This window comes from Phocoena sinus, chromosome 4 (assembly GCF_008692025.1).
Source record: "Phocoena sinus isolate mPhoSin1 chromosome 4, mPhoSin1.pri, whole genome shotgun sequence".
Taxonomy (NCBI): domain Eukaryota; kingdom Metazoa; phylum Chordata; class Mammalia; order Artiodactyla; family Phocoenidae; genus Phocoena; species Phocoena sinus.
This window is the reverse complement of record NC_045766.1, coordinates 69035132-69179310: the sequence shown is the minus strand read 5'-3', so window position 1 is coordinate 69179310 and position 144179 is coordinate 69035132. Positions and strand designations below refer to the sequence as shown.

Genomic DNA, 144179 nt, shown 5'->3' with positions numbered 1-144179 from the left:
TGGCTCTGAGATGGTGAAACTGGAGCCCTCCTTTTCATACCCTCAGCAAAACATTTCATACAAGTCAGTAGATAGGAATTATTTAACTGATCTTTCACCACATTGGTTTCAGATCTCCATACGGAGCCTTCACTACAGGCTCTGAACGGTCCCTTGGCCTGTTCAGTGCCTCCTGGTTGGTTCCACTTCTCCATCTGCCATAGTAACTGAGATGCCAAACATCTGCCAAACTCTTTCAAGGGAAATAGTCCTCAGTGGCTGGAGATCAGTTTGTCCAAGAATTTGACTTCTGACAGTCTCTGAAGAAGGCTTCCTGCACAGGTCTTCCTTCCTTCTTTTTATCCCAAGAATTGAGCTCCTTTTCCTGCCTTTGGTGGCTTCTCTCCACAGATGTCTAAGGGCAGAACTGGGCCCTTCTACTAAGCTACCCAGATGGCTACAGATTTCATTAAGAATTTGATGAGGATTCAAGATCCCGAGGTATTTTGCTGAAGAATAAATCTTGACTTGTTTGCAGGAATCCAAGGGTTTACAGCAGGCTTTTCACGAACTGAAACCACATTTTCTCAACAACCTTCCTCATTACCCTCTGGGAGACGGTGCCCTGCTCGGGTTGAAGTTTCACTTCTTTCCAACTTCCTATGACCATACAACTGTTAAACAGAACTCCTTTCCTCCAAACAACACACACACGCACATACACACACACACACACACACACACACACACACCATGATCTGTTCCAAAAACAGCTGCATCCCAGCCTGGCTCAAGTGATTTTGATACACATGTAAGTAAAGTGAAGAAGCCTGGCACGACAAGCATCTTTGGGTAGCCATGGGAAACATTTCTAACATTAACCTTCATAAAATTGAGTTCGTTTAATGCAACATTCTCAGAAAGAATCTCAGTGTTATTTAATTTGTAAAGAAAAAAGACAAATTACCAATTCACTTAAAAAAATTTTTTTTACCCTTCTCCTCCATGGTTTACTGACAGTAAAAAATGAAAATGACCCTTTCCGTTCACCTGGTATCATCAACCTTCTTTTGCTCATCAAATATTTGTTGACCCTCAATATGCAAAGCACAGGATACTATAGTGGTTCTTACCCATTGTTCTGAATAGCCAACTTAGAGATAAAACTAAAGAGGAGTTCATATTAATAATGGATGATAACTAAAGTTCAATGGAGAGGTGGTACCCTATCAGGAAAATTTAGAGAAACTCATGAGACCATCTATACCAGTGGTTTTTCTAAAATTTTCTTTAGCTTCAAAAACTCCTCACATAAAATTCTGTTTGGCAGTCTGCTACATCAAATAAAAGTCGTTTCCTAATTGAGACAGCTGATGTCCAGATAGGATTCAAGATTGGCCAGCACCTCCAAACCAGTTCATAGCGTTCCATTTGGTCTAGTCCTCTTATCTGTAGTCATGAAAGGTTGTGCTTTCCTGTTGAATTACAGGCTCCATTATTGCAATAAGCTGAGTCTTACAATGCTGTTAATAGACTCTGGAGACTTTAAACTCTGCATCCTGACTCCTGGATCTTGGCCTCAGTTACCAATAAAATATCTAATTAGGTTGAGCACTATTCTTCTCAGAACTTAGCAAATGTATCTATGGTTCAGGAAATCTTCTGGATTTAGTGGAAAGTATTTAGATCCTAAAGCATTTCAAGTGAGACTGGAGTGGAATGTAAGTGAAAGAACAGATTGCTTAGATGGCAGTAGGAAAACTGGAATAGTAGTATTATATGAAGAAATACAAAACTGTAGCCCTACTTTATACCATATTCAAACATGGGCTTCAGGTAGATTAAGGACCTAAATGCTAAAGATAAAACTATAAAGCTGTCAAAAGAATATGTAGGATATTTTTGTGAAAGATAAAGAAAGTCTTCCAAAGGGACATCCCAAAGTACATACCATAAAGCTAAAAGTTGATGAGTTTGACTCCATCAAAATTAAGAATTTCAGCTCAGTAAAAGACACAATAGACTGAGGACAGACTGGAAGAATGTATTTGCGACATCTGTAACAGTCAAGGGATGAATATCTAGACTATGTAAGGAACTCCTACAAGTCAACAAAAAAAGAAACAGAAAAACAGATAGAAAAGTAGTCAGAGGATATGAAACAGTAATTGGTAAAAAGGAAAGACCTTAAGTAGGTCATTTAAGAATGAAAGGAAAAGATGTTAATAATCAGAAGAATGCAAACTATAGCAATGCAATTCCACTTTACACCCACCAAAATGGCAAAGTAAGAAAGAAAGATACTACCAAATGTTGACAAGGATTTGAGGAGATGGGAAAAATCAGGAATTGCTGGTTTTAGTGTAAAACGTACGGCCTTGTGGAAAGGAATCTGGCAATGCTTAGTCAAATTAAGAATGATGTATCCTATGACCCTACAATCCCACTAATGGGTGTACCCAGAGGATTTCTCCCATGAGTTCACTAAGGGATACATAAGAGGATGTTAATTGTTGAGTTGCTTGCAGTATCAAAAATAGAAGTTACCTACAATCCACAGAGGAGAATAGATAAGTAAAATGTAGTTAATACTCTGGAATACTAGGCTATAGTTAGAGTTATTTAACCAAATAAATATATAGCCACATAGCCCAAAAGCATAATGTTGAATGAAGATTTATAGCTCAAAATAATTAAGTAAAATACATACATAATACAGTATTTGCATAGCTAAGAAAATATCAAATACAGTAGAATGAGCATCTAAGGGAGAAAAAGGACTAGAAATTACAGCTGTGAATGAAAGAGAAAACATAAAAAAACAAGAGAGAGTCTTTGCATGGACTAATGATGATAGATAGTATTCTATGAACCAGTGACTATAAATTAAGTAAATTCTGCAAAACTAGGGTTAAAGAATAGAAAGGAAAACAGGGAAGGCTCTTGTTGGAGAGGTGATGATAGAGCTCACTAGCCCATCCTGTGGGCAGGACACCTGGGTTCCCACCCTGACTCAGCCTGTCACTTGTAGGTCACACGTGCCTACGATGCTCTTCTCTAGAGTTCCGTTTTCCCCATGGATGGAATAAAGATACTAGGCTAGAATTTCTAAGATCTTTTCCAGCTTTGTGTTTCGAGTACTCTGTTCTTCCTTTCCCATCAGTAACCTCCATAATGTCATAAGCAACAATAAAACAATATCACCCACTTAGAACATTTTTATTAACATTGAAAAATAATCTAACATGAGAAATGTCTTTGGCTGAAGGTGTGTTTTTATACTCCTGGCTGACAGAGTGACATCATTTCTTTGTGCAGGAGTTATCTCCTTAAAGCAACAGTTTCCCTTTTCATGGATCAATGAACAAAGGAAGAAAGTTAAAAAAATAATAATAAGACAAATAATATTCAGGAAGATTGGAGGTGCTATAGAACCAAAGAGTGATTTTTTAATAACCTGAGCCTGGCGGGTGATGTTGATGATACGACAGTGTTGCCAACAGTAATAATGACTATGAGAGCAACCTAGAAAATTATCAGTCCAGAAGGGTTTCAGCTTGTCTCTGGACACCTAGCCCATAAAGGCCACTAGGCCCCTCTAGCTGACTCTAGGTTCCTTTGTATCCTACTTTACTTTGAGACACACCCATGAGATAAGAGTTGGAAAGTATTATAAAATGAAGGTCACTTTATAGAACTGTGTACTCCATTTGCAAAATAAAATAACAAAATGGAAGAATACAAACTATCAGAAAATCTATTCTGCATTGTGCTAGAAAAATCTTTTTGCCCTTTTAAGAGCTCATTAGAATGCAACAGTGTTCATTTCAACCAATTAATATTTTGGCTATGAATAGGAAAATATGTATGAATGGCCAGTCCAGTATAAACTAGAACATTTGCATAATGTCAGCTCTTTCTTTGGTTGCATAATTAATCATTGCAGATTATCCATTTGTAAGCATAATTTTTCACTGTCAGGGGACATTATGTTTTACTTATTGAAACACTCTAAATCATAATTACAGCTATCATTTATTGAGCACCAATTAAGTTCCAGGTATTCTACATATATTAATTGTTATGCTTACCACAATACTATAAAGTGAATATTATTATACTTGTTTTTAGGATTAGGAAGCTGAAGTTCAGAGAGGTTGATTAGCTCGTGCAAGCTGATAAGTACTTCAAAGCTAAGTCTTGACTGTCCACAAAGCTCATGTTCTTTTTACCATGCTGTGCAACCTCCTCTAAAGATTTTTTTTCTGAAAATTGGGACCCTATATTAACAGCTAATGTTTATTGTGTGCTCACTATAGGGCCACTGCACATACAACTTTGTATGCATTGCCTCATTCAGTTCACCAAACACCCCTATGAAACGTGGATACTCATATATGTGTTTGAGGTAATGAGAAAACTGGGGTTTAAAGAAAGTACCTGGTCCAATATAGCACACCCAGAAAGCAATGGAATCTGGATTCAAGGTCTCAGTATCAGTTCACATTTTTCTTAATTTAATTTTTTAACTAACATATAATGAAATTGACCTTCTTGGTGTACAGTTCCATGAATTCTAACACATGCATAGATTCATATAACCACTACCACAATTAGTATACAGAACAGTTCCATTGCCCTGAAAAATGCCCTCATGTTCGAAGCCACACCCTCCTCCCACGCTGACCTCTGCACTTAACTGATTTGGTCTCTGTCACTATAGGCTTGTGTGTTTTTTTTTTTAAGGGAATTCCTCTTATTTATTTATTTATTTATTTATTTATTTATTTATTTATTTATTTTTGGCTGTGTTGGGTCTTCATTTCTGTACGAGGGCTTTCTCTAGTTGCGGCAAGTGAGGGCCACTCTTCATCGCGGTGCGCAGGCCTCTCACTGTCGTGGCCTCTCTTGTTGCGGAGCACAGGCTCCAGACGCGCACGCTCAGTAGTTGTGGCTCGTGGGCCTAGTTGCTCCACGGCATGTGGGATCTTCCCAGACCAGGGCTCGAACCCATGTCCCCTGCATTGGCGGACAGATTCTCAACCACTGCGCCACCAAGGAAGCCCCAGGCTTATCTTTTTGAGAATGTGATATAAATGGAATCATACAGCCTAGAAACTTTCAAATGGGCATCTTTCACTCAGTATAATGCCTTTGAGCTTTATCCATGTTGTTGCTTCCCTGTCTGTTTCTTTTTACCGCTGAGTAATTTTCCATTGTATGGATATACTGCATTTGTTTATCCACTCTTCTGTTGCAAGAAATTTAGATTATTTTCAGTTTGAGGTGGTTATGAATAGAGTTGTTATAAACATTTATGTACAGGTTTTTGTGTGAACCTAAGTTTTCATCTCCTTAGGGTAAACACCTAGGAGTGGGGTTGTTGAGTTATATGGTAAGCTTAATCTTATAAGAAACTGCTAAACTATTGTCCAGAATGGCTGTATCATTTTTGCCTTCTCTCCAACAATGCAAGCGAGTTCCAGTTTTTCTACATCGTCATCAAGACTTGGTAGTGCTAGTTGCTTTTGTAAATTAAAAAAAAATTTTAGCCATTCTAATAGGTGTGCAATGGTAATCTCATGACGATTTCATTTTCCTATTGCATCCCTTTATATGCTTATTTGTCATCCATATTTCCTCTCTAGCAAAGTGTTTGTTCAAATTGTTCAAGTTGCCCATTTTTAAAATTAAATTGTTTGTTTTCTTACACTTGAGTTTTAAGCGTTCTTTCCTAGTCTACATAAAAGTATTTTGTCAGGGATAAGATTTACAAATATTTTCGTTCATTCACTTTTCTTTCATTATCTTAATAGTGTCTTTCACAAAGTATGAGTTTTTTATTTTGATGAAGTCCAATTTATTTATGTATCGATTTTTTTAATGGATCATGCGTTTGGTGTCATGTTGACAAATGAACTCTCTGACTGAAGGGGAAGGGGTAGAGAGAAAGAGAGAGAGAGATTGGAAGATGCTACAGTGCTGGCTTTGAGGATGGAGTAAGGGGGTTACAAGCCAAGGAATCTTTTAGAAGTTGGAAAAGGCATGGAAACAATTTCTTCCCTAGAGCTTCCAGAAGCACTGCAGCCCTGCTGACACCTTGATTTCAGCCCAGTGAAATCCAGATTTCGACCTCCAGAAATGTAAGATACATTTGTGTTATTTTTAACCACAATAAAAAGGACTGTACCTAACTCCAGGTCAAAAAAAATATCCTGACTTCTTCTAAAGGTTTTATAGTTACATGTTTTACATTTAGCTCTACAATTTGTTTTGAGTTTTCTTTTGTATAATGTATGAGGTTTAGGGCAAAGTTCATGTTTCTGCTTATGGATATCCCATTCTTCCATCATCGTTTGCGGAAAAGACCATTCTTTCTTCACTGAATTGCTTTTGGAACTTTGCCAAAATCAATTGGCCATATTTATATGGGTGTTTCTGGGTTCTCTGTTCTGTTCCATTGATCAATGTGCCTATCCTATCACCAGTCTAGGCCACACTGTCTTAATTTCCATAGCTTTATAGTAAGTCTTTTTCTAAATCTGGAGCTGTGTGTGATTCTTCAGCTAGTTCCTATTCTGAGCCAACAAACTGCAAGGCACAGGTGGATCAGCCTTGGTGCCCTCCTTTTCTTTGCCGCCTGGAAGGTGTTAATAACATATTTTTTGGTGTACAAAGGGGTAGAAAAGCAATGTACCTGGCCTACTTTCCAGCTCAAGAGAGAGAAGAAAGGCTGTCATTTGCAGCTTTTCCTCTGCCTGAACCACCTGGAAATTCCTGCCAAACACACTTACTATGTATTACACATTCATGTCATATATTTGTCAAGTGTGTTGTGTTGGGCACCACTATAGGCTCTGAGGAAGAACAGGAGAACAGGACACACATGGTTCTCCCTCCTGTGAGGTTTATGCCAAATGGTAAATGAATAACAACACGAGAACAACACTGGATGGCTATTCTCCAAAGAACTGCAATTGGGCCATGCCTAAAAGAGTGACTCAGGTATCTTAGACCACATGGCAGGGGAATGCTTCTCTTGAGAGATCTGAATGACAAGAAGAAATCGAATGGGTGAACATCGAGGGAAAGAGTATTCTGGGCTCTTAGTCTGAAGAGCCTTAGGTGAAGACAAGCTTGTTGCATTTAAGAAACAAAATAAATGACTGGTAGAGCTAGGAAGGGGTGAGCCGGGGAGAGGGGTGTAAAATAAGGACTGAGAGGTAACAGAAGCAGGTTGAGGAAGGGCTTTGTAACTGAGACAAGAAGTTGGGTTTAACTCTAAGTGCCTTGGGAAACCATTAGAGAGTTTAAACCAAGATGGGTCATGTGACCAAAGACAGACCTGGGCTCCCAGACAAACAAATGTGGAAAGGGAGTAGAATGAGTCTCCCCAATCCCCATCCCCACAGAAACATGTTCCCTGCTCACATTAACCTGTTCTCTGTACAAGGGTGATGTGCATGAGATTCTAAAGAAGCCAAGTTCAGGGCTTCAATCCTCATAATTTGCATATCACCATTTCCTAGCCTAGACTGCAAGGGGACTAAGAAGAGAGGGGAGAAGTCAGTCTCTCGCTGAACTGATGACTTGCTGAGGAACCCACTACCGAGGAGACTGGTCCCTGAGTCGGGGACAGGAGCCTGCTGTGTCACAGCCCTATGAAAAGTAGAAAGAGAGAACCCTGTTCGCGGGTAGTTGTTTCATCACAGCAACTGCCTCATGGTTTCCAATCTTCAGAAACAGTGAATTATAGGAAATTGGCTTAAAACTGCAGTATAATAAAGAGAAGACCTGCATGGAAGGGTTTTCCAACTATGAAGAGTTATAAGCACTGGATTGAATTTCTGATCAGAGGTGTGTGCAGAGTCTCCAAGAGACTGTGTCCATTCTGTTTATTTAAACTCCACTTTGGATAAATAACCACCTCTGGGGAAACATAAACACAGCACCTCTTCCCCATTATAGAGTCACAATTCCAACTCCATGTCATCCCTTCTACCATCAGGAGGTATATATAATTTTTATAGAGTTATAATCCATGTGATGCTTTCTTCCTAGTGCGGTTTTTTGCTTACCATTGTTTCACATACATTTTTCCATATAGCGGCACCATCTAAGTATGTGCCATTTTACAGAGCTACACAGTGATGCAGTAGATAAAATAGCTCATACTTACCAAGTAATTACTATAATGTCAGGCACGGTTCTAAGCACTTTACCTATTTTTACTCATTTAATGTTTCTTCCGTTTAACCCTCCAAGGTGGGTACCATCTATCTTAGCCTGGCTTCAAAAGAAAGTAGAGCCTGAAGCCAAGGGTTCCATAGACTACTTTATTCAGGGTGCAATCCCAAGGAAGCAGGGGCGAGGGAAAAGTGAAATGAGGTAAGGAAACAGGGAGAGTCCATTTGAAGGTGGGTTATCAAGCTGGTTACCATCGAGTGTGACCAATTGCTCCATCTAACAAGATGGTCTTCCCATGAGACCATCCTGCAAAAAGCTGCATAAATTGCATCTCAGACGGTCATTCAGGGGGAGGAAGGAGGAACTGTTTATCCACCAGTTCCCATCTGTCACATGAAACTTTTTATTGCCACACACTTTGGGGTTGGCACATGTCACACTTGAGTATCAGCAGGGAAGCCTCAGGGTAGGTGATAAGAGGCAGGCTTAACGCCTCTTGAGGCATTAAGGGCTTAAGGCTAGGTACTCTGTAGTTTGCCTGCACAAAGTCACGGAGTCAGTCAGAGCCTGCGTAAACCTGGTGGGGCAGCAATGGTGGAATATATAAGGGATTCTCTTACTGCACTGGTTTAGCTGATGGAACACAGAGATTAAGTACCTGCCCTAAGTCACTTAGCCAGTAACTGGTAGAGCCACGATTTGAACCCAGAAAGCCAGGTTCTTAACAATATGTTAAACTAGTTCTTTGATTTGGGGAGATCTGGGTTGTATTTAGCTTTTCACTGAAATGCCTCAGAGCATAGCAGAAAGATTCTTGGACAGAAATCTTAGATTCCAACCCTGGCTCAGAACCTTGGATAATCATTTCTCTGTGGGTCTCCATTTGCTCATATGTTTTTGAAAGAGCTCAGACAGCATGATCTTAGAGGTCTCGAATTCTGAATCACACTCTTCTAAAAATCTTTGAACAAATAATGTTAGTCTTTTAAAATTTACAAATCTTTAGGATGTAAGAATTAGACTACTGGGTCCCAGGTTAGGACCATTTTTATGACTCACGGTTTAAATTAGCAAATTGCCTTTGAAAAGAATCTTATCAGTTTAACACATTTACTATATCTTCAGTGGATGAATGTGCCTCTTTCTTTGCCTGATCATCAAGATAAAATATAATAATATATAAAATATTGAATTTTTGGTGACTCTATAGATGTGAAGTAGTGTCACTAGATTGCTTTGTTTTCTATTTCTTTAGTGACTAATTAAGCCAAACATGTCTCCAAGTGTTTTTCATGTCATTTCCTCTTGTGTTAATTTTACTTTTAGCAAGTCATTTCCTCTCTCTGGGGATCAGCTTTAACATCTCTCAAATGAGAAGGGCGACTGAGATCTCTAAGGTTGCTTTGAGAATTAAGTGAGACAATACCTACAAAAGTCCTACTTCAATTCTCCAAATACATAGGGGAAGGCTTTTCCATCTTTGTACAAGTGTAGAAACCGGTAGGGATTTCCCTTGACCAGACTCTAAGACATGTCTTGGTCAACCAGATCTCTTCTTTCTGGAATGGTTCCTATGTTAGTCCTTCCTAAAAGAAGGACAGATGAACTCAAATGACCAGCATGGTGGTTTTTTCCCCCGAATCTGAACAGTTTGTAATACTACTGTATGATGAGAACACATATCAAATGCCTTTCCCAAGGTAGTGGTTATCTCCATTGGCTAGGACTTCTAGATTTTCTCTAAGCCTAGAGCTTCTGAAACACTCGACACATTTGTTCTGAACTTGTGGTGACCTACTTATTCTAAGTTTCATTCTTTCAGCAGCTGAGATTAAAATGATCAAAGCAATGAAGTCATTGTTGTCATTCTTTGGAGATTTAAAAGAAATAGGACAAGACTCTCAGACACTAGGGGAGTTTGGGGTCTGGGGATTGGGAATCTGTGAGCAGATGACCATGTTTCCATTTTGGGACAGAATTAAAAGGAAAAAAAAAAAAAAACAGGGGCTGATTCTTGAAGAGCTCCAGCCTCCTTTTTCTAAGCCTTTTCCTCCACTCTGCCAAGCTCCTCCTCTTTGCTTTTCTCTCCTGTGAAAACCTGTCTTCAGAACTAAACTAGGAGGCAGGAGGGATGGGTTCAAGCTCACTACCACCACTTGATAGCACTGTGGATTTCAGTATATCCCTTCTCTCCACTGAGGGTCAGTTTCTTCATCTGTTCCCATGATTACAGTCCCTTTTTATTGATTATTCATGATCTCCCATCAATTAATATGTAAGATTCTTGAGTTAGATGCACTACCTTGTTTATCTCTGTGCTACCAACAAAGGCTCACTATGGAATTTGTCATAGAAAGGTGCTTTCTCCTTGTTAGTATATTGAGTATTTATAAATCTCTCCTTGACCCTGACAGTGATCACCATCATTCGCTCTAAGATTTACCAGGTGGATTAGTTTCCTAGAGCTGCTGTAACAAATTACCACACAGTTGATGGCTTAAAACAACAGAAATTTATTCTCTCATGGTTCTAGGGGCTAGAAGTCCAAACTCAAGGTGTCCACAGAGCTATGCTCTCTGAAAGCTCTAGGGAAGGATCATTCCTTGCCTCTTCCTAGCTATTGATGGTTGCCAATAATCCTTGGTGTTCCTTGGCATGAAATAACATCACTTTAATCTCTACCTCCATTGTTACGTGGCCTTCTTCCCTCTGTGTATCTGTCTTTTCATGTCTTCAAATCTCTCTTGTCCTTGTAAGGGCAACAGTCATTGGATTTAGGACCCCACCTAATCCAATATGACCTCATCTTAACTTAATTAGATCTGCAAAGACCTTATTCCAAATAAGGTCACAATCATGGGTGCCAGGTGGATGTGAATTTGGGAGGAACACTATTCAACCCAGCACCTCAGGACATCTCTGTATCCTTACTCCTCCCTTCCCATAGCTTTGGACCTTGTCTCCTGCCCTCATCATGAAGAATCCTTCCCCCAGAATGACCCCTCTTACTGGAGTCATGATGAGTGTATTCATTGTTCTCCTTGACAATCGGCTCTCCCTCCTTCGATCCATGTTCCACCAGAGCCTGCTGTCAGACTAACCTCATGAAAAGGACAGTTTTGTTGTCTTTGATTCCCAGCTCAAAAACTTTTTGATGGCCTCCATTACCTATAGCATAGAAGCTGCACTTCCTCAGAAAGACATTCACAGACTTTACCACCTGATGCCAACTCTCCTGTCCAGTCATAACATGACATCTCTCCCCCATGCACAATTCAGATTATCCTTTAGCTCTACCATCTGCCCTTTTCCTCCTCCGTCATCATGTCTTTCTCTCCATCTAAAAGCCATTCTCTTGATCACAGGATGTATTATTTCCTTCACTCTTGACAATCTACCTCTTTTCCAAAGTCTACCAAGATCCCCACCCCCCACACACAGGCAGAATAGCACTTCTGCTCCAGACCCCCATAATATTTTGTACGTCAATTGACACTTTTCATCCTTACATTATTTGTGATCATGCTATTTCTCTTTTGATTAAAACGTGAGCTCTTAAGAGCAGAATTCCTTTCTCATTCCCCAAGTTTCTGGTTCTTAGGAGAAGATTGTACATTTTGAAGAGAAGAAGGAAATATTCGAAAGTAATAATTTCAGAAGGTGCTTTAGGGGGTGTGCAAAAGTTTAGTATTTCATTAATAGTCACGCTGATAAAAAATTAAAATGCCATCTTTACTCCTAATTTCAAATTTTCATATTTATAAAAACAGCTCATTTCTTTATACTAAGCAAATGCTACATATTTGGATTTACCATATAAATATATGTTAACACAATGTGTTTCTATCTTATAAGTCAGTTCTGGATAAGATTATTTTTGCATTTAAAAAATTATGAAAACCACTGTAGCCTTGGGGTCCTGTATTGCCCTTGGAAATGAAGTATTTGCATTTCCTCTTAAATGCTCTTAATCCCCGGAGCTATAATGATGGTTGAGATTTTTTAATCCTACGTGTGAGACTAACGAATAAGGATGCTCTAAGGCCAGAGCAGAAACATAATGGACTTTGGAGTCACAAAGACTGTGAAAACTTTGCCATTTATTAACTGTGTGATTTGTGGGAAATTACTTAACATCCCCAAACCTGGTTTTTTCCTGTTCACATAGAAATGAGCTCTGACTCATAGGGTTGTTGAGAGGATTAAATAATATACCTAAAATGAATAACATATGAGACACTCAATAAATGACATCTACCTTAATTACAAAGATTAGTTCTGGCGAGAGTTGTCTTTTGTTTGCTTGTTTGTTTTTTTCTTCTTTGCCTGGTGAAATGCTGCCATAATTCTAACATCAGCTGAGAGTGGATGAGAAGGGCCTTAACCTCTAAATTGCCCTAAGGGAGAGTTAGCTAATGAAAAGCCACAGGAGTGAATTATCTGCTGACTACACCCTTTTGCTGAGGTAAAAAAATTACTTTTGTATAGATATCCAGTTTGCTAATTATCTTTTAAAAATCAAATGAGAGCTCTTTCTAAAGTCCTGGTAGTGACCAAGAAAATGTATTAAAGGAAAAGTATCGAATTTTACCCAAGAATCAAGAAGAACTCATTCTGAAATAAAATAAGGACTTGAATACTTAATGTTTGGACTGACTCTGGAATAGATAAAATATTTTCTTGATGTGGTCCCCTCCTTTAAGATTTGGGTGGAAAAATTTGACAGATGACTCTGGGAAACAGAGAAATCCACTTCCTGAATTAATTTGGATCTTTAAGAGGAAATCAGTGACTGATTTCTTCTCTTACTAGCTGGGTTTTCAGATCGTCTTTTCTCCTTCATGAGGCTGCCCTTCTCTATTCTTTTGTGGACATTGGTACCTGTGGATGTTGGAGCCAAGAGTCTGTGTAAGCATATGCTCTGCTCTGTCCTGTAAAGGTCTGACTTCTTAGTCCTAGGGCTCTTACCCACACAACCAGCAACATCCATGAGCCTGTGGATATATTTTCACTTTTATGACCAGAGCATCTGGAAGTATTCACACCCTTATAGGGTTTTTCAGGAACCCTCCCCCTGCTACATGTTTTTTTCTCACAGTAAGTCCTCAGACCCAGGATCTTTTTCATCTTCATTGCCTTAGACCTCAAAGAACTACTGTCTCTCCCTTTCTAAAGGTTCCCACCACTTCCCACTCTACCCCTTGGACAAGCCACCAGAGCTCTGATTTTAAATGTTTTACTACCAAAAAAGAATAAGGAACAGTTATTAGCTAAGAAAAATTATACAGGAAAGATGGAAAGTTTCTGGCATCTTGCAAAGTACATAGAGCTAGTGTCCAGAGTTAGTGTTGATTTCCAACCCTTTGCTTTCTATCCTTTGCTCTCATTATTCCAGTAAATCATGATCCAATTTCCACCCTCGGAAATTACCCAGCCACACTTACATTCACACACACACAGAAGCAATCAGACAAAATAGATGTTCCTGGCTGCTATGAGCATACCCTTTGTCTCTGAAAACTCCAGATGGGGCGTCTCTAAATTTTCCTAGGAATGGTTGACACAGGGCGCTCAGTGCTATGGAGGTGACAAGACTAAAATAACTAGGGGATCAGATTAGTTAGAGGGACTTTATTCTGCTCATTCTTATACCCAGATCTCTTACCATCCTGCAAACCCCGCCATCAAGTTCGATTTTGAATCAAGCCAGCCCCTCCCTGGTGGTTCTTAAGTTGCCTAGCTTGGTGTCTCTGAGAAGTCTGCTGCTTTTCTCCCACCTTCAAACTGCCAGAGGGTACTCAAATCACCAGCTGAACATGACATATCTTCCTGGTCCACACATTCTACTCAAAGATAAGGAGCTTAAAATTCTATCTTCAGATGAAAATAAACACATGTATGTTGTCAATAGAAACTAAAATTCTTATGTTGGACTTTATGCAATTGCCAATATTCAACCATTTTTGACCTATAAAAATGGCAACTGCATATGGTTTAACCTAACACATTTTAAAGGTAACAAATGTTTTCTTTGGGCTTTATCCTCAGGCCCAGGGATAAAACTTCTCTTTCCATTGACATTAGGGATATTTCAAATAAAAGTTTGAAAAGCAGCATTTTGCACAGCATAATTTATTCAATGATTTTTGGAATATTCAGGGATGGTTGGAATAATTCGCTCTAACTCAAAAATGGCTAACTGTCAAATTCACCAGCACTGGATTCTGAGAGCAAACGGGAAGTGATAGGTTTCACTTTTCGAATTCTCTGAGAAGCATCAGCTTCTTTCGAGTCCTTCCATCTCTCACCCCGCACCAACATTTTCCCCGTTTCTCTTTCACGGGTCTTGTTCGTATAGATCTGTTCAGCTTCTCCTATTTTTTCCCCATTACCCAGAGCCTAAGAACTGATGAAACATAGATAAGTCCACATCACATCCGATGTGTCTCCAGGTGAATCTCTCTCTACACTTTATCCTGGGAGTGAGGCAAACATAGTATTTTCTTAAAGGGCTGAGGGGAGAAGCTGTGTTGGAAAAAATAAAATGTCTTTATGAAATGTTGGCAGGGCAGACTGGAGGGTGTCCAGAAAACCTTCATCTATTATTCAAGTCTGCTTCTCATTTGCATTAAAGTTTTAGTCATGTGATAAGGAATCTCTTTCTCCCCTCTCAACCTCTCTCTTTTTTGTGTGTGTAGAATGTAAGTATTTAACTGAATGAGATAACCCTTCTAGGTTTGGCATTCCAAGACTCTGCAACCTAAGAGCATTCACCCTGTTAGTAAACTAAGAACAGTATAAAAATATATCAGGTGGGCTTACCATCAACAGAGGACATCAGTTGTTGTCTTTGGGGTGGGGTCGACACATTCTTTTTCATATTCTACTGCATATCTGCTTTATGTGCCTAGGTTTCAAGCTGTTTTGCAAAGATTACTAATCCATCATATCCACTAAATGCAAAGGCAAGGAAGGTATTGAAAGTGCTAATAAGAAGAGGCACGTGATAATTCTGTAAACGAGGTAGGGTATATTTAAAATTTTTAAGTGACATAATTCACAAGACTGCAGAACATTTTCTGAAGACAAAGAGCTATTCACAAAGCAGGTGCAAGGATCTGTGTCTACCTGGGCAATCAGCAAGAATCACTAAGAGCAATAGAAAGTGACTGATGAACAAAATATCACTTGAGGGTAGGACTCTTAGTTTTAGTGGCAATGTGTTTATTCAGAACAGAGAAGGCCATGAGTTCGTAAAAGAACTTAAAGGGGAAGCAGGGTAAACTTGCTGATGAGATCTGTTACAAGCTATGAATAGTGTGTGGATGAAGGATCTCAGTGAAGAGGGAGGGGAGTGTAGGCACCATAACTACTGAAGGATTCCCCATACTTAGAGGAATTATTAAGGAAGGAGGTGGCCTGACTCGACAGATTTCCTGCATATGAAATAAATTGGTTATTTTTGAAGCAATGCTGAAGGGAAAGGTATATCCTGTAAAAAGAAGTGAATACTTGGCTTTAAATTTTGAAGATCACACCCATGATTGTATCTGGTAGAAGTGAGGATGTGGACGATAAGTTTAAACCTCTTCTGTATTTGTTAAGGTAAGTGCTAATCCTGTTGGTTTAAACACCAATAAAGGTATATTCTCACTCATGTAAGAATTCAATGCGGGTGATGCTTGCGGGATGACATTTCAGGTGCAGAGAGCCAGAAGCTCTGTTTCTCATGACTAAGCTCTCCGTTAGATCCTAGAAGCCTCTCCATTCAGTTAACAGATAGAGACAGGGGCTCTGGAAAAGGCACGCCCACCTCTTAACCATCCCACCCAGAAGAGACACACATCACTTCCTCACGCTTCCCACTGGCAAGAACTAACCAGAGGCCTCCCACTCCAGACGCACAGGAGAAGGAGCAAGAAATATAATCCCAGGCTGGGCATCACTTCCTAGTGACAAACTTACACTATGAAGGTGTCTTTGGGGGCCAATTATCTAGCTTTGCTACACCTACTGATTCAGTTATGAACAAAAGTATTTACAACTAACTTTCAGAACCCAACCTATCTATGTATAGAGAAATAGGAAACTTCTGTGGTAGGTACTCAAAAATAGGAGCTATGGGGCTTCCCTGGTGGCGCAGTGGTTGAGTCTGCCTGCCGAGGCAGGGGACACGGGTTCATGCCCCGGTCCGGGAGGATCCCACATGCCGTGGAGTGGCTGGGCCCGTGAGCCATGGCCGCTGAGCCTGCGCATCCGGAGCCTGTGCTCCGCAACGGGAGAAGCCACAACAGTTAAAGGCCTGCGTATCACAAAAAAAAAAAAAAAGGAGCTATGTCTCACAGCATTGAATACCTATAAAATGAATGAATAAATGTAATTTTTAAAGGAACAAACTACAGTTTAAAGAAAAGAGAGGTGCTCTATTTTAGACTGTAAATGTCTTCAAGTCAAGCTTGGGTGATACACGTGTGTGTGGGGGGGGGGGGCGCACAGTATCTCTTCCTTTGAGAAACTACTCCACCCTCATTCTGTAAATATCTTACTCACTTCTTGCAGTTAAAGGAGGTGGGGGAAGGACTGACCAGAGCCACTTCCCTGCCTCAGGGCTTGCATGTGACCCAGTCCTGGCCAATCAAGCAGCTTCATCCCTCTGGTCACAGTGAGTTTTCGGAGATGAGCATGTGACCTAAGCTGGGCCAATCAGAGCTCACTTCGGTGCCTTTTCTGCAGAGGCTCTTTCTCTAGGGCCATAATCTCTAAAACCCATGTAAGCCTGGCAGACATTTTAATATTACATGGAGATAGGCTAAGGATGAAGCCAATCGGGAGAGCTGATGACATTATTTGAATGCCTGGACAACCAACACCGAAGTCCATTACTTGAACTTCCTGTTATATGAGCCAATAAATTTCTCTACTTATACTTTTTCTTACTTTGCTTAATTTGATTTATTTCTGATAGTAAAGCCTTCAAAATTAAAAATGTCCTAACTATGACACTTGATTTGGATTTTTCATATCTTTTCATCATATTACTATTCTAAACCTTTAATGGCCTCATTAATTGCCCACAAAGCCAAATTAAATCTCCTCTGCTTCATTTTCAGAACCTTCCACAAAAAGTGTTCACCTTCCTAATCCAAGAACATAAACCTTAGAATGCCCAAGCATGTCTTTCTCATATTGACATCTGGTTTTGGTCAGGTGTTTTAACCTGTCTCAACCTCTAAAATTCCACTTGTTAGCACAGCTCCTGTGGAAATTATTACTGCTCTGACGTCAGGGACCAGGTCTCACAGACAATGGTAGTCAACATCGCCATCTACACCCTTACCGCTTGTAACAGTTCAATTCTTAGTGTGGTACAGAACCCATAAAACACTCAGCAAATACTTGTTGAACTACTTTTCTGCAGTGATATTTATTTGGGATGCAGACATTAAAAGTTTGAACAGTCTACATTTTTTTTTCTTTCTGAGAGGGAAATGACTATCTAAGTAGACAATATGGGGAGTAAATTTACAGCTTGAAAAAGGTGCTGAATTGACTGAAACCTTCTTGGAGGTTAGCATTAGGGTGACCTTTTTCTTTATTTCATTTTGAACACAGTTATAGCTCAGATAGCAATTCAGAGAGGGTTTCCCAGTAACTTATCTAAGCAGTCTTTTAAACATGAAAAAAGAAATCAGGTTCTCCATTAGGTCGTCACATGTTTTGGGAGGCAACCAGGAAGGCAGCCCAGTGTGGTGGTCAAGACCATAGAGTTTTACTGAAGTAGATACAGGTGAAAGTCCAGGTGTGCTGCTTATACAATGTGGCCTTGGACGAGTTACATGATATTTCAAACCTCAGTTTTCTACCCTGAAAAATGGGAATAATCCAATAACCTTTTATGGAGATCGTGAGGTTTGAATGACATGCTGTCTGAGACTCAACAAGAGCTTGGAAATCACTAGCTATTAAGGACAAAGTTGTTGGGGAAATGAAGAGTCATGCAGGTACAGAGAGTGGGTACCACAAGTCTGAAAACTGGACTTCGATCTCCATTTGGATGAAATCAACTAGTTATCGTGTCTATTTGAGGCACTGTAAAGGACTGGACCGCTACTGTGAGAAATGCTCCCTCTCTGGAGGACATCAAGAAGAAGTTGCTGGCATTCACCCTCCCCCTTCCATGGCTTTATCACTGAAATATTATCCCTCGATGAATATGCAAGGGAACCCACCTGAACAAACTCAGAGTAAAGTCTCCCAAGGAGGGCAATGGCAGGATTAGAATCCCGGGGTGGAGGGGCTGGATCTCTGCTAACCCCATTGCCACTTGGAACTTCCTGTTCCCAAAGGAATTTCTTGGTAAAGCACTTGTTGCACTCTCCCCACGTGACAGCACTTCCTCCTTTAATGATCAGCTACGTGGGCAGTTTTCCCACCCAGCTTTGTGGTGTTCTCAAGTCCTGGAAGAAACAGATGCCTCCCCTGGCTGCCACACCCCTGCGCACCCCACAGATGGGAGCCTGACCCATCCGGAAGTGACTTTTGACTTTTCATACTCTTCTAGTTCCAATATCAAGCAGGTGAGGCTTCTTATTTTCTACCTACCTCAGCCCTGATTTTTGTACTTTTCTGAGGCCCTCTACCCTGATGATTGTCTTTGAGAATGTACACTCTTTTCAGGGGATACTCTTCTCTCTATCTGAAGGGATGTGACCTTATCCTGAGACCAGAGTGAAAAACAGTAAGCTAAACCTTGTTACAGTAGATTAAAACCCACTCTTGAAGGAGAAATTTTATTTTATTTAACGTTAAATTTTATTTTATTTAACGTTAAATTTTATTTTATTTAACGTTAAATTTTATTTAACGAAGACCGTCAGTTAGTTAGTGTGATTACCATTTATCTTCACCAAGACGCTCCATGTCTATCTCTCCACACCAGCCCTTCTGATATATACACAGGTACCTTCCTAGACACACAGCTAACCAGGTTATTCATGTGCTGAGGGTTGAACTCTGCCCTCCAAAATGTAATCCAATAGACTGTGAGGCTATGGTTTGCCTGTCCTACAGGATTGTTGTGGAGATTAGAAATAAGATGATATCGTACACAATACATCTAAAGCATTGTGTACATTTAAAGTAATGGGATTCTAAATCTTTAGACACTTTCTGATTCTCCCCACCCTTGGAAATAATAGGACATCGTCACAAGACTAATGTCCAGGCTATCCACTGAGGAAGTTGAACTTTGATCCCCCTTGAGCGGTCCACACATCTGTGAATATCCACTCCTTGGTGATGTCCATTTATCTAATACCTTTGATCAATAATCTCATTTCTCCCCAGCCTCCCTTTTACTAGCCTCTTTGATAGATTTAATTAAAGTAATGCACTTTATGGAGATATGAAACCAGACACTTGATGATGTCACTTCCTGGTTTGGGTCCTCAGCTTCCCTTTCATAAAGCGGAAAGTAGGAGGGGCAGAGGGGGAAGATAGGTCTACTTTGCTTCTGCTCAATTCACCGTGATATGAAACTGAGTAAAGACTTGCTTGGCAAATGTCTGGAATCCTCTAATTCCTATAATTCTCTTAATTTTTTAAAATGCAATACTAGTCTCAAAACCAGGCACATTGTTTTGAGTGCCATAAAACCATCAGTTTGGGGAACAAACCCACGGCTGGTGAGGCCATTGGTAGAAAACATGAATTCCTAGGTTAGCAAAAAGATGACTGACTTTAATGCAGGGATGGGGGAGGCTGGTAGTGTAGTAAGGCACGGGCAATATCTATTTCATAGTGACTTGCTAGACCAACAGCTATTCCTTGAAATAAGGGAGAGGCTTGGGGCATGGAAACGTGATGGCTGAAAGGAATTGTAACAAGTGGAATATAAAAAGCACACAACTGTGAAATAACAGGAGTCCTGGGTGAACTTGACTTTCTGGTGAACACAGTGGCTCCTATATGTACTTGCTTTCTGCATACCATTCCCCTGACCATGGCAATTTAATTACAGCACAAACCAAGGAATACCCTCGACTGAGTGCTAAAAGCAATAAGTTTTAATTTTATGATATATAAATCCCTGACCATCTTGTTCAGGGCATCGATCCCTATGAAAGCTAGGACCTAATAAATTTCTTCCACTTATTAAAGAATAACATGACTTTTTCAAAGGTAAGTAAATTGAAATAACAAAGATAAAGCATAGTCTCCTTTCTTAGGGATGGTAAAAATCATTTTTGAAGCGTCAGCTGTAGCTTCTGAAAGAAAATGGCACTGACTTGTATGTGAAAGTTTTCTGTGTGACTTTGGAGGAGACTCTTGATCTCTCTGTTTCATCTGCAAATGTTTTAATATCTTTGGAATAAGTACTCGAACAAGTACTGAGTAATCACTAGCTAAATAAAAGAGGTTTTGATGAATGCTTTTTATTTCCAGCCCAACTGAACCACTCCATGTTTCTATATACATCACACATTTTCCTGACTCTACACTTTTGCTTTTGCCATTTCTTCCACTAGGAAGTCAACCTCCTGTTTTCCTTGTTCTAATTTTACCTATTCTCTAAGGACAAGGTCAACTGTCTTTTGTGTTTTCAGCTTTTTCCAACTTCTCTACCTAAAAGTACTGTTTCTTTTTCCAGACCCTCAAAGTGAGCACTTGTTCTTTACCTCTCTTATAGATGTATAGAGCTTCATATTTTTATGTATTTATTGAAGTAAATGGTTTATGCCCTTCCTTCAGAGGGCAGGGACTGTGCATGATGTATCTCAGAACTTGGAATGTGATCAGCACTTAATAGATTTATAGGGTAGATGTGTGATGGTTAGTGTTATGTGTCAGGTTGGCTGGGCCATGGTACCGAATTCTTTTATCAAACACTAATCTAGCTGTTGCTGAGAAAGTATTTTGTAGAAGTGGTAAATATCTATAATCAGTTGACTTTAAGTAAAGGAGATTACCCTCAATAATGTGGATGGGCCTTATCGAATTAGTTGAAAGGTCTTAAGGACAAAAATGAAGTTTTCTAGAAGGAATTCTGCCTCAAGACTGCAAGGATCAACTTTTGCTTGAGTTTCCAGCCTGCCAGGCTGCCCTACAGATTTAGGACTTGTCTGCTGTACAGATTTTGAGTTTGTTAGTCCTCAGGATCACATAAGCCAATTCCTTGAAATAAATCTCTTTATGTACATATACACTATTAGCTCCATTTCTCTAGAGAGCCCTGACTGATATAGATAAAGAGGTTACTTGCAGCACAATATATCCAGTTTATCATTTAAATTAAGTGACTTACCAAAAAATCTCATCCATATCCGTATAGACCGTTATTCTCCAAGTAACATTTTCTACTCAACCTGGAAAAAAAATTTAAGTGACTTACATGAACTGTAAACTCCAAGGGGACACGAATTTTTGCTTTGTTCAATGCTGTATTCCCAGTGCCTAGAACAGTGCCTGACACATAATAGAAGTTCAAGAAATACTTGCTGAAAGAATGAAGGAATAAGAAAGACTGCTTTATTGAAAATACCACTTTTGGCTATGTAGTAGGTTTCAACTTGCCCTTACATACTTTGGCTCTTGTGCTGACATATATAGCAGAAAAGATCCCAGTCCTGCCATCCGGTGTGTTCCCATAGGCAGTCACGTGCATTCTTTGTATCAATGCATCATCTTTTTTATCTGAATGATTAGGATTTTGATCTGGTAGAATTCTGAACTCCCTCCTGCCCTTCTTTGATACCTGTGATTTGCATGCATGGTGCATGGCTATAATATTGTTAATTTTGCATCTATTTGTGTTATTATACACATTTGAATATTATTTATTATGTGTTGATTGCTATTTCTTTCATGGCTCATCATGGTATCATCAATTACTACCTGAAATTTAGAAATTTGCTCTTCTCCAAAGTACCTAAAGAAAACTTCAGCCTAGATTTCTGGGACCAGACTTCTTTTATATCTTGGTTGTAAAGAAATAAAAAGCCTCCTTAAGGCTTTTTGCCAAAACCACAATTCCTTGTCTTCAAGCGCTTTATAAACCGGCTATAAAGGCCCATGTACACATTCATCCTGCACCTGAGCTTCAGAACATCAAACCTTTGCTTCTAATTTTAGGGTCAGAAAATTATTTTGTAACTGTTCTGCAGCCTCTTGTAAATACTTCTTAGGGTACTTTCTTTGGGTACCTTTGTTTCCTCTCATCTTGAAGGGAAAATTTCCAGAGTCTGAACATACCTGCTGAGCCCTGGCTGGTCCCTCAGAGCCCAGAGGCCATCTATCTGTGCCTCAGGGCCAAGCTGCTGAGTGAGTTTCCACAGCAGGCTTTGCTCTATCCTGCCCCCCAACAGAGAATAAGAGGCTATTAGCCAAGACATGCCAAGGAGGGGTTCTCCATGCACTTACAGATTCTCCTCTCTTGATTTCAGGTTAATTCTTTTAAAGCTAGGAACCTCAACAAAATTCTTAGGACGTCCAACTATGGAGTGTCCAACTGTGCAGGGAATGACTGGGGAAACATAAACAAACAAAATGTGCTAGAAATTGTACTGAGCACAAGATTGCTTTGCTTGTCTTTTCCTGTCAGAGTCATAGTCTCAGAACATCACAGCTGGATGACACCTTATTCTATTCATTTACACTTGAGGAAACGGAGTTTCAGAGAAGAGGAGAGGATTTTCCTCTGATCATGGAACTAACTAACGGCAAAATCCAGATTCGCATCTGTCTCCTGACTTCTGGCCCTTTGCTTTTATATGAATGTATTTATCCATAATGTGTATCTATATGGCTCCACCACCCCCTGCAAAAATTCTGAGGCACAATAAGGTGCGCATAACTCACATTCGCAGGGTAGTTTAAATAGACATGATTCATCAGAAATTAAATAGAGAAAGGGGGCTGTGGGGTTTTTTCTGTTCTTTTTTATATTTCTTTCCTTTTTTGCCCGTTTTTTTTGTTTGTTTGTTTTTGCGGTACGCGGGCCTCTCACTGTTGTGGCCTCTCCCGTTGCGGAGCATAGGCTCTGGACGCGCAGGCCCAGCGGCCATGGCTCACGGGCCCATACGCTCCGCAGCACGTGGGATCTTCCCGGACCGGGGCACGAACCCGTGTCCCCTGCATCTGCAGGCAGACTCTCAACCACTGCGCCACCAGGGAAGCCCCCCTGTTTTCTTTTGTTTTTCCACTAGATGATGTAGAAGCACTGGATAATTATTTAAGAGGTTTGAGGGTTTTTTCTTTTTCTGCTTAGAAACTACAAACAGGGAAAGTAGAATGAGAAAACATGGTCCAGGAAGTATGTGTGTGATAATGTTGTCAGAGCTGAAGGAGTGTCAGCATTTTCCTTAAATGCCCTCTCTCCAGGTTTTGCAACTTGGAATTTAAAATGAGCTTTGGACCACAGCTAAACACGCTGGGTCTCGGACAAAGGGAGACAGCTCCTTCTGTTCTTGTACTGTGCTGGGCATAGTTGAAGGAAAAAAAAAGCCAAAGTTTTCAAATAAACATGTTACAGTGCAGGGCTTAGAGAATCATTTTTTGACAAGCTTTAGAAAACAAAACAGGCATCATTACCATTCCCTGCTCAATTTTACAGGTCCGCTCAGAGAGCCAGCTTCTGTCATTATACGATGTATGTAAATAAATGTGTTCAAGGAAATCCCTTTCTTTTCTTTGTACTGAGAGCTTCTCTGAATGTGAGTTTGGGTGTGGAGTTTGTGTTTGATGTGTGGGACAGGTGTCTATACCAACAGAATTTCTTTGTAGGTGGTGGAATGAAATTGCCTGCTAGATTGGACAGTAGGAAAGCCAGAAACAATGAAATCCATGGATATTTTAAGCCGAGAAAAAGAAAGACACAATCCTTTATCTTGGGAACTTATGTGAAAATGGATATAAAACACCTTGTGTTCAGGGTGCAGAATATAGTTCTGTTTTGAGGTGGATCCTTACAGGAAACTAGTTCTCAGTTATTACATTAATTGAAAAAGTATCACAGTCTTAGGTTCTCAGAGCTGAAAGGCACCTCAGGGGTCATAGCCTATGCTCCTTACCAACTCGGTGACTTCTTCTGGTGTAACCCTGACAGATGGGTACAGGGCTCTCTGAACACCACCCGTGATGGGGAGTTTACTAATTCAGAAGGCAGCATATTCTGTGCAGAGCGGCTCACGTGGATAGAAAATGCTTCTGTATCCTGAGCTGGAGCCTGCATTTCTGTAACTGCCACCCATCTCTCCTGGTTCCATCCTCTGTAGCCACCCAGAAATAATATAAATTAATTTCTCCTGTGACACACTTCATTTAATTGCTCACAGCAAACCAAACCGAACGTCTCCAGTCTTCACTGATAAGGTATTGTGCACCCTCCCCGCCCCCGCCGTCAGTACCTGACCCAGCACCCAAGGTACATATAAGACAGGATATGGATTGGTGTAGCGGACCCAGAGCCTGGCCTTTTGGCTAGTTCAAGGGCTAAATGGGGATGGTGCAGTGTCCAGGGATTGCTAAGAGGGGTCCCACAGTTTCCCCAGAACAGTGGATGAGGTTAAGTCATTTGTAAAGAAATAGGATTTCTAGGGCAATTATTCCATTTGCTTTTTCTTGCCTGATGTGTGGAGGTCAAGTAGACTTAAGTTTCCCCAAAAGAAGGACATATTGAATATTTAGACTTATTTTTTTGTAAGTTATTTTGTCATAAAATTTATTCAACAAAGGGCCTTCGCTCAGACTTTAAAAGACAGAGGTTTTGTTTGCCATGATGGAACTTGAGCTTTGGGAGCTGATTGTGTATGCGAAATGCTAGGTAAAGTGTAAAGCTTTCAAAAGTGAGGGAAGAGATATGGGAACATATGTATATGTATAACTGATTCACTTTGTTATAAAGCAGAAACTAGCACACCACTGTAAAGCAATTATTCTCCAATAAAGATGTAAAAAATAAAAGAGATTGTTGGTGTTTTTCTGGAGGTTCAGTGGTTGCTGATAACAGCGCCAGGGAGGTTTGATGGAAAGAACCTGGGTCGTAAATTAAAGACCTGAGTTTGGGGCCTGAGCCAGCCACATGGTTCATTCATTTACTTTCTCCTTTATCAAACTTGTATTGAACACTTACTGTGTGCCAGACGCGTTGGTGCTCAAGAGAGACATAGTCTCTGCCCACATAGAACGTACACTTTTGTGAGGGAGACAGACAAGTTATGAGGCAGCTACAACGAAGGGATAAAGTCAAAGGCAATGAGTCTATAAGGAGCCTCCAGGACCTACATGGGTGTGGGGAGGGGGCGTAAGATCAGGAAAAGCCCTTAGCAGGAGATGATGTCTAAATAGAGAGCTGACAGACAACAATTTAGTCAGATGATTTCACAAACATCACCATCTCTCTGAGCCTCAGTTTCTTATCTCTAAAATTGGAATAATAATCACAATCCGGACCAACCTGCTTTATTCAGTAGGAGGTTGTGAGGATAAACAGATTTATGTGATAAGTGCTTTGAACCGGAAAGTGTTCCATCATTGGAAGGAAGACAATTGTTAATAATTGTTATCAGATATTGTTATCTCCCATCCTAGAGTCCATTTTCTTCTTTCCACAGGTACAGATTTGGCTTCCTGGGGCACAGCAGGAGCAGAGAATAAAAGGACAGATTTGGGTGATTTATATGCAGTTTCTGCACAGCTAGACCACCTAGGTCCCCAGGGGCTATTAGGGCACAGGGTTCAAGGAGAGGGTGAAACAAGCCCCCATGAACCATGTGAGTGTCAGAGGGGTGGGGCTTCACTCTGGGGTCACCTTGTTAGAACTGAATAGACTAAGTCATGACTTATCTACCCTGCTCTGGGGACCTCACTAACAATTCACTGGCCTAATCTCACAAGAGGTAAAATTAGCAGCTTACCCCAGATGGGGTCATGTACACCTGAAGGACTTTGTGAGATACCCAGGAAATTCAGCTCTAGTCTGGATGACTACCTATTAGTGGCAAAAAGCTGTAGCTAAGTAATTCCAAATGTCAGCAATTCCTGATATATCGAAATTTAAACTTTCAAGATCAATGAGTCCATTTTGCCCAAGGACCACTCTCCTCTTGTTTTTATTACGATTCTGGTCCAATTTCCTAGCATTTTCCACAACCCCTCTGGTGGTCTGGAAACATAAGAAATACCTACTAAATTTGAATTTAGTATGAGAAATAGAACAGCATTGCCTCTACTATATAGGCAAGCCTCTCCTTTGCTGTGTCCAGTTCTCCTATCTCAAAGTGAAGGCGATGGATGGAATTTATCCCCCAAGTCCCTTCTGCTGTCAACATTCCACATGTCTGTGGTGTTTGCCTCTCTTTTTCCTGCCTACATTTTCAAATCATAAGAAGCTCGGGCTACCTCCCCTGGTTAGACTTTTATTGAAAATGGAACTGCCCAAGAAGGCCAGATCTTGTAGCCTGGGCTGCTCTCAGACCAGAGAATCTTTGTTTAAAATTATATTTTGTTAATCCATCATGTGGGTGTGGAGCTTACTATTTTTAATGCATGGGCTGCACAGCCCAGTTATTCATGGCTGAGAGTTTGCCACGGAACTTGAGAGCCATATTTAAAAACAACCAGCCTCAGAGAAGCAGGCAGAAGGCTTCTCTCACAAGCTCATACCATTTGGGTGTGGGAAAGTAAGGGGCCAAGTTCTGCCTCTAAGTGGGACAGCAGTTTGGAAAGGCAGTGAGTTTCTTTGGTCTGTTTGATGCCACACAAGCAAGTAAAGGAACGACCTACCTTAGTGCTTATTTAGATGGTACACTCCATTGACCTTTCCTGAGTCATCTGCCAAAACTCTAGAAACCTGCGCTTTTATTACAAGTCCGAGACACTCTTTAGTATCTTCTAATAACTTTCTCTTTCTCTTCACCTTCCTCTCCATTTCCCTTCCTTCTCTTAGGCCATATAACATACACAGGGAAAAATAAAAGGCACACAAATAGAAACATTTCATTAAACTTAAGCAGAAATACCTACATTTATAAGAACTCAAGTGATTGTTGGGAAACCATAGATAGCTTGCATTGAGATATTTAATTGTAGCAAAAATCAACTAAATGTTGACTTCCTGGACTTTAAGAGATGGTATTAATTTGTTCATTCATTCATTCATTCAAACACATTAATTAAGGTCATAAGATGAGCCAGGAAATGTATTAAATGTGGTGTTTACAAAGGTGAAGAGACAGCACTTCCCCTTGAGGAGTTCACAGTCTACTAGGTTAAAAAGTCTCCCAAAAGGGGACTCTCACTATGAGAACCGTCCTGTGACTGGTCGTTGGCCCTGTTACTACATTAATTTGGAAGGATGTTAGACAGAAGCTGGCCATGTAAAGTGGTCTGGACCTTCTGAGAGCTTTCATTCTGCTATACAGCCTAATGAAGGGAGGCTACCCACTCAGTGATGGGTTTTTCTTACAGCTTAAGTAATTCCAATTTGGTGGATGAACCAATCTTTGGCAAAAACAAGATACTTCAAAAGAGATCTTTTCTTTTGGTTCTGTGGATTGTGAAGAACATCCAAATCTTTTAAAACTAATTATTTTAAATTAGAAGAGTAATACAAGCACATGTAAAGAATTGTAGAAAGGGAGTAATACAAAATAACCAGTCACTCATAGGTAATCACTGTTGAAAGTTTCTCTCAACTCTTATCGTAGTTACCATTACAATTTCTGCCTATTGATTTATCAACTTTGGGTAACATCTATTGACTCCTCACTATGGGATATGAAGTATTAAGTACAATTGCAATATCATTCACATCCCATCTTCCACAACATTCTCAGTTTTTGTTAGTTATATTTAATTATTACAAAGAATATCTTTGTAATTTTAATGCCTCTACTTCTTGATTTATTGAAATTAGACTTCTATTTATTTCCTGCTATGTCTGGTTTTCCTGTTTTGTTTTATGATTATGATGTTTTTGGTATTTAGTTTGTAATTTGATTTAAAAAAAATTTAAAACCAAAAAAAAAAAAAAGGTCTCCCAAAAGACCAATTCAGGAAATTACAGTCTGATCCTCTTTCCCTATTTTGACAATTGGACAAGGGATATTTATATCATCTTATCAGGGTTGTATAAGAGCATATAAAAGGTATTTAGTTTACTATTCAGGACATTCTCCAAATATATAGGCTCACTGAAGGTCAGTGATTCATAGAATTCAGATCTGGCTGATGGAAAGTAAACAGAAAATGTAGAAGAACAGAGAGACCATTTGTTGACTCCCTCATTCAAAACATCCAAAACCCAGGGCTGAGGCACAATAAGGCACAATTCCTGCTAACTACTTGTTTTATCTGTATGAATACAAGTGTCACAAGGGAGGAGCATTGCCTCATTCACACTTTTGGAAATTAACAAAGAAAAAGTGTCTTGACTTTTTTGCCTGAATTCTTTCAAACTGTATTAAGTTGGAGGTTGTTGCTTGCATGGGTGAACTAGAATCATTCTGATCCATGAAATGACTGTGCCTCAGCCAGCTGTCTCACAGATGCCTACCATTGATCATGAGAGAAGCACTGACAGATGGGAGTGGATGGATTTGTGTTGGAGTTCCGACCGCTTGCATAGCTTATCCCACTGCCCAGTTAATGGTAATACCCTCTCAGATGAGAAGTCAGGGAAGCATAGCAGACCTGCAAAAGCCAGAGTTTTAAGTAGCTCCCTCATCAGTGCACCAGCGTTCATGTGGACATGTATCCTTCCTCTTTAATATTGAGTAGGTAAGAAAGCTTGTTTCAAAGAGAAGGAAACCAAAAGCAAAAGAAATAAACTGGTTATGCCAAAGTTCTTCACTCATCACTTGGTTCAATAAACATTGAGGACCTTCCTGCAGGGACAAATCTGAAGATGAGTAAGATGTAGTTCTTATCCTAGGGAAGCTCATAGTTTGAAACTTGCATTAACAATGATAAAGTAGGGTCAAAATTCATCAGAGGCATATGGAAGTTTCTGAAAGGGTGCAGTGGAGGTTCTAAGGAGGAAAATGTTGCCATCAGCTTGGGGGAAGGTCTTAGGGAAGGCTTTCGAAAAATGCATGTTATGGAATTGGCTTTGGTACAAAGTTGGGAAGGGAGTAAAGAGGAGAAAAATCCAGGAGGATGTCAATACCCAGATATGTGTTTTGTAAAAATCACCATGGCAACAATGTGGCTCGGTTGGAAAGAGTTAAGTTTACAACAACAATAGTAGCAGCTAACATTTAATTAAATGTTTATTATGTCAGGCATTGCACTTAGTGCTTGACCCACTTTATTTAATGTAATCCTTGAAACAACATATGAGACAGGAATTATCATCTCCATTTTATAGGGAAAGGCACGACAGAGCCTGGATGAACAAGAGTTTGTATTATTGGCCATGAGAACCCAGGTAAGAAAAAGCTTTTATCTTATATCAGGGACTGTGGGATAGAGATGAGTTGGATTTTGGAGAATTAGGGAGGAAGATAACCTTTTTTTCTATGAACAAATAGGTCTCCTTAGTGTCTGAGTCAAAAACCTCATAACCACTGAAAACACCTCTGAGATCCTATTCTGTCTAAAGGACCATGACTTAGTAAAATCTGCCTTGTCAAGTGAGTATGACTCCATCTCAGGAACCATGTCCTTTGCCTTATCCCTGTCCACTGAGATTCTGGCACTCCGCCTGGCAAATAGTGGACGCTCGAATTGTATTTGCTGTATGAGAGAATTTTCACCTGTCATTCAACATTCATTGGAACCTGGGGCAATTCATTGTTCTTCCCCCTCCCCCACACCTACCCTTGAGTTTTCCTATTTTTATTTTGGAAGGGGCTGAACCGCATTAAGTCATTGCATGTTAAGTTTAATAGGCTGTTATCCAGGAAAAATTAATTACCTCGAGCAAAGGTTGGGATACTTTAGTGGCTAATGGGCGTGTCTATACGGGACGGGGTGGGCACTGTCTCTCTTTTTTTTTGATACGCTTAATCATATCATATTTGTCAATCTGTGCAGAAATGGCAGAAGATTGGTTTATATTCCTTAAGGCAGGTTCCTTCACCACCTAAAGTCTTTGGAGTTCTAGAGATGGAAACGCTCCCATAGGGATGCCCTCGCCCAGGACACCGCCCTTAAAATCAGACAGAGGAAGGCTCCCTTCATGAACGCGCTTGGCAAGCCCTGCCCCCAAAAGGGGTGGAGGTAGAGAAAGAATAGGTCTACACCTCTCTCGTTTGCCCGAGTACAGATTGGCAAGTGGCATGGGCGCGCAGACCTCTGTCATTTATTTATTTTTCTTTCCACTGGGTGCGCTGTCCCTTTAAATGGGGGACGCTGGTGCTGGCTCCGTAACACGGGAGCCGGCAGCTTGTTGATTTCAGAGCTGGTGAATTTCACATTGTTTCCACTTCACTTTCCTCGCCCGGGGGAGGCTCGGGTTGGCTCTACAACCGCTACCGCAGTTGCCAGCTAGGTCCAGAGGGGAGGGCAGAGACCTGCAGCATCTGGGCGGGCGTGGGGCCGCCGGGAAGGGTGTCGGGGCCACACACGCACTCTCGCTGCAGTCCAGATCCTTCTGAAGCCCGGACGCTCGGAGCGCACCGAGCCGGAACCGCCCGCCTAGACGCCCGCCCGCCAGCCCGCCCACGGGCCGGGGTCACAGCCAGGGAGCCGGCGAGGGGAGGAGACCCAGGGGGGCTGGGTGGGGGGGGGGCGGGGGCGGGGGTGGGTGCTGCCGCCGCCGCCGCGGAGCTGCTACTCGGCGCGTTTTGTATGAAGATGGCGGCTCCCACCGCCAGCAAGGCAGCCTCCCTGGGCTGTAACAACAAGCCAGCGTTCCCGGAGCTGGATTTCAGGTCGGGAGCTCGGGTGGAGGAATTGAACAAACTCATCCAAGAATTCACGAAGCACGACCAGCGGGAATATGACGACCAGAGAGCACTGGAGATTCACACAGCCAAGGATTTCATCTTTTCCATGTTGGGTAAGGAGGAAAAAGAGGGAGGGATGTGTGTGTGTGTGTTTGTGAGTGTGTGAGATGGGAAGCGGGGTAAAGAACCCATTCCCCCTTCTCGCGCGCTCTTTCCTTCTTGATTTTCTTCCCGGAGCCGCCGGGTACCTGGGGTATAACCCATCTCTGTTCCGCCTCTTCCCTTCTTTCTCCGCGGCAACCTGAGCTGCCTTCCCTCCCCTCCCTACTATACTTTGTGCCGGGCCCCTTTTCCACCCCATTTCGCTGGCTCTTTTGTTAATTTCTCACCGACGGGGGCCTGGAAGGCAGGTGAAGTGTTCGTGGTGAAACGTCTCACTGTTTGGAGGAAGCCCCTGGAAGCCGCGCGGTCCAGGTGAGAACCGGCTGCGCCTTTCAATTAAGGGATTTGTCTCCAAAGACAAGGACCTGCTCCTTCCCATCGCCGAGTCTCGGGTCCTCTCCAGAGCTCAGAGCGCGGAGACAGCCTGGGGCTCTGGCTTGGCGCCCGAGCGACAAGTTGCTCTCTAGTCTCGCTTGCGGCGCGGCACTGTCAAGCCGGGCCCCCGGTGGCCAAACTTGTTGGGTGTTCCCTGGTAACCAGCTCAAGTAGGCTGGGCGCAGGGAGTTCCTGCAACTTTGATTTGCAAGTAGATTTCCCCTTGAAGCGGTCGGAAACATTTCCGGTGCTTCTCCGGGCTTCTTGCTGAGCTCGGAATTCCTAATTCCCAGCTCGAAAACGACCACGCTCAGATCTCTGACCCCGAGGAGCGCCAGCCCCTTCCTCTTTGTGTGCTGTCTATGCACCGGCCGAGAGAGGTGTCCTGGGTTTCGAACCCCGGCGACGTCCGGGTTTAGAATAATGCCGCCCCTCCCAACCCCCCAGCCTGGCACCTACAGTTCCTTACACAACTAAATGTTGTGTAAAGGAAAATAATTGAGTCAGGCCGGGAGATCGAACACCTCCCCAGGTGTCCTGTCGTTCGGATTAGTGCTGTGAGTTTCCGCTGCTGGGAGCCTCTCGCGTAAGCTTGCGGCTCCACCAGGGCAACTCTGCCTGAATGCAGTACGTGGCCTGGCGGTGAACACTCCGCAGAACTGGGACTCCAGTGTAGCGCTGCCGCACCGCGTGTCTCTGTGCGCTCGACAAATACATTCGTAGGCAATTTTCCAGGTAGTGGGAAATTTAATTGAAATAGGTCTTGGACCACAGAGGAAGACTGAGCTTTTGCCTTCCTCCTGCCGTCTACTTGGATTTCAGCCGGCTGTCTGCTGTCCTTGCTGGTTCTATCATCGGGTATTTTCTCTCGGTTTGCTTCCTCCCCACAGCCCAGGTTGGGGGTAATACAAATTGTACGTGTGCAGGCGGTGGGTAGTAACGCTTTGGGAAGTTGGATGAAGCACGTTAAAACTTGGGGCTGGATTTTACTTTTTGCTCCACACTCCCCAAGTGTATCCAAGGTTGTGTATGGGGTTGAAAAGCTCTCCATTGAGAGATTCGACCATTCAACTAATATTGAATTACGTGTGTGTGTGTGTGTGTGTGCGCGCGCGCGCCCGGGCGCGCGCGTGCGTGTTTAAATAACTCCCTAATCTTGCGGTGGGAAGCTTACAAAGCTTTCAGATCTGAAAACCAGCACAGTGATTGTCAGAAGGGTGGGGATACACAGAGAAGGCTCAGGGCAAGTTATTTAAGTTGCTTAATCATGTCCTTTCTCTTTGACGTATATAATGGAAGTCTGCCATTGTGTTGTTATAGCGCCGGCCTCAATTCCAATGTCTCCTGTCCTAGGTCGTTCACTAGGAAAAGGTGCTCGGTCACCGTCAGTCAGGATAGTCATGGAACAGAAAATGGGAGGCTGTGGGGAGGGGTAGGTTTAAGTGCCCAGCTCATGAGGAAATCCTGTGCTAACCCCACGGCTGATACGCTGATTTCTGAAAGCCTTTACGAAGGGTGAATTATTGCAGGGTGCTTAATTTATTTTGTATTTAATGTCATGAGTGGCATGGTGTTGACAGGTAAACGAAATTCCCTTTTATTCATTTTTACCCAGTTGATCTTGCAAGAGAAGTCTTTCTTGCCCCCTGGGAATTTGATGTTTCCACCTGCGGGAGAGAAAATTCAGGAGAATGTTGTTTAAGCCTCTTGCCCCTCTGGACACTAGCAGGCAGATGGCGAAATGAGCTTGCCTGTGTGTGGTGCTGCATTCATTTGTGAGTTGCTTGCTTTCCTTTAATGAGGTGCTGGCTGCTCTAGACAAGTGAAGGTTTGGCGACAGCAAGGGTCCCTGTGTGGATTTACTTTTCCTAAAGGGGATTTTCGCTTGGCTTGAAAAAACAAAATCTCTTTTTGTGCACTTTGTTTCACTTGCTGCAGTCCACAGTCTTTCATGAATATGCGAATGATGTGTCTTAATGACCCTCAGCTTGTTAAGGTGTTAACAGGGGTGGCACCAGGCCCTTATTTCTGGGAGCTTTTGGCGGGTGGATGTGAGTCCTCTTGGCTTTGTTCTGCTTCTGGCTGAGCGGCACCTGAGGATTGTCAGCAGCCTGAAAACATTATCCCCTCACACAGAACGAAATGGCAGAGGAGTTTGGTGCAAACCTCTTTAATGGAGCTGTGGATAACGCTACCTCTGTTTTTAGGCAGCTGGCAGGGGCAGCCACTTTCTGTACGAGATTGTTAGCCTGGATTAAAGCCCCTGCCCACCGGCTTCCCAGATGCTTTTTGTTTTATCGAGATTGGAGGCAACTTTACTACGCAGAAGGGCAAAGTTGTGGTAGGCTGTTGTCATAAACAGTGACCCGTCAGCACGGGGAAACTCCACTGTCCTATCAAAACAGGGGTCTGCATAGTCTGTGGAGTTGATCTGAGCCTGCTACTGGTCACCCAGCTGTCCATGGTCTGTCCTGACCTTCTCTGCTTGTCCGGAGATTCTGATTCCTTTGGAGGCAGGTATTTGCGGGAGTCATCTAGACTCACTATTTATTTCTCTACACCTTGGTCTTTTAGGAGAATGATTGCTGTTATTATCTAGTTAATATGTGAGAGCCCAGATTGTGGGAGAGGCTGGCAGTGCATAATAAACACCATTTATCAGAATTCAGGGAAATTGCCAGAATTCATTAATATTTTAATAATATTTGCATAATGTCTCTGCCAGCCCTTTTGTTATCTTCATTCCCTGGTGAGGTCGAATGAAGACTGGTTGTGTCCCCATTGAACAGATGCAGAACAGGGGTTATGAAGAAGCTAGAAGAGCCAGGAAGAAATAAGAAGTCACTTCCCCTTCAGTCCAAATGGTTGGTACCATGGTGTGGTCATTAGATGAGTAGTTATCACTTACTGACTGCCTTCTCTGTGCCAGGAACTTCACACAACCTTAGGAGTGGTATTGCTTTCCCATTACGCACATGAAGATATTGAAATTTACTAGGGTTAAGAATCATCCAGGGTCCCCTGGCTAATAAATGGAAGAGATGTTGCTAAAACTCTCTTGGCCCGATTCTAAGTCTTTTTCTATCAAGAACTGAGGTATTAAATCCAGAGGAGGGGCTTTGTTTAAAAAAAAAATTGTCTCTCGTTTCAGAATTTGTTTCTGCTTTCAGCTGTATTAGGGTAATCCAGTCAGCATTTGACGCGAGTTCTGGAGCAGTCTGAGTTGGAGTATTTTATCCCGTAGAAAGATCATTCGTTTGAATTTCAGGTTAAGACACTGATGGTCATTAGAATAAAATGTTAAAATCTATAGTTCCTGTCTCAGTCTGCCTCTTGCTGGCTAGGTGGTCTTAGGTTTTTCATCCATTAAACACAGATAATAGTATTTTTATCTATTAAACATGGAATAATAGTAATGCACTGTTTCAGAATTATGTGTGTGAATATGAAGTTATTTTGTAAACTGAAAAGGAATGTATACATGATTTTATTATTTAAAGAAATGGGCATTGTTAGAAAATCTAGTGAACTTACACTGGAATTATTTCTGCAGCTTCCTATCAGAAAGACTATAGAGAATGATTAGAGGTGACCTAGGAGAATACAGCTCTGGCTGGAGAGGGCATGATTAATTCCAACCCACATTGCCATTTGTTAAGTTCATACTGTATGCTGGCCCTTGTGCTAGCTACTTTGCATAAATATATTCATGTAATTTTCTTCCAGAAACTTTTTAAGGATACATTCCATCATGCCTGTTTTAGAGGTGAAGTAGGTGGTATTAATCCCCCTTTAAAGATGAAACACTGAGGCTCAAAGAGGTCAAGTACTTATGCGAAGATCATACGGAGTTTGAGTTTGAACCCAAGTATTCCTGACTCGAAAGCTCATGTTCCTTCCACTGTGTGGGCAATCAGATTCTATCACTCTTGGCCAGACAACCAAAAAGGCCCCACCCCGTGGGGAATGCTATACTCAGTACCCTGCTTAGCCTGCACGAGCAGAGATGGTCTCTTTTGGTCTGTCTTTCTTACTTTCATGCGTTCAACAAATATTTACTGAATGTTATACTGTTTGCCAAGCAGTATGCAGGGTCCTAAGGATAAAATAATGAGCAAAAACTTTAATTCATATGAGCCTGTGGAGACCCCTCCCTCTTCTGCTTTGCCCATCAACTTTAAGAGAATAGTTTGCTGACTCTTGTCTCCTTTCAAGGCCCATGGTTGTGGTGTTTCTGAGTGCTGTTGGAACTACCATATTTTTAGGTACTTTCTATATCTACAGAGTAGGCCATTTTGAAGCCCTGTCTTTCGAGTGTTTGAATGTCACTTTTCCTTAATGAATTCATCCAGCAATCTTTACTGAGGGAATTTATTGTGAATCTTTGCTTTGTGGGCCTCCAAGTCTTGGTACGTTCCTTAGTTGTGCTGTGGTATCTGTGTAATGGACATCATCTTTGAAGTCTGTTCCAGCTCTGAAAACATCACGCATCTGGGGCAGGGAAGTCCCTCTGAACATTTATTTTTGCTTCTGGTTTGAGTTGGTTTCAATTCTCCCTCCATGGTTCTGGGCGTTTGCTGCCCTTCATGACAGAAGAGCCCTGGAACCATTGATGATCCCTGGTCTTCCTATGATGCCTTGTCGGGCCACCCATTGGATAATGCATTGCTTGTGATTAGACTGGGTCCCTTTTGTATTCACAGAAATAGTGGAGTCTCTCATGTCGAACTAGGAATTTGTCCTTGAATGTTAGCTCTTTAGATTCTCCTGGAGCTTTTTAACAATTTGGAACCTCTGGTCTTGTTTCGGACCTATTGAATCCGAATCCCTAGAGATCCCCAAACTGGCTGCTCAGCACTCTGACATTCTGTCCCGTGTCAGGCGTGATGTTGTTTGTTCCCTGTCCAGTAGAGCTGCTTGTGCACACAACGAGCTGATCCCAGTTGACTTTTGAGACTAGAGCTGGGCTGCTGCGTCTAATGAGCAGATATGTCTGCTGGCTTCTGGTAAAGCTGGAGTCCTTCCCCCTGGGACAGAGACAGGCATAGTGATTGAGATGATTATTAGAATGTTTCCTCTGTGTCAGAGGTTGTCATAGGGTTTCACATCATTGGATCTTTTCCCAAGGACACCATAACCCTTTGAAGTAAAGAAGAATGGAGAACTCTAGGATTAGAAAAATTCAGGAATTTGTCCAAGTTTACTAGCAAGTAAGTGGTATAGCTGGGACTTAACCAAGGTCAGGCTGATGGAAAACCCTTGCTTTCAACAGTGATACTATTCTGCCTTCTAGAGGGGCAGGAGAACTGGATTCTAGCCCCAACTCCTCCAGTTAACTTGCTCTGTGATTTTGGGCAAGTCGTCTAACAGACTCTGAGTCTCAGAGTCTGAATATGTAAGTTGGGGCAAATAATTATACCTACGTCCTGTGTTCAGATGCATTCAATTCTGAAGATGAAGGTACAAAAGAAGGACATTTCTGAGTTCTAGTAAAGCTCTGTTTTGTACTGTGTGGAATGTGTGTTACCCTAAGTCACCTAACCTTTTTTGGGCCTTTTTTTTGCGCACTTTCCAATTGTAGAAAATACAAAGAAGAAAGTAAAATCACCTCCAAATTCTAATTACTGTTAATATTTGATGTACATTTTTTCTGGACGTCTATGTTTATAAAACACGCTTACGGGCTTCCCTGGTGGCGCAATGGTTGAGGGTCCACCTGCCGATGCAGGGGACACGGGTTCGTGTCCCGGTCCGGGAAGATCCCACATGCCACGGAGCGGCTGGGCCCATGAGCCATGGCCACTGAGCCTGTGCGTCCGGAGCCTGTGCTCCGCAACGGGAGAGGCCACAACAGTGAGAGGCCCGCGTACCGCAAAAAAAAAAAACAAAAAAAAAAACCAACCACACTTACACCCACTCATACTTACATGCTTGCAGTTTTACATACATAATCCTATTGGATATGTGGGCCTTTTTTTAGTAAATTTATCAATGTGCTGTCATCTACTACACTTTTGGAAAGGAGCTATAACCTGTGTTAAGATGTTTTCTTGCTTCTTTCATTCATCTTTTATTTGAAAAGAAGATACTGTTCTGGAACTTAGAGCACATTCTGTGGTTTAATGGTTGGGGAATGAAGAACCTTCTTGGTGACTTCTGAGGGTTTGGCCATCTCCTTTCAATGTCATCTCCTATTTATGTCTTTGCGTGTTCTACATGGTCTCATAACATTACCTGAATTTCTCACTTTCTTCTTTTGCTTGGGCTGTTTTCTCTATCAGGATTTCTTAACCTGGGTCCATGGAAACAAAAACTTGGAATCTGTGAACTTGATTGGGGAAAAATTACCTCTTTATTTTTATTGACCGCTAACTGCAATATTGCATTTCCTTTCATTATAAAAGTAGGTAACAAACCACAGTAGTATTAGCAGTACCTCTGTTTTCTGCTTTTGTTGCCAATAGAAATCACAGATATTTTCACTTCACATTACAGATATTACAGACATCTCAAAAAGCCATTCACTGCTGCTTTGAAATTATGGTAGATGTTAGACTTGCTGCTAGATTTTATTGAATGCATTAATAAAAAATCACATATGGTACTCTACCACAAATTTGTTTTTTAACTGCATTTTGTGTTTTAATACCAGTTTTCTTTGAAGTCCTGTGTAATTTTATCATTCATTTAAATATACTTGTTTGTTTTGCAGGGGTCGCCAGGCTTTTCCAGCCTGTCAAGACATCTGTGTCACAGAAGCAGTTAAGAGTCTCAGCATTCTGACATCTCATCTCTGCTTTGTTTTCTTCTCCCAGCTCAAATACCACTTGACTCATGAAGCTTTGCTATATCTCTCCAATGAGAAAAATTTCCCTTCCCTCTGTGTTCTCCTAACACCTGGTCCCCTTTCATAGCCCTGACCACATGTTCCCCACGCTGTAGGCTAAATAATCCCTGCTCATTTACCTTTGCAGCGCCCAGTGGGCTTACGTAAACAGTAGGTGCCAACAGAGTGTTACGTGACTTCATGCATTTTAAAAGAGGCTTTCTGTGCACAGCTTCTGATTTCAGGCTCTATTTAAGGCATGAGCGCTTTCTGACATTGTCTCTTTATGGTTGCTCCCCTCATTAAGCCATATTCCGTCATCGTCTCTGGAGTCAAGAAAATCTTGATCTGATCTCCTCATGTGGTAGGGGAGTTTTTTCCTAGATTCCAATAATAACATCCTTAAGACTTATCATAGGGCAGTTTAAGAAATGTCCCAATTAATTGCTGTAGCTTGTTGACCAAGAGTGGCAAACCGTGACTTGTGGGAAATCCTCCTTTCTTGTAGACCCTGACTTTTCTTCCCTGGGCATCCGGGGTACTTGCGAACCTCCTGCACTCTCACACTTGGGGCTTTAAAGGATGCACAGAAAGCATAAGTCATCTTTCTCATGAAGGTGTTCCTTGTGCTTATCAGTCAACCTCCAGGTGCTTGGATGGCTATTCTGGCATCCTAATTGCAGCAATTATTTATGATTATAAGCTAATTTGCCATCAATACTTTATCTTTGTGCAGTGCTTTATAGATTCAATACACATTAGCATCTGATACGGTGTGGTATTATTCTTTGGACCAGCCTTTGAGAAAGGACCTAGTAACCCCCATTTACAGATGGGAATACTGAGACTCTGGGAGGTGATATGACTTAGTTGGAGGTTATAAAGTAGGTTGTAGAACAGGACTCAACCCAGATCTCCGGTGTCTTCTGCTCCAGCATATAGCCTGCAAAGAGCTTATGGCTTTTCTACCCAGATATCTTTCACGGCTGCTGGGCTGAGTCTGTGTTCCCAGACCAGGCAAGGGTAGCAGCTTTCATACCTCTCTGGCTTTTCTGCTCTCTACTGGGCCAAGGGTACACAGTGGGTAAGGCTGGCTGAGGGCGGCATGGCTCAGTACATACCCTGTAGGCATGCATTCTCCATGTCTGTTTGTTAGCCTCGCGTATCTGAGGGCCTGTGACAGCATTCACAATGGACTTGGGTGACTACTTGCCAGCTGAGTGATCTCTTTAAGGACAGTTCATAATTATGCCATTATGTGAGGCCCTGTCTCCAGGAAACAGCTATCTGTTTTTCGTCCACTTAAGTGCCTTTTCATGAATTCCCTCTGCACAAGATAAAGAGACAGATTACTCGGGACAGTGCTGCTATGAATAAAGCTGGCACGGCGAGCTGTTGTTCAGTTTGTTTATTTTTTATATTTTTTTTCCCTCAACACAGGAAGACATGATTAATACTTGTGAGTTAAGTCAGTAGTGGGAGTTGGTGTACGGCTTGTTGAGGTTTTTGTTTCTTCTAATGAGTATTTGAATATTTACAGTGTGCATAGAATTGAGTATTCATTCATTAATTCATAAAATCCATTCAACATATGTTGGAGTGCCTACCATGAACTAGTGTAATTACTGTGGTGAAGTTACTGTACTGTAAGAGTACAGAGTGGTGAATTAGAGAAGCAAGGTCACTACCTCATTAAGACTTATGTTCTCTGGGGAATTCAAGATTTAAGCACATGAGTAAATAGGGATGTGCGCTTAAAAAAAAAAAAAGCACAGACCCTTATGATGGAAGGTCACTGGGTAGGATGGAGTGAAGAGTGATAGAGAAGGCCTCTCTGAAGCAGAGACATTTGAACTGGAAAGATAAGAAGGACCTGGCCACCTGAAGACTGATGGAAGTGTATTCAAGTAGGTAACATCATGTGCAAAGGCCCTGGGGTGGGTCCATTTGAAAGCAGCTTTCAAGGCTGCTTTAAATTATAGCAAGTCTGATTTGGTCTCTACAAGGAGGAATGGTCTGTGTTTGGATTAGGCCCACAGTGGAAGGAATGGGCTGTCTGCCTTGGAATATAGCGAGTTTCCTGCAGGTGGAGGTTTTCCAAGTGGGGCCACCCTTTGGCTAGGCTCTTGTTGATAGCATTCAGGGACTGGAGGAGAGGGAGACAGTGTAGAAAGGTTGGGTTACAGATCCTCAAAAGGCCCTTTGTAGCCATGTAATTCTCTGATTTCACCTCTGATAGCCCCAAGCTAACAACAGTGAATTCTGTATTAGATGGTTTATGCGTCAAACTGCAGTTTTCATGGGAAAATGATAAACCTGTATTTTTTCATCTGGACTTCCACAGTGTACAAAATACTTTCATAGGCATAATCTAGTTTTGACTTCTCACAGCAACCATATAGAGTAGGTATTATTATTGTCTCTGTTTTAACATAGGAAGAAACCCATGGTCAAGAGAAGTAACTCACTCAAGGTCACTGAATGGTTGAGGTGGAATCAAATTGAAATCCTTTGAAGTTCACCCCAAATTCTTTGTATTAGGCTGATGCTAGAAACCTCCCTTATCCCACGTCACCTCAGGGCATGGAAGAAGGAGGATTTCGGGTCCAGAGAGAGGCACTGAGGATTGGTAGGAAGAACCAAGCCAATAGACTGCAGGTCTGCACGGGCCTGTTGTCGGTGTGCAACTTGGAAGCACTTATCTAGGCTGCTTCGAGATCACCCTTTCAGCAGCTGCAGCTGTTCCTGATAGCAGCTGCTTGTCCGGATGACGCTGTGATGAATAAAGAAATCTCAACAGTTTGTTCTCAACTGTGCCCTTGGTGTGCGCAGCCTGCTTTAACACAGGCTGTGTTTCTGATCTGGAACAACAGAATCCTGCTGGCATATGGTGCCTCAGGGGCTCATAGCCCAGTTGTGAGAAGGGGCGGTCCCTCTAGATCCGAACCAGGGAGCCAAAGGCCCACCAGGGACTGGGTGGTAAGGAAAGTGTGTGCAGTGTGCCGCGTGGTAGATGCCAGCTGGTTCTTGATGTCAGAGTCAGGGATGCCGGGCAGTAGGGGGCTGCACTGGTGAAGGAGCTCACCTGTCACCTCCCTTGTAGGTCAAACTGTGGCTGCCAGTTTATCATCTCTGACTTGGCATCTGAGGCCCCAGAGAAGGGCCATAGTCCATCCACTACTGTACAGCCAGTTTGGGGGCAGAATCATGGTTAGAAGCCAGGTTTCCCATCTACCTGCTGTGTGTGTGTGTGTGTGTTGGTGTTATTTCTATCATGCCATTTCCAAATAAATTTTCCCTTTGAATGAAAAACTATCTGTGTAACTGAAAATAATAATAACCACACTCAAATAATGTCTTCCATGTTCCAAGGATAGTTCTAAGTGCTTTATACTTTATGTACATTATCTAAATGAATCCTAGCGACAACACTATGAGGAAGGTATTATTCTTATTTACTGATGAGCAATCCAAAGCACAGAGAGATTAAGCAATTTGCCCAAAGTCACAAAGCTAGTGATAGACTGGCAATTTGAACCCAGGAAACCTAGCTTGAGGCAAAAAATAGCAAATAACTGTGGATCTTTTTTTACGTCATTAAGAAGAAAAACCTTTCCTCCTGCAAAGTGGAAATCATTGATGGAATACTACAATTTTAAAAAAATATATTTATTTATTTTTGGCTGCATTGGGTCTTTGTTGCTGCACATGGGCTTTCTCTAGTTGGCAGCGAGTGGGGACTACTCTTCGTTGTGGTGTGTGGGCTTCTCATTGCAGTGGCTTCTCTTGCCATGGAGCACAGGCTCTAGGCACGCGGGCTTCGGTAGTTGTGGCACGTGGGCTCAGTAGTTGTGGCTCGTGGGCTCTAGAGCGCAGGCTCAGTAGTTGTGGCGCAAGGGCTTAGTTGCTCCGTGGCCTGTGGGATCTTCCCGGACCAGGGATCGAACCCGTGTCCCCTGCATTGGCAGGCAGATTCTTAACCGCTGTGCCACCAGGGAAGTCCTGGAATACTACACTTTTAATGCTGTTAGGAAACTTGGAAGTTAGGTGGCCTGAGTTGCTCCCTCCTCTATTTTACAGAAGTGAAAACTGAGGCCCAGAAGGGAAAGGGAACTTGATCATCCTGAACACTGATTTTACTTTTGGGCAGAGTGGAGGTGAGTTAAATGTCTGGCAAGTGACTGCTTCCTGAGAAAGGTGTTTGTACCTAAGACTGTCCACTCAGTAGCATCTGCTCCCTGGGGAGCATCTGCCTGGGTTTAAAGTGAAGGGGAATCACTTTGAGAGGGCTGTGCTTCTAGATAGGGAACATTTCCCTGCTACAGAGCTGCCTTGTAGTTTGAAGTTTTTTTAAGCTACTAGGTGAAGAATGCTGAATAAATAACCTGGTGGGCACACTGTTTCTGGTGTGTCATGTTTGCTTTTCGTCTTCTGATTGTTCCTCGTCTTTCTCTCTGGTTCCCCCTGCCACCCACCCTGTGACATGTGTCCTTTTCTCACATCTTTGCTGTCTACACAGCTTTGAGTATCACAATGAATATTTTTGTCTCTGAACAGTCTGTATCTACAGTAAGGAAGGGGGCTGGCTGAGTAGACTGTGGGATGCTGGGTCCAGCCTGTGTTTGGGAGGAGTTGAAGCTCCATGGGCTAGTAAGACTCCTGGCAATGGACCTTCCCTCTCTCTGCTGAGACCTCAGAGCCTTAGGAGGATTTAGAGTTGTAATAGGATTCGAAGAATTATAGAGGAGTTAAGCTGGTGGGGATCTTCCTGAGACCAGTTCATCCACCCCATCATGTCGCCGGTGGGGAAATTTAACCCCACGGAGGACAGTAACTTGCTCAAGGTCAAGCTGGTGGTGATGATGATAATGACTGTATTGGGAAACTCTTCCCTGCTGTTTATCAGGCATTGTTCCAAGTGCTTTGTAATCATTAACCCATGTAATCCTCACAACAATACTGCCATGGTAACAGTACCGTTACCATCCCCCTGCTTTACCTGTAAAGCAACTGCAGCAGTTAAGTCACTTGCTCAAGCTGGTGAGAGGCTGGATTGAAATCTAGGCAGTTGAGCTCTTAACCCCGTGTACCTTTCCATAACATGAGCGCCATCACCATGCCAGGCGCTGTGCTCGTTGCTGGCATAAAACATGAAGTGATGCTAAACGTTGAGGGAGAGGATGGAAGTGAGGGAATAGTGGGCAGAGTGGAGAAGAGGTTGGTTTGATTGTCCGGCGAGCCAGTTGCTAATATGATTCTTCTGGCTCCTGGTCCAGACTCTTTTCATTCTATCACTTGGCCTTTCTTGGCAGCCCTCAGGACAAACATTCTTTTGATGCTTGTGGTTTATGTTTATTGAAAGTCCTTTGTGTGAAATACCATCTTATCCATGCCATCTCCTCATTTTGAAAGTAAGAAGGTGTGTCTCAGCTAATTGATTCATTTAAGGCTCTATAAAGGTCAACTGGGCCGTTGATGCTAAGTAAATTAGGGCAAGTCTTATGAAGGTACAGGCTCTGCCTCCCTCTTTCCCCCCATGTCGTTCCAGATTTAGAACATTTAATTAGGACATAGTTAATGTAGTCTATCATTGTGGGGGGAATGGGAGCTCATCTTTTTTCAGTGAAAGGCAGATGCCAAACGCACTCTTAAGACAGTTACTGTGAAATCAAAATTTATAAATCGAATTGGGTTTTAAGTGAACTAAGCGATCTGACTCTTTAGTGCAGTAAGTGACTACTATTGAAAAGGGAGTAATTCTTTAGGTAAAAATTGGATCTAGCTGCCCTGCTTTGTAAGGACAGATGTTTGTACGTTGACTTGACTTACAGCACTGAAAGCACATTGGCTTCATGCTACAAAATCCGTCGTTGGGATGAAATCACTTCTTGAAAATCTGGTGCTCGTGATGCAGAGGACTGGAACTGGAATCCTCAGAGAAGCCTCATCCCCAACCTACTTACTCATTTTTTCCTGGAATAAAATCTCAGGGGAATGGAGCATCCGGGATGGGCAAGCCCATCTGGACAGTGTAGAAACTCATGGGAGAGAATTTTATCATCTCTGGTTCTTGGGGAAGAGGATGGATGGGAAATGATCTTTCTGAGTATCTTTGTGTCATTCAGGACCAACCTACCTCTGTTCCTGTCTCCTGGGTCCCATCCTCTCTGCCGGCCCAGCCTTCTTGCCTGGGGATTATTTCTGCCCCTTTTATCTGCAGTTTCTCCTTCATTACTGATTCCTTCTTAAACACTCACACGTGCATTCTCCATATTCCTTCAACAGAGATCTTTGAGGATTTCTGTGCAACAAGCCCTCTGTGAGCAGTAGGAATACAGTGGGGAACAAACCTTCATATTTGGTTACAAGTCTTAGAAGGAGATGGACAGTGAAAAAAAGTTGTAGGTTATGATTAATGCCCTGAAGGAAATACCAACCAGAACAGAACAGGGTGCTATGATTTGTCTTTCCTTCTCCAACTTGCCCTTGTGGACCATTCTCTCCTAAACTCTCTTCCCTTGGCTTCCATCCATCATACTCTTGCTGGTTTTCTCCTTTTCCTCAGTCTCCGTGTAAGGGACAGATCTGTATTTCTTTGTCCAGCCCTTGGTGATCCTTCCGTCTTTTCTCCCCTCACGCTTTCTCTGATCCTCTCGTAGTGTCATTTTCCATCTCTCTTGCTGCCTTCCGAGCCTGTGCCCCAGCCTGGGCTTCACTGCCTCTTGGACAAGTCCACTTGGTTGACCCAAAGGTGCCACGAATTGAGTGTCCAAAGTGAATCTGTCTGTGCTTCAAGCCTGCTCCTCCTGGATCAGCCACACCACCTTTCACCAGAGTCATAAGACGGGGACTCTGGAATCATCCTGAGGCCCTCTCTCGTCCTCCTACCCCGAAGCTGAAAAGGAACTGAGGCCTGTCCATTCTGCCTCATCCTTTAGGCTCTGTTTTCTTCTCTCCATTCCCACCGTCACCACCTTAGTTAGGGTCACTACTGTCAGTTTCCTGGGTTACTGCAATAATCTCCCTGGGTTTTCTGCTTCCAGTCCCTTAAATCCATTCTCCACACTGAGTCGCCTTTTAAATAGGCCTAAACCCTCGGGGACAACCCATCATTCTTCACAGTAAAGTTAAACTCCTTAGTGTGTTTTACAGTCTTTGGAGACCCAGCTCCTGCTCACATCTCTGGCTTCACCTCCTGCTACCCCTTCAGTTTCACTCTATGTTTCTTATACACCTGCTTTGAGATGGGCGCTCTGTAAGGTGCTGACACTGCAATCTCTCTTGAAGTAAAGGCCTAAACATTCTGAACAGGATTGGAAGGACTCAGTGCTCTGTTTCCTAAGGCCTTTTCAAGCCCCATCTCAAACCTCAGATGTCCTCACTCTCTTGGTTTCGGCCACACAGGCGTTTCAGTTGTTTGGAAATACCATATCCCTACCACTGAGGCCCTTTGCTGGAATGCACCATCCCTCCTTCCACACACCCATGCAACCAACGCCTTAACTTCTACTTCCCTAGATGACCCCAGCTCAATCCAAATGTCACTTCTCAAGGAGGCCTTTCAGGCTAGCCCAGGACAGGTCACCTTCTCCTAAACCTGCATTCTATCTTCATAGGTGTCTTAGTTGCACTGATCCGTTATGAGTTTGCTGATGTCTGACGTTTCCCATTGTCATGAAGGCTCAGTGATAGCTTATCTCAGACCTATTCTTGCTTGTCTTTTTCTACTTGCCTGAAACACAGTTGTTCAATAAACATTGCTAGTGTGGTTGGCTACTTTGCTTTTGTTCTCGAACTTGAACAGTTAGGTAAAACACAGTTCACAATAGGCATTGAGCTAGTCATTGTGTGCTGAGTTTTAAGGACATACACATACCTTGGTGTGTTCAGGGGACTTCTCTTCCTAGACTCCCACCTCTCTGCAGCTTACAGCCATGGAATTATAAAAATGTACACTTTAGAAATTATCTAGTTCAGTCATTTCCAACCTTTTCTAAACATGAGGGTCTTTTTTTTTCAATTAAAAAATGATGACTCAAATGGTAGTGGTTATATTTTTACTGTCAGTTTATTGGAGAAAAAATGAGTAGTTATAGAAAGCTACTATGAATTTAGCTAACCATGTGAATTACTTTGAATTTTTTCATAATAGTGTCTATATATACTTGAAAAATAGTAGTATGTAGGCTTGAGAGGTAGTGCTTGGTGAGCACATGGATTTCTAGCACCAATAGCTCCATGCCCTGTGGTCCCTTAGTTAGGAACGAGCCACTTGGTCTCGCCCTTTATTATGCAAATTTACATCAGATTTAGAACTGGTTACCTGTGGGTTTGGTTTCCCCTATATGTGTTTGATTTGACCAACCTGGTGTTTTTTTTTTTGCGGCACGCGGGCCTCTCACTGTTGTGGCCTCTCCCGTTGCAGAGCACAGGCTCCGGACGCGCAGGCTCCGCGGCCATGGCTCACAGGCCCAGCCGCTCTGCGACATGTGGGATCTTCCCCGACCAGGGCACGAACCCGTGTCCCCTGCATCGGCAGGTGGACTCTCAACCACTGCGCCACCAAGGAAGCCCAACATGGTGTTTTTAAATATTTAGAGCAAACATTTAAAAGTTGGGAGATTTTTCACAAAGCCAGATTTCCAGCTTGAAAAATGAGAAGGAGTACATTTATTTCCTGTATGGCCATAATCTCCTGGTACTGAATAGCAGCTGTGTCCTTTAGAGGCACCGCACTTTCTCCAGTTTGTCACAGTCCTCGCTCTATCTCTGTCGCTATATAGCAAGTTCATGGTAGAATGGGGACTAGAAACCCATTGACTTCACCTGACGTGAGCGAGTGAGGCCAACTCCATCTCCACAGAGGCTTGTGAGCAGAAAAAGCCCTGGGCCCAGAGGCAGGAAACCTGAATCCTTGTCTGCTCGCTGTTACTGACTAGCTTGGTGACCTTGAACAAGCTACATAACTTCTCTGAACCTCAGTTTTGTCATTTGTCATTTTGTAGTAAATACCTCTTAAGGCTCACCGAGTTGTTGGATCTCTGGACGGAAAGTTGTTTAGTCTAATGGAACATGTTTGTTATTAACTCCCTCATCTTCTCTTTCCTTGTCTTTCTTTTTCCTCTTACGGTTATAGAGGAATCTACCATTTATTTGTTGCACCTTGATGTTCATTTGAGAAATATGAGAAGGGAGCTATTGATTTCTCTCCCCAACCTTTTCTTATCCACATCATGTCTGGAGGCAGCTCTAATCCTTTCATCCCATGCCGCCTACTCCTGCTGGGGGTCCCATGGCCATAAGCAAGCTCCTGCTTGTGACATCCAAGACACCCCAGAGTTGAATTCTGAATATCAAAGAATTGGAGCCCACTGATTGCCTGTGGAGATGCTCAGTAACTAGCCAGCTCTGTCATTGCTCACATCTATGAAATACTAACAGGATACCAGGCTAACATGGAGGATTTCGTTTTTAGTGGCAATATCCTTGTAGCCAGATTTGTGGAACAAACAAATTTCATTGTTTCAGGGGAACCATACTGGTTATTTTTGTCCTTCTGGATCTGGAAGGGAGAGGAGGCATCAGTACCACAAAAGAGGAAATAAATAGGACTGTCAGCCTCTGAGATTACAAGAAGCAGGGTGGATCCTGGAAAACAAAAATGGGGACTTTGGAGTCAGGCAGACCTGGGTCTGTTACTGCATAGCTGTGTGACCTTGACTAGCTTGTGTGACCTTGAGCCAACTAGCCTTTTTGATGCTCTTCTTCATTCATAAAGCAGGGATAAAAGAATGTATTTCATGTTTTAATTTTATACTCAGTTTTAGTTTTTAAGGATTTTGAATAGAATGCTAACTTCATAGGGTTGTTTTAAGGATGAAATTAGTGCATGTTTAATATGTTAAATGAGCAACACAGTACATGAAACTGCCCCCTCTTCCAACTTTTGGCTGAAAATCCTTTTTTACTTCCTTTATATAGGATGAATGGGTCAGCCTGTGAGCAGGGAAGCAGAACATAAAGTTGCCTGCATAAAGGTCTAGTGGACTTCTTTGCGCAAACCTTTTGGTTTAACATTTTACGGAGCAGGTAGAGTGGAGCTCCTAGTGATTTTTTTTTTTTTTAAGTTTTGTAAATAAAAAGCTAGGTTTTCCAGGAAACAAAGAAATTTCTTCTGCCTTTATTAGTTTCCCATACGGTTTCAAAAGTGGAGGACTGACCAGCAGCATGCTTACTGTGGCCATCCTGTGAACCCAGCCCGAGGGGCCTTTGCAAGGGGAACAGAACACCCCTTGGCTGGATTAAAGTAATTGAAGTAAAGCTGAGGTTTTCAATCTGATGCTTATATGAATAATTTTCACTTAGAAGAGAGGGAGATAGTTTAGGGGAGACCTGACTTGGAGATGGTTGGGGTGTGTATTCAGCTGTGGGAGAATGTGGAACTCTCACTCAAAAGTCTGCGTATGGAGTTTAAGGTTACACTAATCCTTTTGAGAATTTAGGGTGGTGCTGGAGATTGCGCACCTGCTGGTGAAATGAAGAAGGTGGGCACTGGACCCGAAGTAAAGGTATTAAGAAAAGGCATCCCCACCTACACGTCCCTTGAGAAGTGAGGGCCATGGCGAGATTCCCTAGCAGGTCCCCCAGTCCCTAACCCACCCCCCAGTTCTCTTCATTTCCTGCATCTGTAGGAAATCCCTGTGGCCAGCTGGTTGTGTGGAGAGGGTTGATGAAATTGGATTGATCATGAGTTGGATATGGAGAAGACTCTTTATTTTTACTTGAAGTACACTTGATTTATGATGTTGTGTTAGTTTCAGGTGTATAGCACAAGTGATTCAGTTATACGTATACATACATACATATTTTTTTTCAGACTCTTTTCCATTAGAGGTTATTACAAGGTATTGAATATAGTTTCCTGTGCTATACAGTAGATCCTTGTTGTTTATTTTATATGTATTAGTGTGTATCTGTTAATCCCAAACTCCTAATTTACTCCTCCCCACGCACTTTCCCCTTTGGTAACCATAAATTAGTTTTCTATGTCTGTGAGTCTGTTTTGTAAATAAGTTCATTTGTATCATTTTTTTATTAGATTCTACATATAAGTGATATGATACTTGCCTTTCTTTGTCTGACTTACTTCACTTAGTATGATAATCTCTAGGTCCATCCATATTGCTGCAAGAGGCATTATTTTACTCTTTTTTAAGGCTGAGTAATATTCCATTGTATGTATATACCACACCTTCTTTATCTGTTCTTCTGTCGATGGACACTTAGGCTGCTTTCATGTCCTGGCTATTGTTAGTAGTGCTGCTATGAACATTGGGGTGCATGTATCTTTTCAAATTAGGGTTTTCATTTTTTCTGGATATATGCCCAGGAAGGGGATTGCTGTGTCACATGGTAGCTCTATTTTTAGTTTTTTAAGGATACCAAGAAGAATCTTGAAGAGACTGAGAAGGGCTTGGGAATGTGCTCTGAGATTTCAGACAAAGAAGAGATTTCTTACCAATCCTTATCTTTCTTATTAGTCTTACCTTTTTGCATTGTGATTGGATGAGAAGAAGCCTAAAGGGGTCTTCCCCTTGAGGGATAGCTGCCTCATGAAATGGGGGCATCTCTGGTCAGAATGCTTGCTCCTGTTGCTCAGGTGGGAGATGGAGGGGTGGGGTGCTGGGTGGGGAGAAGAGGGCTTCTTAAAGAACGGAGAGGTGGAGCTTCATCTCCAGTTTGAGGAATAGAAGGGGAAACTCTTAACAATGTTCTCAGGAAAAAAATTAGACTGTACGTTATGGACAATGGGCAACAAGTTTATAGGATTCTGGCAGCTTTTAAATGTTCTTGGGTTTGGTGTTCTATTTACCTGTTGTCTCTCTGTTGTGATGAGAGGTTGAGATCTTCCAGGATGAAAAAGGTCATGTATTTGTCTTCAGGGAAACCAGGTAGAGGGTTGGTCAGAAAGCTGGGCGGCACTATGCTGTACTCCGGAATCAGCTGCGGAGAGAAGAGCCCGGGCTGGGCTCTGAGAGATGGTCAGCGAAGCCTGCCTCAACAAGGCTAAGGATTGTTAAGGACGTTTCCCAAGCATTGCAGGAAATGGAGTATGGTTTTATATGACAGGCGTTGGATACCTCATTCTGTTACTGTGTGTCTTCATCTTCAGCAAGGCACTTCCTCTCTCCAGCCCTGACTTTCCCCAACTGTCAAATGAAGAAATTGAGCTGCCCTAGTCTGTGATGCTAGGATTCCGTAAGTAGAATCATCTCTCTCTTAACTGATACCAAAACTTGCATCAAATAGCTCTACTTTTGAATCCTGGGATAGACATGGAGATTTGCTGCAGTGGTTGGTTTGGGGACAGTTATTTATTTTTCGAGGGAGTGTCTGGAGGGCAGTTTCTGTTCTCATTTGAGGCAGTCCCGGTGTCATGTCACAGGACATATGGGGAAGCCCAGATCCCCTCCTGTGGCTCTCAGAAGAGTGACTTATAGATTCCAGGGGGAGTTTAGCCCCTGTCAGGGTTTGGTCACTTGGCCCCTTCTGCTGTCAGTGGTACGAAAGCTCAGGGCTTTCTCCTGAGCAGCCTGTGTCGTTGCTATGGAAGGCCCCAAGGGAGCAGTTTACACTGGAGGTGACAGCCAAATCTTTTTGTGCGAAGTAAATAGGACACCAAATGGGAAATTCATCTTAATCTTCTTTAAATACTTCCTGCTCATCTGCCAAGGTTTTAAGTAATACAGTTTCAAAGGTTCAGAGGTGTCTAATATAATTTCCCCCCTCTGTACATAATTCTGTGCCCATTGTGTAGCTCTATTAGAAGCATTAGAGTAATTATAGAGCCACTTTCTGCTTTTCAATTGCTGTAATGTTAGCCCCAGAGTCTGCCCGGACTGGCCGTATTAATAAGCAATGACTGAAAATTAAAAAGAATTCAACAGAGTTTTCTGAGGCTTTCTCCCTCAGAATGTGCTACTACAGGCAAGCAGTGTGGTCCATGGGGATGCACTTCGGCTTAGGAGTTCAGAGGCTCAGTTTCTAAATCTTCATCTGTAAAATGGAGACAGAAGTCTCTGAACTCCGAGTCACTGGTGGGTGTGAGGACCAGCGAGCCTGTTGGGTGTGAAGGTAGGTACTTTGGAAGCTCATGATGGATCGTACATGTGATAAGCAGTGGGGGTTGTCTGAGCAACCAGGAGCTGCCACTTTCTCATGTGCTTCTTATGTGTGTATTTTGTGGAATAGAAATATTATATTTCATATTCGGGCTAATAATTGTAATATTTGTTTGACACGGGCATAGTGTACAAAGTGCTTTTACCCCCAAACCCTGTGAGGTAAGTGGTTTTGTTTTTTCCCCTCCTACCAACCCAGCAATTAAAGTGTAGATGGGTTAAATAATATGCCTAGAATCAGATTAAACTATTGGAAAGTAATTTGTTAAAACTTTTGCCTTGTGTTCACAGCTTTTGGAGCTTTTCTTTTCTCATGTAGCGCATTTTTACTTCGGGAAGGGCTTCCCCATCACCTCTGTAACAATAGTTGACATTTATTGAAGCTTGGTCTATGCTAGCACATTTTATAGATGGGGAAGGTGAGACACAGAGAGGTTAAGTAGCTTGCCAAAGGTGACACAGCTCATGTGGAAGACCAGTTCGAGCTTTTTCTATACTATTACTACAACTACTAAAAACATTAACGTTGACATTTCTTGTTAACTCCTGTCTTTGCCCCTCTATCACGGTCGATTTGATTTTCAAAATCCCTCTTTTGCTTTTCTCTTACTGATTTGGAAACAGGAAAAGTCAGTGCTTTTCTGACTCTCCTATTAGATTTGTTATTCTAATCCAGATGTTTTGTGTCAGCTGTCTGCAGCCTGAATTTTGCTTGTAGACCTATCGTGTTTGGCCCTGATTGTATTAAAAACAAACACCGTTGAATTAGATGACAGCATCTCAGGCGACTATTTAAAACAAATCTAGTAGCTAGTGGGAAGCAGCACAGGGAGATCAGCTCCGTGCTTTGTGACCACCTAGAGGGGTGGGATAGGGAGGGTGGGAGGGAGATGCAAGAGGGAGGAGATATGGAGATATATGTATATGTATAGCTGATTCACTTTGTTATACAGCAGAAACTAACACACCATTGTAAAGCAATTATACTCCAGTAAAGATGTTAAAAAAATTAATAAACAATATAAGGAGAATCCAGACTTCAAAGGTGTAAATTCAAGCATAGAGGTAAAATAAAGGGAGCGAAGTGGGTAAATTTATTGCTACTGCCTAAATGACCTGCCTTCTATTACCAAAGTCAAAGATTATGTAATAAATCTTTTGTGTAACTAAAAAATAAATAAATAAAACAAGTCTAGATTTCTGGTTTCTCATGTAAAATTGTGGCAATATGGGATCTGCTTATCCACACACTAGAAAGGGAGTAGCATCTCAGACTACTCTCTTTACCCTGGAAATGGTCTTCATTTCTTTCTCCCTATCTCCTTTCTCCATCCCCCTCCTAACTACTAGACTGAGATCCCTAGGAGTATATACTTTATGCAAGAGAAAAAATAAGTAAATTTTGGCATAGAGATGAAATTCAGTAAGTGTATGTTGAGTTGAATTAAAGTGGGTGGCTTAAGAAATAGGCCTAGTTTGGTAACAGAACATTTGCTATTTGTGAGGTGACTCGTTCTTATGGTACTTTTTGCGCAGGTGGGCATATAGAGCTTAATCTGTTATGTAAGGGAATAAGGGCTCTATCCCTCTCCTTGAAGGTCTGTGACTCATCAAAAGTTTTAAAAGGTATACTCAGATAAAGATATACTCAGACCTGCTCTTAATAAAAGTACTTGATTATACTGCCCAGCATTTTGGAAATATGAGGAAACTATTTTCTTTACAACAAATGGTAGAACTGATGAGTCAAATGAGATAAGCCCTTTCTATGTTGTTGGGTATGAAACCAATAAGTTATTGGAGACGTTTGGAGAGCATTATCCCCTTATTACCATTTCAAGCCCAAGCTAGCCTTTGAAATCTTTGCTCACTGCCACTTTGTCCCTGGCTCAACAAGCCACTTAACCTCTCTGAGCCATTTCCACAAATGTATGTAAATGTGGCTAATGCTGTCTCCCTCCCCCGCTTTGCCAGCGCCTGGCAAAGAGAAAGTGTTCAGTATATATGCTGAATAAGTGAATGAATAAAGAAGTACGGTGATTTTTGAGACCGAGCTAACGCACATAAAGCATCAGGCAGAGTGTCCGTGTATATTAGACAGCTTGCAGTTTTTAGTTTAGGTTGGTTTTTAAACCTTTCTCCTGCATGCAGGCTTGAAAATGATCTAAATTCTTGGATGAAGGGAGCTGAGGGCTGGCAGGCAGGTGACAGGAACCACAGAGCCCCAGCTATGTGAGAGACATTGGATAGAGAGGAGCAAACTCATGCTTGTACCAGAGCTGCCCTTGATGCTCTGGTCCGTGTCTTTTCCCACCCAGAGCATGCTGCAGGCAAATAATTAGGCACGGGCAAGATGAGTTCGGACGTATGGAAATCTGGACCTGGACATGAAGACTATTGGAAATAAAATGTCAGATCTGGAAGGGCCCTTAGCAGTCATCAGGCTGAACACTTGCTTTTTATGAAAGCTGTGTAGAGATGTGGAAAGAACAAAGAGCAAGGACTTTGGAGTTGGACAGTCCTTGGTCTAAATTTCTGCTTTGCCTTTTCCTATCTAAATGTTAGCATGAGTCTTAACTTCCTTGACCCTCATGGCAATTCACTGGATGTTTGTGAGGTTGAATTAAGTGTAAAACATTCTTAGCCCAACGCCTGATGTGTAGTTGGTACCTAAGAAAAATGGCCACCATCCTTGTTATGGAAAAGAAATGGAAGCCCAGAGAGATAGGACAAAGGTACCAGCCATGCGGGGTGGAGCTGGTGCTGACACTTCCTGATGTGGGAGTGTGGTGGGAAAGGACAGGGTGAAGGGGAGTGGGGGAGGAGACGTGGACTTACTATGACCAAGATTGAGTTGCCTCTTTGGGGGAGGGAGCTAAGACAGTAAGTTTAGGACCATCAAGGCAGGACCTTACTCGCCTGTTTGAAATAAAATGGCTCAGCCAATTAATTTGAGCAGGAAGCTTCCAGTGGAACTTTCTGTGAGTCAGAAGATGATGTGTGTTTTTTAGTCTAAATAAATCTTTTGTTTCATCTTCCCCTGAGTGGTGTTCTTTTTCTTTGAGATAAGCTGTTAAGAAATGATGAGAAAATGACCTCTAAAAGTACAGCTTTGAGCATGTCACCATCATTTTTCCTCCACTGAAGACAGTCTTTGAATTTTTATTATTATATGTTAAAATCTCCATTCTTCCTTTCCCCATTGCTCTGCCTGGATCTGGTATTTCTGAGAGGCCTGCACATTCTATAACATAACCACGTGCCATGGGAGATGTGAGGGCGGCCGTTATGACTTCACGCCATGTTCTCATGTCATATATCGTTTTTGCTGAAATTCACTTGTTTCAGAGGTTTTTACAAGATAGCACAATCACTTGGCTTCATGGCTTTCAGAATTTATGATCCTCTGCAGTCGGGAAGAGGCATGGTTTGCCAACTGTTAACTTTATAGGTAAGGTATTTTCTTTACTCATTTCTTACAAAACAGACTTTTTCAATACCTAGAAAATTATCTTGCAGGAAGCTCAGGTTGTTTTCCTCCTTCATGTATTTTAAGTACCCATATTTCAAGGCCCAGCCTGAAAACCATCTTAATGGAGACCTCCTTAATCCTCTCGTCAGAAGGATTCCCTCTGCCTCCTCTGAAGAGAATTATAGGATGTGCATGTGTGAGGGGAGAGTGAGTAAATAATATTGTAATTTTTCTGCTGGTGACTTTCCACTTGTCTGTTTGTTGAAGGCAGGGACGGTGTGGATTTCTTCCATACCCTTCCTGTGGCTGGTCCCTGCTCTGCCTGTGTGAATGGTGAGGGAGGGGCGTATTCTGAGTCTTTCCGCTAGACTTTAGATCGCTTGGATCTGGAGTTCAAAGGGCAGAGAGCTAGTGCCTTTTGTGCAGCATCATTCCCTGCTGAGAAAAGCAAGAGTGAACCTTTTAGGAAGAATATTTGCAAAGAGGCGAGGGATTTAGAAGCTTGTAATTATATTGCAGAAGACAATGAGTGAAGACAAAGCATTTTAAGTGAAATAATTCATATAAACTGCTCAGTGCTTGCCTAGCACTTAGCAAGCTCTCAGGGAGCTGTGAGATGATATGGTAATGGCTTAATCACATATCATACTGGCTAAAGGAGGGAATCCTCGATTATAAATTATAATCCCTGCCCTCTGGGCATGCCTGGTCTAACAGATAATAGAATAGTCTCTGAGGACCAAAGACTTTGTCCTCAAGTTTACCTGATGACCATAAAACATTAGACAAACTAATTGGATTTTGTGGTAGGATTTTTACAGGTAGAAATTCTTTTTTTTTTTTTTTTTTTTTTGGTTCTTGAGAGATTGATGGTTGTTTAGGAACATGCACGCTTAAATGGATTTTTGTTTCTTTTATCAGATGGAATTTACTAGAGTTTCTAAGATATTTTGCTCTTTTAACCTCACAGCTTGTTAATGATTCCCAAGTCTTGCCTTGGCCTCTGAGCTTTGACTTCTAGACACGTTTCTTTGGTTTAGTCATTACTTAATAGATTTAAAAGCAGAAAACTATCAGGGCAGGAATTTTTCATTGTTATTTAGTGAGTTTAGGTGTACAGGACTGGCCCTGAAAAAAACAAACTTGATTCCTGGGATTCTTCTGTTTTTGTCCTGTCCGTTTTGGTGGTTACCACTGGGTAAGTAGTGGTGCCTGGTGCTGGGGTGCAAAGGAGTGAGGAGACCTTGCTCTAGAACAGGGCAGTAGTGTTGGTGCCCTTCTACTCCCCAGAGAAGCAATCTAAATAAAGCTTTGCTGACTTCTCCCCTTGCAAACGCTTGCTGCCTGTAAGCCTTGCTACTCAAGGTGTGACCCTTGGACCGGCAGCATCACCTGGGAACTTGTTAGAAATGCAGAATTTCAGGCCCTTCCCTACGCCTGCTGAACAGAAACCACATTTGAACAAGGTCTCAAGGTGAACCATATGCACACGCATTCAACTTGGAGAGGCACTGTCCATTCTAGAACTACAACAGGTGAAAAAGGTCTCAGAACCATTAGCATTTGAAAAATATGCTGCTTTTAATTTCTACTTAAAAGCAAAACAACTGGTTAAGCAAGTTGCGGGGAGGGGGGTTGTGGCTGGGCTAAACCCTTATTTAAATTTTCTTATTTTGGAGAACTTCAAAGATACAAAAGCAGGGAGACTAGTAAAATGAATCCCCATTTACCTATCACCTAGCTTCATTTGTTATCAACTCGGCTGATTTTGTTTCATCAGTAACCCCCATCCTACCCTGGATTATTTTAAAGCAAATCCCAGACATATAATTCTCCCCTAAGGATCTCTTTTTCCTTTTTCAAAGTTGGTGGTAAAATATATAGAAAATAAAATTTACTAACTTAACCATTCACAGTTCAGTGGTGTTCAGTACTGCATTCATATTTCTGTGCAACCAATCTCGAGAACTCTTTCCATCTTGCAAAACTGAAACTTTGTAAACATTAAGCAACATCTTTTGCCTTTTTAACATAGCCACAGTACCATCACACCTCAAAAGATGTTCCGTTAATTCCTTAATGGCATCAAATGCCCCAGCAGTGTTCAAATTTCCCAGAGTGTAGTTTAGCTTAAAGAAATCAAGGGCATTCAGTTTGGCATCTTCTCTGTATGAAGTTGGTGGCCTAGTTTGTTCAGTGAAGAATCTCGAGACAATGGTGAGAGTGGTTTTTCTCCTTTCCCAACCTGAAGCTGGGTAGGATTTTGTGTGAAGACTTTGTAATTTCTAATCTTATTCTATTTCCAGGTATCAAGAATTTTGCAGTAAAAAGAGCATGGGACTTTTAAATAAGAAGAATTAAGTCAGAGTCAATCACTGCTTCGTAGAATTGGGCAAAATATTTACCCTGTTATCATTTCAGGCACAAGATGACTATGAAAATTGAATTAAATTCTAATACCGAATAGCAATCAGAATGTATGAACTAGAGTCATATTTTCAACACAGGACAATGTCAAAATCATAACGTTTAGAAGAGAAAGTTGCAGAACGGTTTGTACAACAACACTATAATGTTCAACAAAAAACAATACTATGCATTGTTTATGATTACACACGGAGTAAAAGCACATGAAAACACATGCTTGAGAATGACACGTGCACATATCAGGGTAGGAATCAGCACACTAAATGGAATGGAATAATCGTATCTATATTCTCTATTCAAAAATCTGAAGGTAGGGCTTCCCTGGTGGCGCAGTGGTTGAGAGTCTGCCTGCCAATGCAGGGGACACGGGTTCGTGCCCCGGTCCGGGAAGATCCCACATGCCGTGGAGCGGCTGAGCCTGTGAGCCATGGACGCTGAGCCTGTGCCTCTGGAGCCTGTGCTCCGCGACGGGAGAGGCCACAACAGTGAGAGGCCCGCGTACCGCAAATTAAAAAAAAAAAAAAAAAATCTGAAGGAAATGTGGCAAAGTATCAAGATTTGCCTGATGGATACATGGGTATCCATGGTATTATCTCTGTTACGTACGTTTGGAAATATTGTAAAAGGAAGGCTTTTAAAAAGCTGGTCAATGTTTGTACACATATTTTGTGAACTCAGGTACTCAAAAATGTTTGCGTGATTTTTTTTTTTTTTTTTTTTTTTTTTTGCGGTACGCGGGCCTCTCACTGTTGTGGCCTCTCCCGTTGCAGAGCACAGGCTCTGGAGGCGCAGGCTCAGCGGCCATGGCTCACGGGCCCAGCCGCTCCGCGGCATGTGGGATCTTCCCGGACCGGGGCACGAACCCGCGTCCCCTCCATCGGCAGGCGGACTCTCAACCACTGCGCCACCAGGGAAGCCCTCGCGTGACTTATTGATGCACCCAGCTCATCACAAAAAATTGGATGCTGTGGACAAAAATTATGAAAATGATTTAACTGGTGGGGTTCAAGACAAAAAAAGTGAAAAGGGACCACTGTGAAGTGTGGGAAATTTGTCTCAAATTTCCGCTGGTCTGTGCCCTGCCCACCTTGTCTACGTAGATTCTGGTGACGTTCCAAAGAGTTATAATGGTGGGTCAGGCCCATTTTGATTTTATTGGAATTTATAGCTCTGCTGCTTCTGAGGAGGCTTTGAGGTGGCAAAGTCCCAGCTCTGCCGTGGCCTTGAAAGCATTTACACTCCCAGAGCCTGGCGTATTGCTCTCACTTTCATCTGTCGCTGTCCCAGCCCCAGATAGCACTACTTCTGAGTCCTCTGAGACAGATGGTGTTTTTAAGATCACTGAGAAAGGGGGGCTTCTCGGAGGACTGTTTCATGTTTAATCACCTCTCCCTTTGGAATGGCCTTCCTCACATCCGGGTTTTCCTGCTGTGCGAGTGGAGACCACTGATCAGTGGTCTCATTATAATAATCCTTGCCTAGAGGATGTGATAAAGGTCACAAACTTGATATTTATTCATGAGCGGAGTATAGAACTGAAACTGATCATAGTGGATCTTCTTTCTGGCAAAAAGGAGGAGGATTTGGGCTTTTAAACCAAAATACATTTGCTGGGGGTGGGAGCAGACACGTTGTTAATTGAGCCACATTGACAAAAATGATAGACTATGTCTTCCCAAGAGTTTAAATACTGTGCTATTTCTGAGGTTGTCTAGAGGCAAGATCCCTTCGTTGTGGATGTTTTATTGTTTGTAATTAAATGGAGCTCACAACTGTAGTCACATTGGTATCTGAAGACAGCCCGAAGGTCTGCCTCTGGTCTAATGTAACCCTTGCTACTATGATTTTATTTGCCTCACAGAACCAATTTTTTCCTCTTAATCATATTTATTGCTCTTATCTCAACTCTCAAATATGTCTAATCTTCCAGAAACATATATAATTATCTTTTAAGGGTCTGAATCGTGCCAGACGTAGCAGAAGAATTGCTTCTCTGCTCTCGCATGTCACTAAATCTTTCTGTACCAGGTTTTACCTCTTTGGAGTAGGAATGATACTCTGTCCTTTCCCATCTCTAAGTGATTCATGGATTTGTCCTCTTATTTAGGTATTCATCAGATGTTTTTTGAGCTCAGAAACATTCATTTGTTCATTTATTTAATAATTATTGAATGTCAGTTTTGTGCCGAGCGGTAGGGTAGGCGTTAGAGACGTGTAACTGAAAGAGGCAGATGATCCTTGCTCTCATGGACCTCAGAGGCTACTCCAATAACATCCTAAAAGGGAGGCAGGGAGTTCTTTTCAGGAATTAGAAGCAATGGGAATGATCTTTGTTGGCTCTCAGTCCCTTGACGTCTCAGTGCTTACAAGGCTGGGATAAAGGGCAAATATCACAGAGAATGACGACCAGAGCTCAGTACATTTGGGGACAAGAGCAGATAACATTGATGCCACTTCTTTTTGTCTGCATCACATTTATACCTTCCTAGTGATAAAATTCCACAGGATCAAGGTTTTGTCATCTGACTCGGAGGGCTCCCACTGGCCCGTCCTGCCAAGTTTCTCCAGAGGCTTCCCTCTGTTTGCCTCCAGAGGTACAGATATGCTTATTAATTTAACCAGTTTGTGACATAAACTTCAGCAATTTCTGTAGCAAAGACCTGCTGGAGAGCCTGCTTTTTCCCAACAGGGTTTTGGTAACTGACAGCTCAGATTTCATGACTGTCAGTACAGTTTTCTTACAACAAAGGTATGCATTTATTTAGGGTATTTGGAGAGTTTGTCAGTTAAATTTAATCTTTCATTTCAAAAAAATAGTGGTGTGGGGGAGTGGCTGGACGTTTCTCTTAGAACATAAAACACTGGCCTGCAAGGACCTGTAGAGATCTTCCAGCTTCCCCCTTCCCCAGCTAACAGGTGGGAAACCAAGGTCCAGAGTGGCTGGAAATTAGCCTTTGTTCTCCGGGTGAGTCACTACCGGATCTCTAGTCTTAGGTTCCTTCTTCTATTATGGTGGTTCTCACTTGGATTCATGGGTGGGATATAGAAGTCCAGAAAGGTTGCTTTTGTTTTGAGTTTGCATCTTTGTATCTGTTACAAAGACAGATGCTGGTTACAGAAATTCAATTAATACTGAAAGATATTAAGAAAGCAAAAATCCTTTGAAATCCCAGCACCCAGAGTTAATTATACTGAACATTTTGGAGATGTTCATATTGGGGAACATCCTCCCAGGCAATCCTCTATATAATTTTATACATTTATATCTGTCTTAGTATACAGTTAGAGATGTATGTAATTCTTTATAATTTTCAGTCAATGGGAAGAGCAACATTTTCTTGCAATTATTTTTCCTTTAATCTGAAAAATGATTATCAACTTATTTTAAGTGCAGATGGAAATACTCTCCTATTGGTTTGTATTTTACTCATATTAATATATCCCCAGTAATGTAAATTATATTCTTACTATTCTTAAATTTAATCATAAATATCAAGGCAGGTTATGTCTTTGAAGAGGTGGCTGTGAAGAGATGAGCCACTCAGGTCCCCTTTGAGGGAAGGGCTGGCTGACAGTAGCACAAGAGCGTGGTCTGCAGACAGCCTTGTGCTAGCTGTCCGCTCTGTGAGGGTCCCCTGGGCTGGGCTGCGCAGAGAGCTGCTCACCCTAGGACGTGTCTTCCTGGGGCCACCTGCATTGGGGTAATATCTGGTGACATCAGGCGATAGGAAAGGAGTATGAGGTCTCCCCAGAAACCAGAGCACCCCCTGATAGGCTGAGGCTCTGGATGCTTTGCTGCCTCCTCTTCTGCCCAATCCTGCTTCCTCCTCCCCTTACAAGGGTTGACCCCTAATTAACATCTTGAACCCCAAACTGCATCTCAGCTTCTGCTTCTGGAGAACCCAACTTGCAACTGTGGATATTGTCCTCGTGGTAATCATGGATGCAGCAGGAATGCCTACCGCAGCCCCTCCTGGGAGCCAGTGGAATCCTAGGGAGCTCAGGAATCTCATTCTTTCCTCCTCTCCGAGTGAGCTCACCCTCTCACCCCTCCTTAGAGGTTTGGCATTTGAAGAATTTGGCCTTGGGCGAGCTCACTGCTCTGTGGGTGTAAGGGAAAGCTTAAAGGCTTTCTTGCTATGAGGTATTCTCTGCAATAACGATCTATTTTAATTGTTTATGACATTAGTCAGTTAAAGATTCATTTACTTTGGGGACTTCCCTGGCAGCCCAGTAGTTAGGGCTCCCCCTTCCAATGCAGGGGGTGCGGGTTTGATCCCTGGTCGGGGAGCTAGGATCCCACATGCCTCGTGGCCAAAAAACCAAAGCATAAAACAGAAGCAATATGGTAACCAATTCAATAAAGACTTAAAAAAAAAAAGATTCATCTGCTTTGGGAGAAATTTCTCTAGAACTGTTGAAAGCTCCTGCCTAAGAGTTGATTAAGAAGGGTTTGTTGTTGTTTTGGGGTTTGTTTTTTTTTTTTCCTCCAGCAGATACCCCTTTCTTTAGCTCTCCCCCTTCTTCCAACCTGCTGCACGGTGATTGGCTTCCTGTCTTGAGGTTTCCTATTTGCATAATCTCTCTAATCATTCTTTCATTTCTGGGAGAAATTAATAATCTCACTAATCAGCTAGAAGGGAATATGGAGATGGAGGAAGCAGTGAATACCTTTTCGAGGCCCGATGGGGGTTTGTTCCAGTCACTGCCTTTGCTCAAATGCTGTGTCGTCTTGGTTATTGTTGGGAGCATCCGTGGGTCCCGCCTCTCCATCTTCTTGAGGTCCCCTTGGAGACTTTTAATTTCAAGGCTGTTTGTGCTGCCAGCCCTTGTGCTGGTGGCATCTGGCTTAAAAAAAAGCCACATGTGCTCTGTGGTCCCTTGGAATTTCTCCTTTCTCTTTATTAAATACTGGTGGGGGCAGAGGGAGCCGTTCTTGATCTCTCCCCTCCTAACCCCTAAGATGCAGTTTTTTGGGTGCTTTTAATCTTCAGCCTTAGCCAGCAACTGCTGTTTGCATTTTGGAATCTGTGAATTTTAGGGAGATGAGGAATGCATGCTGAAGGTTTGGTCATTGCTTCTTTACTACCTATTCTGTCTCTTTTTTCCCCCGGGGGTGGGGGCCTGGGGCAGGTGTCTTTTCGTATTTTGCTGACACAGTGATCCTGTTCTTCAGCACAAAATGCCCACCACGTGATCAGCATGCGTGTAGCTTGGGCTGAAGAGTGGAATTGGGATTCTGCAACTGTGCAAGACACAGTTCATATAAATGCAGACATTCAAAAGCCTCACTTGCCTAACGGATGTTTTTTTAAGTCTATAAAAAAGTTAGTTTTTCATGAAAGGGCAGACTAGACCAGAAGATGCTGCTGAATAAGTCTTTATTCTATAGAAGGTAATAGGCAAAAATCTGGTTTCAAAGAAGTTGTTGAGCTTTTTATTTCTTGTCTAGTTTTCTCTATAGGGGGAGAAAGGTCTATAAAGGCACTCACCTGTGTCCACCTTTTTAATAACTTAGTCCTGCCACTGAATTTGCCTGGGGGAAGAGAACTTATAAGTAGATGATGCCTTTTGAAGTCTTTTAGTTCACATTCACCATTTTGGATGTTGAGAGATGGGAAAAAGGGGATGGTAAACATTTGGTTGGGGGACAGTCCCTACCTAATTCCAGGTTTTTTGTCTCCACCATCATGCTGCCTCTCTGCGGTTTTTTCTTCTGCAACAGTAGGTTTGTGTGAAAAGGACGTTATGATTTACTTGGGAACCCTGAATTCCCAACAGCTGGTATCTTTGGTCCTTCCAAGTTCTGACAACAAAGATGCCCATCAGAATTTTGACATGGAAAACCCTGGAGAGAAAGATGTGTAAAACCTGTGCATCAGTCTATAATACTTGCATATGAGTAGGCTGGTGTCACTCAGTTGTCATTTATTCTTGTTAATAAAGATGCATTGGGGGCTTCCCTGGTGGCGCGGCGGTTGGGGGTCCACCTGCCGATGTGGGGGGCGCGGGTTCGTGCCCCGGTCCGGGAGGATCCTACGTGCTGCGGAGCGGCTGGGCCCGTGGGCCGTGGCCTCTGGGCCTGCGCGTCCGGAGCCTGTGCTCCGCGGCGGGAGAGGCCACAACAGTGAGAGGCCCGCGTACAGAAAGAAAAAAAAAAAAGATGCATTGGCTAGGAGTTTGAGCAAGTATTTGAATAACTACAGATAAATGTTGTAGAATTTGTATGTATAGTATGTAACTACAAATAAACAATATTTGAGTAATTTCAGATGAAGAGTGTGGACCATGAGAAGATCTCTGTACGAAGCTTTGTAGGGGACAGTGAGGTAAACTCTACCTTTATTCTCACTGACATGGGTGGCTGGAGAAGCCTTTGTGGATGAGTTTGTATTTGAGATGGGCAGAGCTTGGAGTGGAGAACTGGGAATGGCACTGAAGAAAGGTTCAGATACTGAAAAAGTACATACATCACCTGTTTGGTGGAGGATGCCTAGTTTGAAATGGTTCTGAACGCTCAGAATAATTGTCAGACTTCCTTACTTTGAAAGCTTAATTTCAGATTTAAAAAAAAAGTTATGGCCTAGATAGTTATGAATGTTACTTTAAGATGAGCTTGGAATCATCTGGAATGATTTGAGGGTAATACAGCTTGAGCACAAAATAATAGATGTAGTAATCTCCGAGAATTCATTCCATCTCCTAAGTTAGAACTCTGAGAAAATGTTAAGTGTGCAGCCAAGGCCTTTATGGAATCTGTGGGATCCTGGCTCACATGAATCCTGTGTGGTACAGGGTCCTAGACTTGCCTACAGATCAGTTGCTTTTCATCTCTTACTTCTTTCTCCCTCTTTCTCTTTCATGCATTCATCCATAAGCATTTTTAATTACTGTGGGCAGACATAGTTCTTGATTCTGGAAATAAGTGATGAGAAAGCCTCTCGAGTTTCACTCAGAAAACAGGCTATTGTATTTCTGAATAATAAGCATAAGGTGCTACAAGGGCAACATAGGGAGACCATCTAACCCAGATTTGGAGCCGTAAGGAAGTTTTCGGAGAAAGCTGGAGCCTTAGGGACCAGGAGTAGGAAGTAGCCAGACCAACATGTAGGAAAAATGTGGAAAGGAAGACCGTTCTAACCAGAGGGCATGTTGTGTTCAGAGGCCATGAGCCCAAGGAAAACGTGGTCCCTGGGGGAGCCGCAAATAGCTTAGAATGACTGACAATGGAGGGACAGGAGGAAGTGGCCGGAAGCAAGGCTGAGAGTCAACGGGGGTTAGATAATGTAGAGCCTGTGAACCGACCTGGAAATATAGGGCATTATCTTTTTTTTTTTTTTTTGCGGTACCCGGGCCTCTCGCTGTCGTGGCCTCTCCCGTTGCGGAGCACAGGCTCTGGACGCGCAGGCGCAGCGGCCATGGCTCACGGGCCCAGGCCCTCCGAGGCATGTGGGATCTTCCGGACCGGGGCACGAACCCGAACCCGTGTCCCCTGCATCTGCATCGGCAGGCGGACTCTCAACCACAGCGCCACCAGGGAAGCCCGGGGCATTATCTTTAAGATAAAGGGCAATTGAAGGGTTTTTTTTAGCAGGGGCGTGAACTGCTCTTTAGGAAGACCACCGTGGCTACCATGTTGATAACAGATTGAATAGACTAACTGAAGACGACCAGTTAGATGTGTGTTGCAATGGTCCAGGAGAGGGATGACGAGAGCCTGAGTTGGAGTAGGAGCAGCAATTATGGTGAAAACAGGAGAGGGTCAAGAGACAGGGGGCTTCCCTGGTGGCTCAGTGGTTGAGAATCCGCTTGCCAATGCAGGGGACATGGGTTCGAGCCCTGGTCCAGGAATATCCCATATGCCGCGGAGCAACCAAGCCTGGGCACCACAACTACTGAGCCCTCGCTCTAGAGCCCGCGAGCCACAACTACTGAGCCTGTGTGCCACAACTACTGAAATCTGCAAGCCTAGAGCCCGTGCTCCGCAACAAGAGAAGCCACCGCAATGAGAAGCCCGCACACCGCAACAGAGTAGCCCCCGCTTGCCGCAACTAGGGAAAGCCCGCACACAGCAACGAAAACCCAGTGCAGCCAAAAAAAAAAAAAAAAGTAAACAAATTTATTTTAAAAAAAGAGAAGGTGAAACTGATCAGTTGAGGGGGTTTGATGTGGGTAGTAAAGGAGAGGCAGAAATCTAAGGTGATGGCCAGGTTGCTCTCCTGGGCACAAGAATACATGGTGGAGGCATTCACAGCAAAGAAAGAGAGCAAAGGGGAGCAAGGTTTTGTGTGAGATAGAGAGGTTGGCATTGGTCCTATTGAGTTGGCAGTGCCTCGGGAATGTCCTAGTAATTGTATTGACATTCCACCTTTTACCATCAGGTGTCCTAACACTCCAGGTAGTGAGCGTAAAATGTCACAAGTATAGGACTTCCAAGTTGGCATGGATCCTCTGATTTTCCACGTCAGGGAAGTGGAGTCCAGAGTGGTAGAACAACCTGCTGAGGGTCAGTCACACAGCTACTTACTGATTGATCTGGGCCTAGTATCTGAGTCTCCAGCATCTGTGTAGAAGTATTTCCACTCTGACTGTAGCATCTGAAAAATGTATAGAAGTAAATAAATGCGTATAACCATGTAGTCCCTTGCTTGGGAGAACTGCTGGCAGTAAAATGTGGGCCATAAATCCATGTGGGGACTATGCCCTGTTTGCATCTCATTTGCTTCCATCTGCCTTGACTTAACATGATTATGGCAACTTTGTTAGGCAAGTGGTTGCTTAACACAGTGGAAAGTCTTAATTACTCTTTAATGCTATGTGTGGAGGGAAAGTCAACTTTAATCATTTGGCTGTCTCTTATTTTAGTATTCCATTTGTGTACCCATAAAATATATAAATGCATATTTTTTACATTTGCCTTCTCATTCCAGATTTCAGTGACACAAAAATATTTTCTTTTAAAGTATTATTGCTATATAAACACTGCAACTTTAATGAAAAATTAAAAATCCACCCACAGTCTTTCCATGATAACAACAACAAAAAAATCAAGCTTTATGTTCTTTTACTTCTTTTCTCTCTATATCCATATGGTAATTCTAATTCATATTCAGTTTTCTGGCTTTTTTCTTACATCAGATATTTTACCATATTGTTCGTTTGTCCATCCATCCATCCATCCATCCATCCATTCATTCATTCATCCATCTCCTTGGCAAGCATCGGAGTATCTTCTAAATGCCGGGTCCTCTGCATGGTGTTAGGGGATACAGCAGCATCAGTCCTCGCGAAGCTGACATTTGGAGAATAGGGGAATGGTTGGTGGGTAACATATTAATAAGTAACAAAACCTAATAGAAAAAAAACTTACAATTGAGTTAGTAAACATGGTGCAGGCTGTTGTTTTCATGTTGTAGATGTAACATAACTACTTTCTTGTTGTTCAACATGGTATCAGTCAGGGTCTCAGGAGGAAACAGGTGGCACACCTAAATTAGGGAACACAGAGGAGCGTTCCCTAGAGGGAAATTTACAAAGGTGTGGTCAGCGTGTAGGAAACCCCCAGGATGGTGCAGTACTCCAGGGCTGGGGACCATAAAGCACATGTTTGCCTGAAGGGGCCATAGGAGGAGACATTTTAAATGTAAACATTTAAAAAGCATCTTCCAGTATTGTGCCCAGTGCTGAAGAGAAGGGAGGGAATGTTCTAGGGGAGTCTTCTGCTTCCAGGGAGTGGAGCTCACAGAGCAGGACAGCAGATCAGAGAGCAGTAAGGGAAGGATAACAGGGGAGAGGCACTAAGAGGCTGCTTGGTTTCTTCAGCTGTGAAATTGGCTGAATGGTGGGCGTGGGGGGGGAATGGGAAGAGAAGGGAGGGAAGCCTGGGTTGACCTCGGTGGTTCCTTCAGGCAGAGCTTTTCAGACTGGGGCAACGGACGGGTTATAGACGAGGAGGGGGAATGGGCGTGGAGGCCTCCTGGGACTTCTGGTCCTGGAAGCCTCTTCCCCTTCACCCCAGTATCATACTCACTCTCTTTGTGCTGTGACATGGTGACGCTGGGAAGTATCCAGGGGCTCTTTGAGTTAAGTACTGTTATTCTAGAAATTCTCCCTGAGGTGTCTGAACTGACACCCTTGAGTGCTGGTGACCATTACTCAACTCTAATGTAATCATATCAATAGTTACTTCCTGTACCGTGGCTTTCCATTGTCGAGGTGGGGGGAGGCAGATGGTGCCAGGGGGAAGGGCTTGGAGCGAAGCACATAAGCACTGCCCCCCACTCTTGGTGTATAGGACGGGTGGGGGGTTGCTTCCTTGCGGTTTGTGTCTTCTAAACTGGTGAATTTCATGCTTGCTGCTTTGCTGAGCATTGCCCGTTTGGGGATCTGTTGGGCTTGGGGAGCTAATCACTTAGGCTGAGCCTCAAGGAAAAGGCAATAGAGGTCAGGATCCAATGGCATGTTTAATAGCTGTGTGTGTGTGTGCACCTTTGTCTTTCTGAAACAGGGAAACCTTGGCTGTGGCCTCTGTTTTCAAAGACATAGTGTGGGGTCTTTAATGTTATCAAGTTATTTATTCGTCCATTGTTTTGTTCTCTGCCTCACCTCATGCCTCTGGCCTCTTGGTGCTCTCCACTTGGGTTCCTTCAAGGTCCTTTAACCCGACTCATTTCCTCTTGACTTCAGACCTTGGAACATGCTCTCTCTGCCCTCTCTCTCTCTCCTCTCTCTCTCTCCTATTCTTCAGGTCTTTCCCTGACCCCACAGATGAGGCTAGATTTTTCGGTTCTATTCCCACATCTGTACCTGTACTTGTCAGCTCTTCTCCATAGAAGATGCTCCCCATGAGGACAGGTTTTGTGGTGTTCTTGGCACCATTGTATGCCTAGCTTCCTGCACAGTGTCTTTTTGTTGAGAAAAAGGAAGCATGTTTTACAGTAGTCAGGTTTTTTCTGAGATTGTTCATCCATGTTTAGTAGGTCCCATCACCTCCTAGACAACCATGATTTTTAATAAGTTAGTACCCTTCCTTTTCCAAAGAACCTGGATACCTTCGATCTGCAAATAGTTGTAACTTTCCACGCTAGGGGACTGTCAGCATGGGTGGCATGGGCAGAAGGTAGATTGTGTATAGAAGTGACTGACTCATGAACATGCTCACCTTCCATGTGAATTAAAGTTTTATAATTGGAAATTCTTATTTGTATAATATCCACTGGTGGCCTCATAATAACCTCTGAAAGTTCTTTATCCACATCTTACAACTAAGACATGTTCCTGGTAACTGAGTAGTGTCTGGTTGAGAAGTCACATTGGATATTTGCTCTGGGGATGGAGATGACCCATTAGGCCACATTGATTAGAAAGAAAGCAGTATGGAGTTATAGAAGGATACCATTCTGTTCAGAAGTAATATATTTTAACCTAAGCAAGGCATGTGATGAGAAGCTATCCCTGGACCTGCCTGTTTCAATGTGGGTTTTGTATTTTTAAATATAAAGGTAGCATGGTCAAAACACCCAACTGATCTAGGGCACTCACTCATTGCCCTCACTATGCTGTAAATGTTCTGGTTTATTTACCCATTTTACAGATAAGTAGCTGAGAGTCAGAGGATATCATTTCCCAGGGAGACTCAGTTGGGGGGATGGAGTTGAGGTTCAGATCCAGGTTTCCTGACTCATGTTGGGGAAATCCTCTCTGGGCACTTGAGAGTAAAGGGCAGCCCTGATTGCATGCTTTGGGCATCATTGTGTGCTTGAGCAGTTCTGGGCCAAGATCATCAGATTTGGTTGTATGAATGTATTTCATGATGGTTGTTAATCGGTCTCCTCCAGAAGGTCATTCTGACAAATCTCAGGCCCTTGTTCCACTCGAGCATCATCCATCCAAGTACTATTGCTGTACAATTTATTTTCCTCTGGGAATTGCTTCTCATGCCTCTAATAGAACGTGAGTGCTGCAGCTGCCCTGTTTCTTGCTGTTCAGTTCCCTTTCCTTGCTAAGTTCGGCAGTTGTAGACAGTGCTGGTGGCTGCCCGGAGAGCCGTGGTCTTTTCCATTATTCATGATGTTAGTGGCAGGTCTCTTGCTTTGGCCTGTGCAGGCTGGAATAGACTCATTGGTGGCACGGGGTGCAGCTACTTCTCTTTCCTGTGGAACTGGCCATCACCCCAAGTGCAAGCCGACGTCTAGGGCTATTGGGGTGGGGTTTGCAGAGTGAAGTGTCTCATCTGGGTAATTGGCAGCCTTCACTCTCCCTTGGCATAGCCAGGAAACCCAACTGTGATTAGAGTCTGGGCAGTGTAAGCCACGTACTGTGTTGTGCTTGGGGTTTATTCTAGTGATGTGGGAAACAGGATTTGAGCATCAGACCTCAGCTGGAGCCAGCTTTCAGATTCTGGATCTCTTCCTTCACCACCCAATCCAGCCACATTATTCTTCCTCCTCTTATCCCATTGTTAAATACAGTATATTTATTTTAACAGCTCGTCTGTGGCTTACTTAATCCGTTAGTGTTTTATTAGATGGACACATTTTCAGTTAGTAACACAGTCCCCAAACTCTCTGTTTCATTGCCTGTGTCATTTCCCACTGTGCTTTCTATGGTAGTTTGCTTAGCTATCCACTAATACCAGTCTGCTGGGTTACCTTCAGTTTTTAATGATTATATGATGTAGTGAATAGCATGGAAGTGTTGCCCTCACAGAATCCCAGGGATGTTCTTCCTAGGATTATTCTTTCCTAAGAAAGAAAGAATTCTTCCTTCCCTCAACATAGCTCAGTCCAATCTTTCACTTTAAAGACCAGAAAGTGAGGTCCTGATGTGTTTTATTTATTTATTTATATTTTTTGTAAGATAGGGTTTTTTGGTTTTTTTTTTACATCTTTATTGGGGCATAATTGTTGTACAATGGTGTGTTAGTTTCTACTTTATAACAAAGTGAATCAGTTATACATATACATGTGTTCCCATATCTCTTCCCTCTTGCGTCTCCCACCCTCCCACCCTCCCTATCCCACCCCTCCAGGCGGTCACAAAGCACTGAGCTGATCTCCCTGTGCTACGCGGCTGCCTCCCACTAGCTATCTACCTTACATTTGGTAGTGTATATATGTCCATGCCTCTCTCTTGCTTTGTCACAGCTCACCCTTCCCCCTCCCCATATCCTCAAGTCTGTTCTCTAGTAGGTCTGTGTCTTTATTCCTGTCCTGCCCCTAGGTTCTTCATGACATTTTTTTTTCCTTAAATTCCATATATATGTGTTAGCATACGGTATTTCTCTTTCTCTTTCTGACTTACTTCACTCTGTATGACAGACTCTAGGTCTATCCACCTCATTACAAATAGCTCAATTTCGTTTCTTTTTATGGCTGAGTAATATTCCATTGTATATATGTGCCACATCTTCTTTATCCATTCATCCGATGATGGACACCTAGGTTGTTTCCACCTCCGGGCTATTGTAAATAGAGCTGCAATGAACATTTTGGTACATGACTCTTTTTGAATTATGGTTTTCTCAGGGTATATGCCCAGTAGTGGGATTGCTGGGTCATATGGTAGTTCAATTTTTAGTTTTTTAAGGAACCTCCATACTGTTCTCCATAGTGGCTGTACCAATTCACATTCCCACCAGCAGTGTAAGAGTGTGCCCTTTTCTCCACACCCTCTCCAGCATTTATTGTTTCTACTGATGTGTTTTAAAATGTTGCATGTATGTCTCCCCCTACTTCATTTACCTCCAAGATGATGTCTTTCTCTGCTACTGATGCCTGATTGGCTAGGAATGGAAGAAAGCAAGGGCCAGTGATACCCCTTTCTCCATTAACTGGCAGTTAGGAATTTCAGCAGCAGCAAAGTGTCAGAAAGCTCAACATAAAGCTGTTTAAGCAAAATGTGAATTTATTGACATGCATCACTGACAAGTCCAGGGGTAGGTTTGCTCTACCTGCCTCTTCTCTTTCAAGTTCATTGAGGGAACCTCTGCCTTATTTATGTCTCATTGGCTCTGAGTAAATCAGTTACCCACTCCTGAAGCAATCACTGTCATCAGAGGGATGATCAGGCTAATGGGCATAGATAGGGGGTGGGATTACCCCTGGAGCAATGGAAGGTGAATCCCTTCCTTTTATGTGGACTGAGAGTGGAGAAGGGGTGGTTCTTCAAATGAAAATCTTGTTCCTGGGCTATGGGGAGGATGGACGCAGAGGATGATGGTCCACCATAAACACGCACCCAACCCTTCCAGCTTCTGGATTTGGCTGTCCTAGCGAGGATGGGGTAGGAAGTGGAGGACCACCAAAGATGCACGAAGGTCACAGTATCAGAGTTGTTCGAGCTGGAAGGGCTTTTACAGGTCTCTGTTTCAGGTACTGATTGCTGCATGAAAAACTACCCTAAAACCTAGTAGCTTGAAGTAAGGACTTTTGTATTAGACGACCCTGTGAGACAGGAATTCAGGCTGTACGTAGGGGATGGCTTGTAATTGCTCTATGGTTTCTGCACCTCAGTTGAGAGCTGGCCAGACACCTCTCTGCCTTTTGCTCCTTCCAGCCTCTCCCCCACCTCTAGTCTTTCTTTGTGACTAGTTTGGCTTATGTCATAGCATGACAGGCTCTGTGTAAGTCAGACTTCTTATGCGGAAGATGAAGGTTCCCAGAGAGAATGCTCCAAGAGGCTGAAAGTGAAAGCTGCTAGCTTCCTAAGGCCTGGGCCTGAAAGCCCACAGAGCCTTCTTCCATGGTATTCTGTTGATCAAGTGGTGGCAGAGTCAGCCTCGATCCCAGGGGAGAGGTCCTCTTCCATTCATAGATAAAATAAAACACCTGAAGCCCTAAAGGAAGCAGTGATTGACCTCATTTCTCAAGAGCCCTCTTTCCAGAAATAACATGGAAACAAGCAACAACCAGGACCAAGTCCACACCCTCTCCAGCCAGAATGCCTGCCCTCACCACCTTTTGCTGCCTCTCCTTGTGCCATCTGTGAGCCATGGGGCCCAGAGCAGGGGAAGCCAGGGCATAGGGTTTCCTCTCTGCAAATAAGATGCTGACAAAATGCCGCTCGTTGGTCTGGGGAGCCACTTTACATCAGCCTTAGGCCGCTTGGCTCTGCTGGGACTCCTTCCTCAGCCAACGTCAGGAGCATGTCCCCACGAGCCCGTCTGAATTGTGCTACAGAGGATTCCTTGTTGCATTTTTCCTCCCTGCAAGGGTTGTGGGCGTTGGGTGTGAGGGACTGAGGGTTCCACAGCTTGGCTTATCTGAGCTGCCTTTTCCTCCTTTCACCCCAGCGCTGCTCCCACTAATTAGTGAGGCACTGACATTCCTGTTTGAAAGTTAGTCACTTCATCACCTAATATTTCAATAGTTCTGGGTTTATTGTCTCCCTGCAACCCCTGGCTTCACACCATCAGAGTGTGTACGTGCTCGGGAGAGGAGATGAGGGGGAAGGGGAATGGGTTTCTCCAATCCCTCTGTGTTCTCCCTTCTCTTCCGGGAGGAGGGGAAATTTACCACCTTTCCGCACACAGGGTGACACATCTATTTCTAGGTATGTGGGGTTGGAGGAGAAAGATGGTCAGAAAACATGGTTGTGCCTAGTATTTCAGCAATTTCCCAGGAAACCAGTGGACTCCTCTAAAGATGGGAACCAGCTTCTCTCCTTCTGAATTATCTCATACCTAGTATGAGGACAGATTGTTTTTTATATCCTTATGTTTCATGCGATCCCCCAAGTGCCTCAAAAGCAGGTGCTGCCTTCATGGAAATGCAAGACAATTAAGTTAGTTCAGAATTCATTTACAACCTGGGGCACCTGGAAGAGAATACATAACAATTCAGAATGATATGAGCATGTGTGTGTGTGCGTGTGTATATGTGCCTGCACTCATGTATGCTGAGGTGCATTGTGTCTTTAACATTATAGATTAGGCAAAAATAAATCCCTGAAACACACATACTGGGCTACGGGATAGGATGAGGTAAGGAGATTAATTAAATGTAAACTTCATTTATTTCCTTGCATTAATTCCCTCTTTAATCAGAGAGACATCTTAAAACCAGAAGATGAGATCTAATTGATGTTCTTTTTGTTTTTTTAATCCTCATAAAGAGACAACACCAGTAGTATTCTCAGTTCTTTCAGGAAGAATGTGATTCTGGTTTACACTTGTATGTTGCAGCTTTAGTCTGTATTTAAATTTTGCAGTTACTTTCTTAACTTGAGCATTTGGGAGCAATTCTGAGCCCTGGATATGAACAATTAGCTTAATAGAGTGATAAGGAAAAGTCCATGGGCACAAGGGTCAATGACTCTGTTCTCAGTTTCTGATGAGTTGATTTCCTCATTACCATTGGTATCAACAACTTCAAGCAACCTCCCTTGCTTTTTAAAGGAGGCAGATATAGTCATCTATTGGACACAGAAGTCATATATTGAACATGGGAGCATGGCAGGGGTGGCAGATCAGGGAAGGGGTTAGAGGGGTCTGCTGGACCAGATCTGCTCCCTGGGCTCTATCACAGCTATATGCATCCCACATCTTCAATTCCTACTTTACCCTCAAGTCGTTTCTTAAGACACCCACATTCAGAATGTGGAGATGTAGGTTTTTTTTTTTTTTTTTTTTTGTGGTACGCAGGCCTCTCACCGTTGCGGCCTCTCCTGTTGCTGAGCACAGGCTCTGGACGCGCAGGCTCAGCAACCATGGCCGACGGGCCCAGCCGTTCCACGGCATGTGGGATCTTCCCGGACCGGGGCACGAACCCGTGTTCCCTGCATCGGCAGGCAGACTCTCAACCACTGCGCCACCAGGGAAGCCCGAGATGTAGTTATTTTGATGGTATGCATGAAATCTCTCTCACTTATAAGATGGAGGAAAGCAGGACTTGCTCTTTTTGCCCTTCCAGTAGACTCTTCGTGTAAGTTGAGTAGTTTCCGTTTACTCCCGCTGAACCATCCTAGGAGTCCTTTTACATGCTTCAAAAGTCAAATACGGGCTTCCCTGGTGGCGCAGTGGTTGAGAGTCCGCCTGCCGATGCAGGGGACACGGGTTCGTGCCCCGGTCCGGGAAGATTCCACATGCTGCGGAGCGGCTGGGCCCGTGAGCCATGGCTGCTGAGCCTGCGGGTCCGGAGCCTGTGCTCCGCAACGGGAGAGGCCACAACAGTGAGAGGCCCGCGTACCGCAAAAAAAAAAGTCAAGTGCACAGAGCTACAAAGGCAGGAGCACCCTGGCGTCAGGAGACCGAGGTCTAACCTTGGGGGAGCCTCCAACTTGCAGTTCACCTAACCCCTGGGCCACCTCTTAACCTCATAGATGTTACTCGGCTCCCATGGTTGTTATAAGAATAAAACCCAGTGACACGTGAGAGTGCTCTGGAAGGGGGGAAGCTCTCTACACCAGAGGTTATATAATTATGTTCTGAGAGTGCTCACAGCTGTCATGTGTGACACACTGACGTCTTCTTATGCTCCTCCAGTATTGAGAAGCAGCTGTTAGTTTCATTTCTGCTTCTCCCATCTCCATATGCCAGAGTGAGGAGAAATGAATGGATTAAAAATCTGATGGGGTGCAGCGGGAGAGGCCACGGCAGTGAGAGGCCCGCGTACTGAAAAAAAAAAAAAAAATCTGGTGGGGGAAACCATCTGATGCGTCTAGCTTTTCATCCATGAGTATTTTAAGTGTTGACATCCCCATTAGAACTACAAGGTGGACATGTATATGTATGGCTGAGTCACTTTGCCGTGCACCTGAAACTATCACAACATTGTTAATTGGCTATACTCCAATGTAAAAGAAAAAGTTAAAAAAAAAAACAACCCTGAAAAAGAAAAAAAAAAACAAAACTACAAGGTGGTATATAACCAGCCATGGGGGAAGGAATCTAGCACTCCAGTTACTCTAAAATGAAACAATAAACATGACATAGTGTTCTGGGTGTGAGGGACGGTAATTGAATAGGACTCTTAAACATTGGAGTCAGGGTTGTCCAAGCACTTGTGAGGTTTCCTAGACTATGTCCTATACAGGTTAAGGTGCTTCCCCTTAGCTCTTATTTTTTGTCCCTTCTTAGGCCCTCATCTACCCGTATCTGGAGGAGTTAGTCCAAGGCCTTTGTACTGGGCTGTCATGTCTAGAAAGCACTTCCTTATCTGGTTCACCTGGAGAACACCTACTTTTTAAAGATCTGCTTTTTAAAGATCTAGTGCAGATGTAACCTTTGCAAAAAGTCTTCCCTGCCACCCACTGTCACGGATGACATTCTACTCTTTTGCTTACCTCTGTGTTTATAAATGCCTCTGTTACAGCACCCATCACTGATGTAAAGGCATCTGTCAAGTTATGGTAGAAGGTGGATGGTGAGTTCTCTGAGGGCAGGAATCGTGTCTCCTTTATCCTGTGTCCTCAGGGCTTAGCAGAATTTTTGTCACATGTTAAGCACTCAGTGAATGAGTTTTTAAAAAAACCCAACTAGGGCTTCCCTGGTGGCGCAGTGGTTGAGAGTCCGCCTGCCGATGCAGGGGACACGGGTTCGTGCCCCAGTCTGGGAAGATCCCACATGCCGTGGAGCGGCTGGGCCCGTGAGCCATGGTCGCTGAGCCTGCGCGTCCGGAGCCTGTGCTCCGCAACGGGAGAGGCCACAACAGTGAGAGGCCCGTGTACTGCAAAAAAAAAAAGAAAAAAACCTAGCTAAACCAGTTTCCTGCCATTCCTTCTGATTCACAAATTAATGTTATTACTCCATCAAAATTCCCGCTTGGAAAACAACTTTCAGTTCCTAAGACATAGATAGAATGTCACCGGGTTCAGGGATTGCTACGTTTATCAATTCTGAAGGGCTGCAGTAACACATTGTTGCAAATTGGGTGGCATCAAACAAATTTATTCCCTCACAGCTCTGGAGGCTAGAATTCTGATATCAAGGAGCTGGTAGGGCCGTGCTCCCTCTGAAGGCCCTAAGGAAAAATCTTTTCCTTGCCTCTTCCTGGCTTCTCGTGGTCCCTGGCCATCCTTAGCATTCCTTGTCTTGCGGCTGCAAGATTTCAGTGTGTGCCTCCATCTTAACATGCCGTCTTCTCTGTGTGTGTCTGTGTCCAGCTTTCCCTCTGGCCACTGGATTTAGGGCTCACCCTAATTCATAAGGACCTCCTCTTCACTTGATTACATCTGCAATGACCCTATTTCCAAATAAGGGCACGCTCATAGATAAGGGAGTTGGGGGTTTAGGACCTGATCTTTTTTGCAGGACACAGTTCATCCCAACTTGCACTTTGACCTCTTATGGAATGATGACTCCTTAACTCCTCAGCCTCCTTTCTCAGTGGTTGTCCAGCCCCTGCTTCAGTGCCTCTAGCCCTGGGGAGTGATTCTTCCAGAGGCAAATTTTCTATATTTGGGTGGCAACCTTTGGGGAATTTCTTTCTTTAATGGGGGCCCATTCTCCCTCCCGCCATCTCCATCATTCAGCAATCAGGGTGAACATGGAGTAATAAGCATCCTCCTCTCGAGGGAGGAGGGGAGGGCTTTCATGCTTTGAAGATGGTGTTCCTGGCTTCCAAGGCTTCTCCTCTCTAAATTTTCCCAGTTTCTTCAAGTCTTCGTCCAGGTATAGTTTCATCACCAAGCTTCCTCCACACTAATGGAACTTGCTATTTGTCAGTACATTGGGTGAAAGGAAATGAGAAGCTTCCAGGTGTAGTGTGGGCACAAGTCAAAGCAGACACATCTACTTCCAGAGAATCCACTTCTGTTCATGCAGCTTCAGTGACACAATCTTAGTGGTCAACACACACCCTTGAAACATTTGAATTACTCTCGGTTGCATGTGGTGCTGCTAAGCTCTGTTCTTCTCATGTAGCATTTTGGCCCCTAGAGCAGGGCCTGGCCCTGGTGTAATTATACTTTTCTCTGCTGCACTTGGCCTGTGGCCCCAGCCTATGGAAACAGCTGTTATCACAGAGTTGTCATTGCACATTGGCTGATAATGTCGGATGATAATGGACTGTGATGGGGGAGGGTGATAGGAGGGGCTGTCACTAGAAATGGGTTTTTGTTAGAGGTCATGGTACTGCTTCTCTGTCCCCAGACAGCTAATCAGAACAGAACCCAGGTATTATTTGGGGCTTTAAGGAGCTTTTCACTGCTTCTCTGATTTGCTACTGAGGTGGCAGACACCTTTCATACCATTAGGTGGGAGGTCTCCTCCCATACTTGGGTGCTATTTGAATGCAAGTAGACTCTGGTAGCCTCAACCCCTTCTATTTGAATGAATTTACACAGATGTATAAATGAGTGCCTTAGATGAGCAGAACCAGAAGGGGCTTGGAGATGATAACCTGAGGGCAGTATAGGGTTTGGATTAAGAACATGAGACTGGGAATCAGGCAGATTCGCGGTCCTGGCTCAGTTAGCAGATATTTGATCCTGTCCAAAATGCTCATAAGACATTTGGTTCATAAAACATTTGGTCCATGTCAAAAGGGTTTTGATATTCGGTCATATTTGGTCCCGTCCAAAATGTCCACGGAGATGGAGACAGTTGATCCACACCCAAAGGTTCTTGATATTTGGTCCTGTCCGAAACCATTTGGCATGGAACAAATATGCTCATGGACGTTTTGGATAGGACCAGCTTTTAAGGACCTTTTGGCGTGGACCTAATGTCTTATGGATCTTTGGACAGGACCAAATGTCCAGTGAGGCCCGGCTCTTCCTCTTGCCTGTGAGTTTGGAAAAATTATTTTGTTAAATGGGGTTAATAAATAGTATCAACTCAGAGGGTCATTACAATTCAATGAACTAATAGTATCCATTTAATTCTCAGTAAGATGCTGTCAGGAAGGGAAGCTGAGGCCCAAGGAAGCCTAATGATTTGCCCAAGGTCACTTGGTGTGCGCTGCCCCAAAGCAGGAACGAAGTTTAACCTTTTGGTTTTTCCTTCAAGACACTTTCCTCTAAACCACTCCAGTGCTTCAGAAATCATCAGCTTACGTTATTTATTTACCAATCTGCTTTCGTTTACGGAATAAAGAGAGAAATACAATTGGTATTTAAAACCTTCCTCATTAGAACATCGATTGTATCCCTCTGAGTGTCTATGGATTTATTTCAGATGTGTTTAGATTACTTGTGGGAAATGGCTGCCTTCTGAGTCAGGGACGTAAGTGGAAAAAGTTGTGGTAGACGTTGGTAATGTCGCCTGCTTGTCCTGGGTGGCTCTGGCAGTGCTGGCTCCTGGGGCGGGCAGGCAGACAGGGCACAGAGGCTGTCTGTGCCCACTCAGCAACCGAGGCCATGTTCTCTCCATTTAATATGCAATGTGGACTGTATTTTCTCTCAATTTCCTGTGAATTGGAGAGGTACATCGTGCCAGCTTTCCTAAATTGCCACAATCAATATTCTACTGCCTTTATTTTTTATGCATGCTAATGACTTTTCTCCTTTTCAGATTTACTTGTTTCCCAAATCAGTGTTTGCAGCGTTAAAAAATATATGAATAAAATAACTAGAAAAGAAAAGAAAAAAAAGCCCTTTGCATCCCCGTGAGTTTCTGCCCGGTTTTGTGGCATGAACCTGAAATGGGGGTGGAAAACAATGCAGGAGAGACCCTGGCTGGCCCTTCTGGGCTGTGGCCAAGGCAGAGTGAAGGGCGGGGCAGCGCTCTGGCTCAGGAAAACACTTGGCCTCGTGAACAACAGCTTGAAGGCCTGTGCTACATTCAGTGGCTTCAAGCATCATCTCTCCCCCTACCCTCCCCGCCTCCCCAGCTGAATTGCTTTTTAACAGGGTCTGTGTGAGATTGGGGCTTCCAAAGTGGCCTCCTGAGATTGGGTGGTAGCCTTCCAGCTCTATTTATACAGAATTCTGTGTATACACTGTCCCAGACATTTTGGGTTTCCTTGTATGGTATTTCTTTAATCATCTTGCATTTAGGACAAGGAACCCCTCACTGGTGTGACACTGCTTCCTCCACCTGTAATGTCTACTCTGACACCTACTCATGTCAGCATCTGTTTTTTGGTGTTTTTTTTTTTTTTCCTGAATACCATCCATCATTTCAGGATGAGGGCAAACGATGTTTTCTTCTTGAAGCCTCTGATTTCTGTGTTTATTCATTGTTTTCAATAAACATTTCATTGGGTGTCTAATACACGCTTGGTGCTGTGGATGAAGCTCTGAGGAAAACAGACAGAGATCACTGCCCATGGCCCTTCCATCCTACACAGGGGAGAGAGAGAAAAAATGTATGCATAGGGTGTCAGATGGTGGAGCAGGGATGGGGTTGTCCTTAATCATACTGGTCCAGGAGAGAGGGCCTCACTGGGAAGGTGATACTTGAGTTGGGATATGAAGATGGAAATTCTGCCTTCTTCTCTGACTGACCTTCAGGCACTCGCTTAGCTCTGTTGTGGGCAAGGAATCCTTCTGTGGGGTGGAGGGAGGAGGGAGAAAGAAAGAAACACGAGAGAGCATGTGTATGTGTCCGTGTATGCACCCACTTGCCACGCGGTCTAGCATTTTGTCTCATGGTGGTTAATAAGTGACTTTGGAGTAAAGATTGATGGCCAGGCTTGTTTTACTGCTGTTCCCAGTGAGGTGAAGTGAGACCAACTCTGTATTGTGCAGTATTGTTCAGCGAGGGTCCATGGTCCTTGGTGGTGCTGCTGCCATTGCTGTGTGAGCCCAGTACCCAAGAGCCCCTTCCAAAGGCTTAGTTTTTCTCAAGCTTAAAATAATAGAGTTGAATAACTGACTTTTTAAGAGCTCTCCCAGATCCACAGTCCATCCATTCTGTGTTATGAAATCCTGGTTCAAGTGTCATCCTGTGTAGGATCTTTGCGGATGAGTCCAGCTCACAAATTTCTCCCCTGCCTATGCTGTGGTCTGTATCCTGTAAGTAACATCTGCAGGTGTATCGTCTTCAGCCCTGTGTGTCCTGAGAGCGTGTCTTCTCCACCTCGATTGTGAGTACTTACGAGATAGGTCCAGGAAAATATCTTGTCCCGTTTATAACCTGCAATAGATGATACTGAATTGAGGGTTAGCTGATTCATAACTTTATCCATGGATCTCCATTATTTATTGAGTGCCTGGAAAATCTGTCAGCCTCTGTGTTAGATCCTGGAAATACTCCTCCGTGAGTCCACAGCATATGAGATGAATAATATTACTGTAAAGCACTTGGCTGTTTTCACAGTGCTTTCACGTCTCTTTTACCTTCTTGGTCTTTAGACATCCCTCTGATCGAGGCAAGACTTATAATATGATGTTGTATTTTGTGCCCTTTAATTACAGAAGTGTAATAATATGACTTGGAAAAAAATAGAAAGAGGGCAAGCAATTTAAATGGTGCTGGTGACTTGGAGTCTGGAGTCCCACCAGGAGGCAGTGTCCTCAGGGGCAGAAGATGGCAGATGGAGACAGAAGTGTGCGCTCTCCTTTGGCCTCAGGTCCCATGTGCTCTCTTGGTATATGCATTAAGACATGTTGACCCTACCATCTGGGTGAGTGTAGGGATATCCAGGGCTGCTTTTTTTTTCAGTTTTAATATTTTTAATTATTTTTAAATTTTCTTTTAGTTTTAATCTGAAGTATAGTTGATTTAAAATATTGTGTTAATTTCTGCTATACAGCAAAGTGATTTAGTTATACATAATAAATATATATTCTTTTCTAAATATTCTTGTCCATTATGGTTTATCATAGGATATTGAATATATGTCTCTGTACTATACAGTAGGACCTTGTTATTTATCCATTCTGTATATAAAAGTTTGCATCTGCTAATCCCAACCTCCCACTCCATCCCTCCCCCCAACCCCCTCTGCCTTGGCAACCACCAGTCTGCTCTCTATGTCTGTGATTCTGTTTCTGTTTCATAGATAGGTCCATTTGTGTCATATTTTAGATTCCACATAAAAGTGATATCATATGGCAGTTGTCTTTCTCTTTCTGACTTACTTCACATAGTATGATAATCTTTAGTTGCATCCATGTTGCTGGAAATAATTTTGTTCCTTTTTATGGCTGAGTAGTATTCCATTATACACACCACATCTTTGTTATCCATCTGTCGATGGACATTTAGGTTGTTTCCATGTCTTGGCTATTGTGAATAGTGCTGCCGTGAACACAGGGGTGTATGTATCTTTTTCAGTTATAGTTTTGTCTGTATATGTGCAGGGCTGCTTTTAACATATTTGATTTTTGCCCATTGACTTAGGAACCGATATCCTGATGTGATGTATTCCTCCTGCCTTTTCCCACATCACAGGTGAGGAAACTGTCTCAGAGGGAAGAATTTCCCTCCTCTCTCTGCATGAGGGGCAGAGTGAGAATTGATCTCATGCAGCCAGGGCCTTTTCCTCTTTAGCCACATTTCTGTAATTCCTCAGCGATAATGGACATGTGGACTAGCAATGCCTATGGGAGGAAACCAGCCCAGGAGCTGGGTAAGATGCACAGGCTGGATGGGTTAATCAAAGAGTGGTTTTCCTTTGAGTCTTCAGCCAGCTCTGGGCTGCCTCGGGCTCCTCCTGGCCTGGGCTGGAGATGCCTGTTCAGAAATCTGCGGCTGCTTCTCCTCTGGCGTCTAATGAATTCCAACTCACTTTGAATGCTCCCTCGGCTCAACTGGAGTTCTTTAAAGCCCATCTTCCACGTGGAATAGGCAGGTTCATTTAATTGTTTGGGAGCCAGATAAAAATGCTTTGTTCTTTGTTCCTAGGTTATGCCATTTCAGAATATTTCTTCTCCCACAAATTGCTGAGACTGTTTAATTTGGGCTTTCAGTCAGTTCTCTCTGAGCAGATCTTTCAATTTATATTCCAAGGCCTGTTCTTTTTGATTACACGTTTAGGATATCAGTTAGATTTCTTTATTTATTCACATTTCTTTTTGCCTTTCTCTTTTCTTCCTTTATATCTCTTCCGTTGTGAAAAGTGTGCAGTCATGGTAGCGGTAATGAAATGCAAATACTTCTTTTTCCTGTTTGCCTGCTGTAGGATGTTATTTTTAAATTTATTTTTGCTTAATTTTTTTTCCTTATGTTTTAGGGTGGTGGTAATAATAATGATAATGACAAATATGACGATGACGTCTTCATTATTTTTAGATATCACGTAGGCAGCAGGTGATTAGTGGACAAGAGAAACACCCAAGAAACCATGATTCAGACTTCAGAAAATGTGCCAAGTGCAATGCCAGGGGCAGGGGTAGAGCTGTGAAAAGGGTAAACTGGATCTCTTTCCTTGTGGTGCTTGGGGTCTGGATTCCCTCGTGTTTCCTCATTTCTCCTGTGAGATAGGCATTGGAATTCTCATCGAACCCGTGACGTAACTGAGACGCAGAGTGCTGAAGTGATCTGTACCAGCTCACAGTGTTAAAGAGTCTGGAGGCTGGCGGTTAAAGCCAAGTGCGGAGGCTACGGAGCTGGTGCTAAAGGAAGGTATCCCACATCTCCCCTCCTCAAACCTGCCCTCTCATAAGACGTGGTGGGGGCAGCCCGTCCTGTGTGTAATCAGAAGCTCTTCTGATTTCCTTTATTCTGAGCATAGATCTCTGCCGTCTTTGTCTTGCTTTACAACTTCTCCAAAGCTCCATTTTCTATCCATTAAATGGTAGGGGGTGGGAAAGGGGGAGGGCAAGAGGGAGAGGGGGTTAATGTTCAAGAGAATGAGTTCTGGAATCAACAGACCTTGCACAGAATCCTGGCACTGCTGCGTTTTGACTCTGATCTTAGAAGCTGGAACCCCAGTTTCCTTATTTGTAAAATGGAAATGATGGTACTTACCTGAAAGGTCATTTGAGGATTTAATTAAAACGCACACGCACGCACACACACACACACACAGAAAAACAAAACCAGAAACGTAGATGAAGCATTTAGTATAATGCCCGTCATTTAGCATAGTGCAAAATAAATGTCCACAGACATCATATTTCTGTTGGGGTCCCTTATTCATTGACATAGTCAGTGGGCATGTATTGAACGGCGCTCAGGTTGTAACCCTGATACTATTGTAACCCTTGTGTTGGCCCATCATAGGTACTCAATAAGGAATTGTAAATAAGACATGGTTGCATTTGTGGTGAACTGAAACTTGGTAAGCATCAAATGATAAAAGTCTCATTGCATTAAATGCTACCTTAGTGTGAGAAACGACTTGCCACAGAAGTGCCCTGCAGAGAAAGGAGTGTTGAATTCTGACAGGGTCATGATGGAATAGAATGGCTGTGGAATGGTGTGGAGGTGACGAGTCAAGTGGCCTTAAGTGGTAGAGGAGCGGGTGTGGGTGTGATTGGTCTAAAGGTCAGGCTGAGGACTTCGGGCTTCACTCAGGTATGCTCACATGTATTCATTCATTTGCTTATTTGTTCATTTATTTATAAATATTGGGGTGTGTAGAAGATAGATCAAAGAGCTATACAGTAAGATAAACCAGGTCAATGGCGATTCAAATAGTCTCAGGGGGAGGGAGATGTTGAGGGCTGGATTCAGGGTGATAATGGGAAAGAAAAGTAGCTGAGAGAAATCAGAGACGATGAGATGGAAGCACTTTTAAGAATCTGGATTTCTGAGTGCACTGGAAAATAGAAACAGGCAAACCCAGAGTAATTTGGAAATGGAATAAGATTGCTACAGGCAGAGAAATGGGCATCTTGATGAAAGTGACCTGGAGACACGGTCCAGAGAGTCTATGGTGAGGAGTTAATTCTGAAAATTCTAAGGCACAGTTTGAGGATTTGCTGGATGACTGGGCTTCGCTTGTTTCTTTATCCATCTTCTAATTATGTTGGCCGTATGACACATTTTCTTTGTTCTAATTGTTTTAAATTTCCTATATGTAGAGCCTTTGGAGTCTGGAAAATGCAAGAAAGAACATTTATTTTTTCTCTCCATCATAAAAGGAATACACTATTTTCCTTTTCTTATTTGAGACTATAGCGCATTTCCCCTTCCTCTGTTTATTTCCTCCTTAAAAAATTTCTGTGGGGAAAATGACCTCTAGAACGTGTGTATGGGGCAGGTGGCAAGGATGGTTCAGCTGAGTGCTAGAATATATTTAAGAATTCTTCACTGCCCGCGGGTTCCAGAAAAGAAACTGTTGCTTTGAAATATGTGCCAGTTTGTTTCCTATGCATTCTGTCCTTACAACCCTCCTTTCCAGTTCATTTATTTTTGTAGTCATTACATTGATTAAAGGGAGGCGGTATAAAGAGGCATGTTGAAAATTGAGGCTGGGCATGCTGATGGAGGACTCTGATTATGACCCCAACTGAAAGGATGAGATAGGCTCCACCTCCCCAGCCCCCTTTTTAATCCTGAACTGATGCGTCCAAGTTCTGTTGTTTGATCATTTCCCCTGTTGACACAACCTGCTTTGACCCTCAGCCTCAGTGAATGAGTGTGTGCTGGCATGACTCCAAATGCCTGGGATACCAAACTTGGCCCAAGTTGGCCAATCATTCCTCGTAGCTGCTCAGTTGTTCTAGTCTTTGTTGATGTTTCCTAGAAAATTTTGGCTCCGCATTTGTCATCGGTTAGTTTATCTGACGTTTAGTTTGTCTTGCTTTTTGTTGGGGACTTTGAGGGATACAATGATAAGACTTGGGCATAGTTCTGGAGGCCGTAGAGGAGGAAGAGGAGGGATAATGCCCTTTTTCTTTAAGGGGTGCAGTTTAGCGGTTTTAGTCTGCGTTGTACAGCGATCACCACTCTCTAATTCGAGAACATTTTCATCACCTTGAAAAGGAAGCCCATACCCATGAGCAGTCATTTTCCTTTCCCTCCTCCATAGCAACCCCTGGCAACCACTAAATCTACTTTCTGAATATAGATTTGCCTATTCTAGACATTGCATATAAATGGTATCATATAACATGTGGCCTTTTGTGTCTGGCTTCTTTCATTTAGCAGGTTTTCAAGGTTCATCCATTTTGTAGCATGTGTCAGAACTTCATTTCTTTTTATAGCCAAATAATATTCCATTGTGTAGATATACTTCATTTCGTTTATGGGAGTATCTTGAGTATTTGCTTGGGGTGTTTCTATGTTCACTGTTCCACGAGCTTTGCCTTCTTAAGGTCGTCTGTCCTCACACTTAACCTATGGTAGGTGCACTTGCAATCACCATTGTAAACCTAGTAATTGGCACAGCTAGTAACTGGCAGAGCAGGCTTGTTTTCACTACAGTCTGTGCTCTTAACCCCCACCCGCATTACAAGTCAGAGGATATGAAGCATTTTAAAGTGATTATAAACATGGAAGAAGGTTGCAAAAGTCTTAAACTGCTGTATGGGTCAGTAGCTCGGAGTCCGGGGTGGCTCGTGGTTCGAGGGTGGCTGATACAACGTGTGTTGTACTCTGAATCGTTCTTACATGCCCTTTGGATGATGGTGCACCGTGGATTTAGGTCAGCAAAAGCGATCCAGGCCGCATGGCTGACTCAGGCAATGGGCGGGGCAGAGCCTGAGGTCCTCAGACAGTCTGTGCACGTAGGTGGGGCTGGGGGCAGGCAGGGGCAAGCAGCTCTTTCGGTGGCATGTAGAGGAGTACATGCAGGGCTAAGGGTGGTGCCTGGCTCACCACACATGTGATGAATGACGGAGTGAATGAGATACCATGGCTGGGTGCCAGATTGGAGAGCCTTGAACCTCGAATCCATGCAGTAGGGTGCCTTGGGAGGTGCTGAACCCTGCAGGGATGAGATGCTTGCTTTTTGGGCGTTGTACGTCTTGTCCAAGTCTGTCCATATTTCTGTTACTCTGCTTGAACTGTTGTCCAGCATCTTCCTGGGGTCCTTTCCAGGAGTCCTGTCCAGGTCCTTTCCTGTGGCATTGTAGAGTAAACGCCCTAGGAGATGGAATCTTCAGGCCTAGTCTCTGCCTTAGCAGAGCCCCAGGGAGTCGTTCTGTCATAAAACACTTCCGTCTCTGGCAGTTCAGTTAGTTATTCATTCAGCCAATATTTGAGGCCCTACTACGCATCAGGAAGTGTTCTAGGCACTTGAGACACACATCATTGAACGAACTGGAGAACGACTCCCACTCTCTTGGAACTTAAACATTCCAGCGGGGGAAAACAGACAGTAAACAATTGACATGGTAATAAATTATCATTTTGCTTTTTATTTATTTAAATTTTTTATTAAAAAAATTTTTTTGGCTGTGTTGGGTCTTCGTTGCTGCACGCAGGCTATCTCTAGTTGCGGCGAGCGGGGGCTACTCTTTGTTGCGGTGTGCGGGCTTCTCATTGCAGTGGCTTCTCTTGTTGTGGAGCGTGGGCTCTAGGTGTGCGGCCTTCAGTAGTTGCAGCACACGGGCTCAGTAGTTGTGGTTCACGGGCTCTAGAGCACAGGCTCAGTAGTTGTGGTGCACAGGCTTATTTGTTCCGCGGCATGTGGGATCTTCCCGGACCAGGGATCGAACCTCTGTCCCCTGCATTGGCAGGTGGGTTCTTAACCAGTGTGCCACCAAGGAAGTCCCATATTGTTTTTTATTGAATACAGTTAAGTGTCATGAAAAAAAAGGAAAAGTAGAGCAGGGTAAAAGGCAATGGGAAGAGGTTGCAATTTTGAACAGAGTAAGATGGTGATGCTAAAGCAAAAACTTGCAGACGGTTAAAGATGAGCTGTGAGAACATTGGAGAAGAGTCTTCCAGCCAGGGCAGAATTCTGAAGATGTTCAAGGAACAGCAAGGGGCAAGTGTGGCTGGTGTGAGCAGAGCAGAGGAAAGTAGTGGGAAAGCAAGGCTTGTCACCCCTCTGACCATTGGGAGGACTCCAGCCTTTCCTCTAAGTGGGATGGCATTTCAGGACTGAACAGGGGAGTGACACATTTGCACGTGTGCTTTAAAATGACCTCTCTGGCTGCAGCACTGAGAATCTTATAATGGTATTGAATCTGTAATATGTTAAGTACACTTCTTTGTGTAGACAGATTAACTACTCAAGAAATAAAAAAATCATAACTGTGGTGGATCCAGAACTTGGGGAATTCTAGAGTTCTCTGTTAGGCTCCCAGGGGCCCTCTGAATACACTTGCTTTTCCTTGTCTGTGGTCAGTCAGAGCCTCAAGGGGAAATAACACTTTCTATAGCAGAAGCTTATCCAATGCCGTGGTCATGGGGATGGGTTTTCCTGCTGCTTGGCTGTACATGACCAGGCTTTGGATTTTATTCTAGGAAGATTTGGCCATTAGTACTGAATCACTTGTATGCTTTAAGTGTATATTTTAAGAAATAGAGATGTGTATATATATATATATATATACACACATATATGTATATACACACACACACAGAGTATGTAGCTCCTGGATGCTAGTGTATTAAACTGTTGTAGGTTGGCTTATTCCATTTTACAAGGTTTTCTTCAGGTTAGAAATATGAACTCAGAAGTATACTTTTAGTCTGCAAAATAGTGGGTCTGTCACAATCTCAACTTACTTTGTTTGGAGTAGGAAGTGGGTCAGGAATTATCTCCTATATGAATGGACAACCTGTTGTGGCATAAGTGTATAATAATATTAAAGTACTGATGTCACTTTTAAAAATCTGGCTTGATATTGGGCCTTCTCTGGGCCAGAATATTTTTGAAGACACCTCCAGTGTTTGAAATTCGTGTATAATTGTTGTATTCCCTTCTCCCCTCCCCGTTAGGGATCTGTGGGATAACTCTTTGGCAAAATGTCAATGCAAATGTTTGTAGAGGTGGGTGAATGAATGAGAAAGCAGAGCAGGCGTGTAACTGGCAGGTTGAAAGGAAAATGTCAGTTTTTGTGGGTTAAGCAGTATCTTTGCAGCATATTTGCACTTGACTTCTTCCAGAGTTGTCTACATGAAATAACCTCTGTGTTTTCATATAGGAAATATTTGCATAACTTTAAAATATGTGTGTAATGCTGGGTATGTGACCAGATGGACGAGCATTTTTTGGCTGAGACATGTAAACAAGCCGCCGCTAATGTTAATGTCACAGCTGTAGACATAAATATATTTTGGTTGGTTATATTTTATTTTTGAGAGTGTACAGTACTTTGAAACTAAGCCCAAATGGTGTTTCTGTTTGAATCTGGTTGATGGAATTTTCATTTGTTTATCAATTTTGCCTGCTGTGAATCAGCTAGAGTATTTCAACCCCATGTTAAATGGATGTAACTGTTTACATTTTTCAGATAGTGTCCAAATAATCATTTCTGTGTCTAGATCCATGGAAGACAGTGCTCTGCAAACAGCTTTAGGATGTTGTAGTCAGTGAAAAGTAAGTTGTTGACTAGGTTGATGGGGTACTGAGTTTGTAAAAAGTCTGAACAACTGATGTGCTGCTGTGTTGAATTGGGAATTGTTTGTCCTGCAAGAACTCTCATTTGGGAGGTTATGTTCCATTGTTGTATAACCTGGGAATGAAGGAAGATGAAGTACCTACTGTGTATCAAGAAACATCCTGTCATGTGCTATCTCATTTAATCCCAGCTCTTCATGAAAATGGATATTATTTCTATTTCATAATGAGGAAAATTACCCTTTGAGAGACACCATTCCTAAGATGCCTGACTACTAGTTAGTGGCAGAGCCAAGATTGGGAATCAGTTCTAATCTACTCAAAAGTCCCTATTCTTTTTTACTGTCTTTGGTTGACTTTAGGGAGGGAGCAATCTGACATTTGTCAAGCATGTCCCAAAAGATTGGGTCTGACAGGTCTAATGTTTCTTAATCTCTGGATGATTAAATGGAGGGCCTGTGCCTTTGCCTGATTGTGAGTTTACTTTCAACCCTTAATCAGCAAAGTAATATAGGGTCTCTGAGACCCAATCATCTGGATCTTGTTCTGACAAATAATTGTGCGATTGTCTTGGGGACTAATAAAGCCTTAGGTTCCTTCCAGCTCTGTGACCCTGAGACCGTGAAGACTCAGGAATGGCTTCTCCCAGGGGATTCCCGGAGACGCTGCTTCCATGTGGTTAGTTTTCCCTGCATCTGGGCTCTGGTTGCTACCTCCAAATAAAGGGGTTCAGGGAACCCTGAAATCAGGTCATCTGGGAGAGCTTAAATTAACTGGCATTTAACAAAAATGTTTGCAGGGATCAAGGTCCCATGCACACAGCTGCCTATACCATAGTCTCAACAGGCCATTGCCTGAGTTAGGGATGGTGTAATGTGCTTCCTGAGACTAGTAAGGAATGAAGTGGTTGGAGTTGCTTTTTCCCTGGCTCTTAATTACATATGGAAAGAAAAACCTTACTCAGTAAATTATGTCATTTGAAGAAAGTGCCATTCACCCCATAATCCTTCTTTTACAATTCTTTAGGCTTCTCATCACTTAAGTCTGCAACTTCTGAGCTTCCCAAGGAAGTAGGACAATGAATACATGTGTTTCTTTTACTTTTGAATCCGATTTACTTAGCAGTCAAATCTTTGGTGAGTAGAGGATCACTCTGGTTAAGAGGGTGTTAATCACCCATTGTAAAAGTTCCAAGTGAGAACTAAAGGGCCAGAGCTTTAATCTTGTTGCCCTCCCTCTGGAGGAAATGAGGGAGGAGGTTGCCAACTGTCTGGCTGAGGGATGGGAGGCTTGGAGGTAGACTTTCTCCTGCAGATCAAAGAGGGGCTCTTTGCTTATTCAGACTTCTCTTTTTTAGGCGAAACATGGGCCGTGTGTGAATGGTGTCCTTGTGAAGGAGGAGGCTGGAATGGGGCCCTGGGGGTTAACGTGGGGAAGGGGTCATGCGCGGGGAAGGGTGTTGAAGCATTTCATCTCCCTCTGGGGTCCCCAGCCTGTCGGAATGTGGGAGCTTTGTCACAGAGGCACTTAAACCTCCACCCCGTCTCCCTCAGGGGGTTTTGCTGGCTCCACTTGCCAGAGGAGAGAAATGACGGGCGAGATCTGCTGGGGAACAGAAGTGGGTGCTGCCATTTTGTTTACCTCCATCACCTGTGTTTCTGGATTGCATGGGCGCTTTGGCATCATGTTAGCAGTGTGGTGTATCTGCCCATCAGTCTTTGAAAGGGCAGGAAAGGGCAAGGTGAGCAGCACCGCGGGGGAGAGGTGAATGGAGATTGCCAAAGGTTTTAGGGAAAAGGTGCTGGGCTTCCCTGGCGGAGCACTGGTTGAGAGTCCGCCTACCGATGCAGGGGACGCGGATTCGTGCCCCGGTCCGGGAAGATCCCACATGCCGCGGAGCGGCTGGGCCCGTGAGCCATGGCCGCTGAGCCTGCGCGTCCGGCGCCTGTGCTCCGCAACGGGTGAGGCCACAACAGTGAGAGGCCCACGTACCGCAAAAAAAAAAAAAAAAAAAAAAGGTGCTGATGTCTCTGAAGTAACCACATGATTGAGGGCATCCAGCTCACACCAAGGCAAGGAATATAGAGAGAGTTAATCATATGAGCACTAACTAGCCTTTCAGGGTAATAAATATTGTCTAAACCCATTCCTTCCAAGGGTAAAATAAACTTGAATGTCGATGGGCATTGTGTATCCAGGCCCGACCCTGGGACGAGGTAAAGTGTCTCCTGAGACTTGGCCGATGGGGAGGACCCCGTTCAGGTGGTTTCAGTGTAGGTTTCTGATCAAGGGAGGCACAACTAAGAAGGAACACAACTGAGCAGAAATCAAAACCTGGACGACAGCAGCGTATTTCCTAATCAGCAACGGAGAGTGGTCGCTCCGGAGCTGGGAGGACAGGAGCTCTGACCCAAGTCTGGCAGTATGGGACTCAGTCTGCAAAGGGGGAGTCCATTTCAGGAGGCTGCTTGTCTGACTGTGCTAGGAGGGTAGCTCTGGCTGCTTACATCCTGGGCCTGGGCACTGCGTGAGCGCCTCTCTCCCTCAGGCTTCTTGACATGTGGGCAAAGAAGAGAGCATTTATTTCCGTTTAACGGATGAGGAAACCAAGGCTCAGGAAAGTGAAATAACCTGCAGGTTAGGCGGCTGGTAAGTCGCAGAGCCAGGATGGAAATACAGGCATTCCCTTCCAACGTCTGGAGCTCTTTCTTCCCTGACCCAGCTATAGTTGTTTATATGTATGCACCGTACGTGTGCCCTTTGGCAGATTTCACTGTTTCCCAAATAGAGAGATGTTTCTCTTTCTGTGACTTTATCAAGTCCAATTTTCAGGAGCAAACGTCCCTACCTCTATTGCTTTTGAACCAAGTAGGATGCCTGGCATCTCTTTAGTCCTGATACGGCATGGTGTTAGCAGAGTTGTCCCTAAGTGGTGATGACAGTCCTGTGTCATCACAGCAGATGGAGAAGCACGGTTACTGAAGCTGGGTTCTTAGTACCTTCACTCCCTGGAAGGCTAATTGGCATTCTGCTAGGACATGTCAAAGACAGGAAGGAGGGCTTCCCTGGTGGCGCAGTGGTTGAGAGTCCGCCTGCCGATACAGAGGACACGGGTTCGTGTCCCAGTCCGGGAAGATCCCACATGCCGCGGAGCGGCTGGGCCCGTGAGCCATGGACGCTGAGCCTGCGCGTCCGGAGCCTGTGCTCCGCAATGGGAGAGGCCACAGCAGTGAGAGGCCTGCATACTAAAAAAAAGACAGGAAGGAGCTTGCTTTCAGTCCTTGTCTTTTGTAGTTCCCCTGAAAGGACAGCCTTAGTGACAGACGATCTTGTTTAGCAAGCTACAGTTGGGGCTGATGGAGCCCCGCCCTGTCTGGGGTTGAATAGCGTTACCCTCTTTGTAAAAGCATCCATGTCTCCCCATTACCTGAGAGATAAAGTTCACATTTCTCTTGGAATTCCAAGCCTCCCTGTGCACCTGGCCTCCCAGTCATCTCCTTCTCAGGCCTCCCTAGAGCCAGCCTTCCAGTGTGCACCATGGCTTTCCCAGACTTTCTGAATGACCGCTGCCACCGCCTCCCCGTTAGGACCCTAACTGCACTCTGAATGTCACCTTCTCCAGTAAGTCTGCTCTCCCCTCACCCTTGATAGTCAGCCTTTGGTTAGTCAGCTATGACCATCTTCTGCCTCCACTAAAGTGCCCCATCCCTGCTTCCATTTGCTCACAGACTCATCTCTACCTCACAGGACCTGGCAGAGTGCTGGGTGTAGGGTAGATGCTCAAAGTGTGCTGAATTGAAGGGTTCAACTTTTGTTTCTGGGTGGAAGTGAATGTCAGAGCACTGTGCATTCCCTGGAGGCTCGAAGAATCTGCCGTCATCTTCTTCCTGTCCACCATGGGGTGGAAGGAAACGAGAAGAGTGCCGGGCTGGGGGTTAGAGAAACCAGGGTGTAGTCCCAATCGACTCTCTAGGCTGCGCGACCTGGGCCAGTAGCTTTAAGTCTCTCTTAAGTCTCTCTCACCCTCAGTTTCCCTAGCTGTCAAATGGGTGTGCGCCAGACGACCTCCCACACATGCTAAACTACATGGGCGCTAGCCTTGTAGGTCTGGGAAGGGATGGCCACGTGTGCTCTTCCCACCATGTGTGGCATGCTACTCGCTCTCCTCTGGGTCCTTGGAGACTCTGTGAGTCAAAGACAGTCAGCCAAAGGGTGGGGCCCCTTTGTCAGCTGTCCTGCTGTAATTTCACCAGAATGGCCCTCACCGCTCGCAAAATTAGCAGCAGCTTCGGCAGCTTCTGGGTAATTGGAGAGTGTCACTTCCCAGAGAACCCCTGGGATCCCACAATGTAAATGTTGTCTGAATCTCCATTGGCATTTTGGTGATTTTTCTCCTGTTACGTAGATGACGGGGCGAGATTGATAGTACTAATATTGTTTCTTAGGGCTTTCCTCCTCCCACCTATCGCTGGCGTGAAGGATTGTTTTTGAATTTTCTGAGCATCACTTGCACAGTGCCCTCTTTTACTAGTATTTGACATTATTAAGGATAACAGTGTAATTTGGAGTCCATTCTTGCAGTCGAGGTGATTTAAAAGGAAACAAAGCTTACACATTCACTGTAATTTTGTGTCTAAATCATCTCCAATATTTATGGCATTAATTTCATAGTGCAATGTGTCGTATGCCAGAACAGCATGTTACGTGAATGACTGAAGGCCGTGTCCTGTGGTAGTTGCGTCCTCAGGCATGTAACTGACTCCGCAGACAGATTAAATGACCAAGTGGAGATTCAGACACCTCAGGCTCTGGCAGACGGCCCTGCTCGACATGGTGGACCACGTTCATGATGTATCTCACATTCATTTCTTCTCTCCATTCTTACTTCAGCTGCACTCTAGGGCAGCTTCTTATTTCCTCCCCTGGGGCATTACAGAAGACTCCTGCTTGACTTCCTCGCCTCTGGTTTTGTGTAGCTAATTCATCTTCTACTACATGCCCACCAGTGGGAACTCTCAGCCCTAGTTACTGTCTAGGCATCTCCTTACTCAAGGATCTGTGCTCACCCTCCACGGTCTGAATTAGAAGTGGCAGATGCCCTGGCTGGCATCCTGTCTCTCTCCGCACGGCACGTTGAACCTGTCTGATGCTTTCCTGCCTCTCTGCCTCGTTCACTCATGTCTGCAACGCGGTGCTGCCCCCTCACCTGTCCAACTCATCCTTCCTTCCAAACTTAATCCTTTGACAAACAACTCGCAGCCTTCAGGGATTTCTTCCTTTTCCAAACCTTGCACCTTTTAGTGTAACCTACTGTATTAGTGATTTATTGTGGTGTAACAGATTCCTGCATAACTTAAAACAACAGACACCTATTATCTCCCACAGTTTCAGAGGGTCAAGCATCTGGGAGCGGCTTAGGTAGGTGCTTGGGTCTGGCTCAGGGTTTCTCAGCCAGGGCTGCGGTCATTTGAAGGCTTGACTGAGGTTGGAGGATCCATTTCTAAGCTCAATTATGAGGCTTTTGGCCAGAGACCTGAGTCCTTCTCCACTTGGTCCTCTCCAGAGGGCTGTGTGTTGATATGACAGCTGGCTTTCCCAAAGTGAGTGATCAGAGAGAGAGAAAGAAACACCAACTTAGATGGAAGCTGAAATGCCTTTTGTTACCTAACCTTGGAAGTGAAAACCATCACTTCTGTTGGTCGCATTGACCCGCCTTGGTACACTGTGAGAGGTGACCACTCAAAGATGTGACTACCAGAAGGTGAGGTCATCAGGGGCCACCCTGGAGGCTGGTTACTGTACCTGCCTTGTCTTTTTCATTCATATACTCTGTTTTTCCAGCTAGCCTGGGAGTTGTGGAAGTTCAGGAGCTGGTGTCATTCACTGTTGTGGCCTCATTACTTCATTCAAAGTACTTTTTCATGGAGATGCTTATTTTGTCTTCACAATAAGCTGCTGGCTTTTAAAAAAAAGGGGGAGGGGGAGGGAAATGCAAGAAACTAAGGCCCCGGGGGGTTTAGTTATCTAAATCAGTCCATCAGCTACTATGAGGCAGAGCTTGTGAATTCAGCCCTAGGTCCTTCTGATCTAAAACCTGTGTTCTTTCCATTATACATGTGGTTTGCTGATTCTGATTTCTGTACAATATTTTCTACAGCCTGCTTCCTGTCTGTAAGCTCTGGTGAAAATTAAGAGACAACTCAGCAGCACCCAGTGATTGCAGGAAATATTTGTATGTAACAATCCCAAATTGTATGAAAGTTTCTAAGAGGTTGTGCTAATCAACTGAAACCTCGTCTTCTAGGCCTTCATTTATTCAGCAATTGCTTCATCAAAGCCTCTGATATCTGGCTGTTCTACTGGACAGGGTCGCTTAAGAGGCCCTTACCAGTGCCGTCTTTCAGCAGGATTTTTCTTATTTGGTCACCTGGGGAGATCCAGCCTGTCACCTCCCACCACAAGAAACTTCCTACCGCAAAACCTTGCTCATCTGTTTCAAACAACGAAGGCTCTTGAGAACGAACTCTAGATTTTTTAGGTTGGGTAGGATTGGGCTATAATTTAAATGGGAATAACTCCTGATCAATTGCCCCAGATACTGTGACTTAACTTCACAGGGAGGGTGGAGGGTTTGTGGGGAGGGAAGAAAAGCAAAAAAGCAAAAAGGAAAAGTCCTTTCTGTACCCTCAAGCACAAAGTTATGGTGGTTGAATTAAAAGAGCTTTGATTTTCTTTTTCATTTCGAACAAACTCTGTCTCCCTTAGTTGACTTTGAAACTGTGGGATGAGTATAAGCGTTTCTAATTTCAGCCCTTCTCCCTTTATTCTCTGCAAAAAGGGGAGCGCGGCAGGTGGCTTTCTAAAACTTGAACACCTCCAGTTTTTGTGTTCCCTCTCATGATCACCTTTTATCTCCGCAGGGGACCTTTACACTTATTCTTGTAATGCTCCTTGAATTTTTGACTTATTAACTAAAGATACATTTAAAAAAATACCTTTGATTTAGGTATGTCCTCCAGGCCTCAGTGCTTGGAAGAGTTCCGAGTATTGTTTTTCAAGCTCTTTTCTTATCTCTGCGTGGGTATGCTTTTTGTTTTTTATTTTTTTCAAGGCCACGGGGTGGTTTAATATTACATGCCTTTACCACAGTGAGTTTCCCCCAAACGGTGGAATTTCTTGGATCTCTTTAAAGAGTCTGAAAACCGTGGGGAGGAGGAGAAAGGAATTTGAAAAAGAATTGGGAATGAGCTTTCTCAGATGCGTTCCTACACCTCGGTGGTTATAAGTTTGTTTTCTGTGTAGATTGACGTTTCCTTTGGCAGCCGTACTCTGAGTCAGATTCTTCAGAGCTGCAAGGAAGTTCCCATTCTGATTACAGTAGAATTCTGTCTCACTATTTTGTTTTATTTTTGCATATAGCAGGTTTAGACAAATAATACCTAAATATGTATATATAGATATACCCACAAGCACAAAATATTTCCAGATGTGTCCATATTTATTTGCAGTTCTTCTCACTCTCGCCTTCAATATGAATGGGCATTTACAAATTAAGGGGCACAGTTGTAAGTCCTTGAGAGGCATTACCTGATCAGGTAGCAGGTTTAGATACATTTTGCAGGGCCTGTGCAGACATAATTGCTAGGAACGGCACAGGTAGGATGTGTCCGCCAGAAAGAATTTAGAGCAGGGACATGAGTGTCCCTGTGGGTGGGATTTCCTTAGAGAGTGCTAAGGGGCTGCTTTGCACCTAGAAGGAAGGTATACAGATCCAGAGAAGGACTATGTAAAAGGAATTAAGGTGACCTGGGTATATTGGCCTCATCACCTTCTGATGTGCATACCTTTGCTTATAATAAACATGCTAGTAATCATACTTATTAATATGTCTAGCACTTTGCTGTTTGTCCCGCACTGTCATGGATTTTATCTTCTTTGCCTTTGTAGGGTCTCTGCCCCCAGCTCTGTCCCTTTACCACTAGTGAGTAAAAAATAATTTTCATTTTGTAAAGAAAGAGGGTAGTAGCTCAGTGGCTAAGTGAGGTACAAAGCTAAACCTGGGCAAGTCGGGTCTCACACCCAAGTCTTTTTGACTTCTAGTTTATTACATTTATGTGCCTCTGCCCCTAACCTAACTGACTGTTTGCTAGCTTGACTTCATAAAAGGAGAATAATGTATTGGGTACCCCAGTCCTTTCTTCTACCCCTGCTCCCAGATTCCACGAGGGCAGCATCAAGACCAGAGATGCTTCTGTATTTCTAATTTCTATTCCATTCTCAGAGTATGACATATATTGGAAATTGTAGCAGTTTAAAATACGTCCACAAATTCTTTGACACTTCCTTTAAAAGATGAGGCCTATTCTCCATGAATGTGAGTTGGACTTAGTGACTCATTTCTAATGAATAGAAAAAAGTGAAAGTGATAATGTGTAACTTCAGGGACTGGATCAGGAAAGGCACTGTGGCTTCCTCCTTTCTCTCTCTGTTGGATTACTTGCTCCTAGGGGAGGTACCTGCCATGTCATGGGGACACATAGGATGTCTTACGTAGAAGCCTAGGTGGGGAGGAACTAAGGCCTCTGGCAGCAGTCGGTGAGAAACTGAGGCCTCAGTTTGGAAGTGGATTATTCGGCCTCAGTCACGCCTTCAGATGACTGCAGCCCCAGCCAGTGACTTAATGGCAACCTCGTGAAAACCCTTGAGCCGGAAATGCCCAGCCCCACCACGCCTGAATTCCCAACTTACAGAAACTGAAAGATAAGGAATGTTTGTTGTTACAAGTCACTAAGTTTGGGGATGTTCTGTTATCTAACAGTGTATAAGCTAATATAGAAACAGATGGATGGTGCATCAAAGAGCTCCAGGCTTAGGATGTTTGTGGTAGTTAATGATAATGACTCAATGATATAAGCTATTATTTGCAGACACCAGCCTACTTCTCAGTTGTTTTCTTTCAACTCTGAGAAATGTAGAGCGGTTTTGAGTATTCCCCAAATTTTATACTCACCCGAGGATCACCTAAAAATACACAGTCCAGAGCCCCACCCTAGACCCGTGAAATAGCACAGCCTAAGGATGAGGTTTTGAAGTTTATATTTAAAAAAAAACCAAACCCTTTTAAGGTGATGCAGACAGCCTGAACATGTCCATTTGGGAACCAGTGAACTAGGACCTTTCGCTTTTTCCTTAAGCCAGCTTTGATAATCAGGGTTTGCTATGGATAATTTCATCTGAGTTCTCTTTCAGGGCCTCCGTCTTCTGTGGTGGGGGAACATGCAGCTAGGTCCCCCCTGGAGCCTCATCTCAGGCTTGGCATGGAGCCCATGTCAGCCCAGGGTCCCAGGGACTGCCTGGTCAGGTCTTGTGTGTGACCAGGAGTAGAGAATGGAGATGGGTTCCAGTGCAAATGTTGAGTCTCATGCCTGGTATCAGTCTCAAAAACAGTCATGCTTATGTTTGAGTGTCTCTCCCTGTACACAGACTTCAGGAGTCCCCTTTGGGAAAGAATAGAGCACAAAGGAAAGTCATTAGCTAAGGTGAGCACTCCCTGGAGGAAAGTTGTTAGCCTTCTAGAGTAGAAGTCCTAATACCTCCTGGATGCTGACAGAGTTCTGGGTAAAACAGGGCATGTTTTAAACATGTGTTTTCAGTTCAATGAAATACCATAATTTATAATTGGTCACTCAAGCATATTATGACTGTACACTGAGTATGAGTTCTTTGATGCATATGTCTATGCCAAGTTTCAGTGTTTTATTGTATGCCATGGATTGTTTTTAAGGAAAAAGTCCAGGCTGTTGAATATACCTATTTCCCTCTATAAGCTCTGTTCTAGTGTCTCTTCAGGCACTAAGTACCTGTGTGACCTTGGGAAAGTTACTTTCCTGCTTTAGAACTGAAGTCTTTTCATTGGAGAAAGGAGAGATACAGACAAGAAGATCCAAGTTCTTATCTAAACAGGTGAATCAGTTCAGCATTGTATTAGTTGACAAGGGCTGCTGTAACAAAATACCACAGACTAGGTGGCTTAAACAACAGACGTTTATGTTCTCACAGTTCTGGAGGCTGGAAGTCCAAGATCAAGTGGTCAGCAGATTTAGTTTCTCCTGAGACCCCTCTCCTTGGCTTCTCAATGTGTCCTTACATGGCCTTTCCTCTGGGTCTCTTTGTGTCCAGTTTCCTGTTCCTATAAGGACATCAGTCTGCTGGGATTAGGGTCAAATAGAGTCACATTTGGAGGTACTGGGGGGTTAGAGCTTCAAAATATGAATTTGAGGGAGCACACTTCAGCCCATAACAAGCATCCAGATTACCTTTAGATGTGAGAGGTCCACTGTGAAGCAATGGCCAGGGTTCGGTGCAGAGCCCCTATGGGCATCTATAGCGGAGGCAGAACAGACAGTAAACCCCCCTCTAGATATCTGGTCCTTTCTCTGCTTTTCCGGAAACAAGCTCTGAGATTTTCTCTCTGTGTTAGCAGGGTCAAAGTTAGAGTCACAGGTTGCTAGTGATAACCGGGACCTTTGAGTCATGCCCTTTATTTAATAATAGAAGAAGGTGAGGTCCAGGGAAGGATGGTGCTATGTTTATAATTAGATCTCTTGATTTGTGACCCAAGTCTATTCACTCAAAACCAAATCGGAGCATATAACCATACTCTCTGACATCACTGTTGCCTCACTCCAACACCTCTGAGATAACCCAGCTTAGGAGAGGTAGGACATTTTTTTCAAGCTCCAAGGAGGGGAAGATATAATGGTTTTTCATAGGGAATGTGCTAAGAACATTCCAAAAATAGTGACATCCTGTAATCAAAGCTTTTTGTCCAAGGGAGGGCTTTTCTCACCACTTTGTTCTTGGTCTTCCAAAGGAGGGCAGGTTTTTCACCATGCGTTGTAGGATCAAGGCTAGTAAACCTTCAAACTGACAAGAGTTTTGTTCTATTTAAACAGGTGAAGAAGAGAGAGAAACAGAAGTGAGCCATTTACTTCTTTAGTTTAATTCCAGAGTTAGAACTGGAAACGATTTTTGATATCTAATTAAACTGTTTTAGACCCAGCAGATTGTCAAAGTGTTCTAAGCAATTACATCAAATTGTCATATTTCTTTCTGGAATCTGTAAGTGACTTGGGGATCAGAGACGTGACCTGGCCCTTTCTCTGGGTTAAGTGGAAAAAAATTGCAAATATTGCTACACGCTTTTGAGAAACTTTTTAAAGATGCAGGGGCAAATTGAATTAGAATAATCCTCTCAAATATCCATACCTGTTGTAGAAAGCAGTTATCTACATAATCCAGATATTTCTGTCTATCCTGGGAAAGTCTGTGAGAATCACGCTGCTGGTCCCAGTTTGTCTCAATCTCATGCTAAAATAACTAGCATTTCATTGTGAACCCATTGAAAGAAGAAGGCTGCCCAGATTTTTCCCAGATTCTGAAACAGGGACATCCGAGTTTAAGCATCAGTTACATGTTATCTATAAAGTGCATTATCTGAACGCAAAAATAGAGATATCTTTTAATATTGTATAGGAAGGATGAGCGGCTTTTGTTGTATCTCTGCTATTCGTGAGACAGGATATTTGTACGACTGACCCACTCCTTATTTTTGGAGAGTTTTTAAATGATTTATTCATTCAACAAATGATTAGTTGAGTGAGGCTTCCTGCACTAGGGATATAGCAGTGCATGGCAGCAACAAATACATGTTTCTACTCTCAGGGAGTTTAGTGAGAAAGCTGGACCTTCATAAAATAGTTTCACTTTTGAAAGTATAATTGCAGGCTGGGATACACTCTCCACAGGAAAGAAGCATGGTTCGAGGAGGTATGGGAGCAGATAATGAAGGAGCCTGCCCCAGGCTGGAAGGTTTCTCCCTGAGGACCTGATTCTGGGTTGAGAAATGATGGATGAGGGAGAGACTAACTAAATTGGAAGGTCCAAGAAGTGGTGGCAGAAGACAGGGGTCTGACAAATAGGTCAGAGGTCGTGTAATAGGTCCGGTAAAGGAGAATCAGTGGGTTGGGAATGAGAAAATTTGGATTTTTGTCTGTCTTGTTTCCTTTTTTTGGTGTAACTCTGGGAAAGGTGGGTTCTTTGGGCCTAATGTCCTTATTTGCATAATGACTGAATTTGAATCAGAGAATCTGAGGGACCTCAGAGTCCCTGAACTAGATTCTTCCATTCATACAAATTGACCAAGCACCTGATGGGTACCGGGTAATCTGATTGGTCCTGCAGTTCAAAGAGGACTTAACTAGGATCACTGACCTCAAGCAACTTGGTCCAGCAGCGGAGACAAATAGATAAGGCAATCCATTGTGTTGCCATGTTGTGAGTGTCACAGGAAGACAGATGAGAATGGGATTAACCCTGATGGGAGGAGAGGGGCAGTTGGGAAGACTTCACAGAGTAAAGGATCTTTGACCGAAAAAACAGGGTGAAGTCAGCTTGGGTAGGCAGATGGTATGAGGAAATTCGTGGAGATTGGAAATATTTATTGGAACATCAATGAGTTAACACTATTCCATACTCTATATCGATAACTTAGTCACATCCTTTTGAGCCTCTACGTGCACCTCAGACTCCAAGGTTGATTATGAAAATCCTTGCCCTGAGTCTCCTTGCTCCATAAGGCTGGGGAAGAGTAGAAGCAATTTCCATGTTCTGTCTTGGTGTCCCATCTGTCAGAAAATGCCCTTTACACAGCAGGGTTGTGGTGAATTAATTATTGTTTGGGAGATATTTAGACATTCAGGTCAAGGATGAAATTCTGTTGCAAAACTGAAAGCACATGAGTAAAATGTTGGAAAATGAAGTGGAAGATTTTTTTGTGTGTTTTGTTCTTATGGGGAAAGATTTTAAATGGCCTGACTCTGCTGCCATAGTTGGGTCAGATTGTCAGAAAATTATGTTATGCACCAGAGAAAACAAGAAGAGGCTTTTGAGGAGGTGCTCTAAAATTATTTTCTGTTTATTTGCATAAGTATTTGGCTTGAATAGGAAATCAACATTCCTTGCCAAGATGGGGTTAGCATTCCTATGATGTTTTAAAAGCTGGCCAAGGGATTGGCACAAGAGGAGACAACCCACGTAACTCAGCGAAGAGTTGCTAGAAATTGGATTGTGGTCGTTTAGTCTAAACGTGATTAGAAACAGAACAAAACAAAACAAACAGTATTCATTTTAAAATCTGTTTCTTGCCTACTTCCAAAAAGACTTGTGAGTATTAAGAAAAAACACATGACTATAACATGACCATTAAAATATACAACAAACTCAAAATCTCCCAAGAAGCTTTGTGCAGCAGCAACTATGTTTCTGACCAAAAATATTAATTATTTTTAATGTTATTATCATTTGGGAGGCATGGATTTTAGGTGAAAGATTCCTGGCAGTCTAAGCAAAAATGGAAAATATGGTTGCCTAGCAACTCTTATTGACTGATAAAAAAGGAAACAGGTCACAAACTACTATGTATAAAATAAATAAGTGACAAGGATATATTGTACAGCGCAGGGAATATAGATAATATTTTATAATTATAAATGGAGATTAACCTTTAAAAATTATGAATCACTATGTTGTACACCTGAAACTTATATAATATTGTACGTCAGCTATACCTCAATTTTTAAAAAAGGAAACAGATCAGCCTGTTAGGAGATACATTCTTTAATATATCTCCTCTAATATTATGCAGGTCTTTACACTATAAGCATTGAATAGTATAATTTTCCATGACTTCAGTAAGTTTTCTAGTGATGGCAAATTCCTTTGTAGGACAGTTTGTTTGTTTTTACATTGACCTTCAGTAAAATCTTATACCAGATCGAGGGCCTTTTTTATATGGGGACATAGCTAAGGCGATCCAGACTTGTACTTTCCTATTATGATTTGATGCAAGGAAAAATATTAATAAGGGATGAATATAATCTTGTTTTGATCAGTGTTTTAAATCTTGTGTGTGCATAAGAACTGCCTGGGGCCCTTGGTAAAATATAGATTCCAACGCTCACTCCAGATTTACTGAATCAAAGTCTCTAGCAAGGGGTCTGGGTGTATATTTTAAAAATGCACTGAGTCATTTCTTATGCTCCAGCAAGTTTAGGGAGCATTGCCATAGATGGTTTTCCTTAACTATTTTTCCCTGTCAGTTGGGCTTTGTAGCAGTCATTTCGAGCATAAATTGTGATAGGAGCCCGAGGCAAGAGCATTAAAAGTGAAATGATGAAGCCCAGCAGAGCCAGTTTAATTAGCTGGTCTGGAACCATAGTGTCATTTCCCTTTCTCAAGCAGTGGTGCTTCAGTACGCTGCCCATCACTTCCCGCCTTCTCATCTGTTGTGCCGTTGATCCTTTTACCATCTCCACGTGGCAGGCGGAATGCACATCATACTGTATTTCATCAATTTTAAGATGCACATCTTCCATCAATTTTACATCTCTCAAATTTGTATGCATTTGAGGACCTAAGATGTACTACTTTGATGACATCTTTTTTTCCTGTCTTAGTGATATATAAAGTAATGGTGCATCTGTATGTTCAAAGGGGTTGACGATCGGATGAACTGTGGTTGTTCCTTTTGTAGATGAGGCATCTGAGGCACTAAGAAGATGATGTGAGCGTGGAAAACCCCTGCTAGTAGGGGGAGCCCAGTCTCAGACCCAGCTCTCTGTCCTAGTACTAGTTATTTGTCACTGAATAAGCAATACTGCAAAATTCAGTGGCTTAAAACAGCATTGAACATTGATTCGCTCACACGGTTTCTTGGGATCAGGCATTTGGGAGTGGCTTAGCTGGGTGGTCCTGGCTTGGGGTCTCTCATGAAGTAGCAGGTAAGGCGTTGACTGGCTCTGCAGTCACCTGAAAGCTTGGCTGGGCCTGGAGGTCCCACCTACAAGCTGGCAGTCGGTGCTGGGAGGCCCCAATGTATCCCCATGTGGGCCTCTCCACCAGGTCTTGAAAGAGTCCCCCCACATAGTGATGGGCTTTCCACCCGCCTCCCCTCCCCACCCCAGCAAGTGATCCAAAGGACCGAGCCAGGAAAATGTTGTGGTGCCTGTTATGACCTTGCCCCAGAAGTCTCGTGCTCTCACTTCTACACATTCGATTTGCCACACAGACCAACCCTGACTCCGTGTTCGCGGGAACTACACAAGGGCATGAATATCAGAAAGTGAGGGTCTTTGGGGCTGGCTGTTTCCTTCGCACCACGTTGCCTTTCCAATGTAGTTTTGTCCCGATCTGCTTGGCCATCTTATATGCTTAGGTCAGGCTCTTGGAAAACTCGTTGGGGTTTATATCCCATTCTAGCACTTCTGAAACTTTAATGTGCCTACACATACTTGGGGTCCCCTGATTCAGTAGGTCTAGAGTCCGGCCTGAGATTCTGCATTCTAATGAACATTCTAACATAATACCCTTGCTCCTGGTCCATGAACCACACTCTTAGTAGGAAAGTGAACTGAGCCAGGCAGGCCTCCAGTGGCCCTCTGCAGGGCTGCCCTGCAACCGGAACTCCTCTCTCCTCAAGGGGTACTTGCTCCCCCTCCTCTTATTTTGACTGAGAGACTAATGGTTTGGGGGAGGGAACTAGGGAAACCAGCCCACTTCACTAAGTTGGTTAAGGGAAGGAGAGGCATGAAGCCGATAAGAACCCAGGCATTACTAGGTAGACAGCTTGCTGCAGCTGTCAGCCTCTTCACAGTGAAGGTCAGGTTTCAGACAGCAACAGCTGGGTGCTCGAAACAGCAAGGCAATTAGCTTGCAGGGGGGTGGGGGGGACGGGATGGAACACAAACAGCGCTTAAAATGAAACGTGTTGATGCATTGCTCAGAGCTCAGATGCCCACCAGTGGAATCCCCATCCTCCTTTCTTGCCTCTCTCCTCTCTCCCTCTTTAACACACACGTGTGCGCGCGCACACACACACACATTAGCATTCAGGAAACCTTTAGACCTACAGTATATTTCCCTGAATAAAATGGAAGTTAGAGCTGCAGCAATCCCATCAATGCTGCCACACTTTAAGCTGGCCCTGGCACTCTGCCTTGTTTTCCTTGCCCATGGCAAAACTTCTGTCCTGTGTCTTTCTACACATCAGTTAAAAGGAACACATTAGACTCTAAGCTCAACAAGAGAGGAACTCTTTCTTTTGTTCATTTCTCTCTCTCTCGCTGTATGTACCTATTTAATACATACACGTATACACACGTGTATACATTATAAATAAGGAGAAGAATAAATACACCAACATGATGAGTGGAGAGAGGGAACTCTTGAACCGTTTGAATCTATCAGGAAAACATGGTGAGGCGTCTGCAGGAACACAGGGCACTCCAGTCTCACATTCTAGCTGTTGTTGGGCACTTTTGGAAGGGGGTCAAGTTTATCACCTACCGTTTATTTATCAGCCATGCCAGTCTATAACTGTAGAAGCTAAAAACTGCTATTTACCGGGCACTTACTGTGGGTTGAGCACACATAATTACATCATTTAATCTTCTGACAACCTGCGCGGAAGGTAATGATCACCGCCAGTTTGCAGAAGAGGAAATCAAGCCTGTGAGAGGTGAAAGTATTTACCTCACACAGCTAGTAGGTGGTAGTTTTGCAGGCCGTCCCAGACCGATTTCAGCCTAAAGCTGGTGTTTAGTGTCCACTGTCACAGAACAAGATGTCCAGAGAAGGAATAAAGAGAATGATAGCGCTGTCAGACCCGGAAGGGCTCCCGGCGCTGAGTCCATGCACTTACTTTGCATCTGTCCTTGGTGCTGTGAAGGCTACTGAGATGCGTTTCATGGGACCTCTGCTCTGGAAGAGTCGATATATTCATGGGACATTGATAGGAATTGCAGTCATCTGAGGCTACCCATTAAATAGCACCCAGTCCATATACATGGCTGGTGGGAATACACAATGGCACAGCCACTTTGGAAAACAGACACTTTATAAGAACGTTAAACACACACCCCACACTTAACAAATGGCACAGCTATCATACACCTAAGTATTTACCTAAGAGAAATGGAATTTATGTTAACACAAAGGCATAGGTTTTTTCATATTAGCAAAAAACTGGACACAACCCAACTGTGCATCACCTGGTGAGTAGATAAACAAAGTGCGTCATATCCATACAGGGAAATACTGCTCAACAATAAGAAGAAGCCAAATGTTGATTTGGTGAATTCAACAACATGAATGAATATTAAAAGTTCCATGCTAAGTAAAAGAAGCCAGCCATGAAAGGCTAAATACTTTGTCAGCTATGTGCCCTTCAGGAAATGGTAAAACTATAGGGACAGAAATCAGATCTGAGATTGCCTGGGGCTTGGAAAGGGGATTGACTGCAAAAGGGCATGAGGACATTTTGGGGGGTGATGGAAGTCTTCTGTGTCTTAATTGTGGCTATAGTTATCAAACTGTGTACCTTTGTCAGACTCATCAAACTATCTGTCAAAGGGGTGAGTTTTATTGTAGATCAGTTATACCTCAATAGACTTGACTTTAAAAAATACATCAGTCCGTCCAAACCCACCATTTTCCAGATGGGGAAACAGGCCCCAGATGAGGGGAATGACTTGCTACAGTTGTGAGTTGGGAATACAGGTTTCTCGGCCCCAGTCCTGAGGCAAAAGCAAGCTGGAACCTTGGCCTCCTGTCTCGGTTCATGGCACATTCCAGGGAGCCCTGGAGCACTGATCCTCCTGAATGCAGCTCCATGGGTGGCTTTTAAAAAACTCACACTCCACTGTGCCGCTCATCGGACTGTTGACCTGCAGTTTGGCTAGAGGTCTCCTCATTAGAGAATAAAGTAAATTAGCATTCAGCCGGAACGAAAGCTCCAGTGATGAATTTCTGTGTACATATTCCATTGACTCTGTTGGGAAGAAAAAGCCTCAGTGTCGTACCATTAATTTATTCGGAAGAGTGCCCTGCAAGGCTTTGTCATCCAGTCTAGAAAGAACAAAATATCCCAGAGATTCACACCAACATCTCCTTGCAGAAAGCTGGTGAGACTTGGAGTGAGCCAGACCTGGTTTTAGTTCCTAAATTTCTTACCTCCTCACTTCATGCCCTTGAGTAACCACTTCTCTGTCTGCAAATTAGTAATCCTAATACCTACCTCTTATAGTTTCTCCAAGGTTTAGGTAGGAGATTGGGAAATTAAGCACCTAGCCCGGCTATGATAGACTTCAGCGCGGCCAGCCCGGGGGGGCTTGTGCTTGACACACATTAACTATCATCCTGCCCATTGTGGAAATGATCAAGCCCGGGGTAAGTAATCTGTCAGCCATTGTACCACCTGGCCACAACCACTGGGCTATGTGTAGCTTTCAGTAAATGATTATGGATCTGAGTCAAGTCCTATTTATAAAATAATTGATTACAGAGTTTGGAAAGGAGTGGAATTTTGCTTCTTCATCTAAGAGAAAGCCTTACTTTAACTTTTTCGCTTTTTAGGAAAGAATGGGAAACCATTGATAACAAAATTAGGGCCCTGAGTGAGTGCCAAACTCCCAGTTGAAGGGAGGGTATTTTTCCCACTCAGACTCTTTTATCTTTGCCCAGAAAAAAATACCCCAACCACTCAAGAGACCTTGAGCTATTTAGGGCCCAGGGAGACTTCCCTCCCACCCCTCAGCAGGGTGGCTCTCTGGGGACATTCTCTGTAATCACAAATCATTTTGCCTTCTAAGATTGAGTCTGGTTTAATACTAATGGAATAGGGTCAACTAGGCTTAGGGTTGACTTTTCTTAAACTTAATTGTTTTTCCTCTTTTACAATTGTAATAATATACCAAGTAAGTTTTTCATCTTCACTTGAAAATACGTCTCATTCTGTCACACAGCCAGATTTACAAAACACCAACTAGTTTTAATAACCCAAGACAACTGGCAAAATACCAACTGGCAAACTTACCAAAGACAGTAGAATTAGTTTCTTTCTTTTTTTTTTTAAATTTTTATTGGAGTAGAGGTGATTTACACTGTTGTCTTTCAGGTGTGCAGCAAAGTGAACCAGTTATACACATGCATGTATCCACTCCTTTTCAGATTATTTTCCCATAGAGGTCATTACAGAGTATTGAGTAGAGTTCCCTGTGTTATATAGCAGGTTCTTACACGCTATGTCTGTTTAAATCCCTCCGTTATATGCTTCATGTGTGTGGACTCAGTTTTCCTTTCCCAGCTACTGTCTTCCAGTATGACGCGGTCAGTTACAGATTCTAGTGCATTCTCTCAAGCACAGTAATAACAGTGGTTTAGGTGCCAGAGATTTCTCCGCTTCTCAGGGCAGAATTATCCTCTTGGGTAGTTAAGAGCCTGAGGACTAGAAAAACTGAAGTCAAGGCTAGTGGTCAAAGTGGGACAGTCTCCCAACACCAGCTCAGAGCTGTTTCGACTAGCCCACGCCACATTCCCTTTGTGTAGGTTATTTAATAAATTCATTTCACAACCCGTAGAACTCAGTAGGAAACAATGCAATTACTGAACCATAGGAACACAGCTGCCAACATCTTGTTGATTCAGAATTGTCCAAACACTTCCATGTGTGGGCGGGACTGATGCAATTTGCTGGTTCAACAGTTGACATTGATAAATTGGAGTTTCGTTTCCTCAGCCTTCTGTTGGAGGTGCTAATGAGCATGAAAAGCTGGAGAAACATAGGCGGGAGAGGAAGAGAGAATCTTGCCTGATCTACATACTAAGTAATTGAGCCTGGATGATGTAGACTTGACACTGCCAGGTAATAGATGGACACTTCTGAAGGCGCTAATAGAAGCCAGATAAAATTAGCACTGTGAACATTTTAATTAAGTTCTGCTTGCAGATTGTGTGGGCTGGTATCTTCATTAGAGAGAATGTTTGCTTTTCCTAATATTCTTTCATATGTTTTCTGAAATATTCTTTTATAGTTCATGCAGCAGTAAGCCAAGATTACTTGGCTTCTGGAAGATGAGGAGGTCGGGCCAGATGATCTCTGAGGTCTTTTCTGCGCTCCATGTTTTTACTGGCTGGGCAAGAGAATTTGTCTGAAATGAATTGCATTCCCCACACACACATTCATCCAGGCCTCTGTTCTCACCATTCATTGTTTCCATTCATCCAGTAAGCACTTGGATGCTTTCTCTGTGCCCGTTACTGTGCTAGGCACTAGAACAGGCCACAACGCCACCAGGCCCCTACACCCAGGAACTGACATTCTAATTGGGAGCTAGGTAAGTAAGTAGAGTGTATCAGGGATATGCCTGGGGCAACACATGGCAGCAACTAGACAGAATCAAGGAGGGCTGCTCAGAGGATGTAATATTTTAAGTTGCTCCTTGAAATAAGGTGGAGACTGGGGGGAAGAAGAGTGTTTGGATGGACTTTGCTCTGTGTACCTCCCAGGACTTTTTGCCCTAAAGGTCATTTGGCGATCTGCGAGATGTCCTTCCAGTAGAAGTATTTCTGTTAATGCTTTGGCATAGGAGTCAATGATTACTTCCATGACTTCTATATTTTCTCAACCTCTTAATCTTATTCAGAAAAAAATTTATTTGAATAAAATGGGTTGGCAAAAGTACTGAACTTTTGGAATTAACCTTTTACGTATACATATGTGAAGTCCAAACCAGCCATGAGTAATCTTTTTCCTATCCTTTCAGCTCTCAGCCAGGAGAGTACACTTATCTTGGAGAGATGCATTTTGTTAAGCCGTGATCACAATCCAGTTAGGAATCCTCCAGCTACAAGTCATTTTAGAGATTATCAGACATTTATTATTATTATTATTTTTTGCGTTACGCGGGCCTCTCGCTGTTGTGGCCTCTCCCGTTGCGGACGCGCAGGCTCAGCGGCCACGGCTCACGGGCCCAGCCGCTCCGCGGCATGTGGGATCTTCCCGGACCGGGGCATGAACCCGTGTCCCCTGCATCGGCAGACGGACTCTCAACCACTGCGCCACCAGGGAAGCCCCTATCAGACATTTATTGACTCAATGTTTTTAAAGCAAATTGGATTCATTTTTGTATGGCATTAGTCAAAATTAAATCTGTTCTAAACAGAATTTCTTTGCAGGTAATCCTGATTTTTTAAAAAATGTTAAATGTGTTTGGTTAAAGTTACCTATAAATAGAGAACTCAGGATATTCAGTGTGAAAATGATGTTTTAAAAGATGCCAATTTAACTTTGAACGAATACTTTAGTAGCTTCTAAATGTGTCAAAAACAACTTCTAGCATATTATTATATTCTATCATAGCTGTTTGGTAGAAACCAGAGAAATCAAACGTTAACTGATTATTGGCATTAGTGTGATGGCCAGGCTGTCCTGTAAAGGATTTAGGTTTGTATATTTATAGCCCATCTCAGCAACTCTGTGTGGTCATACTTTACTCTTATACCAGAGTGTCAGTGCTGATCCAAGACTTAGGAGACCTTGACCCACTCCAGACTCTGACACTCACTAGCTTTGTGGGTTTTAAGTACTTGTAGTCCTGCTTTGGCATTCTTGTCCTTAAGTGTTCTCATCCCTACAATGAAGTGGTGAGACTAGATGCTCTAAGGACCCTGGCACTTTTGAGATGGATGAATGTGAGTGACGAATGCTTCCTTCCCATTTGCACGCAGAGAAGCAAAGCCATGAAAGAGAAAATGATCCACTCGCGGCTGTGGGGAGTGTCACTGGCTCAATAAGAATAGGTCAGCATGCTCTCTCTTAATCACCCTGATAGCACTTACTTGATATTGGATTTTATGGTTCACAAAGCCCAGTGATTTGCATTTGCTCTTATGTTTGTGGGATAACTTCTAGGTGGATATTTAAAGGGCACGAGAGTAATAAAGTTAGTTGGCAAGATCTTGTTTTAATAGTGAATTCTATCCCACCATGCCTATCAAAATGGGTGTCTGAAATGAACTAATATTACTTTTTTTTATTGAATCTTATTTCGAGGAGAAACGAATAATTAAAGTGAAACAGTAAGAGTTACTCCCCAGGGTATCACAGGTTCTCCTCTTCAACCACCTTTAGAAACAGCTTCCTGTAGGAGTGAAGAATTGAAGCAGATTCCCCCACTCCCCATTGCCTTTGGATGGATTCTGTTAAGCTTGTTTGTGCTCATGTAATTGGCTTCTGTATGACTTGCTGTGAATAATGTCTCTCGGTAGCCTCACATTTAGGAATATGATGAATATATATTTGTTTGTTTGGAATCAGATCACATATTTCCATGTAAAAACACCCCAAATAATGCCTGGGTTCATCGGTGCCATTTTAACTGAGTCACCCGCTGAGCCCTAATACTTGTCTTCTTAGCGTGGGTTGGGGGTAGGAGTCCGTGTAGTAGGAAGGAAGAGCAGTTTTGAAACCAGCACATCATTTCCTTGGCCCGGCCTCTGGAAGCCTCCCTGTCTCTGACTTCTGTCCTCAGGGCCTTCCAGCGCAAATCACAGTCCAGTGAATCAAAGCTCGCATCCCAGCCAGGCAGGTGGTCTCCGCTGTGGTGAGAATGTCTCACTTCGATTGAACACATTTTATACTAAGGAGTAAATGGTAATTAGCACCTTAACTTCCAAGAAGCAATTTCCGTTTTCTCTTTTTAATTGTGAAGATGAACCTAATGGGTAGAATTTCAGGCAAGAGGAGAGGGAAAAGACAGAAAATCCAGGCCTGAAAATCTGTCTCCAGGTTCAATTCTCCCTAGATTTCCCAGCTTCTTTCATTTCTGGACCCCTGGTATTTGAAAGCTTTAGTCCCTTTGCCATCTCCCTGGAGCTGTGAGAAGGAGCTTAAGAAAAGGGGGAAACGGGATGTGGCTAGTCATTCCCACTGACCTGTGTGAGATGTTTGTAAGTCAACTGTCTTCTTCTTTATATATATATATATATATATATATATATATATATATATAAAATACACATTGGTGACACTGCTTGGCATGCAGGGATCCCAATTCCCTGACCAGGGATCGGACACGTGTCCCTTGCCTGCAGTGGAAGAGCAGAGTCCTAACCACCGGGCCGCCAGGGAATTCCCAAGTTTACTGTCTTCTGAATCAGACACCTGGGTTCAAAGTTCAGATCCACAGACTATGTAACTTTGGGTAATTATTTAACCTCAGAATCTCCCTTTCTTCATACCACTCAGGGGCAGTGTAAAGGTGAACAGTAATACATTAAAAATCCTTGGCTCAAAGTAGATGCTCAGTAAATGGGCTATGTTATTAAGAGGCTAGGAGTGGTTGGATGATGGCATTAGCAATATCGGGAAGACAGCAGCATCAAGAAGAATTTTCGTATCAGTGACATGGACATTGTTATTTCAAGGAGGCATAATGTCAGACTCTTCTGTGTGTGTGTTTGAAATAGATTGCTGGGAATGGAAAACAGGTGGTGAGGCTGCAATGTAGGTACCCCAGGAGTGATACCTCCAGATGTGTGCAGGTGAGGCCAGCTGAGCTGCTTCCGCGGGGAGGGGGATGGGCCTTTGCAGTGAGAGCCCGGGGAGGGGTGTGCGGGGGGGCCAGGATGCTGGGGAAGCTTTCAGACACAGGCTGAGCAGCCACCGAGGCATGCGTGCTTTCATCTGCAATCACTTGTTGTCTGTCTGAGGCGAGAATCAATACCAGAAGGAGAAGGCGACAAATCATTCATTGCCCAGAGACTGGCTGTAGATCCAGCGCCCGCTGTTTTCTTTCTAACCGCTTTAAAGAAACTTCCCGCACGTCCTTTCCCTGAAACATGGAGCCTCACCGCTGGACGCGGAGAGGTCCTTGGAAAGATCTGAAACGACCTTTTGTGTTGTTAGGCATTACTCTCTCGGGGGAAATTCAAGATAGATGTATTCTGTCCCATTCTGCTTCAGTTATATCAGCACTCATCATATTTCGCTTTCTTTTTTTGCATCTGTTCCTTACTACTCATGAAGTTTAGAGAAACAACCCATATGAAAGGTCTATATTTGCCTCTGCGTGTGTCAGTGAGGCATGTGCTTTACACCCATTACACCCATTTGCTTGCTATAAACTCACTCTTAAGACATCTCCCCCTCCTTCCCTCAGCTCAGAAACACACTCTTTTCAGTCAGGAAGAACATTAAAGAGCATCTTGTCCAGCCAGTTCTCTTGGTGGCAACCAGCTGGCCTCTCTTAGGGAGCACCAGGACTGGGGGTCCTGCTCAGTTCGGAGCTGGTTCGGATCCACCTTCTCCATAGGGCATTAGCTGGAGGGTCTGCCCTCCAGGCTCCTGCACCTCTGCCAGCCCCCAACCTGCCTTGCAATGTCTGGAAATGGGTAGAGAGTCAAATGAGCGAATAAAGTGGGCATAAAGTGAAGTCTTTTTAGAGCTTTGGAATGATTAGAGCAGGGAATTTGGGGGATCCCCCCCCCCCCGCAATCCCACAACAGCATTCTGTATAGAGTAGATCTTTTGTAAGCAACTGATTTATTTTTCTGCTGAAGGCCAGCCTCAGGCAGAATTGGGAAGTAGCCAGCTTGATAGGATGCAGTGATTTTCAACCCTTTTTATTCCTCCCTTTTAAAACTGTAGGACTCTTACTTCAGATAGAAGCATCAGAGGAAGCCCAATACGTAAAACAGATAAAAGTGATTCTGGGGGGAGCGGGAGGCCCAGGGGCTGCCCATCTGGCGCAGGCGCAGTCTCCCTTACCCTTCACACGCCCTCACCCTCCACTAGCTACAGGACCTGAGAGGAGGCTCGGCCCTTGGCACTCAGTGTGGAAGCCACCATAGCAGTGAAGAGCGCACGTGTGGGGCTCGGGCAACCCTGTGTGAGTCACCACAGCAAAACCCTTAACCACTGAGTCTGACTCTTTTCTTGTAAATTGAGGGTAGAATGTCAGACTGAAAGATTTTGCATATTAAGTAGTGAGATAACATATAATATACTTGGTTCGTAGCAGACACTCAGGAAACAACAGGGCTTGTGGGGAAAACAGGGTGAGGAGCAGATCACTCCAAACCTATTTGACCTTGTAACCAGGAAATTAACAAAAGCAGTAGCAATACTGAACAGAAAAAGACAGAATACTCTAATACAGGAGTTTACTGTTGAAAAAAGATTAGAAATGGCTTTATGAAAAGGGTTTTAGGGGGAAAAAAAGGAGGTAAAGTTGTTGAATTGTGGAGACAAGGATGAAATGCACTAAAATCATACAAAAGCATTTCCATGACAGATCACATGCCAATTTGAGTCTTGAAGAATTTGAGCGTCATTCGTTCTGTGGGTTGATGCATTCTGCTGTGTTTGAGCATGTTTTGTTTGATGGCTATTCCTTGGTTGTACAAAATATTAACATTCTTGGGAAACTGCGTATGAACTACTAACAGTACTTTTATTCTGCTGACATAATTTCGCTGTTTGCAGTCTGAACTAGTTCATATTATAAGAACACATTCTGTATCAGGATGGACTGTTTCTAGATCTCAGTAGCCTAACCCCCAGGATTCAGGGGGACACGGGTGAGTCTGTAAAACACTTATCTTGTGTGAGACTTGGGAATGAATTCAGATAGCTGTAATACAAGTCACCTCATAAATATCATAAAATATCAGGTTAATCAAAAAGATGGTACAAAGAAAGAAAGGAAATAACACGTGTGAACGTGGGGGGTTAGGAGGCAGAAGCTTTTAGATGGAGTTGGCCGGATTTCAACAGGCAGGGATGGAGGGTCAAGAGGAGAGAATGAGCAAAGACTCGGGAGCTGGAAAGCAAGGACATAGTTAGGGGACCAGTAGAGTTTGGGGGATCCACTTTGGGGCTGGAGCCACTGAGGAAGATAAGGGAGCAGTAAGACCCATGTTGAAATGGAAGTTGGCCTCAAAATGTGGGAGGCCCTTTTTAAAATAAATAAATAATTGATTTTGTTTGCGGTACGTGGGCCTCTCACTGCTGTGGCCTCTCTCGTTGCGGAGCACAGGCTCCGGATGCGCAGGCTCAGCGGCCATGGCTCACGGGCCCAGCTGCTCCGCGGCATGTGGGATCTTCCCGGACCGGGACACGAACCCGTGTCCCCTGCATCGGCAGGCGGACTCTCAACCACTGCGCCACCAGGGAAGCCCAATTAATTATTTTTATCAGTAGTTTTTGGCTGTGCCTCGTGTCATGTGGGATCTTAGTTCCCTGACCAGGGATCGAACCCGTGCCCCCTGCAGTGGAAGCACCAAGTCTTAACCACTGGACTGCCAGGGAAGTCCCCTGGGAGGCCTTGGCTACAGGGATGGTGGCCACCCTATAGGATTTGGAGCAGGTGTGATGCGATCAGATCCGACCTTGAAGGAGTTCCTTTTGGCAGCTTATGCTGGGTGGTGGTGAAGGGGAGTGGAGTCCAATTAAGAGGGGTTGCAGTTGTCCTTGTGAGAGACATGAGGGCTTAAGCTCAACTGTGACAATGACATACAGTGGCAATAGGATGTATGGGGAGGACATGACACAGCAGACATTTTAGAGACAGAATCTCAAGCATTTATCAACTGAATGGATGGTGTAGGGCTCTGGTGATCTAATGATGACACATGTACTAGTTCAGTAATGATAGCCAATACGGAGCTTGGTTTTGGAATGTTTGAGAGCTCAGGCTGAGGGCTGGCAGGGCTATGGCACACCTGGGTTCTGGGACTGGTCTACACTGAAGTGTGGGCCAAGGTTGTGGCCCTTAGGTTACTGCTGGGTGATCCATGCAGACAGAATAAAAGAACTTGCCCTCAGCTCTGGGAGGGGAGATGGTGTTCCCTAGATTGAGACCTGCCTGAGCCCCAGTCACTGCTCATGTTCTGATCCTAGGACCATAGCATTTGTACATTGAAAGACCTTAGGGATCATCTCATCTCTAAACCTCTTGCTAGATGGAAAACTATGACCCATAAGGGTTAAGTGTGTGTCCAGGGTAAGTCAGAGGCAGAACCAGACTAGAACCCAGGACTGTCACTTTCCAGTCTTTTAAGGAAATCTTTTAAGTAATGGCTGTGTATTAGAGTTCTCCAAAGAAACAGAACCAGCAGGATATAAAAGGAGATTTATTATGAAGAATCGACTCATGCAGTTATGGAGGCCGAGAATTCTATCTGCCGATTGCAAGCTGGAGACCGGGAAAGTTGGTGCTGTGATTCAGTCTGAGTCTGAAGGCCTGGAACGAGGGGAGCCAATGGTGTAAATCCCAGTCTGAGGATGGGAGGAGACGAGATCGAGATGTGCCAGCTCAAGCAGTGAGGAAGGAAAAAGAGGGTGAATCCTTCCTTCCTTCCTGCACCTTTTTGTTCTGTTCAGGCCCTTGACAGATCAGATGATGCCCACCCACATTGGGGAGGGCCATCTACCTTACTGAGTCTACCAATTCAAATGCTAATCTCATCTGGAAACACCCTGCAGACACACCCCCAGATTTGGGCATCCCCTGATGTAGTCAAGTTGGCATCTCAGGTGAACTCTCCTAGGCTTTTAGAATTGTTGATCCGTTTCTTTGTTCCTCCAGAGTAGTTTCTAATTTTTCAAAGTTTTCATTTACCCATTTCTTCTTTTGACCCTCATTTGATCTCATCAGCAGAGAGACATTGTTCCTCTTTCCAGATAAGCAAATTGGGCATGACAGGTAATGAACCTTCCTCACCACACAGTGAATTAATGGACCATCAGGATTAGAGCCTAGATTCCTTAAACTGATTCCATTTTCTTTCCTGTAATTGGATTGTAAATTTTGTGACGGTGCTAAACCAGTTCTAAAAGAGTAGTCCTGGACCAGCATCAGCATGAACCTGGAACCTGGAACTTGTTAGAAATGCACATTCCCAGGTCTTCCACCAGAACCACTGAATCAGAAACTCTGGTGGCCGAGGCCCAACAATCTGTGTTTTAATAATTTCTCCAGGTGATTATTCTGCATGCTCATTAGAGAACCACTGTAGTTACAAGACAGAATCTATTCAGTATCAAGGATTTCACTACCTTTTGTTCATATACCAAATTCACAGAGAACAAAAAAGATGGTATTAAGCTAAAACTGACCATAAAAATCAGCACATCTGTCTTTTCTTGTTCCTCCCGTTTCCCTCTCTGCATCGCTCCTACCAACCAGGTACTTCGTGCTGACTTTTCATTAAAAATGCTTTTCTGTCCCCTACGAAGCTGGCAGAGTTGTCTTGAGCTTTGATTCATTCAACCCACATTAGTTGACAAACGTGGGGAAACTAAAATCAAAAGAAGAAAACAAGAAGGGAGGGAGGGAGGGAGGGAGATGGTTGAACAGATAGGCAAATACTGGAACATTTCCTTAAAAAAAAAAATCACCTTGCCCAAACAGCAAGGTAAAAGCCAGTAAATATTAATTGACCCAGAGAAGTATGAACAGAATGCTATTTTAAAAAGAAAATTACAATTTCTCAGCATCTGCAAAGTTCCGGAAATTGTATTGGGAGCTTTATTATGTAACTATTTCAGGCAAGTCTCATAATAGCCTTGTGAAAGAGGTAGTATTATCCTCATTTTTAATTTTTTTTTAAATGGGGAAACTAAAGTTTCAAAAAGTTCAGTACACTTACCCAAATGTCACAAAGGTAATAAATCATGAAGCTAGGGTTCACATTCAAGCTTTTCTATATCCTAAAATTATGATCTCTCCATCACATCATCCACGTTATCTCTTAGGGTATCTTCCTCTTCCATATGCCTTCTTTACCTTAAAGCTGTGGAAATTTATCAGTGAAAGTATATGACATCCATCCCACTATTTCAAAAGAATTGCTGCAAGCAGCACGCGGACACTGGGGAGTCACCGATAAGAAACACTGTATCTGAAACCCAAATCCATTTCGGACTCACTTAGAAAGCATATCAGGAAAATCAGGTATGAATTTTAAAAATTTATATCCAACCTTCAGGCCTTTCTCCAGTCCTTTGGCTTGGAGCCAGTCCGAAACCTTAAAGAAAAAGGAAGGCACGACCTCTAGTGGAAACATGGAAAATGTCCTATGGTTTTGCTCGAGGGTTTCTCCCCAAACCACCCTTCCCCCCTTTTAAAATGAATTTATGGAATTTTTCATCTGAAAGGTACTCTCATGACAAGACTTGGGTCAGTGCACAAATGTCATTTTCGTAACGACCTTAAAATGAGATTCCTACATCTCACAGTCACATCACGCTTGGGTGTGAGTCCTTTAATGACGTCTCTCAAGCTGGCACTACTTTCTAAAAGAATGCTTGTCATTTGGTCTTTTTCCCGCTATACTAGAAAACCTAATCTCACAGGATTTTTGGAAGGGACACGGTATGCATATGGGTGTCTAAATTCACCTCCCGGTCAGTTGATAGCTTTGGAGATTGTACACTTCTGTCTAAACGGTGTGATCTTTGATTTCAAGGACTGAGCTGTGATTGTGCCCATGGCCACAGGTGTATGGCTGGGTTGCCGAGTCATACCCCCTGACCCACATACGTGCTCCCGAGCGACGGTGGTGCTTGGGCAAAGTACCCTTAAGGATTTCGGTCGATTCTACAGTTGCTTTGTCCAAGTTTAAGATTGAACAGAAGACAAAAATCAGCCACTGTCTGATGGGTACAGGGAGTTAGGGGGGTTGAAAAAATAATTGGCAGGAATCTAACAAAAATATCTTTTCCATTCAAAGCAAACAATAACTTGGAGGTTGGAGAGGTAAATGAGTTCCCCAGGTGTGAGGCATGATAGATGTCTTATCTTTCCCGAATCTCAATTACTGGCATGTTTCCAAAAGTCCCGCCAAAGTTGTATCTCTCCTGATTTGAAGGGTGGTTAATCTCAGCTCTTGAATGTTTTAAAGTATCACTGGTCCAGTAAACCCCTTCCTCTAACCGGACAGCTCTGCCTTTTCTTGAGTCCATGTAATAAAACTTCCTGCTTTGAAATTGAGGGAGGGAGCAGGCAGCCTCCACTTTTAAAAGCATTTAAAGATTTGCTAGTTTAAAACACATATGTCTCCTTAGAGATTATGCTTCAGTCCTTCTGGGGTGGGATGGGGGGACCCATATTTTCCCACCGTTTGGTTAGTGACCCCGGCATGGAGTGGAGAGAGCCCTTGACTGAGGGTCAGGACTTTGCGTTTGCTTCTCAGTACCTGTGCCAGGTGCTGTGCTGTGTCACCCTTGCCCTTTGGGCCTTAGCAACATGTTCTGTCCCATGACAGTTGGAGTACAGAACTTTGGAATTCATTTCTGGCCCCAATAATCTATGATCCATTCCCATTCTTTGTGCAGGGTACACACAAGTTCAGCTTCATCCCCTGGAGTCCAAGAGTTACCGAATTGGCAACTGATTCAAACAACATCCTTCAAAAGTATAAAGCTAAAAAAAAAAACCAAACAAACCCTTTTATATCTTTCTTAGCCACCATTTTAGTTTACAATCTCTGGCTAGAATATCGAATTTCCCTCTTCATCCTCATACCATTGACTCTTGCTCTAGTTTTTGATGGTTGGAGGAAAAGTAGGTGAAATAAGCCATTTTCAAAGTATCACTTGTGCTTGTCAGCATGACGAGACTCCCTTTTTGACTTTCTCTTTGACTTTTTTTTTTTATTGTGCCAGCCTGGATTTAAAAACACTGCAACAATTTGACCCTCTTTCAAGTGATCTACTCATGCTTTTAAACTGCAAATTTCAACCTCCTGCACAGGGCTTTTTGACTAGTTGTTTTATAAGTCTGACTTCTTTTGATGTGAACATTTTCAAGCCCAAACAATAAAGTATGGTTTCATCCAGTCATTGAAAGTAATTATCAGGTAGACAATTGTGTCTCAGAAGTAGATTCTGCTCTTTATTAGTGTGTCAGGCTGTCAGTACTTTTTTCCAGGTCTGTTTTCCTTGGAAATATTTATTTGATCCCCTCGTCCTTCCTTAAATTTTAGGTACGGGTGTAATTGTACTAATCTGAACTTTTGTATGGAATGTTCCAGCTGTATACGGTGGAAAAACTTTTAAGACTTGTTAACTGAGATGTTATTTTTTGAAGTAGCAGATTTTTAGGATTTTACTACTTTGTTGTTTGGAAACTTGATTGAGGGTATTAGTACAATGAAATAACATTTTTTTTTCAAGTTAAATGAAGATAAAGACAATAGAGACAAGGGGGTCATCACTAATAATAGGTGTTATAACAATATGTGGATGATTAATTACTAATCTTAGGTATCTCATTATTTGAAACTTAAAGACGAATTATTTTCTAGGAATGATGTGTGTTTGTTTAGCAGGTGTAGTTAAGGAAAGAGGGGCATTTTGTCAGTAACCCAGTCACTCTAGGCGTAACTCAGACCTCTAGGTGTATCATCCATAGATTGCCCCTGGCAGAGCAAGCTTTACATTTTCAGCCCTTTCTTTCTCCTTCTGCTAACTCTGTAAGAAACAAATTGATAACCTGGTAAAGACCCCAAGTAACACCCCCTTCCTTCTTTCAAAATAATTGTATGTGATCAGAGTAGTTTTTAATCTTGTTCAGGCCAAAGAACTCTGTGAATATTTTGTACGCTTATCTTGGCTAGTCACTTAGCTGTCAAGAGCCAGCTTCCATGCCTGTACAATGAGAACTCTAGTGTTCTTCACAGCATTATTGCTGGGAACAAATGAGAAAAGGATCTGGGAACTGCAAAGCATCATACAAAGTAAGGCAGTGTTTATTTGGATTATTTATTGATTGAAGCCAGGTTTAAAAAAATCAATTCCATCTTGGCTCCTGAAATCTTTGAGTGTGTTATTCGTAGTCAGAATGAAACAGTTTTGCAGCAAGAGCGGTGCCTTAAACCTCATACCATCAAAAACTGTTTACTCTACCTTCTCTCTCCCTTATTCCTGGCACCTGAAGCTTTATTCATGTTTTTTTTATTCTGTTTTGTTTTCATCTCAGCTGCAACCGATGAGAGCTGAAACTGTACTTTGCAACAAGGTCTTCAACATACTCTTTAAGAATCGTTTGCCAACCATGTTGCCTGCCCAGACAAAGCATCTTTCAGCCTGGGCTCCACCTAGGTGGAGCACATCATCTCCCGAATAACCAGATTTCCTCTGGGAGACCAAAAGACAAGGTTTTGAGTCGCTGAGGGCAAATAGGCCCCGGAGTGGTGCTTTAATATAGTCTTAGCCCTTTGCTAAGCCTGTTTCCCTAGAGCTTTCTTCGGAGGATTTTATGACTTTGGTTCCAAAAACTCTTAGTAAATGAAATGGAGTGTGGGCGCCACCTTCTGGCAGTTATTGGGAATTGCTTTATAAGACGGAATCCGTTTATTTACCTGCTCTGTTCTCGGGCATCAAAGGAAAAATGCATTGTTATAATCCTTTTTAAAAATCAGGTACTAGATTATTATCTTAGCTCACACTGTAATTATATAGTAGCTTTAAAAAAATCTCTGGCTAAGGTTGTTGGCTGCAAATTGGTGCTTTGGAAAATGTCCTAGAGTTAAATTATTCTCAGAGGACAAGAGGAGATGCCTTTAGGTAGTTACCATGTAGTTTATAGTCAGCTTATTAACAGGCTCCTAGTTTCTCCCTTCCATCTCTTCTGAGTATGTAATAGGAGTCCCTTGGTTGCAGATATAGTGGCTCTGGGGTCTCTCATCATGTCAGGAAATAACAGTGTCAGACTGACAGTGTCAATCCAAGTGTATCACTCTGAAAATTTTCACCCTTGAAGATTCCAGTAAACTCTTGATGTGGTAGCTCACTTGGGAGGTGATTGTGAGAAGCACGAGGGAGGGAGTAGAGCAGTTGAGACGGAGAGGGGAGAAAAGCCAATTAAGGGACTGTTCATGAGCAGATTGATCTTGTGGGACCCTCTGGGAAGTTGTGTAGAACTCAGAATTGTCCCACCAGAGTCTGGGGAAGCGGGGCACTTGTCTGCTGATTCCTGCCCTCCCCTGCTGTTGGATTAAAGTCAGTTCTCCTGCATGAACTCCCCTGCACTTCCCAGTGGTGCCAGAGCAGAGATGACCCTCAGGCCAAGGAGCAGAATCATTGGCCTTAAGGAGGGAAGTTGCCATCTCACAGGAAACCGCCTACCGTGGCTGCAGGGGCAGGGCATCAACAGCCTGTCCTACACATACACACTCATGTATCCACGCATATTAGGAAAAAGGTAAAATCAGTGAAGTCAATAATAGTAATAATAAGTAATCATTTAAAAATCTCCTTTAGATATGAAAATGGTGGTTACAGTTTTAAAAGGTCTTGTCAGTTAGACAAGCATTTTGAAGTGTTTTATGGGTGAAATGGTATAATATCTGGGCTTTGCTTTAAAGAACTACAGCCAAAAGTGTGTGAATAAATGAAACAAGAATGGCAAGCATAATTGTTGAAGCTGAGTAGTGGGTACATGGTGATTCATTATACTATTATCTCTACATTTCTGTATGTTTGAACATTTCCAAAGTAAACTAATTTTAAGGCAGGACTTTTGCTAGCCAATGAAGTTTTAAAATCCTTTAGCTGGGTCTTTATATAAATTGCAACCATTTTTGAGCTAATGTAGCAACTCTGAGTGTGTCGTGTAGACCACAGCTACACTACTCCACACTGGAGTCCCTTTTTAATCCACAGTGACATCGTTTCTCAGGCTGCTGAGTCACAACGGGCATATCTCTTATTGAGACTCAGGATAACAGTTAGGTTGTTTAGGTTTGATTTGGGTTTGGGTTTTTTTTTTTTAGAGAAGGCACAGAATTCGTCATGTTTCTTTCCCCATGGCTCAGTGTGCCTGAGCTGAGTTTTGCATAGAGGAAAAAAGTGACGGTGGTAGGGCTTCCCTGGTGGCGCAGTGGTTGAGAGTCCGCCAGCCGATGCAGGGGACACGGGTTCGTGCCCCGGTCCGGGAGGATCCCCCATGCCGCGGAGCGGCTGGGCCCGTGAGCCATGGCCGCTGAGCCTGCGCGTCCGGAGCCTGTGCTCCGCAGCGGGAGGGGCCACGACGGTGAGAGGCCCGCGTACCGCAAAAGAAAAAAAAAAAAAAAAAAAAGTGACGGTGATAGATACTGTTGTGTCCACAAATGAAAAAGATTTACAACTCAGTAACAGCTTCTGGCTTTGTGGTTAGTATTTCCCTTGGTAATGATGTTCTCAGCCACTCTCTGTGCCCCAAGTCTAGTAGTAAAAACTTAGGGGATAGGACTCTAAAATTTAGGCTTTGCTGTTGGATTAAAGTAAGCAAATTAAACTGTGCATCTGAATATATAGGAACATTTTCAGAGTTTGTCTTGGGGGGACTGAAAGAATTCCAAGGATACCCTTGGAATTAAAATACTTGTGGAATGCTCTTTCAGAATTGTCTGAGTTAAGTGTGCAGCACGCATGCACACATGGCTGTGTGTCGCAGCACTAGATACTCACTTTTAAAAAATAAAAAAGTCATTTATAGTCTTGTCTTTCCTATAATCCTTGACCCATTTTGCTTATAATACTTCATTTCCCAGGGACTGCTAAAATGAGCTTTTAATCTGCTTTAAAAATCATTTTACTCCAAAATAGAATTTGTTTTATTTTCGGACAGAGAAATAAGCTTCCACTAACTGTTTCTTACAGTGTTTCATGTGGCAATTTTAAAAGGTCCAAAGATATTAAATTATTTATCCTCTCAGGAGAGCCCATTTAATGCTGGAAAGCATCACTGGGATAGTGAAAAGAGTATGGAATGAACCTGAATTTTCATCCCATTTTAGTTTTTATGGCCATGAACAATTTATTTGACTGTTATTTATCTTGATTTCCTCATCTGTAAAATGGGGACAGGATGACCTACTTCCAAGTGCCAAGAGGATAGAAGGCTGAGACATTCAGCCTATGCCTTAATGCATAGTAGAGCCAATCAATGTTTGTGCCCTTCTCAGAGAGCCCTTGACATGAGATGTACATACTTTGAAAGTGTGCTTTGTAAAGTCAGTCCTTCTTTTGTTCTGATGTGTGTTATTGCTGCTACTGTGATCTCTTCTTTTAAAATCGGTGGAGTTGGTTGGAGGATTGTGATAGCGGCCGGGTTGCAGATTAGAAATGACAGAGTAAAACAGATGAGAGGGAAGAACAGCCTCCTCCACTGGAACATAATAAATGCCCCCCTGGATTTCTTCCTGCACCTGTTATGGGGCCCCCATTGCACGGTCGTCGGTGGCTACGGCAGGAGGAGGCTTTGGTGTTGGGCAGCCACCTTGAAGGACACCCATACTCAGACCCCGTCCCATGTTAGTATTTTTAGTCGTCACCCCTGCTGAAAATGCTGATTGGTCATTTCTTGGGACAGGAAATGTACTCCCTCCACAGGCAGCCTTGCTAGAAGATTCTACTAGATAGATGAGCCTTTCATTTACCGATGACACTGATTTTTTTTTTTTTTCTCTCTCTGTACACCTTCTACTTATTGGAATCCTAAAGTCCGTTTCTCCTTTACCAGGACAACTCATCACGTATTTGAAGATGGATCTCATGGTCTTCTGGAATTTTTCATTCTCCAGGCGAAACAATTTGCAGTCCTCTTCATCCCCTTCTATGTTTTGGCTAGGACCTTTATTCACTTCCTTCAGAGTTATTATCTCAGCTTATAATTATATGTTCGTTAGTGTGTGCTTGTTTGGTTAGTGTGGGAGTTGTTCATGCTGCTTATCAAATATTTCTGGCTCTCTGCTTTCCCAGCATGAGGTAGAACTGCAGTGTCTTCCCTGGGGTTGGATGCGACTAGTTTTGGCCAGTGATGTGTGAATGAAAATGACATATGTCCTTCCCAGGCCAAGGCATTTAGCTGCCGGAAAGAGATCCCCCAGGGCTTCCTTTTCCTCCAGTAGAGGGCCTGTGAGTTTCTAGATGCGGGGTACTGTAGCCACCTGGGTCCTGGATGAAGGAAAGAAGAGCCCTAGCCAGCAACCTCTGATGGTCACGTTGCCTGAATGAAAAATAAGACTTTGTTGTTTGAAGTCACTGAGGTTTTAGGTTTGTTACTCAGCATAATCACATCTCTCCTGATTGATACAAATGTAACTGACACAAATGTAACTGGCTTTCTCACTCCACATAAGGACCATGCAGTGGGGACAGTGTGTTTCTTTTCACTGTTGTGTCTTCAGTATCTGGCATAGTACTGGCTCAGAGGAGGCACTGATACTTACGGGTCACATGCATGAATAAATCAAACCCAAGTTTTGAATCCCACCACCATCCTTGCAATTTCCCAGACTTGGCCTCCTTCATTATTCCTCTTCTAAAATATAGAGCCTACCCCCTGCCCATCAAACCCAGACTTCCAGTTTCAGAGTACTTAAGTAGTTGGCATATACATCCCCAAATGAGAAAGGAATGCAAACCAGACTCAGCTGGGTCACAGGCTGAAGGAGGGTACATTTGACTTAATGCTGAACATCTCCATTAGAAGCTCCTTGCTGCTTCTGAAGATCAGGAGAGAGGTAATCTGGTCATCACTGGCATATTTCTGTATCCTTAGGTAGCCTTAAGATACCGTATTGGCATCACTCTTACTTTTCACTTGCTACTGTTTTTATCTTTCAAGAATGAGCCTTCTAAAATGGTCACTCCTTTTGTAAACTAACAACCTATCTTTCATTCCCTGTTGTAGCTGTAGGCGGCTGCTAGGTGGGGCTAATGAGACATTCCTTTGAGTCTTGCCAATAAGTCTTGATTGGTAGAAACCATGAGTTTTTAAACTATCCTAAGAACTGAAAGGAGGAAAAGGCAAGACTTACTGGATGGGAAAAATATTTTGCTAATGTGGGCACATGCCCAGAACCCTCTCTTTATTGACTGCCAAGTGAGTACCAGACCACACACTAAGTAATTTGGTGTGCATTTTCTTGTTTTAACCCCATGGCCACCCAGCACTTTTTTTTTTTTTTTTTCCCCCAGTACGCGGGCCTCTCACTGTTGTGGCCTCTCCCGTTGCGGAGCACAGGCTCCAGACACGCAGGCTCAGTGGCCATGGCTCACGGGCCCAGCCTCTCCGCGGCATGTGGGATCTTCCCGGACCGGGGCACGAACCCGTGTTCCCTGCATCGGCAGGTGGACTCTCAACCACTGCGCCACGAGGGAAGCCCCCCAGCAAACTTTTAATTGTTATTCCCCAATGTCATTTAAGGAAACTGTTTAATTAGGTTGGTCCTGGATGAATCGGACTTGAGTCCAGGTCTGACTCATGTTCATTCTGTTCAAAATAGCTTAGTAAACTTTGCCGAGGCCCACCAATTTTTAGAACTTGAGTTTTAATTTTTAAGAAAGAAAATAATGAAAGATGAGAGAGGCGCTTTTTTTTCCAGCCTGACTTTTGGATGATTTTATAGAGATATGCTGGTAGTATTTTCTGTTACATTATGTGGCAAATCTCATGATTCCCCATTTGTGACTGATGATGTGGTCAAGTTGACTGAGCTAAATGATGCACCCAACCCACAGCTGCCTTCTAATCCCAAGGTCTGTATTAGCCCCTGCAGTAGTAAAACCTTGACTGCAGGAGCTCACATGGACTGTTGACTGCGAGAGCATCTTTCATTTACTGACACTCTTTGCCAATCACTGTGCCAAATGTTGTTATCTCATTAAGGAGGGACAATAAGCCATGAATACAACCCACTATGATTATAAGTGTAGAAAGTGCTAGGGTAAGAATTCAGATCAGGGTCCTTCACAGGGGTGTGTAGGTTGTTCATTTTGCAGGGCACTTGTTCTGAGGGAACACGAAAGGGCTGGAATCCAGCCTGCCCTCTACCGGCCAGGCTGTGCACCATGCTACCCGATGGCAGCCACTAGAGGAGGCATCCCTGGACTAGCTTCAGTCTGCGTGTGGCTGGAGGAGAGGGTGCTCCATTCGTTTCCGTTCATCTAACATGTTTTGTAGGCCTTACACGTGCTTAGAGGCTTTCGATAGATTATCAACTCTGTGGAATAGGAGTTGTTTGGCCAAGCCAGTTTTATAGATGGTGGAGAAAGGGAAGACTATATGGGGAAAATGAACTAAATATCTACAGTGTGCTTAGACATTTCATATCAACCCTAGAAGTGCAGTTTTATGGTTTTATTTGTTCATTTTGAATAGGTGAGGAATTGGAAGCTCAGAGAGGTTAAATAACTTGTCAGGCTTACTTAAGTAGTAAATGACAAAACCAGGATTCAAACCCAAGCCTGTCTTGCTCTGACTCCAGTGTTCTCGCAGACATTATTAGTGTCAAGATGCGAAAAGATCAAGGAAGACTTCTTTGAGGAGGCATCTTTTGAATCAGTCCTGTTATTATATATATTTGGTTAATAGGTTATTACCATACGTGAATTAATCAGGTCTCTAAACAGTTTAAATAACATTACCTGCAGTTGTCTCAGAAGTTATGCCAAATAAAAGACTCTTTGACTTACGAAACATACTATAACATTTTTAATATTAATGATCACTCAGCAGATAATTGAAAAGCTAGGAAGCTCCACTGGTGTCTTGCTTCTGTATTTCCTGTGTGTTATAGTGTATTTATTTGGGAATATGGGTAGCTTCTTGTAAGACAGGTCAGGTGCATCCTTCCTTCTGATAAATGTGGATGATGGGGCATGTTCTGCTGACGGTCCAAGGTCACACGAAAGCTGTGACCAACAAAAGTGCAAAGCTGGCACTTGGCCTTGAGACCTCTGCTATTTTCCTTCCCAGCCATTCGACATTCATGTCAAGTCGGGTCATTGTCATAGGGAGAACAGTGTGCATTTGCCACTCTGACCGTCACAGCAAACATGGGAACTAAAGGCAATGCTGTAAATCTGTCCCCAGGGCTGTGTGACCTTGAATGAGTTATTTCTCCTCTCTGAACTCAGTTTTTCACCTATAAAGTGAGGGACTTCATATAGATGATTTCTGGCTGTGAATAAAGAAAATGAAAAAACTTTCCCCAATTTGAAGTCATTAAAAATCTCATAGATTGGTGACTTTTTTAGAAGAAGATGGCCATGCCTACTTTTTAGAATGTTGCTCAGACTATCAAATAAGTTTGACAAAAATATTTGAAACATAGATGATGATATTTTTACAGGAAGGTTTATATTGTTTATTAACAGCTAAGGAGACTGCTACCCTAAGGGAATGTATCGAAATCACAGAAGGGGGCTTCCCTGGTGGCGCAGTGGTTGAGAGTCCGCCTGCCGATGCAGGGGACACGGGTTCGTGACCCGGTGTGGGAAGATCCCACATGCCGCAGAGCGGCTGGGCGCGTGAGCCATGGCCGCTGAGCCTGCGCGTCCGGAGCCTGTGCTCCGCAATGGGAGAGGCCACAACAGTGAGAAGCCAGTGTGCCACAAAAAAAAAAAAAAAAAAAAAAAAAAATCACAGAAGGACTTTGCAAAATCATCCCATTCTGTACCCTTCCTACTATTAAGGATCAGTGCCATAAAGGCACTGTTATTGGTATTTCACATGAGTTGAGGTGAAAAAGGTAATACTTTTTTTATGAAGCAATGAATATTATTGAGATATTCAGGTCTTTTTTATCTACATAGAAATCTTTTATATACATATGTATATAAAATAGATATAGATATAAAAATAGATAAATATAGATTAAAAAATAGATTAAAATAGATAAAAATAGATAAAAATAGATTAAAAAATAGATATAAAGATACATACATGACTATGTATCTTTTTTATATACATAGTCAAAGATATATATATATATATATATATATAAGGTATTCTGTAGCTTTAATTACAAGATGTAAAAGTTTTCTCTCTTTGATAGATCTTTATCTCTTCAACATAGTTAAGAATTCATTTTTTTAAAGGAATCTATATAAGTACTAATTTCACTTATCTATTTACTAATTGAGTTCTCATAGATGTTCTTGAGGGAAGCTGTGAAGATGGGAGAAGACAAATGATACTTAGTTCTTGTGCTCTGGTGTCAACCAGCTGGCATTATACGTTTGAGTAATGGGAATTAGTAATCTGAATTCAACAGAATGTGATAAAGTTTTGTTCTCTAGAATACAAGGGAGTCCAGGACAGACTTCAGTTTTTCACTTGATGTTCTAAAGGCAGTCAGCAAAGAACTAAGTGGATGATAGGGAACTCATTCCTTAAACTTGGGGCCCCAGTACCTAAAGCAGTAGTTTTAAGGTCTTCATAAGTAGATACTATGAAATAAGCTGAAATCAAGGAATCAGTTACAGGAAGGGAGGCTGGGAGGCACTTTTGCTTTGTGTTTTTAAGAGCAAACATATGCCAGTTCTTTCCTGAAAAGAAGAGACCCGCCCAGGGGAATAAGCTACTTCTCCACCTCTCCTTTTCTCTGCTGCTAACAAGCTCAGTGGTGTGTGTTCAACCTTTCTTTTGTTCCCACTCACTGTTTCTGATAATTTACTAATAGCTAAACAGCCAGAGGCACTTGATATCACACAAATCTCCTGTAATTACACAAAAAAACCTTAGATCAGTTCAGAGATGGCATCTGTTGGAACTAATGCCTACAGCCAAAGCGTACAGTAGAATTTTTTTTCCCTCTCAGACCCTGCCTGTGTTTTAGTTGCCTGGCAACCCATCTGGGATGACAACTAGTGTCAGCTGATTTTTACTTAAACTTAGCCCAGGAAAGTTTTCAAGGAGGGCCTTTGAGTTTGTGCAGTTCTGGGGAAGGCTCCAATTTGTGCTACCAAATAATCTGTAAAACTGTAGACTAATGGGCTCAGGCAGGCTAAATGTAAATGTGGAGGTCTCAGGGGATCAGCTTCCGGAACAGTATGGCCTTAGGGATTTTGTTTCTAACTCTTAGGAGCTTAGCAAATGAGCTTCAGCTATATTCTCACTACTGCTCAAGTTCTGTCTGCCCTTTTTAAAGGAATAAGAAATGTCCAACATTATCCTAACCCCTGAATATTAGAATTTAGCCAAATACTTTATACGGCTCTTTTGAAAGAAGGGCCAATATTTTAGGTGCGTAAGCAGCAATTGGGAGGAAAGAGGAATATTCTAACAAGTGAAAATATGTTAAAACTTCTTCTTTAATCCAGTAGAGGGCAGAAAGGAATTTTAGCTTTTTTTCTCACCTGTAATTATCCGAACAAAACTGTGGCAATCCAAGGCAAAGTTCAGTGACACGTTTGTAAACAAGTTTTCCCCAGCCCATTACTACACATGTTAATTCTGGTTGTGTAGACAGGTTCTGGCTAGTGTGCTCAGAGCCAGTTGGATCCTGTCTAGGAGAAAAAGATGTATATAATTTTGAGTTATTTATGCCTAAGAGGGGACAATTATGTAGTGTCCATATAACAATACTACTAATCAATTCAGATCTTGTTTACTACTTACAACCCAGCATGTCCCGGTTTTCCCCAGGTGTGTTTGGGGCGCTCCAGATGCTGGAATGAAACAATATATGAAATAATGAGTAAATTATTTCAAGATCACATGTTTCCTTTTGTAAGTATCTGTACCTCCATGTGAGCCTGTAAAATAGTAAAAGTGATTTTCACCACCTACTTGGGATTCTGAAAGTTCCATCTTATCCTTTTAGAGCTACAGCCAAAACTTGTGGTGGTAGTAGCTGTTACTTTGTAAAGATGAGGTTAATACTGAAACATGACGACAACTGAATCTTTTTCTCGGTGTTACAGTTTCCACACTGGTTGCTGTCTGGCTTTTAAAAACCACTTTTAAAAGGAAAATAAATTGTTCACTGCTGATTTGTAGTGAAGGCTGCTTGGGTTAGTATGTAGTGTTTTAGATTGGGTTCCTCAGGAAGCAGCCCCTGAGATGGAGTGAGGATATTTACAAAGGAGCACCCTTGGGATCTGCACCTGTGCAAGGGAGGGGGCGGAAGCACGGTCAGGCGGAGGGAGAAGTGTGGTGTCCTTCTCAGCAGGCCCCAGTGGGAACTCTGGATGCCGGAGACTCATCGGAGTACCCTGAACTGGGGCACTTCTACACTGATTGGTTACGGGATGTTTACCTCCTACCCTAACCCTAACCACAGCCCACGGTCTTAGTTGAGGTGGCTCTTTGGGGTCAGACCATCCTTGAGGGATAGGCACTGACAGCCTCAGCAGCTGAGACAAGAAGTCTTTATTGAAGAGGGATCTGGGTGCCATATCACAGCACAGGGAGCGTGAGAAACAGCACCACCACCCCCCCCTAAAAAAAATCAGGTACACTGAATTCTCTTTCTGATGAATTGTTGGCTCTTTAATGCTGGATAACTTATTGATTGCTTTAAAAAGAAAGTGATCGTTCGCTCTTTGTTGTTTGGAAAATAGGATTTTAAAGAATGAAAAAGAGCACATTTTTATCAAAGAGTGTCAGACTCCGAAATATAGTAGGAGCATAGACACATATACATGGTTTATTTATTTGCATTGGTATTGCCTTATGAATAAAAAACTGTGCTGATTAAAAGTAACTACAATGACTAATGGAATCATAGTTTGTGGTCATTCTTTACGATCTTTCAGGAAAAGTTGTTAAATAAGTCACGGAGTGATGCTGGTAGTTTGTCAGATAATGAAGCACAGGTAAATCCATAATAAAAAGACAGGAAGCAGGGAAGGTAAATTTGTATGTTGGTCGTGGAACAGTCATTTCCATCGCGCCTTATGTATTTCATATTTAAGCCTATTAATTTCATCTATTTGTTCCTTTGTCATTCAGTCATAGCTTCAATTGTGTGCCTGCTGGGAGCAGACCCCTGTGGCTGCTTCATACATCTTTGAGACATGGTTCTCACTCTCAAAGAGCTCATAATATCATCCCTAAAAGTCACATTTGTTCTATCACCACCAATCTCATTAGAAAAGTATACGATTTGGGAAGATGTTAAGTTTATGGTGCAGGAGATAAGTTTTCTAAAATAATGTTTTTTTCCTGAAAGGTCTGATGTTTTCATTGGCAATAAATATTTCAGTTGTTTTTGTGAAGTCAGTCTTAATTTGTTCAGTTTTTAAGAAAATGTCTGTTGCATACTGAAGTCTAAATACCCATAGTTTATATGTAATTCTTTAAATTAAAAATGGCGTTCCATGAAGAAAGCAGCTCATTTAGCCTCCAACTCAAACATGAGTGCTTTTCTTGAAGACAGAGTTTGTATTTCAGTATGCAGCAGAAGTGCTTTATGGTTACTTCCTATTTTGTCACATAAAAAGGAGGTTTGAAAGTTGGGATTCAACAAAATTAATCCAGTTTTCTTTTCCATTTAGGATTTTAAGTGAAACTGGATTATTACTAATTTTTAACTGCTAGTGCATGCCAGTAAAAAAGAATCAAACGGGGCTTCCTTGGTGGCACAGTGGTTGAGAGTCCGCCTGCTGATGCAGAGGACGTGGGTTCGTGCCCCGGTCCGGGAAGATCCCACATGCCGCGGAGCGGCTGGGCCCGTGAGCCATGGCCGCTGAGCTGCGCGTCCGGAGCTCTGTGCTCCGCAACAGGAGAGGCCACAACAGTGAGAGGCCCGCGTACCGCAAAAAAAAAAAAAAAAAAAAAAAGAATCAAATGACTGTTAGAACAGTTGGTGCCACTGTCTTGACTAATGCTAAGGCACCAGCAATTTTGCCCTCCTTTATACTTTTGTACCATTAAATGTCAGCTCAAGTGTCAACACAGTGAAAAAGGCAAATAATGTATTAGCATTATGAAAGGAGTCATGACCTCACTGTCCTCTGAAAGTGTCTTACTTTCAGTGTCCACAGCCCACATTGAGAATCATCAGAACAGAGGAAAGTTTAAGCTGGGGGAGGTGTGGGGGAGAGAGACGGCTTTGGCAAGAGATGGAAGAGCCAGGCATTATATGATGGCAGCAGAGATGGAGAACAGGGAAGGAACAAGAAATGTCGCAGAGGCTATATAGATAAGATTTGGCAGTAGAAAGGCAAGTAAGACTTGGAACTTACTAAGGTTTTTCAGCCTGGGTGACTGAGTGGATGGCAGTGCCATTAACCGAGGTGATGACTGGGGGAAGGGGAGCCCAGGTTTATGATTGAAAATGATACTGCTTTCACCACGAGAGAAGAATCTGCATAATTCTCCCATTTGGAAAAGGATGGATTCTAGCACCGATGAAAATGAACAATGTACTGTTGGCTGGGTCCGTGCAGCAGCCTGAGATCTGGTTTTGTATTGATAACGAATGGTGGCTCTTAGAAGCTCAGCACATTCTCGATGGATGCATAAGACTCTTGTATCTGTGCTTCCTGTAATAGTGTCTTCTCCTTCTGTTTTTAGGAATGGTGCAAAAGCTGGACCAAAAACTTCCAGTGGCCAATGAGTATCTATTGCTTTCTGGAGGAGTCCGGGAAGGCGTGGTAGACCTGGACTTAGATGAGCTTAATGTCTATGCCCGAGGGACCGACTATGATATGGACTTCACTCTTCTGGTGCCAGCCCTGAAGCTTCATGACCGTAACCAGCCTGTGACACTGGATATGCGCCATTCAGCCTTGTGCCACTCGTGGCTGAGCCTTCGGCTCTTTGACGAGGGGACGATCAGTAAGTGGAAAGACTGTTGCACCATCGTCGATCATATCAATGGTGCCACCAACTACTTCTTCTCCCCAACCAAAGTGGCTGACTGGTTCTATGACTCCATCAGCATTGTCCTATCAGAGATACAGAAGAAACCCCAGCGAGGGATGCCAAAGGTGGAAAAGGTAGAAAAGAATGGGACCATCATCTCCATCATTCTGGGTGTGGGGAGCAGTCGCATGTTGTACGATATTGTCCCAGTGGTCTCTTTCAAGGGTTGGCCGGCAGTGGCCCAGAGCTGGCTCATGGAGAACCACTTTTGGGATGGGAAGATCACCGAGGAAGAAGTCATCAGTGGGTTTTACCTGGTGCCTGCTTGCTCCTACAAGGGAAAGAAGGACAATGAGTGGCGGCTGTCCTTTGCCAGGAGTGAGGTGCAGTTGAAGAAGTGCATCTCCAGCAGCCTCATGCAGGCCTACCAGGCCTGCAAAGCCATCATCATTAAACTCCTGTCCCGGCCCAAGGCTATCAGCCCCTATCACCTGCGGAGCACGATGCTCTGGGCCTGCGACAGACTTCCTGCCAACTATTTGGCCCAAGAAGACTATGCAGCCCACTTTTTGCTGGGCCTCATTGATGACCTGCAACACTGTCTGGTCAACAAGATGTGTCCCAATTACTTCATCCCGCAGTGCAACATGCTGGAGCACCTGTCCGAGGAGACGGTCATGCTCCACGCGCGGAAGCTCTCCTCCGTCCGCTCAGACCCGGCGGAGCACTTGCGCACCGCCATCGAGCATGTCAAGGCAGCCAACCGGCTGACACTGGAGCTCCAGAGACGAGGGAGCACCACTACCATCCCCTCCCCGCAGTCCGACGGAGGGGACCCCAACCAGCCCGATGACCGTCTGGCCAAAAAACTGCAGCAACTAGTGACTGAGAACCCGGGGAAGTCGATCTCCGTCTTCATTAACCCTGATGATGTGACAAGGCCCCATTTCAGAATTGATGATAAATTTTTCTGAGCGTTTTTGCTGCCTTTTTTTCCCCTCTGGTTCTAAAACTCTCATAATATGTAGTGTGGTTTGTGACGCCGTCTTTCTGTTTTTTACATATCCAGCCTCGGTTGGATCTGTTAAGAACACATTTTAAGTTTCCTGGTTCTGCAGGATGGTGCAGGCTCTGAAACAGTATATTACTATTTCATATTCTGCCTCTGATTTTGTTGTTTACTTTTTGTAGTTATTACACATTGTTTTGGTGTTTGGTCTTGTTTTTGTTTTTTTTTAAGGAGAACTTGAGCCATAGGTGAAAATACCCATGAATTCTCTCACTTTTTTCTGTTTCATACTTTGTGCTTTCATACCTTTGTTCATGGGAGCGGGGAAACAAATCTCTTTCTCATGCTTCAGGATTCTCTTATTTTTTTGTTTTCCTTTTTTTGTCTTTATTTTTTTTAATGAGCGTTCATCACCACAGATATTTGAAAATCATCTGAACCTGGGAACTACCTGGTACGTTAGTTGGATTTATTTCTTTCGACCAGTGGCCAGGGTATTTTCTCCCTCTCTGCCAAACAATGTAGACTTTGAAAGTGATAATGCTATAAATTGTGTTTGGAGCAACTTCACTGAATGTAATTGTCCTTAAATCAGAACTTCGGATGGTTTGGAAGGGTGTCTTTGACAACTTACCAGATAGAATTAAGGTTTCCAAATGGTAGTTTTAGTGTGTGTAATTATTTGAAGCCTTATTTAAATCCTATTAAAGAATATACCATTATAATTGTTATTTGCACTAATGAGATTTTTGCCATTGTCGGAGTTCCAATGCGTGTATTTCAATATAAATTGACATCCACTGTTGAAGTGCTATCATTTCTTCATTTAGCCCATTTGTCTTCATCAATAGAATGATTCTTTGTATTTGTTTAGTTCTTTAATTGTGGGGTCCTGTTTTGCCCTCCTTGATATTCCTGGTTCCTGTATTACTGAGAAATTTTTAAAGCTTTATATCTGCTGAGTGACTTTATCTGAAGCTGGGGAAAGTACATGCTTGATAAAGTAGTTGTCTTTGTATGTACAGTTGATCCTTGAACAACACGGGTTTAAACTGTGTGGGTTCACTTATACACGGATTTTTTCCACTGAACGTGTTAGTTGAATATATGGATTTGGAATCGTGAATAGAAGGTCAACTGTAAAGTTATATATGGATATTCAACCTCACAGGGGTCGGTGCCGCTGACCCCTGCATTATTCATGGATCAACTGTATTTCTTTTGACATTAAAGAGGTAAGCTTTTTTTGTAAAGTCTCTTTGCTTCTACTGAGAGTTTTGAGGAAAACTGGAAGGAAAAATTAATATCAGTCCCCACATAGAAGATACCATGCCTGTTCAAAAGCAGATTTTTCTACAGAGCAGGAACCAGGAGATAACTGTGGGTGGCAGCCTTGGTGTAGAGGTGTCCTGTCTTCATGAATGAAATTACTTGCCAGGTTTAGGTGCTGCAAGGCATCGATCGGCTCCCTGTTTTGGTATGAACTCATGGCAAACTGTAGTGTTTGGGAGGTCAGGGGCCTGCCGATCTCTCAAAGGATGACCGTGATGTCTACTATTGGAAAGGTCAAGCAACATTTTGATTTTGATCCTGAATGTCCAGTCTCACGGGTTGGATTTTGGCCGATTGAAATTAGGCATATACGGTCTTGGTTTTTGCATGGGAATTATTGTAATGCTTATAAATGAAAATGAAATCATTCAACCATCTTAAGTCAAACAAAAATAATAATAAAAGAAACATACTGGCCTTGGAATTTTGTTGTTGTTTGTTAGTTTGTAATCTGGAAACTATTTCCTTATTAGTAATCCCAACAGTAATTTTCAGTAGATATAGCCCTGGGCTTGCTGTTGTCTTTCAGGCCAGATGTCTATGTAGTGAACAACCAGTATTCATTCTTCCCTTTCTCCAATTTTCCTACTAGTATCTACCTATCCTCCATCTAATGTGTCCTTCTTGGGAAATGACTTAATCCCCAGCTTCAGACGTGCACCCTGATTGGTGTAGGCCAATCAAAATAACCATTTTCCTGGCCACAATCATTAGTTAGGGATTGGGCGTACGATGTCAGCTGCTCCATTCGGGGACATGCTCAGGATTCTAGCTTGGGATGCTGGGGGAGCAGCATGCACCCTGGATATGGAAGAGGAAGTACTTGGATTTGCTATCAGTACCGTAAACCTAGGGCTGGTAAGTCAGACATTGTTGAAGGTGAGTAGAAATGAGACGTAGTCTGATACCTTTTCTTGTCTGAAACATAAGCAAATCATTGACCTACTAATCCTCTGTCCTTTTGAAGCCCGGAAGGTTGGTTAAAATAATGTTTCAAGTATAATATAAAATGCCTCAAGGGAGCAGTCATCATTTTAATGTTACCTACATATACTTCTTTGGGTTGTGGGAATTTATAATTCCCACAATCCAGTTCTCTGATGGGACATGTTTTTACATATTTCAAGAGTAGATTATTCTGGACTGTATGGCTTTCTCATCTGAAATGGAAGATCCAAAGATGCAAGTAAAGGTTGGTTTCAGAGTGGATGGAGCCAAACAGGACCAGATATTTTAAAAATAAGAATGTCCCCGAAATTACTGTGCAGTTATTTCAGAGAAAATGAGAGGCAGGTATATGTGGCTAATTTTACTTTCAGGTGGAAATGTGAGCAAACAGGGAGGAGGCTTTGGGGGCTCATTTGAAGAGCCCCTAGTGACTTCTTCACCAACCCCTTATAAACATGCACACACACACACTTGCTTTCACATCATGAATTGGAGGTTTCTTTAGGGTGTTTTGTAACACTTCCTGGAAGGATTAAGCCCATTCGCTGGTCACAGCTAAGTGCTGATTATTTTGGATCAGATCATTACCTTGCTGAGAAAAATTTCCTGACTTGGAGTTCAGCCTTGGACAGGATGGCCGGGAAGGAAAAGGAAGGCTGTGATTAGCAGCAGCTGCTGGGTCAGGGGGCTTCCTGCTGCTCTGTACCTCAGCGGTGGTCTTCGGGGAAGGTACTGAACTCCATCTTTATAAGCTCTCTCCAGAACCTCTTCCTTTGAGTCACCCAAGGGCTATTCCACTCCCCATCTGGTCATTACTGGGGCTCAAGGAAAGAATCCCCATATTCTTATCTGCAGGTAAAACTTTTTACCATGAAATGGAGCACTAACTACTACCTATACTAAAGGAAGGGGATGGACATTATTTCCTGTTCCTGTTATTTTAGTAATATCAGGTAAATACGTATATAGTTTTAAACTGATTGAATCGATGTAGTTAATGCTCCTCTCTGAGAAAAACAGCCAATTTTGAAAATGTACCTCTTAACGCTGTAATTTTCATTAGCTAAACAAAAAATGTGTGATCTAAACCTTGTTTAGAACAAATATTTGCCAATGGAGAATTATTTGCAATATGTCTAAAGTTCTCTAAATTTCTACCTTCTGTTAATTAACGGGAAAAATCTCATTTTTTCATTTTTTAAGAAAATATACATTATACGTGGTAGAAATCAAGCTGTAAAAATTTTAACTAATTCTGTTTCTTTCTCTATGCCCATTTAATAATGGTACCCTATTAGCAGTAAGTTCAAAAGCAGCATGTTGAATAAACTGGGGCATTTGCCATATGGCACTGAACTCATACTAATGTAGTGTGACCCTGGCTTTCTAAGTGTGGGCTGGCGGTTTTCAATCCGCACTTGGGTCCTGACATTCATCAAACTTCAGGGAGTCCATATGCCTGGGTCCGTGTGGTTTAGGGTAATGAAGAAATTTCAGAAAACTCAAATATTAATCTCCCATATAAAAGCATTGTTTTTCAAAGATCTTTAAAGACACATTTAGCCTTCATTTGGCATGGCAGCTGAGATGAAAATATTTGCATTTCTAGACCGCATTCCCTCTCTTTTCAGGACGAATGGATTCTTAATGTGGCTTGGGAAGGGAAGGCACCTTTTTCATCTGCCATCTTCGGTTCTACCAATTTATCACAGATGCTTAAGTGGGGGCTAAGTGTGGGTAGAAGCAAAACCTTGTTTCTTTGACTTTACATTCTTATCTGTAAAATGCAGAATTGAGGCTGTTCCCTGCCTTTCTGGCTTTCACAATCTAAGATTAATTACCTCTGTTTCCAAAATAATCTCAATTTTAGATTTATAAATCCATCTATTTACACACATAGAGTATTCATTTCTGCAGAATGTCATTTTAAAAAATCTTATTTATTGCGCTGGCATATGTGGGGGGCCCAGCAAACATTTATTGAATACTTGCTGGTCCAGATCTTCTTGCTAGATGCTTTTACTCATGAACCTGTTTACGCCTCACAATAACTCTAAACGTGTAAGGAAACCACAATTCAGACATTAGATAACTTGTTCCAAGTTCCAAAGACAATTAAGTGGTAGGGCAAGGCCAACATTTGAAACCATTTGTCTGGTTCCAAAATTAAGAACTTTTTACTATGCCACTCTGCCTCTGATATTAGTATCTATTCTTATTATTTAGATTAAATTCTGTGCATTTGTACAGGATCTTCATTTAGTTAAAAGGTAAACCATAAATAACAGAACCTGGGTTAAACTTTTCTTCAGAGCTTTTCATCAGAGTAGATGGATCATTTAGAGAAAGTTAATTTTCTGTCACTGACAGATCCTGGGAGAAGAGAGATGACCATTGTGGGAAAGTTTCCGGCTGGGATAGGAAATGGACCAAATATGAAGTAGCAGTATCACCTATGAAGTATTCTTGCCAGTAGTGAGTTTATTCAAATTTTTGTTACACCTTCTACTTCATACAGAATTCAGAAACTAGACAAACAACTAGCACCACAAGGAAATAAACAAATCTAGGAGGCAGGTCATCTTGTAGACAACTGGTCTGGACTTTTCAACAATTAATACCATGGTACAAAAAGAGAGTGGGGAGGAGGTGTTTTAGAGTTACATAATGAGCAAATGCTATCCATGACCCTTCAGAGGATGCTGATTTGAACAAACCAGCTATAAAAAAATTTTTTGGAGCAATTTGGGATTTTTGAGTATGATATTAAGGAATTACTAGTAAGCTTTGTCAGGTATGATAATGGTATTGTGATTATATAAGAAAATATCCTTATTTAAAGACACGTGCTGAAGTATTAGGGAGTGAAATCTTTCTGTAACTTATGTTAAAATATTTCAACAAAAAATAAAGCAAATATGGCAAAATGCTAAAGAAATTTATTTTAATTCCTGAGCTCAAAGGAATGGGCAGTAGGAGAACTACTGTTAATAGCAAAACACTACTCATTTTTCAAGATGTAGGGAGAGAGGTATTGTCTTTGAAAGAAAAAAATGTGCAGTTGGGAACTTAGTTACATTTAAAAATTAACTACTAATGATAGGTAACCAACAACTTTAATAGATCTTTCAGAGGCATTGATGTAAAAATGAAATACATGTAAATAGAACAGCTTGTATTTTTAGAACTGTATTTTGGTAATTTAGGTTTTTTTGTAATGTGATGGTATTTAAAAAATTTTCTGGTCATTGGTTAAAACTTTGACTAAACCTCTATAAAATCTTACCGTTTACATTTTATAAACCTATACATTTATTATTTACATTCATAAATCTTTTCATAGAAATCAGACTCTTAAACCAGATTTTATAAAACCAGCTATCAGTAAATTAAAGACATGATTTTAGTGATGACTTAAGGGCTGGCCCCAAGGGGCAAGATGGCATTTCTTGGTTATGACTGTCAAAGCTATCTTGAAATAAACAGGTTCGTTTGTGATCCTTGCTTCTTCCAGCCTCAACACAGGCTGTGCTTGGAAGACTGAAGCAAATATCTGTCATCATGAGTCAGGCTCTTCCTCATTTATGGGAATGAATAAATGCAAAGAAGCTTTCCATTTCATGTGATAATAAGAATTATTAAAAATAAAGTAAAACACTTGGTTCGCAACCAGGGGAGCTTCCCGAGTGAAATCTGAAATTCGCCCCTGTACACAGAGGGCAAGAGCTGAAGAAAGGGCCAGAAAACTCCAGGTTGGTAGGTGGCAGACTTAATAAGCAAGGGAACTTATATTTGAGGGTAGGCTTGTCTTGGGTGGCTGCAGGAGTAGATCTCCGTACCTGCCCCCCAGAATCTTTTAAGTTTCCATAGAGGCCTTCACAGGGTTCAGTCAGTATCCAGTCCAGATGGTCTCAGCAACACTTTACTCTCTCAAGGCTGCATCCTTGCTCCTAGTGTGGGAATGGTGGGCGGAGCATACATTACCAGGACGAGAGGAGGGGTGAAGAGCCTCCCACTGCCAGGGTCCAGCTCTTGGGTCAGCTGGAGGTTTCATCCTCTTGATAATCTCCTCTAGAAAACACACAAGATCTTCTACGGTGATTGGCAGGTACTTTCTATAATGCTTATTGAAATTCACCGAATGACTGTCCTCTTCCCTTTTCTGGGTCTTGTTTGCTCTTGTCATGTATAAATTGAGGAGTGAGATTTGTGACCTCTAAGGACCCCCTCCATGAAGAGTTGTTGGCTGTAGAGGGAGAATAAACACAAAGATAGGAGCTGGACACGAGGGAAGATTAATCGATGACACTTTATGACTAGTAGATGGAATTTGCAGACCCCAGCGGGCGCTCCAGATGAACTGAGGTGGATGGACATTTGGAGCAGTGCTCTGATAGGCTAGGTTAATGAGAAGACATCACTTTTGCTTATCCCATCCTTCCCCTCCCCCTTGTTTTAAAAATTTCACTCCAGGGTGTCATCATTGTTCTGTAAGTTCCCCAAGGCCAGTCTCATGGTCACAGGTACAAATCTCTCTGTGCCCTCCACACAGCTGTGTTTGTGACATTTTATAAAGCTATTGCTTACAAAAGGATTTTACTGGAAAGTTGAAACTGTTTTTGCTCTCAAGTTGCTAAATATAGCATTGACCCTGGCTAACTCACACATCAGTTTAGTTCAGCTTCTTTATGCAAGAATTCTAAGAGGAAAAAAGCCATTTGGGGGTTTGTGTGACATGAAGATAGATTGGGTGTATAATCCACTTAAATTTGATCTCGTGACTACTGTGTGTTCACCTCGTGGTAGAAACCTTTGGGGCAATGTCTTCCATCATAATCCTGCGACTCTGACAAGATCACAGCATGACTCCAGCCTCATACCGACCTTCCAGTCATTTTGTGTTTTTCTATAACAGAAGTATAGCAGAGAGCCCAGGAATGGTTTCCTTATCTTCAGGGTATAGGTCCTGGCCTACATCTCTGGCCTTTGGCATTGGCCGCTTCATTTTCCAAACGTTCGATGCCCAGACTCAGTCCTCTTTCGATTGTTTTTAACACCAGCTAAGTAGAACGTTGAAAGGTCCCAGGTCGTTACATGAAATTCCCTGTGTTCTACCTCCCACTTGTAAATATCCTGCGGTCTTCTTACAAACACAAAACCTCATGCTGCGCCCTCTCCTTGTGAGACTCTCTTAGACGTCCCTTCTCTACTTTCCTATTATTTGCTGGAGAATCACTATCTTCTAAGAATTCCCACCCGCCAGCCAAAAATATTTTGACAAGCTTTCTGAGGTATGTATTACAAAAATTATAGGTATTGGGGGGGGTTAAAAATAAATTTACAGGCTGTGATTTTTCAGACTACACATTCTCCTAATTCCAAAATCCCATTATGCAACAACACTCCCCCGCATTAAGAATCATTTATGTATATAGAAGGGCAAGTGGGTGTTAAAGGACTTTAAAATTTTTTTTCCTGTCTAAATTGATCTCACAGAAGTACCTGTCTCACTAGAAAGAAGGATTCATAAAGAAATGTCTCTATAGCTAGTTGATCCATAGATTTTGTTCATCCTGAATTTCCATGGTGGCGAGGGGCCACATGGAGTTTATAGGAGGTGGATGTGGTAGTGGGGGAAATCAGCCCTAGTTGCTCAGATATAAACACACACACATATATTAGCATAGTATAATATTAGGTTAGTTCAACATAATAGGAACCTTTGTTCTGCACCTGTCTTTCAGGGTGCTTAATGAATGAACACAGCTTCAGTTAATGACCTACCACTATCTAGTCTTCTGACTTTATTCTAGTTACTTTCACTTTCTACTTCAGTTTTCCTGACTGTTATTTGAGTGTAATTTGAGTGGGTTTGTTTCTCAATGTCCACCTTAGGGATGGACTGGCCGTTGGGCTCTGGATCCCTCACCTTGACTCAATGGAGCATCTCTATTTTTATCTGCCTTCCATGTTAGAATTTCCCATAGGAAGTTATTTGAAGAAAAGTTGCCACCGTCTTGAATATTAAAAAACACATGATGCACTTATCTCTGAAGGTCCTTCTAGATTGTTAAAGGGTCAGTCGTTCCAGAAAGCAAGTGTTAAAGAAATGTGTTGGGAAGAATGGATAACATTTCACTACTTCATTATCCATTTAACAAACACTTACTGAGCACCTCAAAGAGGAGGGCCAGTTTCCAGCCTCATGAACGTATTAGTCTAGTGAAGTGGGGGTGAATGGGAGGAGAGAACATCAGCCCTAGATTCGCAGATATAAAAAATAAGTCATATGAAAATGTCATAATTTAGAAGATGAAAACAAATACTGAGAACTATTTTTATATATCTCAGCCCACACCGGCACAGAAAATTACAGTTTCTCAACCTTGGTACTACTGACATTTTGAGCCAGATAATTCTTTGTTGTGGACGGCTGCCCTGTGCATTGCAGGGTGCCTAACAGCATCCTTGGGTTCTATTCACTATATGCCAATAGCATCCTGCACCTCCTAGTTGCCACGAACAAAAATGTCTTCAGATAGTGCTAAGTGTCCCCTGGGGAGCAAAACTTCCTCTAGTTGAGAGCCACTGCAGGAAATAATTCTACCTTACCTTTTATTTTCTGGGAGTAGAGACAATTTCAGGTTTATTTGTATGACTAGCCAAAAGTAAGTAAATACCTAGGAAATGTGAGTTCAATTAAATTTGTAAGAGCAAAGTGTGGATGAGTCTTTCCATAGTCCTTCATTTATTATTTTTATGTTTGCAACTAAAAATACCTGCTCAAGCAGTTAATCAACCAACATTTTCCAGTGTTTCAAGTATTGCCAGCAGGGGCTGTGGATTGTACTCTAAGATGTAACTTTTTCCCTCAAGAAATTTACAGCGTATATGGGGAGATATTGATTGTGTAGGTGGATATACAATAAGCAAGAAAAGATCAATACACAAAGGGTCAAATGAAAGACCAGATAATAGTTATTACAGGAGTTGAGTTTAGGGAGAAATCTTGGGCTGGGATGTTTAGGGAAGCCTTTGAAGGTTAAGAGGCTTTATAAAATTATGAGGATGGTTGGGAAAGTGTTGTAGAGAGAGAATCTTAAAGTGGGAGGTATGGCGGGGCCACATATGGGAATAAAAGATAAGAACATAGATAGTTCCATTCTTTCATACACTGAGGTCTGGAAAATACTCCTGGAACTGTAGTTTGAACTTGGGAAATATATCTGCTGCAAATTTGTGTGGAAATGGAATTTCATTTCTTGTTTTATCTTTGGTCATCATGGGAAGTGTATAAAGCAGTTTGAATGTACTTGAGATTCAAATATTAATTGTCAATGAAATGACTTTAGTATTGAATAAGTTTCACACATTAGCACTGTTTTGCCCTGTTATTATTTATTTATTTGCAATACACGGGCCTCTCACTGTTGTGGCCTCTCCCGTTGTGGAACACAGGCTCCAGACGCGCAGGCTCAGCGGCCATGGCTCACGGAGCCAGCCGCTCCGCGGCATGTGGGGTCTTCCCGGACCGGGGCACGAACCCGTGTCCCCTGCATCGGCAGGCGGACTCTCAACCACTGCGCCACCAGGGAAGCCCTGCCCTGTTACTTTTGGTTGAATTCA

General features: G+C 43.0%; 1 protein-coding gene across 3 annotated transcripts; it reads left to right on the top strand.

Annotated features, from left to right (window-relative positions):
• Positions 1-30904: 30904 nt before the first annotated feature.
• Positions 30905-136029, top strand: MB21D2 (Mab-21 domain containing 2). Of its 3 annotated transcripts, none has more exons than XM_032631326.1 (2): positions 30905-31165; positions 132974-134998. In XM_032631326.1, exons 1-2 carry the CDS (start codon positions 30955-30957, stop codon positions 134236-134238), a joined length of 1476 nt encoding a protein of 491 aa, XP_032487217.1. In that variant the 5' UTR covers positions 30905-30954; the 3' UTR covers positions 134239-134998. The 3 variants fall into 3 exon arrangements, with proteins under 3 accessions (XP_032487217.1, XP_032487219.1, XP_032487218.1); XM_032631328.1 differs by lacking the exon at positions 30905-31165 and adding an exon at positions 32072-32146 and having other exon boundaries at positions 132974-136029; XM_032631327.1 differs by lacking the exon at positions 30905-31165 and adding an exon at positions 108997-109012 and having other exon boundaries at positions 132974-136029.
• The last annotated feature ends 8150 nt before the right edge of the window (positions 136030-144179 follow it).

Coding starts and splice junctions, on each gene's coding strand:
- MB21D2 (XM_032631326.1), top strand. CDS start 30,955: ATGAAGATGGCGGCTCCCACCGCCAGCAAGGCAGCCTCCCTGGGCTGT. Junction 31,166..132,973: donor TTTCATCTTTTCCATGTTGG/GTAAGGAGGAAA, acceptor TTCTGTTTTTAG/GAATGGTGCAAAAGCTGGAC.